This window comes from Solanum verrucosum, unplaced genomic scaffold (assembly GCF_900185275.1).
Source record: "Solanum verrucosum unplaced genomic scaffold, falcon-dt-bn FXZP01000108.1, whole genome shotgun sequence".
In the NCBI taxonomy this organism is placed as follows: Eukaryota; Viridiplantae; Streptophyta; class Magnoliopsida; order Solanales; family Solanaceae; genus Solanum; species Solanum verrucosum.
The window spans coordinates 1,980,060-2,124,238 of record NW_026020274.1 but is presented as its reverse complement, the minus strand read 5'-3'; the positions used below and the strand labels follow the sequence as shown (position 1 = coordinate 2,124,238).

Sequence of the window (144,179 nt, the reverse complement as noted above, 5' to 3'; positions counted from 1 at the left end):
TTTTCTTTTTAACTCCTTTTACACTCTCTTCTTTAAATTGTTGATAAGTTAGAGTAATATTCTGTCAAAAATGTCCATTAATAGTAAAAAAGTATTGAACAAATTGAATTGTAAATTCTTTTTCCATTTCTTCTTAGATTTTCAAGCATTACAACAACCATAGTAAAATGTGGGGTAACCAAATTATCAACTTCATCAAAGCTATGATTCTAACTCTTATATTTATTTGAAATTTGTCAACTTATTACTTGTAGAACTATGTTAACAATTCATATAATGATTGCCCAAGTAAAATAATATTTTTCAACGTTGAATTAATAAAATCTTATTTAAAACTAATAATTGAAAAAGAAATCGAATAAATCATTTATATATATAAAAAATATTAGGTAATACTTTGCATTTAAAAATGTAAGAAAAATAAATTTTAAATAAATGCATGTGAAGTTTATTTAGATTTTAGGCCTCTAATTAAAATTTCGCTTTAGGCCTCCGATTACGTTGAGCCGCCCCTGGCAAAAACCGATTTAACCAATAAACCGAAACGAAAAAACACTATTGGTTTATTGATATTGGGTTATTGGTTCGGTTTCCGGTTTTATAATTTTTGTTAATGGTTAAACTGATAACCCAATAAGACTATACTAAATTTACTAGTCTTATTGTTAATGGTTAAACGATTGTTACTTCCACATTTTTTGTTAATGGTTAAACGATTGTTACTTTCACACTTTTTCCTTTGAATGTGTCTAGTGTCTAAACTTGCAAGAAAAATGATTGTTACTTTTATGATTATTACTTTCATGCCAAATGCTGAAAAAATCATATGGTTTATTTGAAAATTTTCTTATCGTGTATATAATATATATGAGTATTTTCTTATTGGTTAAACCGAAAACCAAACCGTTAAGTACCATAAACCGATTAACCAAAAACCGATAAGAATTATGTTATTGGTTTGGTTATCGGTTTGAAGTATTTACAAACCGAAAACCGATAAACAAATAAACCGAACCAATAACACCTAAAACCGAACCGAACCGACCGATGCGCACCCCTAATTGCCTCACAAATTTAGTTAATAATACAGTATTTAATTTTGGTATAGTTATAGTGAAGGTATCTGTCTGTACAATATTTTTTAAATTATTGCCTTAAATTGTTTAAAGGAGGTTTTGCGTCTATAAAATCGAATTTATTTTCTTGTTGTTGAATATGCTTGTATCCAATCTTTACGATGATGTTAAATAGAATTGAAAATTATATTCTTTAATAAATACTACTCAAAGGTCATACATTTTTTTGTAAGTAATTGCTCATTAAGTAAAACACTTTAAAGTAGGGTTTAGTCATAAATTTCATTTTATTTGAGGTATATGAAATTCGGTTGATAAAATTCGGTTGATAAAATTGTGTTTGATTATACTTTATAAAGAATATTATAAATAATGTTTATGTGTGAATTTAGTTTTCTAAAAATAAATAAATATAAAATATGATTTATCTATAATATCTAAAAAGTAGCAAAACAATCTATTTTGACTAATTTTCATGAAACAAACGACCAAATCTTCTCTAAACAAAAAGTAATATTATGTAATGAATAGTCGCATAATAGCACTATTCAATTCACAAAATTACAAAAATTAAAACGTCAGTTGGTCAAGCATTTGAATCTCATATACAAGTTACTACCTGTTATTACACTTTGTAACATTTTTAAATATATTATAAAAATCCATTAGATTGAGTTATTTCTATTTAAAAAAAAATGGAACAAATTTTGAGAAAATAAATAAATCAACATTAAAAAGTGAGTTTATAGAGAAACGAACATCTACAATTACACAATGCCACTGACATAACCTTAAACCTACTAATGTCAACTCTTTTTTTTTTTCATCGATATCTGACATCTACTTAGAGTCTAATTAAATTTAGATTTGCGTCAGAAAGTTCCACATTAAAGAGTAAATCACTTCCTAACAAAGGTAACTTCAAACTGGAGAGACTCAAATCCAAAACCTCTAAGTAAGAATGAAAGAGTATTTCCCACGTCACCACAAATCTTATTGATACTAATGTCAACTCCTTTGGTGAGAAATGTGTATGTTTTGTCTTTGATAACATACAATTTCAGCATTTTCCACTCCAACTTATTTATTTATTTATTAAATGGAGGAATTATTTATTGATATTTTCAACGCCACAATCAAATCAAAATGTCACATATTCTCCCATAAAATATTAAACTTCGTTTTCATTCTCTGTTCAAATTCTATTAAAAAAAGAAGAAGAAAACAAATTCATAGCTAATCATTCTTACATCATTTTTACCCATCTTCATCTTTAAAAATCATATCCAAATTGTTCTTATTAGTTCTGGTCAGTCTTGACCACAAATTTGCTCAAGTGTAATAACAAAAAACAAACTACCTTGCATCAAAACATGTATGAGGAAACAAAAAAAAATAAAATAAAATAAAATATATATATATATAATCCTTTTTCTTCTTTTTACTAGTCCCTTCGTGTTTCTTTCCTTATAAATTTCTGACTCGGGAATAGAAAAGAGGATTATAAGGTGAAAAATTAAACTCTTAATAACAAGATAAAATTTTAGGTAGCTAACCAATTATGTTATTAAGATTTTTTTCAATTTGTTTGTCTTATTTTACTTATCTATTTTTTAAAAATATTTTTAATTTTTTTTTGACAATTCTTTAATTCTAACTTTCTACTTGATATGTTTAAAATCATAAAACAAAAAGAACATTTTGGTATATTCTATATTAGTATAGAACCACGGGATTCAAAAAGTCTTTTTACAATCGTCTTTCGTAAACTTCATATCAAATCAAAACTAATTTAAATAGAGTGAATATTTTTTTAAAATAAAAAAATAATGCTCCATGATCAAATTTTAAAATAAAAAATGAAAATAAGAAGGACAAAAAGGTAATTTAAGAACAAAGTTGAAAACACCACTTCCCCTGCCCCCACCAAAATGGCAGTTAATTCAACTCCACATTTTATTTTCTTAATTAAAAGCAAAAGTTCCGTGAAGAGGATTTAATAAAGTCTTTGGTATCCGCTGGGTAGGAATAGGAATGAGTTGAGAGACAGAGAGAGAAACAACAACAAGAAGATAGTTGTACAGAGACCCAAAAATAACAAGATTTAATTTTTATGGTATGTGTTAATAATAATTTGTTTCTTCTTACTTTAATTTTCCTTTATCAGTTGAAAATTTTCATGATTTTAGAAATTTTTACATTTTTTTTTTGTAGAAACCTTGAAGTTAATTAGGGTGTTTTTTTTTTAATTTGTGGGTACTAACAGTTTTTGTTTAAAGTATAATGTTAAGCATAATTTTGTATTGTGGAAGATAGTATTAGTCTAAGTGTGACATTTGTTAACTATTTTGGAAATTTCATTGTTTGTCTACTTTTTCTTGTTGATAAGGCAAGAAAAAAAATTTAAATCTTTAAGCTTTTTTGTCATGGTTTCTTACCAGGTATCAAAAATTGAATTTTTCCTCCTTTTGGGGCCATTTTTCAGGTTAAGAATTGTTTTTTCCCCTCATTTTGCCCCCTTGGTTTCCTAAGTGGAAATTTATGTGCCTGGGGCGGGGGAGGAGGAGGATTTAATGTATATGTTGGGGTTCGGGAACTCAGTAACTTTTTCGCGGATTCTGTATTTGTATTGAAAAATCTAATAAATGTATAAGAAAAAGGAATTGGGAACACATTAAGAGAGTGTGTTTTGTTGGTTTAGTGGAAGAAAAGGAACCTTTTTGTCTCTTTTTATTTTTTTTAATTTGAGACGAGTGGGAATTCATAAACTTCAAATCCGGGATCCGCCTCCTTGGGGATATAGTTTTTGTGAGATTGTTATGAATGATGAAGATGGTGTTGTAGTTTTGCTTTGTAATGGTGGTTTTCAAGCAGGAAAGTGTTCTCTAGTAAAGTCTCTAGTTTTGGACTGCTTTATGTGGCTTCTTTTTGTAGGAATCTTCTTTTCTTGCTTTGTACTTTTCCTTAAGTACCTCGGGACAACTCTTCATTTTCTTTGTAGTTAAGGAATGCAGAATAGTTTGAATTGATACCCTACTCCTTCTTCAGGTATATTTAATGTGCAAGGTTGTCGGGGATTCAAATCTGTCACTCCAAAAGATTCACATATAGAAAGTAGCCTGTGAAACCTTGCTCTGGTTCAGTAAATGTCTTTTCGCAGTATAGCTCGTGATATCAGGGATAGTATTGGAAGCTTATCTAGGCGGAGTTTCGAGGTTAAGCTGTCCAGTCATAACAGAGGGAAGTCTCAGAGTGCTGTTCATGAGTTGCATGACCATGTTATTGTCATTCAAAGCAGTTGTTGGGCGAGCCTCCCACCAGAGTTACTTCGTGATGTAATTAAAAGACTGGAGGCAAGTGAGAGTACGTGGCCTGCTCGTAAACATGTTGTTGCATGTGCAGCTGTTTGCCGCTCATGGAGGGAGATGTGTCAAGAAATTGTTCATCGTCCGGAGTTCTCTGGAAAGTTGACCTTTCCCATCTCTCTTAAGCAGGTGATTGTCTTTTTCCGGTCTCCTTTTTTCTTTCGTGGAGCATCTGTTGCCATCATTTCTCTATTGTTTTTATAAGGTTAGAGTGGAAGATGAGAGCTATATCATTGTTGTGATGTTTGTTATCCAATTCCTTCTTGCAGCCTGGGTTTCGGGATGGAACCATCCAATGCTTCATCCGGAGGGACAAATCTAAATTAACTTACCAACTTTTCCTTTGCCTTAGCCCTGGTAAGTTCATCTTACTGGCTTTATGCTGACTGACATGTCGTCTAATTTGCTGTGAGATTAGTGTAGATGTTTGGCTCATCTGTAAGCTTCATAAGTCATCTGATGTCTTTGTTTGTTGCATTAGATCCTATAGGTTCAAAAAAGGTTTTTTTTTTCTTTCTAAGTTCGATTCATTTTCGAGGGTTGACAGAAGAATCATTTCTCTGCAATTAAATCCACCACAATTATGCAAAAGTCCCTTGTTCCACAGAGTGGAAAGTGGAATAAAGCAGTTCTTGTTAAGGGGTTGATTTTTAGTGCCTATATGTTTGTCTGCTTAGGAGAACTTCACAGCTAATTGACAGAAAATTCAGATGATAATTCATAAAAAAAATGTCTTTTTCTTTCTTCTTTTGTGGACTGTTGAGCAGGAATTTTTTTATTATGGTTATGTAGGAGTTCCAGATTGTCACTGAACATGCTTTGTCAATGGTGTAAAAGAATCTTTAGTAATGGTTGAGAACCATTTCTGAAGCTTCTTGATATTTCCATACCATTTATACAAATATTACCTTGTTTTCATTAAAACCAGGCAGCCTGATGTTTTCTTTTTTCCTTTACTGTTTTCCATCAGCCTTGCTTGTAGAAAATGGCAAGTTTCTTCTTTCTGCAAAGCGTAATCGGAGAACCACGTGTACAGAGTACATCATCTCTATGAATGCAGATAACATATCAAGGTCAAACAGCTCTTACATTGGAAAACTGAGGTAAGCATGCTTTAAGAGAGTTCAAATCTTTACATTTCTTAGCTTTGTCCTCAAAGAACATCGTGATTGTTTAAAGTAACGATATCACACATGATTCAAATGGCTCAAGAAATGTACAAAGAGCAAACGTGAGATGATGAATAGGATCTCCAAGGTTCTATCTGAGGGACGAGAGTTAAATGGAGGGAGGAAACTAGTAAAATCTTCTGCTTGGAATCTGTCCTTTCAGGCTGTATTGAAAGGAAAATCAGGCTTGTAAACTTTCTAATTGACAAAAGAAGTTACAGAAGAAACTAACAAGTCGTCAACTTGGATTCTATCCCTTTTGGTTGTGTAATGAGTCTTTGAATAATATTATGAGCTCATTGATGATTTGAGACTGTTTGCTCTTTTATATGTTTACCCCAAAAAATGCTTATAAAATCATTCTACAATGCTGTGGATTCTTATGGTGGGAATTTGACAGGTAATGGATATAACATTTCTCAGTTGTATCTAATATTGATATTGAACCTGTCCTGATGACCTATTTGGTGATATTCCTTAATGTATTTGATTCTTTATGCCTTACTTGTCTTGAAAAAAAGGTGAATAAATTGTTAAACATATGAAGAATATTATGTGATGAAGTTTGTTAGTACGAATTTAGCTGTGTGCTTGAACTGGAAGTGAGTAATTTAATGGGTCATAGACATAAATTATGATGCAAGTTTCCGATTCTGACCAATTGTAAAAGCTTCTAAACAGTTTTTATTTCTTCTTTTCAGGTCAAATTTTCTGGGCACAAAGTTCATAATTTATGATACCCAACCACCATACAACAGTTCTAGTATTCCTCCACCTGGTGGAAGCCGGAGATTCTACTCCAAGAAAGTTTCTCCCAAAGTCCCTACAGGAACCTACAACATTGCACAGGTTAGCTACGAACTGAATGTACTCGGAACCAGGGGGCCTCGCAGGATGAATTGTGTCATGCACTCAATCCCTGTCTCGTCCCTTGAACCCGGGGGCACTGTCCCAGGCCAACCTGAACTTCTCCCTCCGAATCTTGAAGACTCGTTTAGGAGCATGTCCTTTTCAAAATCAATTGATGCTTCAACAGAGTTCAACAGTGCTCGGTTTTCAGATATTGGGGGTCCAAGTGAAGTAGATGAAGAAGGTAAGAGTAGTCTTTTGGTTCTTCGAAACAAGGCACCTAGGTGGCATGAACAGCTGCAATGTTGGTGTCTGAATTTCAGAGGGAGGGTAACTGTCGCTTCTGTCAAGAATTTCCAGTTGATTGCTGCTACACAGCGTGCAGCCGGTGCTCCAACACCAGCACAACCGGCTCAGTCATCATCAGATCAAGACAAGATTATCTTGCAGTTTGGTAAGGTTGGCAAAGATATGTTTACAATGGATTATCGATATCCTTTATCTGCCTTTCAGGCTTTCGCCATCTGTTTGAGCAGCTTTGACACAAAGTTGGCATGTGAATAGAAAGGACAGATAGAAGATTTAGTTGATACTAGTCATTGTGTTACTCTTCATCATAATCAAGAAGATGCAGGAAGCTCTTGCACATTTGAAAGTTACTATTCTCTTCTTTCTTTTTTTACCTTCTCTTCGTCCTTCGTCGTTTTATCCTTCATTCATATAGTTTAAGATGCTTCTGTTGTAATTTTCGCTCAACTTGGTGAAAGGAACAATGTATCAACTTTGTACCATGTGTGATTTCTAGTTGTAACATCCATTTGTGTAATCATCATCCCAGTCCACTTTGTTGTGTTGTTTTATAACTTTGGATTATGCTGGCTGGTGATCTTTATGTTGGTGTGGAGGCCATGACAGATATTTTTCCCCTGTCGAATTTCTGTACAGTTTCTAATAAATATTTTGAAATGATATTCTATGCAGACGTTGCACTTACTTTCGGAGTCGGTTTGATCATGAGATAAAGTTGAAGTTTTGTTTATACATGTAATTTAGACTTTTTATGTTGTATGTTTTGTCTTAAGCATAAAAACACCACTAGTTATAAAATTATTAAAATAGTTGTAATTATTTATACAATCTTACGAAATAAGAAAAAGTTTATAAAATTGCATAATAAATTATCATAAAGTTATTCTAAAAAAGTACAATATTTATTGATTAAATTTTAATTCAATAAAAAAATTAAATTGAACATAAGTTGTAGTGTACTAGTCTATAATATAATCCTCCCACATAGTACGTACAATCTTTTCACGTTGAACTTGCATTTCTCGATCATATGACGGAGAAAACCGACCAACATTGTTACTTTGAGTCATTTGTTGGTCAATTTGATTAGTAAATAAATATGATAAACAATAATGAATTTGGTGAATATAAATGGTAAATTGTTGATTTGAAATAATAATAAAGTTTATGTTGGTGAGAATAATCTTTATATGAGATATAAATGATTTTAAAAGTAATGATATGAATTATAAATTTTATTTATACATGAAGTAAATGGTTAGTAGATATATATGTGGAGTTGTTTTTACAAAATATAAACTTGTGAGTCAATTTTTGTATTTTATTAAAATTCCAAATCATGAATTGAAATTTCCAAATCATGTTTTTTGAAGAATTTGATCATGAGATGAAATCAACATGAAATCGTATGTCAAAACACTAATTTCTTTTTATAATTTCATATCACGATATAAAATCGCATGTCCAAACGCCTATTTAATATATTAGATGAACATGAAAAATAATGTATATTACAAACTAAGTCACAATTTTTTGGGGTAATACTTCATATACAATAACTTAACTTTTACTTTATTGTTCTAAAATTGCTAAATTATTTTTTATAATGAAAAAAGGCATCTAATTTTGACTTATTATTGTGTAAAGTCACTATTAAAATACTGTTATTTGACTTTTCTTAATTTTTTGGTCTCAATAATTTTTCTTTTGATGCAACACTAGGGTATGCATATGATTATTTGACGATTGGAAGGAATATGTGTTGTCTGTCCAATTATTTGTCATTTTCAGTTTGGTATGTTTTTGGTTAGAAAATCATGATTTGTATTTATGGAGTATAAAACAAAATGTACCCCCTTTTCGTCAAAATTATCTCAATCAAACCAGACAACTTTTTCCTTTCTTTTCTATTTTATCTCACTCAATTTAAAGCTATATAACAAGTGTATAGTAATTGTATAACTATAATATATGCACCTTGGTTATACATTGCACTCGAGCTAAAAATTTATTTTTTTATACTAATAAAAGATAAAGACTAGAGTTATTTTCTTTTTTTATGAGAAAATTTTGAAAATAGCAAATGTATTAGACATAATAAGGCTCCTATAGTTTCAATAATTGCGCTCTATAGCTATATTTCCGTTTGCTATGAAGACTGCGGTTTGTATATTTCTGTTTGTTTGTATATTTCGCTTGCGAATATACAAATAGGGTAAGTATATACAAATTCTATATTTATACATTTAGGAACTCTTCAGAATTCGTTTGTATATTTCTCTTTCCAATATACAAATAGAGTAATTTATTATGAATTTCTCATAAATCGTATACATATAACTAAGTTAAGAATATACAAAACTCTGGATTTATACAATCTGAAACTGCATCATACAAATTCTGGATTTATACAAATCAAGCGAATCATACAAATCATGCAAATAGTAAGAATTGGGGAAACTGTAGCCGCAAATTATAATTTTCTTAAACTGTAGATATAATATCTAATATAGGCTAAATGTTTGCTATTCTGCATAATTTTTCCTTCTTTGATTATTGTGACCTTCGTTAGAATGTTATATAGGGTAATCCTAAAATAAAAAGCTGTTGTTAGGTTTTGATAGTTAATTTTTTTATAAAAGACAAATAAACTAATAAAAAAATTGATTTGGGTTAGTTATATGAATTATATTATAACCCATACATTTAAGTCAAACCGATTCGTGCTGATTAATTCAAAATTAAATTTTAGGAGGGTTCAGTTTATTGATTCAAACAGTTTCTCCCACGACAAAAAAAATAGTTTATTGGTTCAGTTAATTGGAGAGTTTGTCTGGGTTAATTGATTATAAATAACTTATACACATGATATACTGAAAAATATTTTTAATTGTTGAGATAAATAAATATTACGTGTTTAAATAAAAATACTAAGTTTGTGGTTTTTCATTGATGTCACCACAAAGTGTGACTATCTGACTAGAATTGCAGTTTCTAGAGACACGAAAATGGTGATTATTATTTACGTACAGTACAATTTATTATATTGGTGGTGTGAACATAGTTTAATATTGATAGCTGGAAAAAAAAAATATGAACTACTATAAGGTATTGGGTATTCTTAAGCTTATTTGGATGGTTGTTACGTATTGTGTTATGTTGCTAGTTTAAATAAAATATTTATCTTGATTGTTATTTAAATTTTATTATATCTCATGTTAAATTCATTGTTAAGTAATGAAGAAAGTCTAGAAGTCTCATTTTGCGTAGCGACCAATTTTTATGATCGTGTAAGTAGTTCTATCTCGTACCCTATTATCTTATCTTATAAGTTTATTCTTTAAATTGTTGATGTGTGACATTATGTAACAATGAAAAACAATACAACATATTAAAACGTTATATTCATTAAAACAATACAGTATGATACAATATGTAACAACTATCCAAATAGAATGAGGTCTTTTCAAGAAAATTGTATCGTCTTTACTCGGAAAGGATAATACCACAATATTACGACTATTTTTGAATACTAGCAGCCTAAAATTTATCCATATTATAAACTGCAGATTAATCAAGATGAAGTTGATCACTCACATGTTGGTACCACACAATATTAATTAATTCAGTTAATCTAACGGAATTATTATTCTCTATGGCATGATTCTCATTTGAAGATATGTTTGGTCTAATAATGACCCTTTTCAGTTGACTTTTCTCAAACAAGAAATTAGTTTAACAAATCAACCCTATAGTACTATTATTTAAATAAATTGAATTACAATATCAAAAAGGGTTGTAATGAAACAGTCAAATACAAAGTGTGACGTAGCAAGTCGTGTTGTACACTAACTACTACTATGAAAATGAAAGAAAAATTTTCCTTTATGACATGGGGAAAATTATTGTTTAAGGTGCGATTTATCATTTCTTAAATCTCCTCTCTAATTGAGTTGGTTTAATATGTGCACACAAGAATATTTCTATCACATATAGTGACGGCTCAAGCTAATTAGTAATCTAAAATCAAAAATAAATTGGAGGTCTAACTTTTAATTACTTTTTATTTTTTATTTATAAGATGCAAAGTTATTTCTTTCGTTTTTTTATAAAAAAGAACTTTATTTTTTCTATGATCTTAAACTAATATATATACCAAAATATTTTTTAATGTTATGGTCTTAAACAATCATGTGGGAGTTAAATTTAAAAATTGAGAAAAAAAAATTATTTAAAGTTTTTAAACAAACTAAAAAAAGCCAAATAAATTAAAAGATATAATATTTTTTTGTTAATAAAGACTTTTAATAATTTTGTTATTAATTAAAAAATTGAGCATTTCAAATTTGGGGTCTAAGGCGGATGTCTATTTTTAAAAGCATTGAGTCTCCCCTGTTCACATACAACTCTTAAATAATTTCAACACTAATACTAGTATAATTAGCTTAAACAATTGAAGATTTGATTGGGTGACACCTACTCACCATCTAGATATTTGACCTTTCGACTCTTAAATAATTTCAACACTAATACTAGTATAATTAGCTTAAACAATTGAAGATTTGTTTGGGTGACACCTACTCACCATCTATATATTTGACCTTTCGAAAGTTGTTTAAGGCATAGTCATTTAATTTCCTTAAACTACATGAAAAAATTTCGTCTTTTCCCAAATCTTATTTTAGTTTTTTGTTCATTATGTTTAGGTTTTGGCATTTTTCTTTTGGGATAGACTTCTAGTTACTGGCTCAAACTTAGTAGCCTAATTAAGTGAAACTTTTATATTTTGTATTGGAAAATCTACTTAATTATGTATAACTAATTTATTTGGAGCGCAATAAACTATTATTTTTAGAATACAAAACTCATAATCTTGCACTTTAAACTTGGAACTCTTGTGAAACAAACATTAATAAGTCAACCAAAAAGCATAGAGATTTGGTTGGTTAGTATTTTTGGTTTCTAATTATTCGGTATTCAATATCTTAATTGGAATCTGATTAAATTTAGATTTGCACGATAAAGTCTCATATCGGAGAATAAAATGCTTCCTAACAAAGCGACTTTGTATATTCAACAAGTCTCAAACCCGAGACCTCTAATTAAAAATAAAAGAGTACTTATCAAACGGAATTATCTTTACATTTTAGCAAAAAGACCAATCATAAATACATGAAGCTGAAATATATTTAAAAAAAGTAGCTAGCTAGCTTTCCGTGATCACTTAATCTCTACAAAAGGACCCACTAATAACTGATAATGATGTTTTACAACATGTATAAACAGACTTTAGATAAATTAATTAATACTTCCTGGCCTCTAAATTTTTAGTCCAAAAAGCCATTGATGAAGAATATTGACAGATATCTGAGAAGTGAGCACTTTATCCTTTAAGCATTTTGACTGAATTTCTAACCTGCAACACCAAAATATTAGAACTTTTAATTTCATGACGTTGATATATAAACATACTACTCTTTCCATTTTATTTTATATGATACTATTTAATTTGATTGTGCACGGAGTTAAAAGAAAAAAAGAAAGATTTTGAACACAACCAAGAGTAAAATTACGTGCTCTTAGAATTTGTTGTCTTAAAAAAAAAACGATAATCGCATTTTAATGACTATAAGAGCATGTCATTACGGGTAAAATATACAAAATAATAAGTATAAACTATGTACTTGTATATATGTATATGTATCAATATTGTACCTGTATCGAACACCCAGACCCAGAGTAGTAATCCAAATAACATTGTTTTAGTTCCCAAATAACTTTCTCCCTTCCTTGACAAACCAAGAATATGTTAAATGTTTTGCCTAGCATGTTTATATAGAGATAAAATACCTAGACTAGCTCTTAAATAATTTAATATCATATGCTGAGATCATCATCCTCTTGACCACTTACCTAGAATATTACATTTTGCTCAAATATTAAGTGGAAGTTCTATTGCAAACAATCTCTTTAGTCTTATAAAATAGGGGTAAGAATCATCCTTAGGTAAGGATAAATTTGGTGTACCCTCAGTTTTCTTCAGACTCCACCTTGTGGGCTTATACTGAATATGTTGTTGTTGCTCAAATATTAATAAATGTTGCGAAAATTAGAATTATGTAAAAATGAAAAAAATCAAAATTGTATGAGGATATCTCATTCCGCCCACACTAATGTTGGACTACTAACGTCAGGGGCGAAGCTAGTAAGAGCTCAGGGAATTCATCCGGCTTCATTTGCTGAAAAATTACATTATTTATATACGGTAAATATATATATATATATATTAGATATTGTTGAATTCCTTCAACTTCATATTTTGAAACTCTTTAGTGAAAATTTTAGTTCCGCCACAAATTAACACCCTCATACTTTTAAGGGTCCAGCATCGGAAAAAACAAGAATTGAGTTGGATATTGATAACTTTTCTCTCAAGTGCTAGAGACGGAAAGGAATCTAGAAAAGTAAAGATAAATCAAATTAAATACGTAATAGCAACAATTAACTACATAAATTTAAAAATGTGGCAATCACTTTCCTAACAGCAAATATCTATCAAAACATTTTTAATTCTGGTTAGTAATACCTAAACATTTAACTCCCATCCGATTTGCTAAATCATAAATTGGGACATGATTATATATATATATATATATATAAGAATACTACAAATTATACATTTATACCTAATTTTTTTTATTATTAGGGCCAGCAATGTTCTCCTAACAAATTATCCTTAATTGACCTAGAAGTTATTTCGAGTATCTAAAAGAAATTACCCCCAACACCATCCCTCGGAGAAAAAAAAAGTCAAATAGTAATTAAACTTCATAAGTAATATAATTAGATTACTTTTTGTTATATTTAATTTAGAATTAAATTAATGTGAATATGTGATCACGTTCATTTTATGAGAAGTAGTCAACCTCCCCAAATATGAGTGTCGTTAAGGCCAAAATTAGCTTTAATTTGGAGATATCAATGTTAACAATCCACATATGTATGTGGCCATACTAGTTTCACAAATGCAGGTCCAATTATTTGTATAAATTTTAATAACAGATATTTTCAGATAATAAATAAGTTTCAGACTATAAATAATAAACTCATATATTAGATTTAGCTTTTAGATTTCAACATTGAATATATGAAATGTTTGCGTTCTTTATTGTATTTTCATTATATTTAATTAGCCGATAAAAGTCTTAATAAATCATTACTTAAGAGATTGTCAACGAGATTTATTGGGTACCCATTCTATATATATATATAATTAATAAGTAGGCATGGGACAATATTTACGGCCACGAAACTATATGTAATACTTTCACTCGACTAATTAATTAGGAGAATTAATATTCTAGGTCACTTACCATTTTATTTTAGTTTATGTTCTTTTTATGAGGAATTTTCTTTTTTTATATATACGAATTTTCATTTTTACATTTACATAAGAGATCTGAAAATATTATTTTCTTCTATTCAATTTGTAACAAGGCAACTGTTGACACCCAATTTTGACCCTTCTTTCTTCTAATTTATTGTTTCCAAGTTCTAATTTAATAGCGTATAAAATTATCCTTTTCACAACTATTTTTTACTACTACGACTATTTATCTTCTAAAATTATTAGTTTTATTATCGAAATTACTAATATTACTTTTTATACCTCTTTTCCTTAAATAATTGATTGTCGTCAGTTTATTTTAAGTTTCATATTTATTAAATTAATTATAAGTTGATATTTTGTATCTATATTCGTAATATTAATATTTTTTATGTAATTATTAGTTACCATCTTTTAATACATATATTGTGTTAGTTGTATTAAGTAGAAGCCAATAATAATTTAAAAGAAGAAAGAAGAAGCCCAATATTTCGATCTAAGCCCAATACTCTCAAGTCTCAACCCAAATCCATCCAATTTTCAGCCTAGAAAAAAGAAACAAATGTGCAGCCCAAATCCCAAATCTTCCCAAGTCAAAGATAGAAGCCCTAAGAATATCTTCACAATCTAAACTAGCAGCATCCTCACTTATCTCTCCTCCTCAATCGTCTCTTTCACTCTGTAATAACAGAGAAAAATATTTTGGCTTGATATTCAATTTGGGAAAATCTGATTCCCTGCAACAGATTTGAAAGTTTGACCAAGACCTCCATATGGACTCTTTGGGAAGATGGACAAGAAGGGGACCGCATTTTTCTGCTTTCTTATTGCCATTTTGGCTTAATTTTCTGCTCCATCTCTGCCTTTGCTGTCATGTATTGAAATTAGTTTCCAACGTTCAAATTTCAAACAACCTTTCTTCATTTAAATGCCCCCCGAATCCCGCCCAAATGAGAAGGAGAAGAACCCTAGTTCGTCACTATAAATAGCAGCCTTTGCACTCGTTTTAGGGAGAGGATTTTTCGGCCTCCATAGTACTCTTGGAATTCATTTTTAAGACCAAGCTTTTCTTCCCCCCATAGTATCTTGAACCACTGCATTTTGCCATAAAAATTATCTTTTATACTCTCTTTCGATCTCGCCGGAAATTCTAATCGCAAGCTTATTCGGGTTCGTCGTTGTTCGACTATAGACACTTGATTGCAGCAACCCCGTTCACTGCCCTATAGCAGGTAATACTCACCCATTTTACCTTTGTTTCTCACTGCCACTAAAAGCTATGATTGCTCCTCGAAATTTATGTGTTAAGACTCAAGAGTGATTTTCTTTACTTTAGCTATATCGAAAGTAGCGTTAAAATGTATTCATGTCTTCTTTTAGAGTTGAAGCTATTCTATATATCCCTGCTGCTCACTGTTTTTAGTTCACAATATTTTATCCTGAAATTTGAATTCATCCTTTGTGTTTATATCATCTGAGGGTGACAACATCTTAAAGGCTTTGAGAATGTTGGTGATTCATTTGTCTTTGCCACAATTCTCCTGGACATTCCTTGTTTTAATAAAGGGGGATTCATTATATTAATCTTTCCTTGTGCATATACTTCTAATTATGAGTCTTTTCTCGATAAAGTGTGTTGGTATCTTATAAACCATGCTAATGTTTTCCTTAGAATTTGAAAGTCTGCTTAAAATATAGTGTTGATTTTATTTTTTAGATTTTCTATTTGTTAAGTCTTCTGGAAATCAAATGTTGATCTTTGTGTCTAATAAAGCTTTTATATCCTCCTTGTTAGTGTAGTGATTTATGTTTGGGTCGTTAAAATGAATGGATTATTACTAAGCTTTGAAACTAGCTTTTTGTTCACTATGTTGGTTCAATTATTTCCTTATGGTTAAGTGTTTGAGTTTAGTTAGCTGAATATTTATCGATTTTTCTTAATCTCTGCCTTGTTCTATTTTCCATATTAGATCTTTCATTTATTTGTTAGTATCATTTCTTATTGTTACGAGAGTCTTGAAATTCATTTCTATGAATTGGTATTTAGTTGTTTTTTTTTAGTTCAAATTAGCAAATGTTCGTTTGGAATTATTAGTCTGATCTAACCCTGCACCTATATCACACTTAAGCTTACTAAATTTCAGCTATCCTTATAAGCAGCATATCCCATGTATAAATTATGCTCTATTATCATGATATCTTCACTTTTTTGAGATGTATCCAATTCTTTAAAGTTGTAGCATAGAAGCTGATTTGATTTGGTGATGTCATTCTCCCTATGTCTCTTTATGTATTAGATAGTATATATATTTGTGACGTGACTTTATTTGGATCTCTTTTGTTCACTATCATTTCAACTTGAATTGTCTTATTAATCTCTCTTTATTTTCTCTTTCTTTATTTGCATGAACTTTGGAGCAAAATGGAGTCTTTGATTCAAGACTCTAGCAAATTATCGAGTCTCATAGACTCAACATTATCCTCACACCCGCACATGAAGTCTTCACTACATCTTTGACCATTCGAAATTGCAAGCAAAACAAGTGGTCCTATCTTGAAGTCACTTATGGCTACTTACACTTTGCGTTATTTGTTTACGTGTTTTTCTTTACATGTTATACTTGCTTGTGTGATTTAGATATTTCTAGTTTGGATTCATAATAGTTGACTTGATATAGTTGTTTGGGTTTGGGTACATCTAGTTAGAAACAAACCTTTGTAGTTATTTTAGCTTTTTTATAAACTTCATTTGGCAAACTTTTTTTAAACACTCCCCTTTGCATCACTTTAAACTCACTAATTTACTAAGTTTTGGTCAAACTTGGCAATGTCTTTCAACAAAGAAAAATGTTTTGTTTTAAACTCTTATTTTTCTAAAACTTTTTCTAAAGGGAGCATCTTGTCGGTTAATGAGCAAATGTCTATTTTTTAATTACCCTTTTTTTTAGCCATGGATTTGTCTAAATTGATCTAAAAAATTACTCTTTCTTAAACCTTTTTCATTCTAATAAATTGTAAAAAGAGCTTTAAAATAAAAAATGTTTTCCAACTTGGTTACTCAACTACTTAATCTTTGGCACTCATATCTTTCTTTTAAATTTAATCAACCTAAGTTTGGCCGGTTAACCGCTTTCAACGGATCTTAAAGGATGCCTTACCCCTTCCCTTTAGGATAAATTAGAACCCTTCCCTAGAATCATGCAAGTTAAGTAGACCATTTAATTGAAGTCATTTTAGTATTACTTAGTTAAATATCTAGGTGTCCTAATTCACCATAATTAATTAGGTGGCGACTTCTTAAGTTAATTAATTTGGAAATTACCAATATGTTGTACACGTTTTGATCTCAAGTTAAAATGGGGTATAACAGCAACAAATTAATCTTTTTTCCTCAATTAGGTATACAATATACACTAATAGAATCCTCTGAATCAATTAGTTGTTTGGCACTAGCACTTTACAAATTTGTTTTTGTTAAAGAATGACAAAAGTCCCACATCGGTGGTTAATGAGATGGGTGAACTCCTTATAAGGCTTGGGCAATCCTCCTCTCTTTGAACTAGCTTTTGGGGTGTGAGTTAGGCCTAAAACCTAATTTAACAGTTTTTGATTTTGTGGTTTTTCTTTAAAAAAAATTAGAAAATCTAAAAATAAACACACAAGATCTGAAAAATGTCATTTTCTCCCGGCCATTTTTTCATCCTTCTTGCGGCTCAAGTCGGCTAGTTTTGTAGCACCTTTTAAACTAAATATTAATTAATATTGATATTACAGTGAAATATTTATATGATTATTACTTTTTAAGAGACGTGCAAAATCTTAGTGAACGAGAAATAGGCTTAATCAATGGATTCCAATTCTAAACCACGCCAACTACATACATCTTTAATTTAAATTTAATTTAATGTCTTAACATGTGAAAAATCGACAACACATCTTCTCAAAAAGATTAGTTATTAGTAGCAAAGCTGCATTTTAGAATTGGAATAATTACTTCTTGATATTAGCATTCTTGTTTTTAGTGTATAAAGCTACTAAGCACTATATATAGTTGCACCTTCTTAATTAATTTTCGAGGATGATAAGGTTGTAGTGTGGAACAATTTTTAATATTTTTTTTATTAAGTACTCTTTTCATTCATTTTTACTAATTCAATATTAATTTGACGCACTCATTAGATGATAATAATAAATAAAATGATTTATTATATCAGATTTTAGATATAATATTTTGAGAAATATGACTATAATTAATAATAAGAATAAATAGAAATTAATGTGATAAATTGTGTCTTTTTATTTATTTTTTCTAATACTTCTAGTTTTTTTCTCTAGGTACTTTCTGTGCCTGCATTAGAATCCCACTTTCTAATTTTTTACTCCTTTTTTTTTCTTTCTATGGCTAAATTAAAAAGAAGGGAAAGAAATAAGGTGATAAAAGCTGACATTATGGGAATATTCACAAACTAATACTATTACGCACGTGAAGATCACTTTAAGGCAGTTTTGGTTCAAGGAATTAGGTGGGTTATGTTAATTTAAATTTTGAGATTAAGTTTACCAAGAAATAAGTTAAATAGTCATGTATAATGTAATAATATTTTTATAAATATTATAGTTTGGGTAAAAATTTTTTTTTATCTCATTATAAGTTAATGTTTTAATCGGAGGATTCGCCCATTACAACTTACAAGCAGTGGCAAATTTAGTTCGTAAAATTAGATATTTTATGTATATATTTTTTAAAATCTGTATAATATTATATTTTGACACTCCTATTATAAGAAGTCTAACCGATCCACATGGTTAAATGTTGAGCTTTTGACCTTGAGAAATAAGAATCAATTTCCACTTACTATATTTTTTTTGGTGCACTCATGTTCGAATTAATTCTCACTAAATACATTTTTCTTAATGTCCCATGTTCGAAAATCTTTAATTCGCATTTGATTACAAGGGAGTTTGTTGTATTAAGTAGGATATGGCTGTTACTACTTTCATTCCCAAAATTTGGTATTATTGCTATTGGGAGATTTTTTACAACCAGGGTTATAAAAGGCATTTTTGAGGTGTATAGTAAAAACTATGTTGGATTGATTTGTGGAGGTGTAAGTTCGATCCGTTTGAGCATACGTTGGAAAAACTATTTAATTATACAAATATTTCTATCATATTTATAAATTCTCCTTATAGTTTGAAAACATATTTTCTCACTAATTGATGATTTCATATCAAATTTCAAGTTATACACACCATGATATATGTAATTTTTTACTACCAGATACACTCTGAAATATATATATATATATATATATATAGGGAGAAAGTGGAGTGAAAAAGGGAGAGAGGTAAACGAAAGATGGGAGAGACGAGCAAGATAGGAGGGAGGCGAGAATTGGTATATATATCTCAGATACATGTGAATCACACTAGATATATGTGTGTGGGATACCTGATACATTCTATATACATCAGAGAGATCAAGTGAGTGAGATAGGAGAGAGACAAGTGAAAAGTCAAATACATGTGAATTCACTTAGATACAGTGTATTTGGAACAAATTACACCTAATTTTGATCTCATATATCTGAGATACATGTTGAACGTGCTTGATATATATATTGGGGGACCAAAATATGGTATGAAAATAATTTTGAAAACTCACACGAAGACTGAAGACACGTAATATAAATTATAAACTAATGAAATTTGTGTTGTTTAGCCTTATTTTTGTTCTAAATAATTAATGAATATTCATATTAAAAATATCTAATCTCTCTAGAAAAATTATTTAACCTATATTAAATGAGAATGCCAAAACTTAAGCAAACTTTAGTGGAATCCTTATCATTCCTAAATTTAAGCCTTGTCGATGACCACACAAGTCTATAACTCCACGATCAGTTTTATCCTAACAAATTTCTAAATGCCTTAAATTTAGCCTGAACAAATTGACTACATTTCTAATATACTTTATAAATAATGCATTATGCATACATAATATTTCAAATAATAATGCACTCATCGTATATTAAAATTTTAACATTGATGTACTATTGTGTAATGAGATATTGATAGACTAGCATAATAAGGACAAATTACATATTTAATCGATCAACTAAAAATAATTACATTCATTAGTCGAGTCCGGAGCCTAAAGGGCAAAATATTTGACAAAAATTCAAAAAGGGCACATCAAATTTTTTTCTAACCAAAAGGGCAAAATCGCTACTGATGTAGCGATTTTGATTTGACACTGTTAACAAATTAAAATCGCTGCCCTATCAACGATTTTGTCCAACTTTTTTTTTTTTCAAAAAAAAAAATCGCAAAAACGCTGCACGGGCAGCAATTTTATGAAAATAATAATAATAAAATTGGACAAAATCACTGATAGGGCAGCAATTTGATTTGTTAACGACGTCAAAACAAAATTGCTATGTCAGTAGCGATTTTGCCCTTTTGGTTAAAAAAAATATTTGATGTGCCCTTTTGAATTTTTTGTCAATTTTTTTTGCCTTTTAGGCTCCAAACTCTTCATTAGTCAAATACACATTAAAAAAAGGCCAAATAAATATACACCGTTAAATTAAAAACTGATGTCTATTTATGTCAATTTTTATATAATTATATGGTAACTTGTCTACTTGAGTATATTAATAATATATTTATAATAATATAGATTTGAATATATATAATACAATTATTTATACATAGTAATGGTATATCAAATACTAACAACATATAAACTTGGGAAGTTAGTTAGATGAGAGAGAATGTGAGATTATTTTGAATTTAAAAGATTATATTTTGATTGGCATAATCCCTACTTTGAAGTTGGAAATAATTTAGGATTATGAAATTTTCTAAAAAAAACAATAAATTATTTTAAATTAATTTTAAAGAGTTGTATTATTGGTATATAAATTCCTCAATTCAAATCACTTGTTCGATGGCAGCCCAATAAGTACGAAACAGGGCTTAAAGCCCATCAATAGCCTCTATATAACAGAGAGTCGGATCCATGTGAAACCCTAATTTTACTTTCTCCTCCTCATAATCGGCAGTTAACGCCGCCGGGAGAATACTTTTGTTTGTTTGATTCGTAAATTTCATGATTTTATTTTTCTATTTGTGTTTGATTTGATCTGATTTTCGTTTTCTGCTTTGTTAATTTCAATGTTGTTCTTATATTTTGCCCAATGATGGAAAATCTATATTTATTGAGCGGCTGTGATGGTTATAGATTCATCAGTTGCCTTTGTGCATCACCTGAATATCAGCGGTATCCACCATTCTTTCTCCCTTTCCCTGTCTCCCTCAACATTACACACAAAAGCACACTTACACTTTTGCCGCTGATGTTTATGGTGATGTATGAAAGGCTTCTGATGAGTTCCATCACGATTAGCTGTCTGTGATTTGAAGCTATGAGATCTGAGGGCTTTACAGTTTTTTTTTCTCACATTCAGTACAGATATAATCCCTTTTGTGGGTATAACTTGATAAATTTGCATAACTACTAATTATGCAAGTGCTTGATTTTTGTATAATTAACGTGATTTGAAGAGTAGAATTTTCACTAGAATAGAATTTTAAAAATTGGTAGGATACAGTGTTTGTAATGCGGTTGTGAGTTTTTTTAGTTGATTTTAAAGGTCAAACAATTCATATATAATTATTAACGTAATGCACAAATGATGAAAATAATTTTCCTCTAAAATTTCGCATCTTTTTAATGACAATCTTGTTATTTGACTATTATTTGGATTGAGCCATAACGATTGTTCCATAGATAATAGCAATAGAACACTTGTAAACCGAAATTATTTTTCGTCATCCTTTCAATAGTGGAGATATTTCCAAAATCATAAATTGATTTGTATAGTAGGGTTACACTAGACACGTAAAATAATCGAGAGTCTAAGATAATCAGGAAAAAAGTCTTTATCTTTATATATTGAATGGTATTAATAAAAAAAAATTATAAACCTATTGATTATCTCAACTCATTATGAAAAAATAATTGAGATCAAATATTAAAAATATGCTTCAATTGTATATGGAGAAAAAAACTTAATTTAGCAGTAATAGTATTACTTTAATGACCATGGATTTCTGACAGATTTGAAACTCATAAAATTCACGGCTTCATCCTAATTCGATTTTGCTACTCACTTGTTTTACATTTTTCCAATCACTAATGTAGAATAAAAACACGTACCAGTAATGCAATTATTAAACTATTGAAAGACAAATTAATTTTTGCATAATATTCTCAAAATTAATAGGAGTAATCAGAGTATAAAAAAAATTAATTCTTGCATGATATTCTCTTATATAATTAATAATAGGAGTAATCAGAGTATAAAAATTTTCTGCAATATTAATACAAAACTAAGATTCTATTTGACATTGCTATTAAAAACGATTTATTTTTATAAGCACTTTCTTAAAGTAGTTTTTCAAAAATATTGCAAGAAAAAGTAATTTATGTTTGATTAATTTATTTGTAAAATGTTTTCATAAACAAATTGTGTTTGACTGATCTTTTTCAAAAAATGCTTTTAAGAGTCAAATTACAAAAAATGACAGCTATTAATGTACTTTTAATATTAAAATTATTTTATAGAGAAAAAATATTAAATATCTATTTTAAATAAGTTAATTAAACTTTTTTTAAATTAAATTAAAATGTATATATTTAAACTTTCAACCAATATTATATGGTATATATACCCCTTCTTTTTTGGGAGGATTTAAATCTTTAATTTTTTTTTTTCTTTTTTTCACATCTTACAAAAATATTGTTATTATCTTCTTTTTTTTCTTTCTAATTCTGTAAAATTATACGTAAAATAATATGTAAAATATAAAACACTAATATATAAAGGTAAAATAAAATATAAAATTTATTACATAAAAATAAAAAATAAAATTCTTAGACGAAATTTAACCAAACTTATTAGATATGCTAATTAATTAATAATAGCTATATTGGTAAATATGTTATATTAAAGTGATATTTTAGTCTTGACAAAAATAATTTTTTGTTTCGTATCTGTTTTTTTTTAAGAACAAAAATTTTCAGATTCTTTCAACAATAAAAGAAAAACTGTCTCTATTTAAAAACACTTTTATTAATTTCTCTAATACATTAAATACTTTTTTTATATATATAAAAAATAAAAAAAGTGTTTCTGCCTCGAATAGCATTCTCAAACCAAACTGAAACCACCCCTTAGGTTTGTTTATTGGTGTTTGGGGTCAGAAGCTCTTAGCGTTTTCTCTTCAACAAAAGTTAAACTCTTAACAGCAAGTTTTGAAGTAATGTCGGAGTTGAAGGCAAAGTGTTTGAAGAAAGCAGTGGTTCCTTCCACTCTAATACAGCATCCATCCCCTGCCAATCTTCAGTCTACTCGTCTTGCCATTCATGTCCGTTAATTCCCTTTTCTCAAAATTCAGTTTTTTTTTGCATACCCAATTCAATTTAACTGTTTCTCTTTCTTCTGCAGATGAATGATGATAATGATTCTTCTTGTTGGGTTTACATTGCTTCTGGTTCCCGCATTTATAAAGTTCTTGTAAGTCCTTCCCTAAATGCTTTATACATGTATAATTAACTCTTCATATGTACCAACTTGTGTTCATAAATCAAAACTCAGTATATAATGATGTATTATTATTATTATTATTATTATTATTATTCACTCTAGTCCTTTTGCTTTGTCTGTTGAATTCCAGTAAGTTAAATTTAGTTGCAATTATTCTCTTGCCCCATTTAAGAGAGGGCAATGAAATTCTCTTTACAGTGATTGTAATTTCATCACTTGCATGTCTCAAGGTAAAATTACAAGCTATAGGCCCAATGGTGTATTCAAAATTTTCATTAAGGGGTTCAAAAAATAAAAATATAGTGCTTGGGATTTGAATTTTGATCCCCCTAAACCACTAAGCCAACCTCTAGTCTTGTGTGTAGGGGATTTGAAGTCTATATATATACACTAAAAAAAAGAACTTTATATACGTAGTGTAATTTTTTGTCAAGGGTATTCGGATGAACACCCTCGCCCCCTCCTAGATCTGCCCTTGGCTATAACGAGACAGAGAGATAGATTTGAGGATTGAGGGGAGGAGCTGAGTAAGCTGCTTTGTTATATTGCAGATTGTTATCATGTACTTATACCACTTTGTTCCTCTATTATAATTGTTGTACTTATCTGGTCTATATATGATGATGAGTTCATATTGATTTCACAAACATGCCTGAAGGCTATTAGCTGCATATAAACCTTACTAAATGTGTTGATAAACATGTTGGATTAAGAAGCAACGGATGTTCAATTTGTTTTCATTTTCACTGTACAGATTCCAATGGAAAATTCACTGCTCAATCTTGGAAAGGAGGACCTTCTAATTCCTGAACAATGTGAGGTACACTTGCCATTTCTTCTATCATGATGAAAGATGTTAATTGTGAAGTAGCTTACTAATATTGTTAATTTGAAGGTTCTAGAGGCTTCAGTGGTCAATCACTGCCCACATCGATCAGAAATCCAAAGTATAATGCTAGCTGAAACTGAAAGTAAGATATGGAGATATTTACCTTTTGAATTTTGGTGGCCCTTCGCGATATTCTTAAAAGCTTGTTGTTATTATTCTCTTATTCTGAAATTATCTTCTTAAGTAATAAACCGAAAAGCTTGCGGCCCTGTATATTTGAAGGGCTTCCTACCACTTCTTCTTTAAGAACTTGCTGCTATTGTTCCTACTAACTTCACTAGTTTTTGGCTGCACGGTGCTTATTGCTACTACTGTCCATTAGTTTACAAATAATTTCTATTATGTATTTGAAGCAGCTACTCTTTACCTTTCAACAGCTTAATGATCTGTCTGGTTCTCTACAGGCCCTGGTTGCTCAATTCTGGGAAGTGTGGATTCTTATGGTCACCTTATTGTCTCTAGATTGGATGCCAGTGGCGACGGTATCTCTCCTATTTATTTTTCATTACTTAGCTGAACGGTGATGGATTCTGTTAAAAATTAGCAGAATCTTGGAGTTGAAATTTTGGTTTACCTCCTGTTAAACCTATTTTATGTCCATTGATATAGGCGTAAGACTGCTGTTAGTTAATAACTAAATTTACCAATCATGGGGTCTGATGTGCTCACTTAATAGTTTGGTTTTGCTACTTATAATTTCACTAAAGAATCTTCAGTAAAGATGCTATATTTGAATTACTATTACCTGGCATATAAGTGAAATAGTGTACCAACTTGATTTGAGAAATTTATGATCTTGCTAATTTGAATAGATCTAAGAGAAATTGTTATTGACATGGACCACCCATGACTTTTACTGATGAGTTATTCCCACATTTACTCTAGCATGATATTTGGGTTACAGCTTGATGAATTCCTCATATTCTAGATGTCAACGGGCTTACATATTCTGTCTCTCCTCGAGATTGCGGTGTTGGAGAAGGTAGCTGGGCAGGCCTGTGCTTCAATCCCACTCAACGATCCATGGTATTTCATCTCATATGTTTCCTAGGTTGGAGTCTGTAATCATTAATGTTGATGCTTCACATCTGTAGCTTCTTCCTGTTCACTTCAAATTTGTAGGAGAACCACAAATTAACAAATAATTAATGGGCACTTTGAAGCAAGTTGATCCTAGAAAACTAATCTCGTAACTCACTTAGATCAATCAGTTCAAGCATTGTATTGTGCCCGTGGGTGCAAAATAGAGGCAGTTGGTGTGGAGGGGAAGCCTTGTCCTTGTCAGCTGACTAATTTGCAATCCATTTCTTGTTGTGTATTTACCATTGTGCTTCAATGTAGCTTGTGTCCTTTGCCTGAGATTTTTCCAGATAGACTAGTCTGCCTTTTTTAACCTCTACCATTTACTGAGAAATTTGAAATGTTGGCATTGACTAGCATCCGAATATCCTCATCTCTGAATGTAGCATTGCCTGTTTTTGTTTTTGCTCCATGTGAACTGGCTTACTAAGCTACACAACTTGTTGGTCAATGTACCTGATTAAAACAGTGGGTTATTCTTGGTGTTATATTGGCTATTCAAATGAACTTTAAAGCACCTTCTTTTTTTTCTGAAACTTGTGAGTTGTGACAGTAACTCTAAGCATTTTTAAGTTGATGATTTGAACCTTGGAAGGAAAATGAGACGGTTGATTTTGTTCTTCTGCACAATCATTTCCTTTTTTTTCTTTTTCTTTTTGACATCCTCTGTGCGTGTGTGTCTTGGAAAGAGTAAGTGTTTCATTTGTGGCATATTTCTTGCCTTCTGCCTGAATTTCAGTATTTTCTGGCCTTTGACCTCAGGCAGCTGTGGCTCACAGTTTCTCTAAAACCATTGATGTCTATGACCAAGATATTCATGTCCGTACATTACGTCCGTAAGTGCTTATCTTTGCTTCGGAGACAGTAGATCATTTACAGTATAATCTCAAACTTTTCATTCTATTTTTGCTACTATGCTTTCTATTTTTGAGATATTGTTTATATGTACAGCAGCACGTCACAAAAAAATCATACATCTCTAGCATTCATATATCCTTTCAAGATAGCCTGGACTGTTTTATTCTCACTTGGAGGCATTGCTAGACTACTACTACCATGGAAGTGTTAGAATATTAATAGGTTTATACAATCCTATTAGAATAGGAATTGGTTTACACAATCCTATTAGAATAGGTATAGGTTTATACAATCCTATTTAGAATAGGAATATGAATACAAATAGGAATAGTAAATAGTATCCTACTTGGTAAAGGATTGTATTCTAATGTCTATAAATAGGGTCTCAATGTAATAATGTAGACACAACAACAATTCAATAATATTATTTTCCTATATTTCTCACAGGAGGCTTTTCTGCTACCTTGTGCCTTTTAAGCAATGTTGTTAATAAAAAAGAAAACCAGTAAACTATTGCCTGATGCTGATTTAATTACTCGTGACAGATATAAACAAATCTGAATAGTGGTTTCTGCAAACCTTGTTTTTGTGGATTAATTACTGTTTCCATAAAGACAATTTGACTGTTCTATATTTCTAGAGCTCTTATATGCATGACTTGAGTCCTCAGTTTGCATCTCTCTCTTTGTGTGTAGGGATTTGTGTTGGCATGTCTTTATATCTTAATATATCAACCAAAAAACGAAAGAAATCAAAATAAAATGCATGGCAATAGTTACCGTGATGGTTTGGGAGGTGGCTCTGGTCAGCCTCCTATTATGTTTTTATATCACGTGTAGAAAAAGTTCCACAAAAATATCTAACAAAAAATTTATAGAATTGGTTGTACCTGGTTTTATGAAAGATTATGATTGACATTTATCTTGGAAAAGGGGGCGGGGGGTGGCTGGTTCAATAATCAAGGATTCAATCATAAGCCTTCTATTGTTGAAAGCCATCTCTATGTCGCTCTGGTGTTATTGAAAGCCAACACTTTAGTGTTAGAGGAAGAGAACATTCAAAATGCTGAGGCACTACTGAAACTGTAAGATCTAGCCAGGTTGGAAGAAATAACTTGCGGCAGAAGTTTTGGTGCATATGGATCCCACAAAGGTGATAGGAACATATGGATTATTTTGATGGAGGATTGGCTGAAGATCAGGAAGCGATAAAAGAAGAGATATGAAGTACTACGTCAATCTATATAAGGAACCTATCAAATCGAGACTCTCCTTTGGACAGAAGATATCCCCAAAATTTACAAGGAAGAAGAGGATTGGTTCCGAAGATTTTCTAGTGAATAGGCGAAGGACAAAGCAATCAAAATGCAAAGGTAGTTGAGCCCCTAGCCCTAATGGTCTCACAATGTCATTCGATCATAATTGGTAGCCCATAATTAGGGGAGGCCTTCTGCATGCAATCCACAAATGTAAAAAATCATGAGAAGTTTCATCTCTCGTACATTGGCGTGATACCTAAGAATAATGAGGTTGAAAAACTTGACTTTAACAGTACTAATTCTCAAAAAAAAAAGAAAAAAAAGAGAGGATTTTAAGCCTGTCAACCTAGTGGGGAGCTTCCACAATTCATCATTAAGTTGCTTACAAAATCTCAAAAATGTTATGAAAAAGCTCTTGGCTGATACACAAACAACATTCACATAAAGGGAGTCTATAGATTGTATACATTACTGCCCGAATCACAAATGAATGCTTAAAGAGAAGGAGGCAAGTAAAGCTGGGGTAATCTATAGAAAAAGGTTTCAATCATGTTAATTGGAGTTTTCTGTTCTGATAAGAGAAATCGCACTCACTGAAATGGATAAATTGCATCAGTTAGTGCGTTTCTTTGTTATAATGATAGTGGATGATATTAATTTGATGCTAAAGAAAGCCATGCACTTGACATTGATATATTACTTTTACATTGAGAGAGGAAGTGTCATTTCTTTGGCCATCTCTCACCACCTTATATACACTGATGACATTCTCATAATATGTGATACAGATAATAGACAGGTTGAGTATATAGAAATCATCCATCTTTGGTTTTGGCCTTCTCTAGACTTTATATAAATCTGGAGAAAAAATTCCTCTTTCCTGAAGTTCAGAAACTTGAGAACTGGCTGCTAATTTGGGAAGTAATATTGGATCTTTACCTAACTATGTACTTAAGCATATGCCTTTGGTATGGCCTTTAAATGAGTGTACATCTGTAGTGGAGTCATTGAAAAGGTGGAGAAGAAGCGGTAATTGAAAAAGGCAATCCTTATGTTGTGTGGGAAACTGACTTTAATAAACAGCGTGATGGATGCTTCCCCAAACTATGCAATATCTTTATTCCTATGCCAGCATGGATAGAGGAAGACAGGGCTAGAAGAAATTTCTTATGGGAAGGGAACAAAGAGAAAAGTAATTCTATCTAGACAATCTCCCTATGAAAGCTAATATTTATGTTGGTACCTAAGTTAGTGAGCATGAGTTGGTTGTTCACAGGTTGCAGTATGTAGAAGCTTTACTATCTAAGATCTTAGATTGCATTTTTGACACACACAGGGGCGGACCTACGTTGTAGGTTTCGGGTGCTTGAGCACCCACGATCTCAACGCGTAATGCGTAAAGTTAGACATAATTTTTTTTAAAACTAGTATATTAAATAGTTGAGCACCCAGAAATAATAAGGTGTCTTAGCTGCTTTGGTTTGGAAGTTGAATATCCAGTGCTCAGCACGTGGGAGTTTGGGCGTTCGAATCTCGGTTGAAGCATTAACTTTTTTCTGTTTTGTTACTAACGTCCTTCATATATTACTAGACATTTTCTCTTCTTTTTTCTTTTTTTCAATCTTCTCCCTTTTTTCCGCTTAACATTTCAATCTTAAATTTTTTGTTTAGTTTATTTTTTCACTTTTTTAATTTCCTGTATCTCATTTATTACAACAAAAAAAACTTAAGCTTTTAAAACTTCAGAGCATAAATATTTGTAATTGTTAATTTGCGATATGATACAATTATTCAATATCTTCAAAATATGAAAGGTCGTCGAGAATCGTACTACTAGAAGGTTCTTTTTCTAAATAAAATAAAATAATATATATATATATATATATATATATATATATATATATATATATATTAATCGTAGTTCACTCGGTAACTTATGACTAGAAGTCTTATTTTTAATAATAAGACTTTTATTTTCACTTTAATTAAAATAATTATACATTTATATTAAGAAGTGAGCACCCATGATCTTAAAATCCTGGATCCGCCACTGGACACACATGGTCTTTCAGATGACAAATAATTTAATTTGTAAACTCTCTTTTTTTGTTTGGCTTAAATAAATTTTAGAAATTTATTCAAAGAAAAAAATCACATTGCAGATTGTGGCATCCATCTTCACTTATGTTCATGCAAAATTTGGACTTAGGCGGTGGAAATTCTGTATTAGCAGTTGCAGAAGGTTGCCAGGTAATGTTTCTATGTTATTTATCTCTTATGTTGGAATCATGCAGAGAATGTCTTGTTCTTTGCTGATTCATTTCATTCTCTGCACTCCATACTGGCTGCAGCTGACAATATGGGACTTGCGAATGAAAGAAAAGGGTGGTTGTGTGCGTCGAATCTGTGGATCTGTAGGAGATAACTTGTATGCAGTCTGTAATTCTTCAAAAGGTACTATTGCGGCAGGTGGAGCTGACCGCACTGTGACTGTCTATGATCCTCGCAGGTTATCTCCTCATAAGGCTTTACTTTGCTTTTAGTGGTTGTTCTAGTGTTGATCTTACAGTGTGCTTGTGTACTTGATCAAATTTCAGATAACTTGGAATATACTATGTTAAGGAATTTGTTCTTGTCTGTTATCTCATATATTTCTCGTCTTGTGCATTCTTTTGAAAGGAATATTGCCAGTTCTAGCATTAGGATATGTTTACACTTTCAAATTATATTGAAATCTACAATTTTCTCAGCTTTCTATGTTTGCTTCAGAGTCCCGGTGGGTAACATAGTTCCCGGCAGATTTGATTGTGTAAGAGGGTTGATTTATTTTCCTAACACACTGATATAAATATACATTTCTATTACAGGTGGTCAGCAGTGTCAAGATGGCTAAACTGCTCTAAGTATGAGGTCAATCTTGTCCTCCCCCCCTCTCTCTCTCTCTCACACACACACATATACACACATTTATTTATATATTAGTAGCTGTTTTCTGTCAATAAGGTATCAAAGGAATTTCTAAAAAGAAGTCCAGCCAATAGCATCCTTGTCTCAAGTGAGGCCACAATTGAAATTGTCTGGTCAAAATTTTCTTTCATCTCATTTTTTCGTTACTTAAATCTCAAGTAACATTCTTTTTGGGTTCTTTTTCCATATCCTTGCTGTGCATCTTTTCTTTCATGATTCTTTTATTACGCCTATGCTTTGTGTTATAATTACTATAATGTCTCATGCTGCTACAGATAACTGGACTTGCTTTCTCTTCCGTTGATCCTGAATATGTCTATGTACAAGGAGTTGACTACGAGGTGACTATTTCACAACTAACCTTTTATAGTTTTCATAAATCTTAAATAGAGAATCTGAGTTTCATCTTTACTCCAGCATATATCCTCCCTTCCATAAAATGCAGTACTCCCTAGATCCAACATTGATGTAAAATTTCAGCACAGCTACTAGACATTTACATGAATCTTAAATAGACTTAAATAGAGAATCTGAGTTTCATCTTTACTCCATCACATATCCCTCCTTTGATAAAACGTAGTATTACCTATATCCAACCTTGGCGTAAAACTTCAGCACAGTTACTAGACACTCCTTGAAAGGATGTTCAAACTCTTTTTTTGTTATTCCAACTTGTAACCTCATTTCCTTTAAACATAGTTCTTCCTGTTAAAATCCAAAATTGCTGTAGTTTTTAAGCGTGGCAGACAACTCCTACCAAAATTAGGTATTTTCCCTCTATTCTTTTTCTCCAGGACTCTGAAGTTCATTTGAATGTTGGAAGTCAATATCTCCCCCTACATGGTAGATTACATGTTCATCTGCTATGATTACAATGTTATTACTCCTTTTTTCCTTCATAGTAAAAGCATAAAGCAAAAAGTAAATTTCTCAAAAAGTAAAAGGACAGAGCAAACTGTACATGTGATACCTAGTTCTTGCAATTTAGTTGTTCCCTTCTGCAGATTTTTTTTCCCTTTTCATCTTTAGCATTACCATTCACTATTGCCAATTTTGAAACATCAGTCTGAACATAGTGATCCCCGGGGGTCTATTGCCCTGTGAAATGATACTGACGTTGTAATCGATTTTTTGTAGTTTTGAGGGCCAAAATGACAATGTTTATAACTTGAGAATTTAAAAGGCTTTGTACCACATCTATCTAGGCTTTCATTTTAATTCCATGCTATACGTGGTGCATTTGGACTTTTGTTCCTCATCACAACCATAATTCAAGTTGTGATCAATTTGGTTCTTTATACCTTTCATTTTTCTCCTTTTTCTTGGGATATTTGAGAGAGTCATTAGTTTGAACTGCAGGTATGACCTGCAAGGATTAGACAAACCTATATACTTCCTGTGACTCTATTGTTTGATGACAGATTTGATATATACTTCTTCACAGGTCGTCTGTGGACGATGGCGTGAAAGCAAGAAAATATTTTCGTATCGAGGAGATTCTAATTGGCTCGGATTTAGCAAGGTAAGAACAAAGTTTAAGTGTACGATGCAAATTATCCAATCCAGTTGGCAAGTTTGCTGTAAATAACTTCCACCTATGCAATTCCGTCAATGGAAATCTCAAGTTCGAAACCCCTTGCCAGTGAAAGCAAGGGGTTTGCCTTTTGGGTCGAGCTCGTCACACCGGGCTTGCCTGGTGCAGGTTACCTCTCCTATGTGGTTTGCGAGCTATTGCATAGGAATGGGAGTTTTACCTTGTGCGCGCACCCAAAGGTAGCGGCTGCGGGTTTTCCTCGTCATCAACAAAAAAAAAACTAACATTCTTGTAATTCCACCTCCATTTAATTCATCCAATCGTTATTTTTTGACAGTGTTCAGACAGGGATGTCTTGGGAGGTTGGTCCGACTCAGGTAGCATATTTGTTGCTGATATTCGTGCTGTGAACGGATTACACCTATCAATTGACTTAGATGTCCCTGCTGCAACCAGTTTATTTTAATTTGTTTTTAGGGTGTATGCCTTAGAATTTGAGGCGTAAGCCCCTAACGTTAAATTTAACTTTTGTTGTTTTGAAGTATTTTTTGCTATAGATCATGTTTTCTTTATCCGTTTATATAAGTTTGAAATGGTACTTATAAGTTTATAATGAATGAGCCAACACAACAAGTTCTTTCTTTTTATTTTATTTTTGTAATTTCCTATCAAGACTTTTGTCAAAATTATTCTCTTTGGATATGAAAATGTAATACTTTCAATTATTATAAAATTTTCTGCAAATTGAACGAGTCAATTTAGATGAATCTTTCAAAGGTCAAGATATGTAGGCATTGAGGAGACAAGATCAACTTGAAATTAAACAATTTTATTATCTTCTCAATTATTTTTGGACCCTATAAAAAGTTTATAGAGTTCCAATAGGGTGGGTCCACCCCAAAAATAAAACTTGGGCAATACTTAATATGGACCTACCTTTATCTAGACTAACACCTCCAATGCCTATGGAATTGTACCACCTCACCACTCCAAAACCCTAACTACCCAAAAAAAGGGGAAAAGAAAATACTACTATTAATTAAAATAAGTAGATAACTTAGCAAGGGTGTGACTTAGTGGTTGATGGATTAAAATTATTAAATTTCAAAATTTTACCGATAATATTTTCCTATTTATCCAAGCTTTAGTGATGGAATTTTACTTTTTATCTATGTCGATATCATGATTCAATTGAAAGGTGATCAAATTGATTTGAACACCAAAATTATAAGAAAATAGATAGGTCGCTTAATTTATTTCTTTATTTTTTATGTTCCACTATTCTAATAAATGCAAGTCGCAATCAAGGGGTTTTTGATAGAGACAAAAAATCAGTTTTGGAACAAAACTAGTAAAAAAGTTGGGATTTAGTGATGGAACTATATCCTACTAATTTTTTATACTGTGGACCCTAGAGTTGTGGGACTTTGCAAAATCACATGCTTTGTGCTTCTTCCTTCTTTAAAGTTTTTGTATAAATCTAATTTAGTAGTAGCTCAATTTTTAATCTTTTTTGGTCATTTTTATTTGCTCACTGTATACTAAAAATAAATGTTCATTTTACTTGTTTAGTTTTTTTAAAATTATTATCTTATATCAATTTTATCTTAATTATTAAGTATTATTTTTCAATGTATTATTTTTAAAATACATATCATTTTGTTAATTACTTCTTAAGGAGTTTGTCAAATCGAATATAAATAAATAAAAATAAACAAATGAAATGTTACTAGTAAAGGCAAAACAAATAAAAGTGAATTTGATTTTCATGACTAAAAGTTCACTTAATTATCTTACTTTTCAATCCCTAAAAAAAGTGGTTTAAGGATAGGTAATATATTAATATGTATAATATAGGGGTGTGCATTATTCGGATTAAATCAAATAATCAAATCAAATCAAATTTTTAGTTGGATTGATTTTTTGGTTTTTTGGGTTTTCAGATTGATTTTGGATTAATAAATTACTTTGTTTGTTTTATTGGTTTGGTTTCGGGTTTTAACCACTTTTGTCCCTTTTTGGTTGTTTGAATTACATCTATAATAGGTATACTTATAAGTATTGAGTTTTAAGTTTTACTTATGATTTATATTAGAAAGTATATTTAAGGGATTAAATATCATTACTTTGGTTATGTTATTAATTATTGACATAACCGAATAACCAAATCGAAAAAAAACTGAACCGAATAGGGAAAAATCAAATCAAACCAAATTTATTTTGGATCAGATTGGGTTACACTTTTACAAAATAAAAAACCAAAAAATCCAAATAAAATAGTGCAAAACTAAACCAAAAAATTGAATGCACACCCCTAGACTATAATATAAAGGAAACTTTTGGAAAAGTGAAACTTGAAGCACAAGTTTTGGCACTTTTTTATGGATATTACTAGTTAATTATTGGGGATCCTAATTATTAATCAATTAACTCCTGATTTGATTGGTTTTCGACATTTGACTAGTTGATTTTCTGGAAAAAAAATAACACCTCAAAACTACTCCATTGACAAATAGCAGCAAAACCCCTACTTCCTCCGTTTAAAAAAGAATGGTCTAGTTTTCCTTTCAGTCTATTTAAAAAAAAATGACTCATTTCCTTTTTTGGCAATACTTTAACTTCAACTGTCCACGTGATATGTTTAAGACCACAAGATTAAAAGACATTTTGGTACATTTGACATAACTTTAATTTATAACCACAAAATTAAAAAGTTTCTTTCTTTTCTTAAACTTCGTTCTAAGTTAAATTAGGTCATTCTTTTTGTAACGGAGGGAATAATATTTATTTCAAAAAACAAGGAACAAATCTTCTTGCAATAATATTGATAAAAGAAAAAAAATAGAAGATATTCATTTCTCCGACTATTAGGATCGCTTGGTTGATGGAATAAGAAATTTAGAATTTTGAGATAAATTGTGAAATTATTGTTTTTCATATTTGGTACAATTTTTTATACCATAATTATACCTATTTCTATACCATATTTTATATGGGACAGCAATTTCTAGATTACTAAAATGAAACAACAAAATACTCCCTCCGTTCCATTTCATATGAGATAGTTTGACTCGGTACGGAGTTTAAGAAAGAAATGAAGACTTCTAAAACTTATAAAGTAAAATGAATGATAGAAATCTGTGTGGTTATAACTCATTTCATTAAAGGTAAAATGAATATTTTACAGTTAAATTGTTAGTATTTAATATAGAATTGTATCATTCTTTTTTAGATATTGGGATAGAGGGAGTAATACATTTGCCTTTTTTCGATGCTTTCTCCCAACGTTTTGTAAGAAAAGTCCAATTAAACTAAACACATGTTTTATATATATATATATATCATTTTTAATCCAACGTAATTTAATATTTATCGATAAAAATATATTTACTACAGAAAATCCTATCATTATTTAATTTTTATATTATAACTTTGAGATAACTGGCCAGCAATCAACTCTTTTTAAAAGGGATAAGAGATGCATATTGATATATCCTCTTAGACATGTGGATATGTTTAATTAAAATGTTATAATCTTTTTAATCTAATAAATAATAGTTAATTGTGATTCCATGCTTCTTAAGCTTATGACATATCCCTATAATAATTCTGATATATCAAAATAGTTGAGAGGACGGAACACCACAATATTATATAACATGACCACCATCTAAGTTGGCCATTTAATTTACTCATTTTATTTAATTATGACAACAACTTGATAGTTCAATTATTCACAAATTCTTATGACATTCTACCATATTATCTTTGGTGATGGTGATAGATTTTTCTAATATCTTAAACCATTAAAATATTTTATACATTTTTGCGTTGCACGATGAACTTAATTATTAAAAAAATAGCTTCGAGAAGAAGACCCCAAACCTACTAACTATATATAATATAAATTCATGATATCTATAATATAAATTTCTTTCGTTACAATCAATTCTTTGTTTCGATGTGATTAATAAGATGTGGATCTTTCATGTATCTTAATTTGTATAATGTATAATGATATGATGTGAAGAAGAGTTGAACTTTAAAATTAAAAATAAATATTCCTACATGTTTTAGTTTTGTTGATAGAGTTATTTAATATTCGTTGTTAGTTGGAGAGAATTGGAATGTTATGAAATTAGTTGAGATGTACGTAAGTTGATCCAAACACCACCACGATTATAAAAAAATAAAAATAGATGACAACTATTCTATTGTGTTTGTTGAAGTAGGAAAATAGAAAGTGACAATAGGTCCCATTGCTGGATTCAATCTTGGATTATGAGATCACTATGTTAAGTTTATATGAATTGTTCACATTGCTTGCTAAGAAAACATGGAGTATAATTATTAATTAAGCTACCGATTAAAGTAATTATCGGGATTTTTTTTATTATTCTCAGAAAATGGTTTGTCTCATGTCTTTTTCCGTTTTAAACTCTTTAAAGATGCACTTCTATATTACTTTTTAAAACAAGTAATATGAATTGGAAAGGTATTTAGTGATAACTAGTTAAGTGTATGTGCTTTTAGTTTGGTTGTTAGTTATGTTCATGATCCTAATTTACTTTGGTTGTTAATATTATAAATATGGGTGTCATATTATTACATATTTTCAACGTAGTGAGAGATACATTCAATGTGTAGAGAGATATACTCAATGTACAAAAATACAAGAGTTATTGAGTTATTTAATAATGCCTTCTACCTCCTATTTGTAGATTAATAGATTTCTTCTATATAAAATCATTGTTGAATCTTTCACTTGTGCATATATTATTACCTTGAATAATTTTATTTCCTTCAAATTAATATCAGAGCTTGTGTGAGATCCTTATAAAAGCCTTGTGTGAGATCTGATAAAAGCCTTGTACTGTGAGATCCTATTAAAGCCTCATGTGAGATCTGACATATACAAAAGAATATGAGTATTCCATATTTACCCGACTGTCTCATTTTTGTGTGCTTGATGGTAAAAATAATTTTGAGAGTTGGTATCAACATATGAAGAATTTTATCAAAATTGTTGGACTATGATCCATTATTGATATTGGATTCGTGAATGCCCCAGAGAGCACAACATTGACTGGTAAATTTGTAAAATAATTGGAGAAAAGTAAAAAATTAAATTATAAGCATGATTTTATCTTGATAGAAAGGTTGAATTGCATGTATATAATAAAATTCTAAGAAGGCTTGGACAATGTTAACAAAAACACATTGACGTGTTACAGATGTGAAGAGAGAAAAACTTTAAGAACTTTGAAAACAGTTTGAGTTGGCTCAAATGAAACCAACATAATCAATCAAAGATTTCTTTATGAGATTCAAAGAAATGGTCAATGGTTTAGAATCAATGGAAAAGTATTAGAAGAAGTTAAAATTATTTAAAAAATATTAAATTTTCTCAGTTAAGAGTTTCAGACAATAAGACAGATGTTGAGTCTATCTGAAATCTGAATACCTTAAAGCTTGACGATCTAGAAGGTGAATTGGTGACATATGAGATGTCCTTGAATCAACAAATGATAAAAACATTTGATGAAGCATTGCAAACAAAGGTGAGTCAATCTAAGTCAAAAGAAGAGATATCAAACTGAGTTAAGACAAATCAAAGATGTCAAAATCTCAGAGGTACATGACGAGGAAATAGAGATGTGATAGTGGAGGAGGAAGATCAAAGAAAGGATGATAAAGAAGAGACATTGAGTTTGGTAGAAATAAATGAAGAAAATCAAAGAAAAGATGATCAATTAAGAGAGAAAAAAAGAATCAGCAAATTAGACAAAAATATATGAAGAAGGTTAGAGTTTAAAAATTCTGGAGAAAGGAAGGAAAGATAGAAGTAATTTTCAATGCGGTATGGATGTCTTTGATTGGAAAGAGGACTCCAATACGGTCAATCTGATAAGTCAATAATTATTGGGATGACTAAAAAGAATAATTTGATTGAAACTGATGTTTCTTCGATAAAGGCTAGTAATTCAAGCCATGAGACATGTAATAAACATGATTGGTCTATATAAAGGTATTAGAAAAGAAATTGAAATACTCACTGTCGTCTACAAAAAAAAATTGTTTGAAGCATTTGAAGATGATGCTAGTGACAAAGGAAGCAAAAGTGTTCACCAAGAGCAAGTTTTTAATGATCTACCCAAAATTGAAGAAAAAACAATTGAAGTTCTAGATCCGCAATTGAAGTGCATGACTATGAGTACTGAAAATACAATCAACTCTAAATCATTATTCAAAATTATAGATTTTGAAGAGCATGAAAAATTATTTGTTGAAGAACTTACTTTACCATATACACAATCAACTGAAGTCGAATGGACATATAAAATCAAGTACAAATCAATTGGAGAAGTAGATGATTTTACGATAAGAAAAGTCAAAAGTTTAGGTGAATTTTCATCGACGTTCTGCAGATGTAAGAAGAGTCAAATTGCAAGAGATTAAAAGACAATATGAATTAACCCAAATACAATCAACTGAGTCCGTCAAATTTTTTTTTACAAGAGTTACTAATATTGTCAACAATATAAGAACTAATGGAGAAGACTTCGATCTTGTTAAAATTGTTAAAAAAGTATTGTCATCATTGAGTACAAAATCTCACACAAAAAATGCAGTTCTTGAGGCCACCCAATATCTTAGCACTTTGACACTTGATGATTTAGAAGGGGAATTTATGACACACAAGATGTCCTTGAATCAACAAACGATAGAAAAACTTAATGAAGTGTTGCAAGCAAAGGTAAATCGACCTAATCTAAAGGATGAGATATCAAACTTGGCTAAAACAAATCAAAGAGTTCAAAATTTCATAGGTAGAGGACAAGGGAACAAAGGAAATTTTTGAGGCCGTGGTAAATGTAATTATTCTTACCAACAGAGTAATAATAACAATTTTAGGAAGGAACGCTAAAATAATCAAAATTTTCAGAGACGTGACAAATCAACAGTTCAGTGTCATAATTTCAGAAAATTTGGACACTGCCATAGAAATTGTTGGTTTAAAAATCTGAAAATAGAGAAGTACATGCAAATTGGCTAAACATTATGGAGATAAACAAGAGACTTTATTATTTTCTAGCTCAAAAATAGAAGAAAATAAAAGAAATGAATGGTTTTTAGATTCTGGTTATAGCAATCATATGTTTGGGATAAAAAATTATTTGTTGATCTAGATGAATCATTTAGAGCTACTGTAAGACTTGGTAGTAACTCTAAAGTGTCTGCTGTTGGAAAAAGGAAAAAATTCAATTACTTCAAAAAATGATTTTTCTCACTCTAATGTTTATTATGTTTAAGTGTTTATCATAATTTGTTGAGCTTAGGGCAATTGACAGAAAAAGAATATGACTTGTGATTTAAGTATGAAATTGACACTATTAGCGATGATAAATTAGGATTAATTGCAATAGTGAAAATGAATCAAATTCGCTTGTGGCCTCGTTATAAAAAGTTATTTGTTAATGAAAGAACATGACTCTTATGAAACATCATTTGATAATGAAAGAATATGACTTTTATGAAAAATCATTTGTTCATGAAAGAACATGACTTTTATGAAAGTCATCTCTTAAGTTCTATAAATATAAAGATTCTCTAGAAATAACCCAAGAAAAATTTGCATGTATAAACAAAGTGTTTTGTTGTATCCTGAAGGGATTTGATTGTATTTTCCCCAATATGTATATGTGCAATATCTTTTTAAAGAAAGTGATTACACATCTCATTGCCATCTTCTTCTTCATTCATATTTCTTATAATTATTTTTTCTAACAGTATTGTGTGTATGCTATATTATTAAGTACAATTAAAAAGTAATTTAATACTTTTAAGGTAAAAAGTGTACTTAAAAGGAACATGATGGTATTGATACAGGAAAATATACTCGAAACAATAAGATAAAGAAAAAACAAACTACATTATATATGAGTATTAATAATACAACACAACTATAACAAACTAATAACGTAAAGAATTATGGTAAAGCCGAAGATGACAAACTAAAGTTTTGATAGAAGAAAACTGAAAAGTCATCTACCAAGAAACTTTACAACGTATATAAATTGATATATAAATAAACTATTCAAAATCTTGATGAGTGAATTATTCCCCAAATGAGTAATTTACCAATCCCTTATATCTAAAAGTATTTCAAAACAAGAATAACCATAACAACATATCGAGTGAAATTTCACAAAGTAAGAAATGGAGAAGATAGAGTATACGTAAATCTTATTACCACCTCGTGGGGTATAAAAGTTGTTTTCGAAAGACCCTTGGCTTAAGTGTACCTAATCCAAGCAAAAGAAGAAGAAAATAATGAAGAAAACATAGTTAAAAAGAAAAGTAGTGTAAATTTTACAAGAGAAAAATAATAACAACAAAATAATGGGATAACATAAAGCAATAGCAACACAACTATAAAGACATGACTAATCCTATGACCGTCCCTAAACCTTCACCAGGGTAAGACACCACTCTACGACACCTACTAGCCTTCTACCCTAATACGCGATTCACTCTTGTCTATCTAAAGTCATGTCCTCGATAATATTAAGTTGTACTATGTCCTGTATAATCAACTCTTCTCAATACTATCTCGACCTTCAAAATCTTGTATTGTGCACTTGGCCAAATAAATCAAGTTATTTATAGGAGGATAAGTATATTATTTGTAGAGGTAGAGTCAAGATTTAAATTTCTCTTTAAGTTAGTGTTTGAAATTTTAAATTTCTCTTAAGTTAGTAGTTTTAATTAATAGTTTATACATTTTTATTATGTTGGTACTTGGTGTTATTGTGTGAACTTAAATCTTCTTTAAAAAAACAAAATATTTCGTGTTTCAATCTAAATACTTATTTTAATCATTTTATTTTTCAATTGTATCTTACTACAATTTGCAACATATTCATCAACACATTACATTTATTAAAATAAATATATAATTAAAATTAAAATTATTGAATTCTACTGAATCCGTAGAGTTCCATTTGACATTACCAAACTCTGAAAATGCTAGAAATTAGAGGTTGTACTTCTAGAGAATTCTAGCGGACCCAGTCCAGTTCCAGTCCACCTTACGCGCCAATATAGACATATTTCTTTGACAACTGACAACACTCACGCTTTCACCTTACATTTTGGGTCCAAATTAACATCAATTTTTTTTAATATTATTTCAAAATTATATAAAAATAATACTATAAATTATCATAATAAATATTTTTTTTTTATCTCACTTTATGTGATGAGCGAATTATTCTTTGATCGTATTTTTTTTTATACATGTATTAGTATTAATTATTGTAACTTGTACTATTTTTATATTTTTAAAAATATATAATTTTGAAAAATTAAAATATTAAGTTGAGGAGGACAGGGGAAGTAAAATACAAGTTTTATGCATTTATTTGATTTGACAAAACGTGTGACGTAAGTATTTTCACTATCGTTGTATTATAGTGATAAATACTTGGTCTTCTGCTTGTGCATCCACGACGACCTCTTCTTCTTCCTTTTTTCTTGTCTTTTTTTGGATTTAAAAGAAATGGATTAAGTTCCTTTTTTATATATTATTTTTAGCACAAAATGTGCTTTTAATTTGAATGCTACTTATAGTAGTGACGTACACTTGATAACTTGAGGAAAGAAACAGGTAGATGATAATGAGAAAGAGCGCCGCGTTAAAACAAGGGGAATACATCATGTTAAAGAGTGAAGAATAGTTCTCGTCTCATGTAAAATAATTAATTACATTTTGAAGTGATGATGAGAAATAAAAAAGAAATCAATGAGACGATTCAGTTTATTGTTATTGAATGAATTAATATGACATAAGTCCTCAATTATTTATGCAATCAAATTTGAAGAAAAAATTTCCTAGGAAACATTTTTAATATTTTACCTTGAAACATTTATGATTATTCCAGATGGATTTTACAATTAAGATAACTTAATTATCAAGTTTGAGACAGAATAACTAATTTTAATATGAAGTGAATAGTCTGCTATTCTCTCTGAGATTAGTATTTTATTTTAAGGTATTAGATTCAGCTTTGTTAATGGTAAATTAAACACTCTCATTTCTTAATTAAAAAATAAATTTGGTTTTTACATCAATTACATGATGACTAATACGTAAGACTCTGTCTCATTTGAGACGTAAGATAATCAATTAGGTTTATATTATTTTCGATTAGATGCCAAACATGTCACTATTAGAATATGTTTAGTTACGTAATTTCTTAATTATGGTAAGGTAAGATGATGACGTTGAGTCGAATAATTAGAAATATTAACACCGCCAATTATATATTATACTTTATTTCTTAATCATGTTTATTTAATACTATCTCTCCGGTTCATTTTACTTGTAATGGTATATGCTCTTTAAAAAATAATTAATTTTGTTAAATTATTAAATTATTTTATTTATTTTTTAATTTCAATTTAATGCTACTAATTATTTTCATCATATTAATCTTTTTAAGTATTTATTTGGTAAGCGTAAGGTCGAAACTAATATACAATTAATTATTCTCTCTTATTTTAATTGTTATTTTAGGTCTTTCATGTTTATTAAAAAATAATTATAAAAAAATGTGTAATTTACTAAATTATTCATATTCTTACTAATTTACTTTTATGTATACTTTCTTCATTTCAAATTATATGACAATATTTGACTTGATAAAATTTTTAGAAAGAATTAACAAACTTTTAAAATTTATGGTTTAAAAGTAATCTTAGATATTTGTTTTACTCTAAAGTGAAATGTTACATTTTTTGGGACAATTTTTTTTAAAAAAAAATGCGTTGTATAAGTTAGGATCGAGGGAAAAGTACACATTAAAATATAGTTTCTAGGTTACATGAAATCACTTGACTAAATAGCGATAAATTTGAAAGAAAACAATTATTTTCTCTGTCCCAATTTATGTGGCATTTTTTGTGTTTCGAGAGTCAAATCATTTAAGTTTGACCGGAAATTTGCGCATGAAATCTTTAATTTTTTTGAAATGAAATTTATATATTTGTAAACTGCGTAAAAAATACTGTAAGTCACAATAATTGATAATTCAAAATGTTTAAAAAATCTATGAAAAAATTACAATCAAAGGTAAAGTTATTTGAATCTCGAAATCTAAAAAATGTCACATAAAATAAAACGAAAAGAGTATTAATATAATCTTTTTATTATGTAAAACACCATTTATTTAAATAAAAATAAAATGGTAAAAATAGCACTTTTAATATGGAACACCGTGCCAGAGTGAGTACTTCTATAATATAATAAGTAATCGAAAATAATTCTCAATGATACTCTAGAATCCTTAAAGTGACTATTTTGAGCTAAAATGATAATGAAAATAGCACAACACATTACGACAGGATTTCTGATCTTACACTCTATTTTACTCTTTAAATGTAGAGTTTTTTATTTTTTCATACAACCAACTTCAATTCAATTCTCTAAATTACTCTTTAAAAAAAGAATTTTCTCTCTCTCCTCAATATATTATTATTATTATTATTATTATTATTATTATTATTTCTATTTCATTTTCATTTTCATTTTCTTTTCATAATATGAATTTGTTCTTTTTTTTTCAAAATAATCACCCTATATAATTTTCATGTAATATATATTTTTTTCAAATTCTTTATTCAATATAAAATTATTTTTATTCTAAAATTTTATAGAACAACTACGAATAATTGAAAAAAGAAATCAACAACCACAATCGTAATCACAAGTACAATAATTCTCTAGATCATACACTAATTTTTTTCTGAATATTGTTAAATGTGAAAATGACCTACCGAATTACTAAATTATTGTTGTGATTTTAAAAAATATTATGTTATGTATTACATTGTCTTTAAATTATTATGTTATGTATTGTATTTTAAAATCAAAATTTTCATCTTATCATTTAAATTTTGTGCATTCTTCATAGTGAAAATTAATAATAATACTATCAAATTATCACTAAAGTGACAAAAATTGAAAAAAATATTTGAAATATTATTAATTCGGGATGAAAGTAGTATATATTAAATAATATATTTTTTAAAATGTTGTACCACATTTAAAAAGAATTACAAATATTAGAAATTTAATTAATAGCCTTATATGAAAAACAATATTTTAATTACAAAATAATTGAAATAATATTAAAATAATGAAAAAGTGAAATAGAGAGGATGAATTTGCAGAACTACTATTCACCTCTCTATAAATAGAGAATATAGCGTTTCTTAGAATGTGGTTGGAGACCCAATTCTCTATTTTTTACGCTCTAAATATAGAAAATAGAGAATAAAATAGAGTGTGGTTAGAGATGGTCTGAATATGTCATAATTTTTTAAATCAGTTATTTATACTAATAAGCATGACAATTAAAATGAATCGGGAGAATACTCCTCTCGTTTTAAGAAAATGACATTTAATTTAAAGATTAAATATATTTTTTTGATACTGCATCTTTCAACATTTTTTTAATTTTTTTTTATGAAAGGTATGCCTAACTACATTTCTATTATCTATGTATCTTAGATCATATCATATGTTTCACAAGACTATGTCAGCTAAGGTGACCAAAAACGTTCACACAAATAGGACATATTAGACATTTAATTTAATCTTAACCCTCAAATCAAACAAATAAAGTAAATACAATGGATAAAAGTCAATATCATAGATTCTTCTTTTTGAAAAATTTATGTTACACGTTCTTACATTGGCCCATCTAATTGAACATCATACGCGTCCCTTGCGTGTGATACTACGTGTTAACCTAAATAATTTAAATCAAAATCCTTATTTACTCCCTAATTAATGGTACTTAGCTCTCATTCTGGCCATAAATAATTTTGAGATTTTAAAGTTGTTTTTAAATATGTATGTTACTCGGAAAAAAATTTGAATTTTCGTGAGTGAAAGTTTCTAATACTCAACTTGTCTGAAACAATTTTTGAAAATTTCAAAATATTTGAAGATCAAATTTTTCAAATTGTAAATAAATTTTATAATTAAATAGATGCTGAAAGATAAATTTCCAATATTTAATTTAAAATTTATAACCAAACACTAGTTTAAAGAATATTTAATTAGGTTTATAAATCAATCAAATTGACTTATAAATATTTTTTAATTTATGTATGCGTATGAAAAGTACCTCAAATGCTTAATTATAAAATCAAATGCTTATAAGCCAAATCAGCTCAACTGGTGACTTTTCAACTTCCAAGCACTTTTAATTTACTCTTCACTTTTTTTATTTTTTTATTTGATATATCCATCGTATCTCATTTTTTCTTTTTAACAAAGATATATTTTTTAAAAAAATTTTATTCATTGAATTTTCATTTAAAGTTGGTGGGGTACCTTTTTGAGAATTTACAATTTTCACAATCATTGAAATTTCTCTTTCATCTTTTTTTTTTCTTTTAAAAAAAAAAATAAAAAAATAAAATTCCAACAAACCCATATACGCGGTCGAAATGGAGCACAATATAAGGGCGTTTTCCTCCAGTTAGGGTTCTCAAAAACATCCTCTTTCTTTGCCTTTGTGGACTTTGTCCTCTCCAAATTCTTCATTCTCTCTTCTTAATTTTTCAACAATTTTCTTCACCAATTCTTGATCCCTTTTTGAATCTTTTCATTGGTATTTGGTTGTTGATAATTTGGGGACTCTCAAATCCAATTTAAGTTTTTCATAGCTTTTTGGGTTTGATCTGAATTTCGTGTTTTTTTCACTTCATTTCTCCAATTTCTATTCAACAATTCGTGGGTTGATTTCAGATTTTCAATTTTCTTTTGACTGTTTCATGTGAGAAAAAAAAAAAAGTAATCTAGAAATGCCAGTTACAGATTATCAAGGAGCATCTGCATCTTTCACAAACTTTGGGAGATCTCTTTTGAGTATGCGCCGAGATCAAGTGCATTCCATGGAAGCTGCTCATCAGGCGACTAGCCAAGAGATAGAACTTGAAGCTTTTCAGAAGCAAGTGGCTGAACGTTTTAATGAATTATCTTCTGTTGATTCTGATCAATTGCTTTCGGTTCCATGGATCCGTAAGCTGTTGGATGTGTTCCTCTGTTGCCAGGAACAATTCAGGTCTATTTTATTCAACAACGCTGCTAATTTGAACAAACCTCCGATGGACAGATACGTTACTGAATATTTCGATAGGAGTGTGAAGGGGTTGGATGTTTGTAACGCGATAAGGGATGGAATTGAGCAGATAAAACAGTGGCAGAAGCAGTTGGAGATTGTTCTGTGTGCATTGGAAAATCAGAGGTGTGTTGGTGAAGGTCAATTTCGTCGTGCCAAGAAGGCTTTGATTGATTTCGCAATTGGTATGCTTGATGATAAGGAGTCTAATACATCTGTTGCCCATAGAAACAGGTCATTTGGGAGAAACAATACTCAGAATGATCATAAGTCTTTAGGGCATTTTAGATCGTTGTCATGGAGTGTTTCTAGGAATTGGTCTGCTGCTAGGCAGCTCCAAGCAATTGGTAACAACTTAGTTGCTCCCAAAAATAATGAAAATATTGCTACCAATGGATTAGCTTTGGCTGTTTTCACAATGAGTTATGTGTTATACTTTGTAATGTGGGCACTTGTGGCTGCAATACCATGCCAGGACCGTGGCCTGCAGACACATTTTTATGTGACTAGGCAATTCGTTTGGGCTGTCCCAATCCTATCCCTCCACGAAAGGATTTTGGAGGAATCGAAGAAGAGGGATCGTAGAAATGCTTGTGGATTGTTGAAGGAGATTAATGAGATGGAGAAATGCGCTCACCACATGAATGAATTGATCGATACTGTTCATTTCCCAATCACAGAGGAAAAAGATGGAGAAGTGAAGCTAAGAGTTCATGAACTTGGGCTTGTTTATGATGGTCTAAAGAATGGATTAGACCCTTTAGAGCGCCAGGTTAGGGAAGTATTCCATAGAATCGTTCGGAGCAGGACTGAAGGCCTCGACTCTATAGGACGAGGGAATCATGAGTGAAACAACATGTTGCATTGTTGGGAAGCCATATATTTAGAACATGAGGTTAATATGATATATAGATTTTCCCCTTTTGTTCTTTTCTTTTTTGGACCTTTTTTTTAGATGAGAAGATGACGGAGAATGGTTAATGGTGCCAGAAAAATAAGTAGTTTAAAGAGGTAAAAATCATGTATTTTCACCTCATATTTGTAAAGAAATTAGGAAAAGATGTGGATCTTTGATCCATTTTTGGTGATATTCATCTTGTTTGGGATTGTATAATCACTTATGACTTAAGTTTGCTTTTTAACTCTTCAACTGAGTTTCCTTTTTCAGTTTCTTTTAGTTGTTGTTGCTTGCAATCTTGGTATTAATTTTGGTACATTTCATAAACAGATAAAAGGTAAGACTGCGTACACAACACTCTCCCCGGACTCCACTTATGAGATTACAATGTCCTATTGTTGTTGTTGTTGCCATTGAATTAGAATTTTTCTAGATGAAGATGTTAAAATCATTCATTGTCACTCTGTTTCTATCTTCTTGTTTGACATTTTCTTTCAAGTATGTCAATGATATTGCCAAGTTTACATTTTATTACTATGACTTTCTCCTATGAAGCTTAGAAAATGAGATTTTATTACTATGACTGTTCAGTTTACATTTTAGTGATTTTCTTTCTTTTTTCAAAAGGTTCTGTCTCTGTCCATCACTTGACCATTCAGCCTCTGGAATGGTCATTTTTATATTGAGTCTCATTTTATCCTTGAATCAAAGACAACCCTTTTTTCAAAACATTGATACTTTTGGAGTTGCTTTTGTTGGCCCAATTTTGTTTTTGTTCTGACATTAGAGCTGTGTGTGTCTAACAATGAGTTGCTGTTTTCTACATTTTCTCATCTTCCATGAAAATTTTAAACAAATCTTCAGCATGTAATTTTGGTCAAAATTCTGGTTTTCTTGTTGACTTAGACAATGTTTTTATTTATGGAAGCCACGTTTGTTAATTCTCTTATGTGAATAAATGTGGCAGGTAAGACTAACATGACTTTCTTTTCTTATTTTTTGTTTTAACTCATGTGCATAAGTTAACTGGACCTGGTAGGGAACGCTTTAGCTCAATGTGAAACTTTTTGATGTGAATCTGAATTTCAATGTAGATATTGGACATCAGATGAAAAATTTTAAAAAAAATATATAGGAATTATTTCCAAAATTATATATATTGACAATGTAAAGAATTCGCGCTATCAAGCATCAACGCAGTTGGATCCAGGTTTTTAAGTTCTTGGCTGTTCAACTACCTTTAATATGGAGTTATTAGTTTCTAAGATTGTGGTGCTAAGTCAATATATTTATATGTTAGTTTCTAATACATAAAAATAGTGTAATTTGGATCAAGAACAATGGCGGCTTGAAATAGGCTATTATTCTATTGTCTAGATAACAATGTCAGACTTGGTATACAAAATTATTTGTTCTAGTAAATCACCCTTTAATTATAAAAAAAAACTGTATACATTACAATAACAATAACATATTCATTGTTTGTGAAGTGTAAAGTGTACACATATCTTATTTCTTCCTCTGAGATAGAGAGACAGTTTTTGATAGACTTTCGGCTCAAGGTAAAACATTCAAGTACAAGAAATAATAGATAATAACAAAAACAATACATAGTAATAGAACAAAAACTACAACAAAACGATATGATAATTGAGGTACAAGTAACAACAGATAATAACAGAAAGTGAAGTAGAAGAAATAAGCAATACTAACTACTAATATGAACGGACATCAAGACAATGTCCTACTTCTTATTAATCCTTTACCCTAATCTGTATTCTCCACACCTTCCTACATTATAATGCATAAAACTGAAACTTTTTCCAACAAATCTTGTTAGTTTGTTGATATGATCCAAACACCAGAAACAAACAAAGGGGGCATCTTAAAAAAACTTGATCAATCTCACATGTTTGCTTAATTTATCAAAGCATTGAGAACATGGTAAAAAAATGAACTCAACTCCCCCAACCCCCATATCCCACACCCTAAAACCCTTCTAGATTTTGATATTTTTGTTTGCCAGCTAATTGCTCATTTTGAGAACTGGATCATAGCTGGCATGTTTGTTAACATCATCAATAAGTTCAAAAATGAAGATTTGACATTATGCAATATACTAGTATCTACCACCAATTGGATAATGAGAGGCCACTAAGTGGTGAGAGATATTTGAGGCATTCCTTGAATGAATCTACAAGTCCTTTGAAGGTGTGCTTTAAATTTTAATTGCCATATAATAAATATATGTTACATCTTATTAGCTGGCTGAATATATATATTATGGCAGGCAACAAAGAAAGTGGACCTCAACATTTTTTCCAATATCTAGGAGAAGTTCTATATTAATGGTTTCTATCTATATAGGACAAAAATGAAGTAACTGCCAAATTATTGCTTTTTGACATTATTCCTTTATTTTAAGTTTTAACCACATTGAACTCAATGCCCAGATTTTGTTTCTCCTTTTTCGGTCGATATTTCAAAAGCAATCTCTTTACCTCTGAGATAGGAATAAGATTTGCGTATATTCTATCTTCTTCATACTCTATTTTGTAAAATTATATTGAATATATTATTGTTGTTTGATTTCTATTGTTTTGAAACACTTAATTGAATGAAAAATCATCCAATTTCTGACAACACTTTTCTCTTTAATTATTTTCTTAATTTAATAAAGAATGAGTGGAATACAAAAGTTAGTATGTGTATAAGAAAATTGGAAACCTAACCAAACTACCTTGCACGAAATACCAACAACTAGTGCATGCATCCTAGCTCATGGTGGGATTAATTGATAACACATGTATGAGGTAGTCATAATGAACACATGTTGTGAGAATTTATTTTCATTTTCAGCACTCAAATTTCTATTGAACTAAGTTTAGGCTAATCGAGAAAGAGAGAGGGGCTTCCAATTGCACTGAAGAATTGTGTATAGTCGTATATTTTCCAAAGCAAAATTGGATATGAATCGTCCTAATTTTTAAAAGTGAAAGAATTTCAACCATTTCACTCGAACAGTGAATGTTTGAACTATATAAGAGGTAGAAACATTATAGAAAATATAATTACTAACCAAGTAGCCAAATAATTAGATGCATGGAAATGTCATGTGGACATCTCAACTGCTACTTGCAAGTTGCAAAATTTGGAATAGATTGAACCATGCCATTGACATTATATTATATTATATTATTTTTCTTCACGTGACATCATTGAATCCTTTATTAAATTCCAAAAGGTCTTCAATTCGTTGGCACATCCTCTCTAGAGACCCCTATTGTTTAGAGTATAAAATAATATTGCTTTTGATATTGGCCAATATTAATTCTTATAAAATTCAAACAAGTAGGTAAAGTTTTCTCATTTTTGAGGGTTGCCTAAAAGCATTGTGGCTATAAGAAGTTTTTTAATTCTATTTTAAAAATTATTTAATTTTTTTTGGAGTTGAGGATAGATTATATATAGAAGAAGTTTTTATTTTTTTATTTTTATGGTTTGACTTTGCACCTAATAATTGGTAGAAATGTAAAGATAGATATATATAGCACTATTTATCTTCATTATTTATCAGAATCGCAAATTCGATAAATCATTTTTATATCTCTTCACTAATTACTATTGTACACAAGTTTCTTATACATTAACTTCCTTTTTAGAGCAAAGAGTTACAGAGGCTACATATATTTGTCTCTGAATATTTTCCTCTTTTAATAAGAAGTGTTTTTGTCATTATTATTTGAATGGATATTTTCTCTTTGAACCATTAATATTAAAGTGTTTTTGTCATTATTTTTTGAAGGGAAAGGGTCAAAAATGCCCTTAAGGTATTGGAAATGGCTCAAAAATACTTTTCTTCCATCTATTGGATAAAAAATGTCCTTTCATCCACTTATTTGGATAAAAAAATGCCCTTAGAGTTAAATTTAAGCTTAAAATTACCCTTACCTTTAACAGAAGCTGATGTGGCAAATATATATTTTTAATTAAATATGTGGCATTATTTTATTGGTCCACATATAATTAGACCCACTTTCATTCACAATCATACCCATTAACCCAAACCCATTTCTAAAACACCCAACTCCTTCTACCTTCACCTTCACCTTCATCTTCATCTTCATCTTCATCTTCCTTCTATAAAATTATTTGAAGGATTAATAAAATACTATCAAATTCTTTCAGATACATCAGATGTGAAAGAAAACAAAAACAATTCTAAGCAGGATTAACTAGGATAAATTATAGAGTTACACCTAATATTATTTTTATTAATTGCTTGGTTTGTTACGTTTGTTTTAAATGAATATGGTGTATCAAAATAGGATTAACACGCCATTTTGTCAATATTATAATGATTTACTTTGTATAAAAATAATGGTCAATAATATAGTACTATTTTCTCTAATACATCAATCAAAGCAGCTTGGGAATGATATGATAATTCACTCAAATGAGATGAGATTTAATTTATAGAAGTATATATATACCAACTTACAATAAATATGAATTGTCATTTTCTATACCTACCAAAAAGTATATGAGAGGCCAAAATGAGAAAAGGTCCCTCCCCTTCCAGTATGTAACCAGTTTTTATTATCTCCTTTAATTACCAAAAGTTGGTTTTCTCTCTCTTTTAGTACTATAAAATGATAATAAATGATGACGGTCTTTACCAATAAGGGTTGTGGTAGAATGATAAGTATTCTTTCATCCTTAATCATGAGGTTTTGGGTTGGTGCCCTCTTGGGTACGGAGTCACCTTTGTTAGGGAGCGCTTTACCTCCAATGTGGGACTTTCCGGTGCGAATTCAAATTTTGTTGGGCTTTAATGTGGATACCGAACACCGAGTGGAAAAATAAATAAATGATGACAGTCTTTTTCTATTATAGAAAATATTCTTGTAAATACTTCATTGTTATTCACAATTCCAAAATCACAATCTTTTCACTTTATTCACTCACTAGGTCGCGCTTCGCGCGTGCGTTAAGATATATGTGTTAGAATCAATTTTCTTTCCGATTAATTATATATTCCACTATATTATATTGTCCAATCTTGTCTTTATCTTTTGGTTTAATTGTAAGGAGAAGGGTAAAAAATACTCATCAACTTTTGTTTAATAGCTAACTTTACCCTATGTTATACTATGCAACCATCCATAACTCCGCCATCTACAAATTTATTATTTGTATCCTTCAATTGGATGAAAACCTCCAAATCAAGTAAAATTACCCGTTTTTCTTTAAAAATAACATATCATCCAATTTTAACCCATGTTTGATCCTCTAACTATCTTAACCCATGTCCGACCCTCTTACTATATTAACCCAAACAAATTAAGCCCATGTCCGACCCATCTAAGTTTGCCTTGCTATGAGTAGTAATGATAGCCATGATTGCACTTGAACATAATGCAAGTTCATTCTGTTTTAGTATTTGAATAAAAAAATATGATGAATGATGGAGTATGTAGAAATTCGTTTATCCTTCATCAAAACACAATATGAAAGGGTGTGTCATTTCATTAATGTAATATGAAAAGGTTAGCCAAAAAATTGATAAACTCATAACAACATAGTAGGCTAATTTATTAGATTAGAAGTAATATCAAATTAATTTAAGTTCTTATAATTGAGAATCAATTATAGGAAAGATAAAATGAAGTCTTTAATATTGTGAATTGTGACTATTGACTAACAAATTGAACAAATGTGAATGTTTATTTTCCTTATCCTCTTTTCCTTTATACCTCTTCATTGCCTTCATACTTTTACATTGCCTTTTTTTTAAAATTGCAACAATAAATTAAACTATGAAAAGAAAAAATTCAAATAAAGAAGAAAAAAGATAAATAGATTTATTGGCCATAGAAAAGTGCACATCTTATTGTCTATGCCTAACTTTAATTATTATATATAGCTTTATAGAGATAGAAACTAAAACTTATTCATCTAATTAAATTAGGGAACAACTCCAAAAGAATAAGATCTAAAATTTCAAAAATTAAAATAAAATCTTACAAAGACTTAAATAATAATATAATTTAGTGTTGGACTTTGCTCAAAGATCCCTTTTCTCCAACAAGATAGCAAGAAATTAAGAACATGACCTAGCGAATTAATTGGCACACTCTTTCGGAAGAGGTTGTATATGCTCCGTCTTTATGCTTGGAACAAAATTTCTTACGCAGATACATCTCCATAATCGCGGCAGCCATGATCACCTGTACAAAAAGAAAAACATGAACCTTGTGGCTTTCATTATGGAAACATAAAAAAATATTGCACATATTAAATCATACTCACATATATGACGACAGTGTGCTATATAATTAGTCCTCTACAAACAACACACTTCTCTTTCCATTGTGAGAGACAGTATCCTCCAAGAAGATCACCTAGGCCCTAGACTAATTGCACATGACATTACAAAACTTACATTATGTCATTAGAACATGACATTAGAAAGAATAGCAATTATAGGAATCTAAATTAGAACTACATCATGCTATTCTTATTTTTCGAATAGTGAAGGTCCATCACCATATACACTTCATTTTGAAAAATGAAAAATGAAATTGAATATCTCATGATTTTTTTCAAGTATTCTAAATTCTTGATTCTTGATTCATATTGAAATATTCTAATAGAATACATGAAGTCTTTAAAAGGTTAAAATCACAATAAATCAAGAAAAAAGAAAAAATAAGAGAGCATAAACAATATGATAACAAAAGAAAAAGAAGTTACAAATACACCTTTAAATCATGGCTTCCTCGAAAAATTAGCACATCATTTTCCTCCATTCTTGTCACAAGAAAATTCAAGCTTCCGCAACTCAAAAGAAAAAGTGTAAAATTAAAAAGAATAAACTTGTAAATGAGTTTTTGGTAAAAATGAGAAGCTACAAAATTATGAGAATTTTATGAAAATATAAAGAAGAATGGAAGGTAAAAAGGTTTGTAACCGATTTGAAATTATAATTATTAATTAGTAAAACTCAATTAATAGAAAATAAATGTGATTGAAGTTATTTTTAAAAGTTTTTTTAAAAAATAAAATGGAAGAGATATGAGAGAAGGAAGAGGAAGGGTCTTACGTAAATCAATTAATTAATAGCATTAGGGATGAAATAAAAAAATATTTTTAATTTTCTGCTAATTTGTGTGGCAACAAATTAAATGAAATTGATTGAGTCAAATTTAATGGGGAAAAAACGTTTATGGTAATAAGTAAAAGAGAGATAAATAAGATATTTTATTTTAAGAAAGTTGTAGATATAAAAAGTATAATATTAAATTATGATAATAAAAGGATAAATAAATTAGATTTTTTAGAAAATTATATTTTAAAAAAATGTTAAAAAAGGAATTTAAGGAAAAATCATTAATTATAGTAAATAAAACGTTTATGGTAATAAGTAAAAGAAAGATAAATAAGATATTTTATTTTTAGAAAATTGTAGAAATAAAAAGTATAATATTAAATTATAATAATAAAAAGGATAAATAAATCGGGATTTGTAGAAAATTATAAAAATGGAAGGTAAAAAGAGGAATTTAAGGATAAATAATTAATTATAGTAATGGTGAAGAGAGATAAAAATAATAAATTGTAGTAATAATGAGGAGAGATAGAGAAAATATTTTAAATATTTTTTTTCTTCTTTTGGCAGATATTAGAGATCAAAAGAATTTAAAAAAAATTCAAAAAATTGACAAAAAAAATAAAATGGTAATCCTGGCCAAAGAGAGGTGCCACGTCAGACTTTTGTTATCCAGCTTTATATATATATATATATATATATAGATTTTTTAAAGTGATTAAACACACAATTGTGGAATGACTTGATTATTTTTGAACTTTAAGTTGATTGAAACTAATCCTCAGAATTATTTTTATTATTTTATATACACAAGTTAAACTTAGAACAAGTGAGTGATCACAATTCACAATCAACAACATAATTTAAAATTTAAATAGCGAAGCAAAACGAAAGATAGATATTTTTAACTTTTTAAAAGCTTAATCGAACAGGCTTTGTTATTAATCTAGATCTATGATCAGCTTAGAGTAGAACATGCATATCCCAATTGATTGATGGACCAAGAGCATATAAGACTCAGTTAAATCCAACACAAACACATCACATGGATTTGGAAACCAATAGCCAAGTCTAAGCTAACTTAATGGATCATAAGTACTCATGGCTCTATAGTCTTATCATTGATTTTTTTATATAACTTTTTAAGTTGGAGGCCTATCACTTCATTCTTCAATTTATTGTATCCACAAGTTTTATTAAAAAGTTGGTGTTAAGAAAGTATGCAACATTATATTACATGTCCAATTTAGGATAAATGTGCAAGGCCAAGAGAATTGTTAGTGTGTCTTTATGAGAAATTAGCCATCATATTAAGCCTTTACCATTTATCGACATCATGTCAAACTCATCTCCCCCACCCACTCTTAAAAGCATTGAAATCATATGACTATGAAATCTAAAATTTAACAACTCCAACCACCAAGGATACGAGCAGAGATCTACTACTACGCTACAACTTGCTTCTTAAAAAATATGAATATAACATTGAAAATATTGCTTAAGTTTGAAGAAAGAAACTTGAAAATATTATTAAAGACCATTGAACTTTGGTTCGAAATCTTTTGATCAGCGTAGTTGTGATTTATTTTAATTGGATGATATCGAATTTTGTTCGAAACATCTTAATGGGGTTTGAATATTAATTTTGGGGTTGTTTGGAGACAATTTGAGGAAGATTTGAGCTAATTTTCAAATTGATAACTCAAAGTTAAAAAAAGGGTTTCAATTAGTGTATATTCTGAGATGCTTTACACACCAAATTGCCCTATATTTCATCTTTATCTTCTATTTCTAATTGGAAACAAGAAAATAGATTTTATATAATATAAAAGCGGAAATATATAGATGGTCACTTAAAATTGTTCATAACAATCACATATACATCTTAACTTTGTCGATTACCATATAGACATCTTAACTTGACACAAGAGTAGCTTGATTAGATCGAATTGCATTAGAAAATTGCATTTTGAACATAAAAACACTTCCTACTAAAGATAACGAAAATTTGAAACTGAAACATTTAGCTAAAGACTTTGCAAGTAGGTCATGAGCTTTGCTTGCATATCGTGATTGCTTCGATATACTTCGTCTTTGTGACCCAAAATATTTCTGTATTATAGTAGATAATACTTCGAATCACATCTAATGCTAAATTAGAGAACTTCTAGAAGAAGTTAATAGTAATTTTAATTGTGGATTTGTAAAGTTAAGGATTAGACAGAACTCAATAGCTTTGGCTCAAATGTTATATTTTGTTTAGAAAATATATTGGGGCAATATGTCTTAAAATGTATATTCAGAATCGAGTAAACAAAAAAGTTGTGACCTAAAAATCATAAACTTAAAATTCTGGATCCAACTCTTATTAGTACGATGTTAAACAAAAGTAGAATAATATTATTAGAAGATATTAAACATAGGCTAGGACCTATTCATATTTGATGGAGCCTTTTTATGCTAGTGTCACTTGACCTATAGTAAAAATTATTTGAAAAAAGTGTGCCTTGTAAAACATTGATAGAGTTTGAGCTGCAAGAAGAATTTCGAATCAATCGTATGCAATACTTAACTTAAAAAGTGTTACATTGTGTAGTACAAATGAAGTCCAATTGGAAGGCAATGTGCAAGCACATATTTGACAAGGCCTTTTCCTTTTTGCTTGCCTATCCCACAAGACACACCATACAAACCCACTCGTAAAATTACTCTGAGTATGTTATTATTGTTGTCAATAATTTCACGTGTTTATATCAAATTTTGACAAAACTTAGAAGACAAACTTTCATCTATAACAAGCTATAATCCTTGAATCAAAGTATAATTTGTCATGAAGCAAAGTATATGTTCTTTTTCTCTCATGTTTATGTTAGCATACATATGCATTTGCATTGTTTGGACTTAAAAAAAAACTTTCTTTCATCTTGCATAATCACAGTTCTTGTAGCGAAAAACCGCGAAAAATGGAAATGGAAATGGGACTTAAACTAACAAGAGTTGCAAATGAATCCTCCTCTACTGAATTCCAATTTGCAAAAGACAGAGCTGGCCCTCTTTTCCAGTCTACAGAAACAGACACAATGTTCATCCTTACTGTCCATTTGAAAGGTCAATTTTTCTCTTCATCATACACATAGTAAAAAAAATTTCCATTTTCATGTTCATTTGTACTTCCTTCTAATATGTAAAAACTCTGTATATAGGTTATATACAAGAAAACATTAAGGTTGATATTAATGAAGAAGGGACTATTATCGCGATAAGGGGTGAAAAATCGATTCAAGAAACTGTGATGGTAGGGTGGAAATTGATCAAAAAAGATGTAGAAGTTAGAAAATTTAGTAAGGCTTTCAAGATTCCAGATGGGGTTATCTTGGATAAAATTAAGGCTAAATTTGATGATGAAAAATCCATATTGACAGTTAAAATGCCAAAGAAAGTAAAAGGGATTCTTGGAATTGAATTTGTTGAAGTGAAGGAACATGAAGAATTGCCATTTGTAGCTAACAAAATTTCTAAAAAGGTCACATTTAAAGAAGATATGGATAAACCAAAAGCAGAGGAAAATCAAGAAAAGGAGAAAGAAATTGTGGAGAATGTATTAGAAAGCATAGAAAAACCACGTGAAGTAGTCGAAAAACACGTTGTTAAGGATGAATCAATACCAAATGTAGACTCAAACATCCAGAGCAACGAGCCTCGCGGAGATTTTGTAGGTCATGATGAACCTGAATCATCGAGTTCGAGGGATGAACATAAAGATGATCAAGCTAGTGTAACATCAAGGAAAAAGGAAGATGACAATGTGCCTAAGAAGAGCTCAAAAATTTGTGTGCCTATTGTTGCAGGATCAGCCTTAATATTATCTCTTGTTGTGTTTGTCATTCATCTCTTAAGAAATAAGAATCAATCTGTGAAAAGAAAAGGTTAAAAGGCTAACAACATAGCATGAATGTTGTTATTTTCTGCAACTCTTGTTTTTTTTTTTTTTTACTTTTTTCATTTGATTGTAAAAAGAGAGTTTGGTGATTACTAGGTTCAATTTGTTGTGTGGTTATGAGTTTGTAATTGAGCCTATAAAAGCATAACATTATTATGGGCACTTCGTATCACTTTTTATTAAGGTGTGTTTAAATGAGTCGTCAGGTAGCTGGATAAGAAATAAGTTATTTATATGTTAATTTTCATATAACTTCTAAGTCGTTTGGTAGGTAGATAGAAAATAAGTTGTTCATATATAAAATTAATATGAGACAATTTAAAAACCCTAAACGTATAGTTTTCGAATTTTGTATAATATAATTTATATAATGTAATTTGTATAATATATTTTGTATAATTGTTTAAAGTTCATATGCTTATGTTTGATTCAATTCGTTATTTCGAGTTTTATTATATTTGTATAATTCCAGACTTTATATTACTCAATTGTACAAAAACACGCAAATTATACAAACGTACCTGCAAATTATAAGAACGAGAAGCGAATTATACAAATTATTGTCCTCTCTCGCTCGCCTCTCTCCTCCCTCTCCCAATTTCGCCTGTCTCTCTCCTCCATCTCTCCCAATCTCGCTTGCCTCTCTCCTCCCTCTTCCAATCTCTCTAGCCAGAATATACAAATACATATGTATAATATACAATTATCTAACAGATATACATATACAATTCACCTCTCTCCCACTCTCTGCCCTCTCTCGCTCGCCTCTCTCCTCCCTCTCCCAGTCTGGCTAGCCACTCTCCTCCCTATAACATGTAGCTACGAATCGTAATTAACAAACTATAGCTATGGAGCGTAATTAGGCTATTTTTTGAGTGGCTATATGCGGAAATTCCTCTTCTATTTAACATATCTCCTTAGCTCACTACAATGTGCTTATTAAATGAACAGATGCCATCATAGCTTTTAGTCTTGGGCTTTATACATTAAAACCTGAATTGTTGGAACATTTGGCCTTGGGCTTTTAGCTCACTCACTAGCAATCCTGAATCTTCAAACATATTCTTGTTAGGCCTTATTAATACCAGTGTTTTAAAGGTGTTTTTTTTATGTGTCGAAGAGTTTCACATCAGATGAAAATTAAAAGATATGGATGATCTCTTCATATGGGCTTGAACAATCTTCTCATATGAGTTAGTTCTTGGACAATTGTCTCCTCCTGAGCTAACTTTTAGGGTTGAGTTAGACTCAAGATCCATTTCTTTACCTATGCGAGTTTTGAGATGAGCTTTAAGGTTAGGCACTCTAAAAATGCACCGAGAGGTATTAGTCCGTAAGTCCCATCTAAAATGGCAAATAATTTAATTATAATTGATTTTAATAATTACGACAAATACTTTGAGACGAAGGGAATAGTATTTGATGACAAAAGATAGGAAGGAGTAAAATTATTAAGGTGCCAAAACTAAACTAATACCAAAGTAGGATCAAAGAATAGCAATATTACACATGATATTAGTACTAATCATGATGATAATCAGCCCCTTCTAATGCTACTTTAGATTCAAAACTACATCCCAAGAGTGGAATCTCTCTTTTTACATTTCAAACTTTTCTCTTTCTCTCTCCTTTTTGCATTGTCTAAAGCATCATTAAGAAAATTGCAAAGCACACACTTCTTTGAATTGCTGAAAACCCCACCACCTGCATTTCCAAATTTCAAAACAAAAAAAAAAAACAATTAATTAATTAATTATTTAAACTTAATAATGAATCTAATCAGTACCACCATCATCAGCCTCCTTTTGTCCCTTTTGTTCTTCTCTTTTACATTCCCTTTTTAGGTTATTTTAATTAAATTCCCCTCTTTCTTTTCTTCTTTTTTGTCATCTTTTCTATTTTCTATTTTCTTTTTTCTTTTTTTGGGTTCGTTCTTGAAATTTCAAAAATCCTAAAAACAATTAAAATTTTAAGTTAGATTAGTTTGAATCTCTTTTTCAAGTGTGGTTTACACTACACCAAAAATTATCTTTAGAGACAATAGCTTAATTGCCGCTAAATATGTATTTTTAGCGGCAATTAGCACTCACTAGAATGTCCTTAAAGCATATAGTAACATTAAATTCAATGACAATTAACTAATGCCGGATGATAAACTATATACTAACAGGGTATTATAGAAGGCAAATTTATTCCTTCAATAAAATATTGTACTATCAATTATCTATGATACTCACATGATATATATAATATACTGATATGGTATTATAAGAATGATCCATTCCTTCAAAAGAACTCATTTATGATTTCCACATTATATATATATATATACATATATAAAATGTTGAGACAAGTTCATTACTTGAAAAAGTTACTTCTCAATCAAATGTGATACCGCAAGATATATATCATTTCATAACAGAGTATCATATATTACAACGTTATTCCTTCATAAAAAATATCATTCAATCCTCTATAACATGTATATGTATATATCATATATTGACAAGATATCACACATACATATTCATTTGTTCAAAAAATAAAATAAAAATTTACAACAAGAACAAATAGAAATTTAAGTTTAGTCTTTGCTATTTGAATTTTTATATTATTTTAACAAATTTTATTTGTAAAACAAATTACAAAAAATAGTCATATTTTAGATATAACTTTTGTTTACATTTGCAACAAATAAATAAATTATAGACATATTTTTTTGTAAATTTGATTTAATTAAATAAATTAGTGATTTTCGTAATTTTCCCTATTATTTTTTGTTATAGTCTAATTTATTTTAATTTAAAATAAAAGAAGAAAAAGATAAAAAAATAGAAAAATAAAAAAGAAGATAGACTAACCAAAAAAAAAAGGAAAAAGTCATTAAGAGATTTTTTTATTTTTTTTTTAAAAAACAAATAGTAATAAAGATGTTAACAATACTCCTAATAAATAAAAAAAAGTGTCAAAAGTAATAAATGAAGTTAGCAGTCAACCAGTAGTTATTTCTGGAATTAATTCTCTCCTTTTGATCGAATTATTTTGTTCCTATTTCTTCCTCTCTTTTTTTTCCGATATGTCACTCCGCCAAGGCTTTTCCTTTTTTTTTCTTTAAGCAAAAGTATTGAACTACTGACTGAAGAACATCGTTTAAATGTCTCCAACACCAAAAATATGAGGTATTTTTTCCTTTTTTTTAAAAAAAAAGACTGAAGAAAGTCCAAAATTTCCTCTTTAAAAAGTAGTATATTATATGGACCGCAAAAATCAAATTAAGCACTTTGGTCCCAAAAAAAAAATGCTAAACCAATTTACCACTATTCCTTTTGCTTTCTATTACCTTTTTCTTTTTGGACATGATGACTCACTATTATTATATACATATACCTTTAACCAAATTCTTGATATCTTGACATCAAGAATTTTAAAAATCATTAAACTATTCAGAATAAATTTAAATTTCTAAGACAATTTTTTTTTTTTTTGAATGTGCCCAAAATAAATCATATGAATCAAACCATGTCAGATAAATTGATGCGGAAGTAATATCAATTTGATGAATTACCTGGTGATTAGAACCGGAAGTTGGCAAAGGGCGGATAGTGGCAGAGTCTACTTCACCAGTGGGCAATGGAACCGCTGGATTACTGTTAATAAACGGAATTTCACCTCCTTTTTCCGGTACCATTGGCCCATTTGCCGGGAACAGAGCACTTGGTGAAGGGCTAGGGGAAGTGGCTTCTCGGGGCTGAAACGGCCATGGATATGCCGGAGAAGATGACACAACGCCGCCGGATATCACCGGTGGAACTCCCACCGGTGGCTTTGCCGGCGAGGAGGCAGGACTTGCCGCCGGAGTAGGAAAAGATACCTTAATTGCTAGTTTTTGGCCTTGTAAACATGCTGCATTTGACTCATTGTTGAATGAGAAGTAAAAAACACCCTGCCTTGATGGGTGCCACTGCAAATTAATTCATCAGAAAAAAATTTAAAAGATGGAATCTTTCTGCAGATTTTTGAACACCCTTTTGAATTCTAGACCTGAATCTTGAAAATTTGGAAGGAATTGAAGTTATTTACAAGAAAATTTCAGACTTTGGCGTAAAAACTAATACTCAGTAAATTCAAGCTTGATTCTTGAAATTATGCAGCAACTGAAACAACTCCCTTAATACCCTTTTCAATTTCAAATGTGAAGTTTGATATGTAGAAGAAGTTAGTGGCATTTTCAAAAAGTTGAATCTTTATCACGCACATGAAGCTACGTTTCACCATAGATTTTGGGCTTTGTTTGTTAAATGTTTTGAAGTTCTCAAAAATTGGACTTTCACTTGTAATGTAAGTAAAATGCATGTCCAAACACAGCTTCAAATTCAAAATTCAAGCCAGATGGTAGCAACAGAAAGTGAAAGAGAACTTACAGTGTAAGACTTGGAATCAGATTTAGTAAGAAGTGTAGCTTGAGTGAAATTGCAGACATTGAAGGCATTCTGATTCTTGAAAATGTACACATTATACTCATACTTATGCTGAAAAACTGAAGAAAAAAAATTTGGTCAAATAAAAAAGGTACCAAAAACAGCAAAATGGTTCATAATAGTATAAAGAAGACTACTTACTAATGGAATCACCAATGTGGACAATTGGATTTTTCCATAGTGAAACTCCATCAACTATTACAGTTGCACTTTGAGAAAGCTGAAAGATTACACTTCCAAGAATGAAGAAAAACATAGAGACATTTCTCATACTGAAAACTGGTGCTAAATTCAAAGTGGAGGAAAGCAAAGCAAAGAAAGAAAGAAAGAAAGAAAAGGGAGTAAAGAGAGTAACAAATAAGGTAAGCTTTTTGAGGTAATTTAAAGGAAGAAAAAACAGAGTACACAAAGAAAGAGGAGAAAATAGAGAGGTGTTAAAGAGAGTTGTCAGTGTGTTAGGCTTTTCACGGGAATCGTTTTGAATTTGTGTACTAATGTGTGCTCGTAATGAAAATTTGGGGAATGTGTTGCTCCAACAATTTCATATTACTCGTTTACATTGTTAAAAATATTTATCATAAATTATTTATGAGGTTAAAAATAAAAATAATTAAATATTTCTCATTTTACTCATAAATTAATTCTTTTTAAAGTATTATTAAATTATTTTAAAAAAACCTTCCTTTATTAATCTTAATAGATAAAACATATAAATAGATTGAAGTTTCCTTCTCCGGCAGCTAATTCAATGATTTTTAAGCCTTAACATATTTTCAAAAAAAAAAAAAGTATACATGTCTTTCCCTCACGGATATTCTCCACAAGGAGAAAACTCAGTTTGCTGCTTGAATCAATCCCTTTATGGACTTTAACAAGCCACACGAAATGGATTTGCCAAATCTGCTTCTGTGGATACTAGTTTTCTTCAATTCCAAACTGTCCTTTTTTAACTGTCGACGTGAAAACTATTATGTTTATTTCTTTTAGTATGTATTGATGAAATTGTAATCATTGGTAATGACATTCGAGAAGTTCTCCGTGTCGAGAGAGATCTTAGATTCCATAAGTAACTTAATGCTCGTGCTTTAGAGCCCGAAATCAGAAAATGAAACAGGATTTCTTGTCACGCCACACATTGAGATCTTTCCATTGATAGATCAGAGGGTCCTCCCTTGAACAAATTCGTAAAGGTTAGGTTACTAGCTGCTTCTACAGAAGCAGTCTAGTTTGTACCACCCGGAGGTTTTTGGATGGTTTAACACGACTAGCAGACCACGCCGTGCTTAATTAAATGACGAACACCGACTACGATTTGAATTGTTAGTGTATTAAAACACATTAAAGGTCATATTAATAAAAATGTCTTTTTTATTTACGATTTTTTTTAAGAATGTGTAAAAGAAAAGGTAGACAAATAATATGGAACGAATAATATTTATTAGTGTTACTAGTACTGGTGCTATTAAGAGTTAAAAACACATTTGAATTATAATCTTTTTATGAGTTTCACACTTTAACCATTAGTTGTTTGTCTTTTCTATTTGAACTATCACTATCTATATTAAAACAACAATTGAAATGGATTAGATCAAACATCAATTATTATTTTTAGGGATAAGGGTTTGAAAAATACCTCAACTTTGGTCGAATTTGTTGTCGCGATGCTAAACTTTCATGAGGACCTATTACCTCCCTAGACTATTTAATACCGTATTTTAAACATATATATTTGTCCACGTGGACATAAAAAATAATGCAAAATTATAAATAGTAATGTGGACACGTGGACACATATATACCTTTAAAATACACTATTAAATAGTTCAAAGGATAAAAAATACGGTATTAAATAGTCTAGGGAGGTAATAGGTCCTCATGAAAGTTTAGTATCGCAACAACAAATTCGATCAAAGTTAGGGTATTTTTCAGACCCTTATCCCTTATTTTTATCTAAACTATCATCATCTACTCAACTAAGTATGTTTTAAATATATAAATGATAATAGTTGAAATTAAAAATAATAATAGCACTTGTGATAATTCAAGAAAAACAATTAACGACTGACGAAAAAAAAGAGTAATTGTTCAAATTTGTTTTTTTTTTTACCATTATCTCCATTGTTAATTGAGTAACAAATAATAGCATATTTTTTCTTTTAATGTTTTTACAGTAAAAGTTGTAATGATTTTGTCTGCGGAAAATAAATAATTTAACAAACGGAAAGATTCTTTATTTTAAGAAAAAGTGGAACATGGAATTATGATGATTTTGGGGTTAGATGGTGATGAGTGATAAGTGATGATGGGCTTTATTATTTCAAAATGATTAGTTTTCTGTGATTATGAATTTATTACTCTATTATAGGGCTCTTGGGGAACCCAATTTTCATTTGTTTAAGACTTTGAGTACAATCTTCTAAATTTATGATAATTATTTGAGTCTTTGCTCGTAGAATTCTAGGTTTATTTACCTTTTACTAGGTTGTGGGTTGTCACATGTTAATGCTTTCAAGCAATTGCTTATTAGTACTACTTAAAACTTGTAGTACTCCATTTGTTTAATCTACTAATAGTAAAAGAGTTTCCTTGTTTAACGTCCGAACAATTTTTTTGTTTTAATTTATATGACTCATTTTTTTTTAGTCTGTTCCAAAAGAATAATACATTTCATATTAGCTTAATGAAATAATTTGTAATCACACAAATGTCTATCACTTATTTCAGACCCAAAGTTTTCAAAGTCTTTCTTTCTTTCTTAAACTTGATACCAAATCAAACTACATCATATAAAATATAAAACGGAGAAGTAGTATACAAAGTTAATTAAACCAAAACTATTTCCAATGTATAGTAGCTAGGTAAAAAAAAATAGGTCAAACGTACGTAAATCTAGAGCACAGTGAAAAAGAAGTATAAAGATATGTATATGACTGGATTTTATTATAAGATCCAGAAAAGAAATCCAAGCCTCTATCTGCCATAGGCATGAGACACTAAAAGCACTTGCTAGTTTCTAGTAATGTCCACTAATCATATATTATATACTATTCTTTTAATTTTAACTTTGTTTTTTACTAGTATATGAGCACTAAAAAGCTTTTAGATATTAACAAAGAAATAAAGGGGGTGTGATTTTTGTGGACCTAAACATTAAAAGTATAAAAAGTCAATTAAGTATATACCAAGACAAATAACTACAAGACAAAAACATCTACTTCTCCTAGAGCCTTTTGAACTCTCCAATTTCTTTTGGCAGAAACAGAAGCAGATATATTGTTTGGTTTAATGGAGGAAGATAAGTGAGGCACATTATGGGCTTCATCTTTTGTTAATTAATTTGTGTTATACTCCTATAATAATTTAAAGATACATAGATTTTAGGCTTAAATAGATTGACAATTCTACGATAAATTTCATTTAGACGTTCAATTAAGATCTAAATATATGATAAAATATTTCTATTAGACATTTTTAATTCAATATTTTGAAAGAGTTTGTGCATATTCTAAATGCCCATCACACTAATAAGTTAACCACTTAAATTATGTTATTCTCTTTTAGTTATACACATTTTGAAGAATAAGACGTAAAACCTCAAACGTTCAAATGGATGTTGACGTGTAATGTATAATTAATAGAGGAATATATTTTTATATTTATAATTTATCGTTGTAATGACATTTAAGAAAAACGTAAAAACTTTTTCAAAATATAACAGTAATACTTTATCATATATTTAAATATTCAATTAGAATATGTTTTAATTTAAATATTTAAATAAAATTCATCAAACAAATATAGGGAAGAAAGACAGGAAGAGGGAAGTAGGAGATTACGCATGCAATTTAAGATTTGTCACACTGCACACATGACTTGTCCTCTATTCTTTGGTGTATATGTTTTGGCTTTTGGTTATAAAAGCCCTTGTCTAGACTGCGTGAGGCATTAAATCAAGTGTATATGTACATAGTACATTATATAGGTTCTGAGAGGGTATTGATATATATATAATGTAATGTATTTATGTATAAATTTATCTATTTGATATCAAATTTATAATGTATTTAATATATTTATGCATAAATATATACTTAGAAAAAGATGAATACAAGAGATATAGTTATTCAAATACATATATGTTTACACAAATACATACATTTGATGTAGTTATGTTTTAACTAGTGGTCCTTCAACGATTGTTCAACATCAATTACGTAGCAAAAAGAGGGGAGAGAAGTAGCGAAAGAGGGAGAGAGAAAGGGGAGGAGACAAAGAGAGAAATTATGTAATCATTTTTAAGTATAATGAAATTTAGTAAATTTGACAGGGATGTTTGTCAAATTTAGTTTTGGCGAAATGGTCTGATGGACCCTTCTATTTGACTATTTGTCAACTGAACCCTTAAACTCAATGAAACTCTATATTTTAAGCTCTTCTGACCATTGACTAAGCTTATGTATCAACTAATTATTGAGTTGGCACAAATGCGTGATGTCATGCATAGAAGGAGCGTGAAAAACTTTTTTTTTCTTCAGTTCTTTCTTCTTTTCCCACCCCACCCATCCCCATTTCTTTTTTTTCTTTCTACTCTCAAACCCCCATTTCTCTTCTTTCTCCCCTTTCCGGCCCTTTCCAGTTTCTTGTTTCTCTCTTTGTCTTTTTTTTCACATTTTCTTCCTCTCGGGAATAGAACAAAATTGTATCGTTGTTGTAGATTTGTATTTTTTTTTTTTTTTGGGGTAATTTATAACTCATAAAGTGATAAAAGATTCAACAGTCTTGAAAGATGAAAAGTGATTGTTGAATGTCTTTGTGAAATTAAGTGAAATGTGTTATGTAAAATTGTGTACAAATATTAGAGTATATTGATATATTTTAATGACTATTCGTTAACATCAATGGGAAAAAGAGATTTATGGTGGTTCAAGTGGTAGATATAAATGTTGGTAAAAGAAATACGATTTAAAGTTGTGAATGAAAGAAATTTCGAAAAAAAATTTGAATGATAATTGTTAGTTATTTAGGAATGTAATGATACTAGTGAGAATGAAAGGCTGTGGTGGTATCTCTAATGTAAAAAATAAAATAAAATGGAGAGAGGTGCAGGGATGAAGGAGGAATGAAGTGGAAAAGAAAGATAAAATAGTTTTTTTTTTTTTAAAATAATAATAAGTGATGCGGATGATGATATGTCATTTTTGTCAAGTGTTTGAAGTTCACACACAACGAAAGGGGTTCAATTAACAAATGATCAAGTAGAATGGTCCAGAATACAAACTCATACAAGTACAAGGGTCTATCAGATCATTCTGCCTTTAGTTTTTCTACCTAATTTGCGGCCCTAATAAAACTAAACCCCAATGTACATACCAAACACCAAACAAAACCAAAAAATAAAATGATAGCGAGGCAAGACAAGTGACAGATTGAGGGGACTAAAGTATTTACTTTTCCTTTAATCATGAGCGCAGTCCCAAGTACCAGGGACTACAAACGAACTGACTTCCTTCAAACTTTTCTCCTTTTCCTTTTTTGCTCCAAATTTTAACACAAATCAATAATAATATCCTTGTCCTCCTTAAAATTGTTAGCCCCAATTAACATGGCTCCTTGTTTATGATGAAAGAGTCCAACATACGCATAGGGATGCACACGAGAAAATCATGAGATGATATCATTGATCATTTTTGCTAGCAAATGCTATAACGAGCCATTGACAAAAAAAAGTACAAAATATTAGTCACTCGTTCCCATGCTTGTGTGTATCCAATCTAACAAGTGAGGCATTTGCATTCTAAACCTCCTATAACTACAACTAACTAAATAATTGTTTTGATTTCGATGAACTCCCTCTCCACTACATAAATATTAGATCCCGTTATAGATTTTCCAGGCCACGATACTGCTCTTTACAAAGGAAGCACTACCACTCAGAAAGAATCATCATCCGCTAAATTATCCATCCTCATGTTATATCACTTACCCCCAGCATGTTTAGGCTCCTTTACTCTTTATCTATATCAGAAGGCATTAATTTTAAACTATGCCCGTCTCACAATGATATATTACCACTGCATGGAGCAAACTCTTCGCAGGACACGAGGCGGTTTTCGCTTCTCCACAACTGGAATCACTTTCTCTATTATCTGCAGGAAAACAACGTCAATAAATGTTAAATGTGCTGCTAGTAGACAGTAGTTCCAGAGCAGAGGAAAATTGCCCTTTCGTTGGCCATGTTGCTGATGTATATTTTTTATATTAGTACATTGCTAATGTTATTCTTCCAAGCACTAATAAGCTTAATGATAATGTCATAAATTAGCTGCTTTAACAAGCCATGAATTCTCATGCATACTCAAACAGGGAAGCAGTGTCGCACAATATTAACTTAAGTTTACCTTACAGTCTAAAGTGACAAACTACACAATGGTTCTATTGCTAAAGAAGTACAACCACCATAATAGAGGTAACAATTGCGATATCATTCCATACAGTTGCTTATACCCCATCACAATCCAATATATAACTAGCGGGTGGAATATAGGAGAACCATAGAACATGGTACAACCGCCTTATGACGCAAAAACTAGAAGAAAACCAAGATTTGTTGGAAGGAAGCCTGGAGCTGTTGAGCTTAAAGATTTCAGACCTATTAGCCTAATCGGAGGGGTTTACAAAATCATCTCTAAACTCATAACTGAAAGGCTTAAAACAGTTATTGGGAAGCTAGTAGATGAACACCAAATGGCATTCTTGAAAGGGAGACAAATACTTGATGCATCCTTGTTGACTAATGAACCAGTTGATTCAAGGGTTAAACAAAAGCAACCTGGAATCCTATGTAAATTGGATATTGAAAAGGCTTATGACCATGTCAATTGGAATTTCCTCCTCAAAATTCTGAAAGACATGGGTTTTGGTGGTAGGTGGATTAAATGGATCAGTTTTTGTATTTCCAGTGTGAAGTTCTCCCTCATAATAAATGGCAACACAGAAGGCTTCTTTCAATCCCACAGGGATCTTAGGCAAGGGGATCCCATGTCAACTTTTTTGTTCTTATTAGCTATGGAAGGGTTAAATCATATGCTCAGAACAGCAAAATGCTAATAGATGGGTGAAAGGTTTCAGTGCTCAGACAGGTAGAGGTGAAGATCTGGAAGTGTCTCATTTGTTTTATGCAGATGATGCCTTAATTTTTTGTGAAGCAGAGACAAGTCAGATCAAGCATTTGAGAGCCATCCTAACAATTTTTGAAGGTATCTCAGGTCTCCATGTAAATTGGCTGAAAAGTCACATTTCTCCTATCAACCAGGTTGGAAATTTGCAAGATCTGGCTGTTATTTTGGGCTGCCAAGTGGACTCTTTACCAACTAAATATTTTGGACTGCCTCTAGGTGCTAAAAACAAAGAATTAGAGGTGTGGAGTGGGGTGTTGGAAAGGTGCGAGAATAAACAATCTAGGTGGAAAAGTCAATATCTCTCTTTAGGGGGCAGATTGACTCTCACCAAGTCAGTTCTTGATGGCATGCCTACATACATGATGAGCCTTTTTTCCATACCAAAGAGCATTGAAAAAAAACTCAATAGAGTTAGGAGAGCCTTTCTATGGCAAGGAAACAAGGAGAAGAGAGGTTATAACCTTGTGAAATGGGATGAACCGACTCTCAACACTCAACAAGGGGGGCTCAACTTGAAGAACCTCAGCAAACAAAACACCTCTCTCTTGCAGAAATGGCTTTGGAGGTTCTCCTCAGAAGAGAGGGCCATTTGGAGAAGATTCATAGCAGGAAAGTATGGTTTACTCAACCACTGGACAACTGAGGAGGTTGCGGGAACCTTTGGGTGTAGTGTCTGGAAAACCATAAGAAGATTATGGCCTTATTTCAACAACAACATGTCAATCACTGTTGGAAATGGTTTGAAAACTGATTTCTGGAACGAGGTGTGGATTGGAGAAGACAGTCTTAGAAACTCCTTTTCACATCTTTACATTTTGAGTACGCAAAGGAATGTCTATCCCAAGCTTGGAGTCAACAGGGATGGGACCTTGTTTTTTGAAGAGCACTAAATGACTGGGAAATTGCTTGCCTATTGGGAGTACTAAACTCACACCCTGCTTTATCTATGAGGCCTGACAAACCTAGATGGAAATTACATAACAAGGGTCTGTTCACAGTGAAATCATGTTACTGGAATCTTAACACAAGGCAGTCAATGGTGAACATTTGACCTTGGAAGTTAATCTGGAAGACCAAATGCCCCCCAAAGGTAGCTTGTTTTTGTTGGTTGGTTTGTAGAAAGGCTTGTTTAACACATGAGGCTTTACAGAAAAGGGGATGGCAATTACCAGGAGTCTTATGCAAACTGGACATTGAGAAGGCCTACGACCATGTAAATTGGTCCTTCCTTTTGAAGATTCTGAGAGATATGGGCTTCGGAAACAAATGGATCAACTGGATTAAGGTCTGTATATCTACTGTGAAGTTCTCCCTTATCATTAATGGCAATCCTGAAGGGTTTTTTCAGTCACAAAGAGGTTTGAGACAAGGTGACCCCATGTCACCATTCCTATTTATCTTAGCTATGGAGGGTCTCAACTCCATGATCAGGAAAGCAGTTGAAAATGGGTGGTTGCAAGGTTACAGTGCAAATGCAAATAGGGGAGATGCTATGGAGATCTCACACCTGCTTTATGCAGATGACTCCTTGGTCTTCTGTGGAGCTGAAGTAAATCATATAAGACACTTGAGGGCCATCTTAACCATCGTTGAGGGAATATCAGGACTCCATGTCAATTGGCATAAAAGTTGTTTATACCCAGTTAATCAGGTTGCTAATATGCAGGTGCTAGCTGAGAACCTAGGATGTCAGGTGGCCTCCCTCCCAACAAAGTACCTTGGAATGCCCCTTGGTGCTAAGAACAAAGAGGTGGAAGTTTGGAATGAAGTACTGGAAAGATGTGAGAAGAAGCTGTCAAGGTGGAAAAGCCAATATCTATCCTTGGGAGGCAGAATAACTCTTATCAAATCTGTGATGGATGCACTTCCTACTTATATGATGAGCCTATTCCCAATACCAAGAAGTATAGAGAAGAAAATCAACAAATCAAGAAGAGTCTTCCTGTGGCAAGGAAATAAAGAGAAGCTTGGGTATAATCTGGTTAAATGGGATGTAGTGACACTCAACAAAATGCAGGGTGGTTTGGGTATAAAGAAGTTGAATATGCAAAATATCAGCTTGTTGAAAAAATGGCTATGGAGGTTCTGTAGTGAAGATATGGCTTTGTGGAGGAGATTCATATCACAAAAATATGGTCTCCAAAACAATTGGATCACTGAAGAAGCAAATGGTACCGTTGGTTGCTCTGTCTGGAAGACAATCAGAAGACTGTGGCCATCCTTTATCCCCAATCTATCCTTTAGGATTGGGAATGGGGTGAAAACCAGTTTCTGGAATGAACTTTGGCTAGGGGAAGAGAATTTGAAGATCATGTTCCCAGATCTTTATGTATTGAGCCTACAACAGATGGACACTGTGGCACAAGTGTGGAGCCCTCAAGGTTGGGATTTGATCTTTAGGAGGGCTTTAAATGACTGGGAGGTTGATAGAGTAGCAGGATTATTACACACACTAAATGCTTTTCCAGGTGTCACTGAAAGTCCTGATACTCCAATCTGGAAAATGCACAAGAAAGGGATTTTTTCTGTGAAGTCTTGTTACTGGAGCTTAAACTCTAACCAGGCTATGGAAATGGAATGGCCTTGGAAACTAATCTGGAAAATCAAGGTTCCCCACAAGGTCTCAGGTTTTATTTGGTTGGCAATTAGGAAAGCATGTCCAACTCATGAAGTGTTACAAAGAAGAGGTATACGGATTTGCTCAAGGTGTTTCATGTGTGGGGAAGAGGCAGAAGTTAATAGTCATTTATTCTTACACTGCAGAACAGCTGCAAATCTGTGGGACATGTTCTTATGTATACTTGGAATTAACTGGGTAATGCCCAAAACTACTTTAGAGTTGTTGAGACAGTGGGAAGGAGTGGGCAGAAGAAGAAGATCCAAAGAGGACTGGTGGAAATGCATCCCAGCCTGCATCTGGTGGACATTGTGGAAGGAAAGAAATGAAAGATCACATGATGGGAAACTTAACAGCACTCAGAAAATCAAGATGAATAGCTTGGGCCTGCTGTATTTTTGGTGTAAACAGGATTTGGTGGGGGAGGTAGATAGCTTAGTGGATTTTAAAGCTCAATTGTAAAGTTTTGCCCAGTTTTTGGCTTTTGAAATTACCCCCTGGGGGCTGTAAATCCCACCTCATCAGGCTTTGCTGATGAGTTTTGATGTGAATATAAAGTTACCTTATCAAAAAAAAAAATTGTTCAAGATGTGTCATGTGTGAACAGGAAGCAGAAGTCAAAGTCAATGACCATCTGTTCCTTCATTGTAAGGCAGCATTGAGCCTATGGAACATGTTTTTGGCTCTGTTGGGAGTTAAATGGGTGATGCCTAGCACAACAAAGGAACTACTAAATAGCTGGAAAGGTATTGGGAACAGAGGGAGAAATGAACACTGGTGGAGAACTATTCCTGCTTGCATATGGTGGACTCTCTAGAAAGAAAGAAATTTAAGAAGTTTTGAGGGACAAAAGACTAACTTACAGAAGATTAGAATGAATTGTATAAGCCTTTTGTTTTTTTGGTGTAAACAGAATCTTGTAGGGGATATAGTAGACTTAGTTGATTTTAAAGGAAACTTGTAAAGTATACCCATGGGTGGGATGTAAGTTTCCAATTCATCATTTTTTGGATGATGAATTTTTTGGTGTGAATACAAAGTTACCCTTGTCTAAAAAAAATAAAAATTGATCATTTAATAAGAAAGTGATATATAATTTCAGATTAGTTCAAAAGTAATCCGCACACCAAAAGTATATCTTCTTGCTGCTTGACCACCACATCAAAAAGCACATTTTTTATTTCTAGCAAATAACTATTCAAAACTACAACTCCTTAGATTCTCCATTATTTGAGAGAAAGGATGAGAATGTTGGTATTCATTAAGATAAAAATACTTGAGTTGATTAGCTTGATTGATTAGATGAACATAGACATTTTAAGAGTTAAGACAACATTAAGTATTGGAAGATGAAAGCACTCCCAAAACATTGAATAGATATTACTAAAGGAAATGAGAACTAAACCTTCTCGACTTCTCCTTATAATGAAATAAATAAGGAGAAGTCGTCACCCATTTATCATAAGCTGATGGGCTTCTATTCCTCTAATTGTCAAAGTCAAGTGGTTAAGTCCAGTTGCATTGTGCAATTTTTTCATCTTTTTTGTACTCCCTCTGTCCAACAATAGTTGTCCACTATTGACTTTGCACACTTCTTAAGAAACTATAAATAAAAGAGTAATTTTACTGTATCATCCTTTGAATATAATAAATATAATGTCTTAAAAAATGTAATAGGAAAATGACTAATTAATGATAAGGGTAAATTAGGAACTAAGTGTAAAATTATCCATTGATTTCATAAAGTGGGCAAATATTGTTGGACATCCCAAAATAGTATAGTGGACAACTATTGTTGAACAGAGGGAGTATTAATTACTAATTATTAGAATGTATAGGAGATGATTGGGAAACACATGAGGTATGAGTAGTTTGTTTAGTTTATAGTTTGAGCAGATTATAAGAGCCGGCAATTTCTGCCCATATTTATAAAATCAGTCCATTTAACTCATATTATAATGAGTTGGATCATTTATATTTCAAATGGGTAAATATAGATTTCAGTTTATTTTTAAACCATAAAAATATGGACAAATATGGGTATTTATATTTGAACTCAGAAATGAATCTGTCATATTTCATGGACCCAAATGGATAAACCACTAATCTCTACTTGATTACATTCTCAAGATAAAATTTGGAAAACGTTAACCAATGAACAAATATTTACAGATTTTGATTCAAATTATCCTTCTTAATTTAATCCACCCCCTACCTCTAGTGGCGAAGGTAGAATTTTCATCAAGGGGATTCCAAATAGATTCTCAAGTTATGCCAAGGGGGTTCAATATGCAATATACACACATAAGTATCATATTAGACCCTACGTATACCGTATACTTTCCTGGTGAAGGGGGTTCCGATGAACCTCCTGCCACCCTAGCTCCGCTGCTGCCTACACCATTAATCCCTACTACTACTATCCCACCCAACTAAACTCCACTTTTGTCGGTTGTTGCATAGAGAAAATGACAAAATTGTTCCGTTAATTTGGGATGGATTCAAAGTAATTTTTTAATATATTTTTGAGCTGTTTTTTTCATTTAAATTTATTGAAAGTGAACACATTTTATTTGCATCAGATATTGCAATAAACATTGTTTGTTAGATTATATTGATAACACACAAGTCACACATAACTTGACGGTATTTCATAACTTATTGATCAAGCAGCTGGCGGTAGACCACATTAAAGCACACATTTTTATTTATTTAAAGGTCAAAATGCTGAGTCATTTACTCTGTAGTTAGATTTATATCAATTATGTCTCACTGGGGGCGTGATATGCTCCAAGCTCAGTTGTGTTGCACTTACAGTAGTTTTTTTAAAATATCTTTTTTTCCTTTATCATTTCTGACTCCTTCTACCCTCCCCAGACCTCACTTGTGGGATTTCACTGGGTATGTTGTTGTTATTGTATTTCTGACTCATTCTTCTTTTTGTAGTATTTATGAAGTGATCAGAGACCACTGGCCAGACAAATGCAGAGAAAGAAATTAAGGCACCAGTTGAAAGTTGAAAATTTCAAATTTTCAGTTAGCAAATTGCATACAAAGAATACTCGGCTGACCAGTTTAATGTTTAATTTTTTGGGTTTAGAAGATTAAAGTGGATTAGGACCATTTTACCCAATTTTTATCTTACCCAATCCATTTTTACACATATTCGTATGGATGGATAGCAATCCAATCCATTTTCAATCCGCCCATTTGTCACCCCTAATCAAAACCTACATAATTCATCCAATTCACTCAATATTTTAACGGGTTGAATCATGATCTATTGTTGAGTTGACCCAATAATTTGAATTTAAAATGGCTCATTCAATAAATTTTAAAAAGGGGCTTAAACTAATATAATTTACTGGATCAAAATATAACTTGAAACCAAACAAGTAAGAATTAGAACAGGAGAATATATTCATTTGAAATCTATTTTGTTTCCCAAGTTTCGTTCAAATCCAATTCGCTTTTCTTAGTCGTGTATTTATAAACAAAAACAAAATAAAAATAAAAATAAAAGAATGAAAACACAGTGAGACTAAAGCATTTGATAGCAGCAAAGTGGAATAATGTACATGAAGGAAGGAGAAAGTAAAAAGAATAATTATGGATAGAATTATGACCAGTGTCTAGTAGTAACTACAAAAAATAAACAAAGATTTAAAGTTTTTTGGCTTAATGAGATTAAACTGATGGGTAAAGAGGTGTGTACTGGCAGAGATCAGCTATTTTTGCATCAGTATACGGTATGTACTACTCCCTTTGTCCCAATTTATGTGACTTACTTTCCTTTTTAGTCGGTCCCAAAAAGAATGACACATTTCTATATTAAGTAACAATTTAACTATAAAATGTCTATTTTACCCTTAATGAAATGATTTACCGCCACACAAATTTTTATCCTTCATTTTAGACCACAAGCTTTAAAAGTCTTCCTTTCTTTCTTAAACTCCGTGCCGAGTCAAACTACCACACATAAAATGGGACGGAGGGAGTAATAAATAACCGAAGAACTGAACACTAACCCCTACCACCACTATGTCTTGTTTCATCTAACCACATATGCATAGTGTACTTCTCTTTCCATTGATCTAGACTTCCTCATTATTTCAAGTATCAACCTAGCAGTTCTTTGACCATTCAGATATTTTTGCTGGCATTGATATGAATTACGTGATATATGGCTAGAAACAAAGGGATCGTGCGGATGAATCTTTGCAAAAAATTCTCCAATCAAAGTGCTTGACATAAGAAAAATCAATGAACCATACAACAGCAACAAATAGGGAACAGAATAGCAACAAAAGTTACCTGCTTATAATGTGCTCTGGTTCGCTCTTCCTGAAAATTGCAGAGAAGTACTTGTGTTACTCAAAGAATCAAATCAACAAAAGGATTACATACGGAAAAGCAGACAAACACATAGTGGAAATATTAAGTGCTTACAAAATGTTACAGCACTGCTCAAACTCGATTGTCAAATGTTACAGTCAACCCTTTTCTAGCTAAGATAAGTTCGACCTCATCACCAAGCACACCCCCCCCCCCCAAAATGCCTAGTCAAGGACCATGAAGAAGCAATGGTTACCTAATGCATCAGTAAACAATTACCCTTATAAGCAGTGGCGTACGCAAGATTTTTCGTAAGCGGTGTCACATTTTAAAATGAGAACAAGTAAATAAAATAATGTAACAACATATTAAATAGGAACAAAATATATATAAAAGACAACTCAAGTATATTAATACCTCTTCTCGATGAGTTTTTTCGTTTTCTTAACTGTATTCAAAATAGTACCAAACACTTTTATATAGGGCATCAAACTATCACTAAATAGTTCATTTAATTCCACAAATCATTCTTAAATCAATATCATTGGAAAGAAAGAAGATGAAAGGAAAGAAGAAAAGAGAAAGCATACAGCAACACAACTAATCAGGGAAGAAGCAACATCTTTCTCAATACGTAAAATACGCTAAAGTTTCTTGATGCAACTCTGGAGTAATTGGTTCAACATTTTGTTAACTACCAAGAGGTTAACTACCAAGAGGTCAAAGGTTCGAATCTGGACATGTATCACTTTGTAGATTGAAGCGCAAAAACTTTAAACACTAAATCAGGCCACCAAGATTAGAACTAGCGACACCTTTGTTGAAAACTAAGGCCCTGACAAAATGAGTTGTGTGGCTCTTTGTGCAAGCAGTGTCATTTTACTCAATTTATCCTCTATTTTTGTTTTGGCTTTTATTATATATATATTTAGTAAATTTTTCCAACCAAGCAGTGTCACGTGACACTGCTTGACCTAAGGTAAACCCAACCATGTTTACAAGGAAATCACCCATTACTTCTATCTAGTCTAAAAATGTTTTTTTTTTTAAATCCAAAGAAAGCAACTTTAATTTTCATGAGACTGCTCACCATATGAAAACAAACAGTATAAGATTATATGCTTTCAGTTACTATCCAACTAACAACAGAATAGGATGTAATTGTTAGAATAGGAATAGGTTTATACGATCCTATTAGAATAGGAATAGGTTTATACAATCCTATTAGAATAGGAATAAGTTTATACAATCCTATTAGAACAGGAATAGGAATAGAAATAGAAATAGGAATATTAAATAGTATCCTACTTGGTAAAGGATTGTATTCTAGGGTCTATAAATAGGGTCTCAATGTAATAATGTAAACAAAAACAATTCAATAATATTCTTCTCATATATATCTCACATGGTATCAAAGCCTCTACGATCTTGGTAGAGAATCAAAGAGCTTTCGCTGTCGGCGGGTGGCTATTACCCATATATGTTGCCCTTCTGGTCAATGATTATGTTAATAAAAGTAGGATCAATGATATATGCATGAACCCCATATTCAGGGGAAGAAAACTTAGTCAGGCAAGTCATCGTGCGTCAATTTTTGATGACTTTCTAGGGTTGTTTGTATCAACCACATATCAATCGGTGTTTGTGTAGCACCGTGTCATCTTTTCGGTGACTACCTTTTCATATTCAATTTGTGTAGCACTGTGCCATCATTCCGGTGACTACTTTCTTATATCTAATTTGTGTAACACCGTGCCATCATTCCGGTGACTACTTTTTCATATTTAATTTGTGTAGCACCGTGCCATCCTTCCGGTGACAACTTATTATTTTTGCATATCTGATTTGCATAGCACCGTGCATCTCTCCGAACTACTTTTCATATTTAATTTTTGTAGTACCGTGGATTATTCCGAACTACTTTCTCATATCTGAGTTGCATAGCATCATGTGTTTTTTCAGTGACTCCTCAGATTTGATTTGCATAGTTCCATTTGTCTTTCCGGTGACTCCTCAAATCTGATTTGCGTAGGGTTGTGCCATCATTCCAACCCTACCCATATAATTTTCTTTTTTCAGTAGGGTTGTGTCATCATTCCGACCCTACCCATATTATTTCTCTTTATCAATGGGGTTCGTTCCATCAATTCGAACTATCCTATATAATTTCTATTTTCTAGTTGGGTCGTGACATCATTCCGACCCTACCCATATAATTTTATTTCTTAGATTGTGACCACTTTTATCCATCAAATCTAATACTCTAGCATATGAGCATGTTCCGGCCAGTTTTTCGATGACTTTCTTGTTAAATATTGACACGTCTATTGATTCCAACATGATCCATACACTTTATACTAGATTTTGAGCATTTTCGACGACCGTTGCATTGTGAAGAAGTCTATATGGAGCAACCACCTAATTTTGATGTTCATGGGGAGTTTAGTAGCCTTGTATGTTGATTACGTAAGTCACTCTATGGTCTGAAACAGTCTTTGCAAGCTTGGTTTGGGAAGTTCAACACTGTAATTTTATCACTCTCTGTTTTATCAGCATTATGCATCAAATTCAGTATTTCAAGAAGACCAAGCCCATTGAGATTGATTGTCAAATTTGTGAAGTCGAGTGATCAACTTGCAGATATCTCGCCAAGCCCCTCATCGGTCCTCGTGTTAATTACATTTGCAACAAGCTAGGTACATGAATTGTATGCATTAGCTTGAGGGGGAGTGTTAGAATAGGAATAGGTTTATACAATCCTATTAGAATAGGAATAGGTTTATACAATCCTATTAGAATAGGAATAAGTTTATACAATCCTATTAGAACAGGAATAGGAATAGAAATAGAAATAGGAATACTAAATAGTATCCTACTTGGTAAAGGATTGTATTCTAGGGTCTCAATGTAATAATGTAAACAACAACAATTCAATAATATTATTCTCATATATTTCTCACAATTTGATGCTCATAAGTCATACCACTTTACAGAAGGCTAGCTATCCTCAAAAATATTATAAGCAAATAGTTTTTTTAGGCAGTCCAAGAAGAACAGAAGACCATCATTGAACTTCCACTTCAAGATCACCAATACATCAATATTTCCCCAAGTATTTTTACAGTCATACCAATATTCCATTTGCATATATTGGTCCTTTCATATATCTTTGGAAGCGCTCATAATCAAGTAAGAGTTTTTTTAATGGGCTGCAAAACGAAAAATAATTCCCGTACAAAATTACATATGATTTATAGTACAATGTTCCATATGCAACATAAAAGTTTGCATTACCAAGGTAATCTCTGAATAACTCACAGCTAGTTTTGGATGGTTGTTACATGTTGTACTATATTGTATTGTTAGTTTAGATACAATGTCTGTTTTGATTGTTACTTAAATTTTATTGTATCGTATCGTTAAATCCATCATAGGTAACGATGAAAAGTTTCCTTTTGTGAAACGATAGATTTGGTGTGATCACGTCGTTACCCTTTTTTTCTCTCATTTTGTCTTTACTTATAATTTAATAATACTATTTTATCCTTTACCATACCTTTTTATAGTGGCTCTACCATATCCCTTACTTCTCTTGTAGGTTTATCCTTCAAATTGTTGATGTGTGATATATGTAATGATGGAAAACGATACAATCTATCCAAATGTTGTATTCATTAAAACTATGGAGTAGAATACAATATGACACATTATGAAACAATACATAACAACCATCCAAACAAACAAGGTTTGATTTATGATAAACCTTGCATAGCCTAAATTGGTTTCCGGCATTAAATATTGTATTATTAATATTGCCATAACTTATATATGTGAATAGAATGTAGAACGAGAGTATGTGTATTACCAACACCTGTATAAGAAGTATCTAAAGGCAAAAATGTCCTAAATAAGACAATTCTAGTATAATTGTATTATTATTCATTGTAGGAAAATCCCTGCATTATTCACTCCATAACAAGCTCTACATATTAATTGTCGCATTACGATCCTTGTATTGTAGTCCCTACATCTAGTTCGTGAAACGACCCTTAAATAGTAATTATGACATTTCCTTTGCCACCATTTCATATGACTTACAAGTTTATAAAGAACATCCTAACATAAAAGCGTGTTTTTACTATGACATACAGCCATCGAGAACACAAGACAAAAAATATGGGTTTTTTTTTTTGTTTTTTGCAAATAATAATACTCAATTCCCTTTGAGAACTGGAACCAACAATTTGCCACAATAAGTACTTGTAAATGATTGATAAGCACGACAATCCAGATGCTAGGATATACTCCATCAGAAAGATCATACTTTGAACTAAAATCTTTGGAATAGATGAAACAAAATATCACTATATCATCCTCTTAGAAGTAGCATCCTGCACCTGCAGCACTACTGGAGAATCCCACTTTCAATTTTTCTTTTTACTTGGGAATGTGTTTATAATAAAGTGCTCATCTTTTTTTTACCAAAAGTCACGAAGATTGATTTTCATCAAGTTCACATAAGGAAGACTTTCCCCTCCTCAACCATTCTCCTTGTTCACCTATTTCATTGTTAATGCGCTTTTATTAGATCTAAAAGAAAGTGATTCAGTGAGCCTATGGAGACGACACATACAAATTTGAAAAATTATAGAAAAAATCGAAACTTGCAGCTGCAAAATTAGACTATTGGTGTGTTGTCTTTAAAATATATAACAGATGTGGCAGTAGACAAATGACTATCTCTTATTCGCTATGCTAAGAAGCTGATATATGATATACCAAACCAATTGAATTAGCATTAAACCTTCATTCTCTGAGGGCTCGTTTGGTGTGAGGGATAAGCATAAATAGTCCTGGGATAAAATTTAGATGTCTTGTTTGGTTGACATGTTTGGGATAACTTATCCCATCATTTATAGCATAGTGATGGGATAAGTTATCCCATATACATGGTGGGATACGTTATCCCAGGATATAACTAACCCCAAGATAGTTAATCCTAGGATAACTAGTTCCCAACCAAACGACCCCTGAATGAATTTAGAGTCCCAGAACAAGCAATGCAAACAGGTATTCTTCCATATACCTTTATGCAAGTAATTCAATTGTCATCTTAAATTTAGACATAGGCCTAACTGCCGGAAATTATTAAAATGCATTACCTTCTCTTTCAACAGCTGTTCATTCTCCTCCTCTAATCTAACTGCTATTGACTCAAGTTCCACTTGATAAGCCTATATCCATAAACAAAAATCCAAATTCAGCTCGCACAATCAAAAAGCTAAATAGATGAAAAGACTAAGAGTGATCACTTCAATTTACCTGTTTCCGCTCTCTAGACCGGGCAGCTGACTCTCTGTTCTTAATCATCCTCCGCTGCCTCTGCAGAGCCGCCTTATCTAAAGGTTCCAAAATGGTTTTCCTCTTCCCTCTCCCACCTCCAATCACATCCATTCCATTTCCATATCCTTGCACGCTCTGCTGCGGCGTGGCCATATATGGGGAATCAAATGCAAAAATTCCACCACTCAACCTCTCAGTTCCTAGTTCAACCTTCACCTCACCTTGCACTGGCCCCTGCCCAGCCAGTGCCTCCTCCTCAACTGCTCCAGCTTTCACCAGAAAATCTTCCAGCGTCATGATTTCATCCACTGCCTCCTCCTTACAGCCGGCAACTTCCGCTCTTCTCTGCTCCCTCTTCCCCTCCACAATTTCCCTCCACACATCATCCACCGTCCTCCTAACCAAAGGTACCCCACTCACCGTCGCTGTCTCGGAATCACTGATCGGCGTTATCGCTCCAACAGCATCAAGTAATGTAATATTCGCATTCAACAAAGTATTAGTCTCCGTCCCCTGACCTTCCCCATACACATTACGGAAAATTCCATCAACCGTCATGGAAGTCGCCTCCAAATTACTACTATTATTACTCCCGTTATTCGAATACTGCTGATTGTGCAAATCATTCGGCATCGTAGAGGATGAAGACGACGAGGCAGCCGACGATTTCCTTCGATCGGAATTCCGCGAGGCCGATGAAGCCATCAGCTTCGTTGACGCCATTTTCCGGCGGGGCAAAATCGTAAATTTGTTCTGGTTGGATCAAATCCTCAAATGTGTATATACATAGAGGTTTGTGTAGGAGATGATTGTGTTGTGTAATGTGCGATGGGGAGAAGAGAAATGCCTAGGGTTTCGAATAATTTGGGGGTTTTGGGGATTTGAGGGAGAAAAGTGGGATTTTCAAAAATGGAGTTCCAGAATTGGCAATGACAGATAGAAGGAGAAGAAGAGGGTTCTGGCTTCCTTTTTTGCCTAAAATGGAAAAAACGAGGCAACAGTTTTTTTTCATTCCCAAACGTCGTTTTGAATGCACATTCATGTCGTTTTGTCATTCTCAAAAAGTAAAGTAAGTTTAGTTATTGACAAATTTTCGACTTTATTCCATGTGACACTTGTAAATTGTAATGCTTATTTCTACATATATATTTAAATTACATCAAGATTTTTTTTAACATGACAAGTCATTAAATGATTTAAATAAATATCTTTTTATTTTCAAAAATTTTAGTTTTATATAAAAAAAATTATGTCAACAAATTTTATTTAAAAAATTAATATTTAATTAAGTTGAGTGACTTTCAAATATGATTCTGGAGATTGAAGTTGATGAAAGTCAAGTACACAAAAGAAATTATCATGATTGTGTGATTTGAAAATGAAAACTCTCGATCTTTCTTATGATTGGTGAGTGTTTTTACGTGATCTTAATTCTAACATTTATGTTTAGGGGCGTACCTACGTGGTTGTCATGGCCTCATGCAGGGCAGATCCACATGGGTTCCAGGGGTTTACCCGAATCCTCTCGACAAAAAATTATACTATATATATAAGGTAATCTTCTGTATTTATGTAGATATATATATTTTGAACCCCTTTAATGACAAGGAGAAACTAATAGCCTAGTGGTAGGTCCCCTTGAAATTAACCTTTATGTCAAGGGTTCAAATCCTTGTGTTAACGTTTTATTTTTTTATTTTTTATTTTCAGTTCCGTTTTTCACATTTTTTTTTAGTTTTTTTATCTTATAAAACATGCTAAAAGTGTGATTTTAAACCCAAAAAAAAATCAAGGATCCACCACTAAAACTATATACTACTACTTCCTTGAAATTTTGTTTTGTTGGCTTATATACACGTTTATACTTTTATTTTTCGAACCCCCTGAACGAAAATTCTAGATCCGCTACTGGCCTCATGGGCCCTCTCGATAAAACATTAATTATATGTATAGAGAAGATTGTCTATATATTGGTACACATGCTGATTTTGAACTACCTAAATCAAAGAAGAGAGATAGCCTACTGGTACTAGATTGCCCAACTTGGACCGCGAATAAAAAAGGGAAAGTACTAAATAATTTCATAAGTTGACATGTTATATCATCAACTTTTTCATTGAAGGTTAGATTTTGAATTTGAAAAAGAAGTGCAAGAAATGCATATGCTAATGTGTTTTTTTTTATTTTATCAAAACAACAATTAATAAGGTTATTTATTTAAAAGAACGATTAAAAATAAGGAGAAGAATCTCCAAAATCAATTGTAGTGATCTTATTTTTTGATAATTTATATTACGTACCCCATATTTGGTAGTTAAGCAAACATGCAATGGTCAAGATATTTCCATCTTATTATAGATGAACTAATTAATCGTTACTTTGAATTCCATTTGTTATCGTTATTTTCAAAGTTATTTCAAAGTCATGTTAGTTTTCTTTTTCACGAATCGATATTATTATTTTTTCCTATTAACGTCCTGAAAGAAAAACAGAGAGGGTACGATTCCACTAATTAATATTATTATTATTATTATTATATATATATATATATATATATATATATATATATATATCCAGGCCAAACAGTAGTAGAATTATCTTTTAGATATAGTAATTGGGATCCAACTTTGTTTTGACCGCACATTCTTTTTATCCTTAGAGGTCAAAACCATTTCCACCCACTTTATATATTGCCTTTCAATTGTTTCTTTTCCAAGTTGTTATCATTGGGGCGATGCTAGTTTATCAGTTATAAATTCAATCGAACTGAATAATTTTAAATCAAATTTCATCTTTATTTTTAAAATTCAAATCATGATTTTGTCCCTCCAATTATCATTTATCATTTCATTAGGTAGGAATTCTGAGCTTCTAGTTAGAAATTGTTGAGATCTACTCTACATAAAAGATCATTTTTTTACATATGTTATGGATATAGGCTAGCTTTAAATGTAGTATAAAGTCATATCGATCTATCTCTCATGACTTGTAGATGGTAATTTATCAATTTTAATTAGTTCATGTCTCATCTGTGGCGCTTAACTTAAGGATATTTCTGTTTGAAATTCACTTATCAGATTTAAAAAGACTCATTTTCACACAAATACTACAATTGAAGATAATTTTTAAATATAGATATAGCATCACCATAATATCTCACTTTTGTGCAAAATAAATAACCCTATAACAAGCTCCTAGAACTTATTTACTAAGAACATATACTCTTCATAGAGTAGATATTAAACAAGAACTCCATATAGTCAAATAGAAACTACTAGTCCTAATCATGAACAAGGTAGGGTTTCCATAAAATAATAAAATATGTACACTTGCATATAGTGAAGTGGCTTCCATATACAAGGTAGGGTTTCCATAAAATAATAAAATATGTACACTTGCATATAGTGAAGTGGCTTCCATATTATCCCCCATCCCCTATAGGCTTTAGCTACAAAGCAACTACTACTACTATATAAGTATCTTGTAGCTAGTAGTCCACATGAAGAAGAGCAATGCATCTAGTCATGAAAACACAACAATAACTTCACTAATCAACTAATGCATCACATGGCTGGAGTCCAAATTAAATAATATTCCATGTCTCAAATTATGTGACACGTCTCGTTTTTCGAGAGTCAAACAATACAGTTTAGGTTTGATCGAGAATTTACACATAAATCTTCAAATTTTTTTGAAATAAAATTTATATATTTATAAACTACATAAAAAGTACTAGAAGTCACAATAATTTATCAAACTTCTTTTCTTCTTTCTTAGAGTCAGTTAATGTCATGTGACTTAGCTCAGTCCATTGCATGTGTACATGACTGGTGACAAAGTTACATAACACCAATTATATATATCCTCATAAGAACTTGGCATGTACATCATTTGGTAGATTTAGTCTTTGCTTCTCTCAATTGCATCAAGTGTTTGTACCTGCAAAGTTGATAATATATACTCCCATAGGCCATAAGTTCATGAACTGTATGGAGTAGTGCCATACCATCCATCCGGTCATAATACGTGATGTTTTTACTTTTTTATTTTAATTCAAAATGAATGGTATTTCACATCATCAAGAAAATACTATTTATATTGTTCTTTTCCAAATTTATCCATAGGAAAAATTCTTTTGATCAGAAAATTATGGTATTCGAACAAATTTACACACACTTTAATTAATTTTATAGGAAATCTTTTTACTTTTCATCAACATCAAGTTACTTTGTCCATCAAAGTTAAAATAGATAAGAAGACTGGAATTTGAACCTAACTCTTTAAGTCCTCACTCATTTCATTAAGCACTATAGCATGGGTGGATTTTTATGTAACCAAGAAGTTATATGTACTACTCCGTCATTACCTATTTTCTTAGCCCTTGTTGACCCGATACACCCCTTTAGAAAATTTTAATTAGATGTATATCTTATTAAACTAATTTTATTGACGATGCTTGAATACTAAACTAACTTTATTAGCGATAAAAAATTTTCTTTCAAAAATGAAGAGTTTTTCTTTGGTTCCCCAATCAGTGCCCAGAGCTCATATTGAAGCCTAGACCAAATCCGATCTCATGCACTGTAGGGTCTATTCGGGGGTGACGCTTCCAACAAAAAAAAAATTCATACCCAAGATTTAAACTCAAAACATCTAATTAAGGGTGAAACAATTTTACCAGAAAGAGTTTTATTGAAAGGATGTGATCAACTAAATTAAAAGTCAAAATGCAATAATTATGTTTATGAAATAAATGGTACTACTTACCACTTGCAGTCTATATAGTAGGGGAATTAATTGTCTACCAGTATTTTGCTTCAAATCCAGAAATGCTGTTAGCAACCACTGAGTTTTTGGGTTTGCCTACGTCTTCAAGGTCCACTTCTCTACTCCTTCCTATTTTGGCTTTTAGTATCATATAAAAAGTAACCACTATTTTAAGCCAAATATGCCATATTTAGAAACTTTATTTCTTTACTTCTTTTTTTATTTTGGCTTTTGTAGAAAAAAAAAAAAACTAAATGCAACAATAATAAATAAGTAATTAATGACAATTGTCTTTTATTAAAAAAACAAACAATATATACCATAATGTTCTTCTAGGTAATCCTCACGTAGGCGTTTTGACGATGGACTAATGCTGTTCTTCTTCTCTACGCTATGCTATTTTCATTTCACGGTTAATATTTACAAAATTCGAACGATAATAAATTGGAATTAAAAAAATATTGTTTTTAAAATAATAAATACCTTATGATCGCAATAAGATGATGAACCATTCGAAATATTCACTCCATCTTTGAAATCATCTTGAAGAGTTTTAAAAGTTTTCAAATAAAAATTAATGATTGTTCTAAATAATTTCATCACCAAGTGATGGAAAATTAAAATGTTGTCTAATATTATGATTATGTACCTGTGTCTTCCACTAGTGTATTTAATCTCACCCATTCATCAACAATATCTTTCCATCTCCTATAAAATTACCCAAAAATTGGTTCTATATTTAATTTAAGTTAATTATACAGAAGAAAATAAAATTAAAAGTGTTAAGAAGAAGGAAAGAAACCTGATTAGTAGTTTAACGAGCCTTCTTACTTCATTTGATGAATGCTTTCGCAGTTTATTTACATGCCTTCCAATATCCGTTTTCTTAAAAATATAAAACACATATATATAAAAAAATAAAATAATAATAATAGTAAAATCATGATAGTTAATTAAATTACCTCAAGAACTTTGAAATTAATGTCCATTTCAGCAAGACTTTGAAGCTGATCAACCAAGCAATTCTCAGACTGAAAATTCCAAAAGGACTTTAATCTTAGCAAAAAGTAAATGAAGCTCGTCAAATTAGGTGTTACGCCTAAGTCACGCCCCAAAAACTAATGATGATTCCACATCGGGCCGGGCCAAGAACCTGGGCTCCTTGACAAATTTTTTGAATTAGTTTTTGTGGGTGTGAGTTAGTCCCGAAACTTAATTTGACAAAACCCAAAGACTAAAAAAGAAACCTGATTTGGGATTTCAAAATGGTTCTTGATTCTGAGGATTTTGTTGATCTCTACATCTTCTTCATTACTTTTTTCCTCTGTTTTTAACTTGTGATCATCATCAATATTTCTCTCAATTTTTTTTGGGATTTCATAATTTCTATCAGAATTAGAATTGTTAGAAAGCAGAGGAGCATAGAGTTTCTCAACAATGGCGTCTCTTCGACTGCGAAGCTCATTTCCATGATCAAGAATAGCTACAGAAATGGCTGTGTCAATTAAACTCCATAAGTCCACACTTGAATTCTTCAAGATTGAACGTAATTCATCCAATTCCATGTTTTTTTAATTATTATAAGAAAGAAGATGTGTTTACTACTAAGAAACAGAGCAGAAGGGAAAGAGAGAAAACAGAGTTTGGGACAGAGTAAAATGGGGACATATTAATGTGAATAAGGTTTAAAAGGCTTTTTGTAGCTTTGGAACACATTCTATGTTTTTGTTTTGTCATTAATCACTACTACAATGTTTTCTTTGCTTAGTTTCTACTATACTAAGAGGTCTACACTATAAATAATAAATAATTATTGTATTATGTATCAAATCAATAAATACATGATATGATTTTTTTTTATATATAATTTTTAAAAACTTAACTATAGTTGATTAACTTGCATTTTCACCAACACTTAATTATGATAAGTTTAACATAATTTGATGTAAATATTCAATGAGAATAAGTAATTCTCTACAAATATCAGGTAATATTTGTTATAATATGCAATATGCTTTATTTTCAAGATTATAAACCTCTCATTTTTATCAAAAGTTACTTATAAAATGTTGTATAACTTCAATTTATACTTATATATATACACACTATTATTATTTTAAAAAAAAAAAACTACAGACAAATTATGTAGCTAAATCGAAAAATTCATTGTTGATCTTATATAGAGATGGATTAATGATATATTATTGAAAACTTATGTTAGTTAAGAAATTTAATAATGAATTAATGACAAAGTTCATTGCTAATTTTAGTTTTTATAATGCACCAATAACTTTATTTTTATGAATTATCGATACGAGTTTATCATCACATTTCATTTGTTTCAGCAATATTTCCTAATGTCTTCTTGCCATGAACTTTTTAGTTTCGAAAATTAGAGAAGCAACTTGTCTACTGTGATAACTCTTCTCTTTTATAATAAGATCACATGGATGGTTAGTCCAACCTTTAAATAACTTACGAGTTTAAATCCACCCAACAAGGGTACAATTTACTATCGATATCTCCCTTTTAGACATTAGTCTATGAGTTTGTTGAGGTGTTATGATTGTTCATAATCTGAAAATGTAAAAAATATGTATTGAATCGTCAAATGAGTCGCGTTAAGAAAATTCAAAATTAGGTAATATGTATTGGGCCCTTTCATGTGCCCTCAAAAGGTACTATGTGGCGAGTTTAGGTATCAAATAAATTTAGAGTTCGGCTTCGATACAAGGAGTTTTTATGCGAAGAGAAGAATTGGATTGGATTGGATTGTTGGGTATCGAAATGGGTCAATTGGTGATTTTATGGTCTCAGCCAAAATTGGGCACAATCTTGGCTGAAAATTAGCTCAACTTTTGGATATAAATTGGGATACTTACATAATTACCCGCAAAAATCAAATTAATTATCCTTGACCATTCTTTATTTTTATGTCCATTAAACGGAAATTTTACACAAATTTCATAGTGTTAAAAATTAATTACTTTATATTCCAATTCTTAATCAAATTACAAAAATCCCTTAAATTTGGTGGAATCCGGATACATCTCAAAACGTTCTTGTTATATCGCGTTCCGGTTTCGAATACATTGATCAACGTCCCGATACATTGCGTCTCGATTTCGAATAAATCACTCAACATCTCGATACATCGTGTAAAGTGATGTATCCGACCGATACATCGCCGTAAAGTGATGCATCCAAGAGTAGGGAGACAATAGGGATTTTTGTAATTTTTTCAAATAGTAAATTTTTTTAGAGAATATGATAAAATAAGTTGTGTATTTAGGTATTTTTTTCCTCACCCTTTCTCTACCATTGTATGTACATTTTTATGGATTCGCCTCCTTTCTGTTTTTGACATTGAAAATATAAAAAAGGAAAAATTACGCGGTTAAGCAAACTTATACTACTTAATTACTGATCATAACTATAGTTTGCTATAATTACCACTCTCGACTAACATTAACCATTAATTATGAGGGTTGACTTTGAATTTGTATAATTAGCCACATTTGTAAGATTCACCACATTTGTATAATTCGCAACTAACAACTCTTCGTTTGATTTGTATTTGTATACGATGGTTTGTATTTGTATATGACGATGATTTCCTTTGGTTTTCAGTTTTGTCATCATATATATTCAATCTTTTTGTGTATAACTTTTTAAAGTTTGTATAAACGTATAGTTTTTGGATTTTGTATAATATAATTTATATAATGTAATTTGTATAATATATTTTGTATAATTGTTTAAAGTTCATATGTTTATGTTTGTATCAATTCATTTTTTTTTTAGTTTTATCATATTTGTATAATTCTAGACTTTATATTTACTCAATTATACAAAAACACGCGAATTATACAAACGTACCTGCGAATTATACAAATTTTTGCCCTCTCTCTCCGCTTCTCTCCTCCCTCTTCCAATCTCACTCTCCTCTCCCAATCTCGCTCGCCTCTCTCCTCCCTCTCCCAATCTCACTCACCAGATTATACAAATATATATGTATAATATACAATTATCTAACCGATATACATATACAATTCACCTCTCTCCCACTCTCATCCCTCTCTCTCTCGCCTCTCTCCTCCCTTTCCCAATCTCGCTCGCCACTCTGTTCCCTATAACATGTAGCTACGAATCGTAATTAACAAACTATAGCTATGAAGCATAATTAGGCTATTTTTGAGTGACTATATGCGAAAGTTCCTCTATAAAAAATATCTATATATTTAAGTCTTAAAAGATGATTGCACATAATTTTAAAGGGAGAAACATATAATATAAAGGGAAAATTGTACATAATGGCAAAATATTAATTCAAATTAAATGGTATAACCACACTTTGATTTAATTGTGCCCTATAGCAAATTGTTTGCCAGTCGCCTCTCTCCCTCAAACTCTCGCTTGCCACTCTCCTCTCTCGCTCGCTCTCTCTGTCGCTCGCCTCTCTCGCTTTATCCAACAGAAATGTATAAATTGTGTTTCTGTTTGTATAAAGCCTGAGAAAATTGTATATACACATGCAAATACATATATATTCGTCTTATACACTTATAATCATACAATAAAAATATTCCCCTGTCCAATTAATTCTCTTTTGCCTTTCTCTCTTTCTCGTTTTATACAAACACAGATTATACAAATATAATGTATAATTTATGTTTGTATAATGTATAATTTATGTTTGTATAAAGCGAAAGAGAGCGATTTTTGATATACAAATATTTTTGTCAACAATTTATACAAACGAGAGGCTAACAACAATTTATACAAATGGCCTGCCAACAAAATTATACAAATCTGAAGAGGAGCCAACGAATTATACAATTGCTTCTTTTTTGTATATATGTATAGCGAAATAGACATAGCTTTCAATTGTATATGTATAGCGAATTATACATATATATGTTTGCTATGGAGCGCAATTATGCAAACTTTGCTATAACATACAAATATGATTTTTTTGTTTGCTATATGTGAAAGTTGCTCTAATATAAAACATACGCATTTCGTTTCAAAATATATGATTGTCCCATTTCACTCTTTCAAATCAAACGATCTTTTTGTCTTTTTTCCTTTCAATGTAAAGATAATTACAACTTACAATATATGATATTTAATTTACGTGTGGTTTCAAACATATGCAATTTACATTTTCTTTTAAAAAGGTAATATTTAATGGGAAAATTACCTTATTAGATGTATATTCATATCATATATATTAAATTCTTCGTATACTTTTAAATTATTATGTATCTTATCATTAATTAAGAGTTTTCTACCATATATTGAGAAATATATGTCTACATACACGTCTTTTTGCTACTAAATACACTAAAATAGGGAGAGATGCGAGTGAGATTGAGAGGGAAGTGAGCGAGATGGGGAGGAAGATAGTTACGTATCCCAGTTTGGTAGATACATGTGAATCATACTAGATACACACTAGATATATGTATTTGTATGTATTTGGTGTGATTCACATGTATCTAAACACTAGATAGACAAGAGCGGCGAATGAGATGAGAGGAAGGCAAGCGAGATTTGTCTATCTATTCCACATACATGTGAATCTACTTAGATACAATGTATCTAGAACAACTTACATCTAATTTTGATTTATATATCCTGAGATACATGTATATGGATGCAGAATCTGATAAGATTCATAATATTATAAATTAGAATATATCTAAATAATTAGCTCATAAACTAGTAAAATTTTTGTAAGTTATAATGCGGCCCTTTTAGCTTTTCACTCACTTTTGAACTGTAGTGTCGATGGAGAACAAAAACCCAACAAAAATCTTCAATAATTAGAAAATATTAATTATTAATTTGACCCTTTTTTCTTTACCTTGCTACTTCAGATTTTTCTCTAGTTGTCATTTGTCAATTAACGTTTTTCTTATATGTAAAAAAATTGGAAAAATTACATAAATAATCATAAAACTTAAAATAATTACATGTTTATATTTCAATACAAAGTAATTTAAGAAATACACATTCTTTAAAAAGAATTTTACTTCCCATACACCTATTCTTTAAGGCTGATAATTTTCGCTTAATTGATACTAAATCAATATCATATATTGTATTGGTATCACTAAGGCTGATAATTTTGCTTAACTGATACAAAATCAGTATATATATTGTATTGGTATCATTAAAGTTTCTTGTTTAGAAATTACTCATTACTCATTACTCATTAGTCAATGATACTATAAGAGTATATGTATATTGTTGTTGTGGTATCATTAAGGTATTTTGTTTAGAAATTACTCATTAGTCAATGATACTATAGGAGTATTGTAACGACCAGGTTTTGTCGTTATAGAAAATTCAACGGGGAAAAATTTTGGGCCAAAAACTTTTTCGTAGTATCTTGAGTTTTTCCAACCTAGTCCAAATTTGGACGAAATCAGAGTCATTAAGGTGTAGGGAAATGTGGTAACAATCGGGTGACTTATTTATGATTTTGATTACATGAGTAGTTAGATAAGTCGTTAAGGAATCCGTACGACTTTACAGAATTGAATTCGGGTGAGTAGAACTCCCGGAATCGATCTTAACGTGAACGATATTTTTTTAGCGTCGTTGGTTAAAGGTGTGTTGTAAAATGGGAGTCTTGGAATTATTAAAATAGCTCACTGTTTCGTGCAAGCCGCTTTGGCAGTGGTTTTGGTCGCTTTGGCGGAGCCGTTGTAGCGGGGTGAGGGCCGTTGTGACGAACCAGACGCGACTTAAAGTCGTAAATAAACCCCAAGACGTCTTTATTCTGCACTTTTCAGTTTTTAGAGCTAAGGAACGTACCCCAGGCGATTCTTGACAGTTTTTCACCATTCTTGAGGTTAAAAGTAAGGTTTTAACTCCCCGAATCCATTTTTTGATCCGTACGTAGAATGTAATCTAATGGGTAAATCTCGATGGGGGAGGGTTTTGATCTATTATCTATGGTGGAAAAAGTCCTAACTTGGATACTTGGGATCATGAGTATGATCTAGGGTTGTTATAATTGTTAGTAATCTGAGTAATTAGTGATTATTTATTGATTCTTGTATTATATTGATTGTTTGTAGACCAAGAACAAGCGGAACGAATCCGGAAATTAAAGGGAAGGATCAAGTTTCTTAGGGTTTCAAGCTAAGCTTGTTTCAAGGTAGGTGATGGTTGTGATTCTATGATTATGTGATGTATGTTTATTCTTGATTCACTATGATACATGTTTGTATGCGAATGTTGCATTATTGATCACATTAATTAATTGTAAATGAGGATATATGAATGATGAATGCCATGAATCATGACTTGATTGTATGATTATAAGAATGTACTTTGTGATTGTGATTGTGGCTTGTTGAATGGATCGGGTGTTGCGTTTCGACACACTAACTTGGATCGGTTGCCACGATCCGACATAATTATGGGATCGGTTGCCACGTTCTGACATAATCATTGGATCGGGTACCACGTTCCGGTATGCTAACAGTTTGGGTTTGAGTTCCATGAGAGGACCAATGACTTGACATAATTGTATATCTTGGTAAATGTAAAATTGTTCATTGTTTGTAAAATGATGATAATATTGTATATGTTCGGTGTATGCATGTTATTGTATTGTTGTTTTGACTTATTTATGTTGCACTTAGTGGGATAGCCGCGTGATCCTACCAGTACACTGTGGTTGTGTACTACACTTGCTCTTTCTTTGTTGAGTACAGGGAATCTTCAGGCTGCTATTGACAGACCTCACTTAGAAGATTAGTGATCACTTAGAATTCAAGGGTGAGCCAGTGCTTCCGGGCTGCCATAAGTTCTCTTTCTGTCTATGTCCACCTTTCGGACTTAGACTTTCTAGTTAGTTATTAGTACATTAGTTTGGGGTTGTAACCCTTCTTGTTTAGATTTATGGATCTTGTTAGAGTTTTGGTACATTGACTTTCAGGTTCTAGGTGTTACTTCCGCATTTGTTTAGTTGCTAGACTATTGTTTTGGAGTTTATGGGAACTCTCTATTTCTTTCCTTAGCATTTAACTTGCTTCCGTAACTTAAATGCCTTAGTATTTTTGATTTAGTTGGTTAGCTAATTAGCATAAATGGTTCTCCCACCGGAGGGTTAGTGTGAGTGTCAATCACGATGGTCTGGGTCATGACAAGTATATATATATTGATTTAGTATCAATTAAGCGAACTTATCAACCTTAATGATCCCAATACAATATATGGTATTGATTTAATATCAGTTAAGCGAAATTAGTTGAGGGTATATAGTGTAATTATTTAGGGTATGAATGGAAAGGGGTATATGTTTGCAATTATTTTGCTTTTATAGGTATTTGCTTAATTTTCCCTGTAAAATTCTAGTTTGTGTTTCAATTTCTAACAATTCCAAAGGATATTTTTGTAAGGAAAAAATTATGCTACATATCTTTACATATCCCGTTATCACTAAATCGTAGATCATTCATACAAATTAAATTCTCATCTTAATTTGTTACTTTAACTATAATAAATTAATATAATTTTATATAAACATCTCATAGAGATAATTTTTTATTGTAATATATGAAGTGTAAGGCTATTTATTTTAATTCATAATGATTATTGGCTATATCTAAAGAAAAAAGGGGAGGGGATTAGGACGCTGACATGGATGCCAAGTAGGAAAAACGTGGAATTATGTAAGCATAAATCCTAATTAAAGAAAGAAGACGTGTGAAAAATGTACACTTTGATAAACCAGGGGCGGATTTAGGGCGGTGAACGAGTTTTGGAAATTCAATATCTTTTGTATAGGTCTTGTATAAAGATTTGATTTCTCTTGAACATATATATAATAAAAAAAATAAGTAAAATCACGTAAAATTATAGAATTGAAATTTTGAATCTGTTTTGCGATAAGCACTAATAACTTCATCAGCTATGACAACCACATTGAACCCTCCACTCAACTCCCACAATTATTTAATTAGTAGTATTTTTTTAGATCCTACCTGTCTTTATATGAGGAAGCCACGTGTATTATTATATACTCTTTGCGTAGAGCAAGACATATATATATATATATATATACACGTAGACAGATGCATGGAATGTAAAGTTACGTTGGGGGAGTAATATCCTTGAAGCAACGTAACTGTTTTCGTAACCATAACAGTATTTCCTTAAATTTCCCTAACATAATATTATGTCATATGTTTCATCCTTCTCCTACTTTGCTTGCAACTTTCTTCATTCATACTTGCCTATTAACCATGCATTTCTAGTACCTTTTTTTAAAAAAAAAGTTATATATATCGTGTCATCAGATCAACAAAACTTAAAAAGAGATTAAGGGAAGGAGGGGCACAGGCGAACCTAGGATTTGAAGACTTCGGGTGCACCAAATACGATCTCTAAGCAAAACTTAAAATAAACATAATGAATTAACATTTTAGCTAGATTCAAACCCTAGTCTAACAGGTAGTTCCCATACCTTATCCCAACAACACAAGAACACCTCATATGTTTGAATGGGTGGATAGTTAATTATATCCTAGTTTCTGTCAGTTTCTCAAGATAGATATACATATATACACATGGATTTTTTCGAAGTTAATGGGTGCGCATGTTCCCCCACTTAATAAGATAGGTCCGCCTCGGGGGAGGGGGGGGGGGGGGGAGGAGGTAAATAATTGCTCGTTAAGTTAAATTGCTAAAGTAATTTTCCTTGTCAAATTTAGGGGGAATTTTATGTACTTAGTGATTTTGCACAACCAGACACCGGAAATAAATATCGACAAGACATAAAAAAGGAGAAATATAAAGTACTGAGAAATGGAAGACGCAATAAACAAACCTTTATACACATGTACCTATATATGATTGTATGTATGTATACTTACAATGGTTCCAAAATTTTTGTTATGCATATATCAACTACATAATAGATAGTTTTAACAATGTTCTCTGTTTCAATTTATGTAATGTTATTTGACTTGACTTGACATAACACTTAATAATGTAAGAAAAACTTTTGAAATTTGTGATCTAAAACAAGTTATATATAGATGTTTGAGTGACTATATATAAATTATCGTATTAAGGATAAATGAGCATTTTAAAGTTAAATTATTACTAAATATAAAAAATTGTGTCAAGACGGAGAAAGTAATACTTTTATTACATAATAAATCATGGCAATAAATTGGAAAAAGGGTAAATCACATAAATATGCTATATTAAAAAAATATTTACCATCTATGACAATATAACTTTTTTAACTTAATATAACATTTTTTTGGAATTGAAAATGTTGTATAGTTTTTCTCTTCGCTTCCTCCTCTTCTTTTTTTTATTCTTCTTCTTTGTCTCTTTCTCCGTCATTTTTCTTCTTCTTCTTTTTGTTCTTTTTCTTCTTCTTTAAAATTTTCATTTAATTAACTATCCTCAAATTAATATTTGCTCATATTTTACTATCTTTACTCAAGAACATGACGAGAAGAGGAACAGAAAAACTAAAAATTTGTATAGAAATATGTTTTCAAGCAGAAATTCAAATCTCTAAAATTACAGCGGTAAGAGTTCACCATTGATAGTCATTATAAAGCTTCAAATTTTAGATTCATTATTTGAATTTTACGAATTTGTGATTAGTTTGGATAGGTTGTTACTATAAATAATTGAAAATGACGTTTGTAGTTTATATCTCAATTTTGAGAGGGTTTGGTTAAGTTTATAATTGGTAACACACTTATACTACATTTATAATACATGCACATTACATTTTTAATACATATTGCAAATATCACTCGTGTTCTTAGTGATACAAATCAAAATAATTTATAAGACACATATAGTACATGTTTTATTCAAAAATAATACAAGCTTAATTCAGTTTATCTTGTCTTTCGTTAGTTACGTTTTTCATTTATTCTTAATTTTCTCTTCTAATTCAACTTTAATACTATGTAATACACTTTTAATGCAAATTTAAATCATTTTGTAGTTTATTATTTGTTACTATTAGATTACTTGTTTAATTCATTATTGATATAAGTTTAATTCACTTTAAAGATCATTGTCTGGTCTTTCATCGGTTACATTTTTTATTCATGCTTTACTTCTCTCTTCTAATTCAACTTTAATATTTGTGTAATACAAGTTAATTCATTTTTCAGTTTATTGGTTAATTTGTTACGATTGAATTACTTGTTTAATTCACTATTGATACAAGTTTTATTCAGTTTACAGATCACAAAATGCTCTTTCGTATGCTACATTGCATTCATGTTTAATTCGCTTCTAATTCAACTTTAATATGTGTGTAATACATTTTTAATTCAAGTTTAATTCATTTCGCAGTTTATTATGTTTCTTCATTTGTTACGATTAATTACTTGTCTAATTCATTATTGATACAAATTTTATTCAGTCTACGAATCATTGACTGCTCTTTTGGTTGCTACATTTTGCATTCATATTTATTTCTCTTCTAATTCAATTTTAATTCAAATTTAATTCAAGTTTAATTCATTTTGTAGTTTATTGGTGATGCGTAGAAAAAAAACATGACTAATCTGGTCATGCTGATTTAAATCAATTTATAAGACATGTATAATATATGTTTATTCATTAACAATATATTTATAATACATTTTGCAGACTTCACTCTCTTTTTAGTGATCCCAATCAAATTATAATTTATAATACATGCATAATACATTTTTAATACATATTGCAGACATCATTCCAATTTAGTACAATCTTTAAAAACAACATACATAATAACTTTTAGGGGCTAATTTTTTATAAGAGCTACATATTCGTTAACGTTTATTTTGATTCATATCATTTCTTGTACCACATTAAATATTGAAGGATCATTAATAATACATATTGCAAACATCACTCATGTTCTTAGTGATACAAACCAAAAATAATTTGTAAGACACATATAATAGATGTTTTATTCTTGAATAATACATTTATAATACATATTGCATGCTTCACTCCTTTCTTACAAATGCCAACAAGAATAATTTAGGTAACACACTAATAATACATTTATAAGACAAGCACAATACATTTTTAAATACATATTGCAACCGTCACTCATTTTCTTAGTGATACAAATCAAAATAATTATAAGACACATTTAATATAAATTTTATTCATGAACAATATATTTATATATAGTAATACATCTTGCAAACTTCACTCTCTTCTTAGTGATACCAACCAAATGATTTAGGTAACACACTTATAATACATTTATAATACATGCACACTACATTTTTAATACATATTGCAAACATCACTCACTCATGTTCTTAGTGATACAAACCAAAATAATTTATAAGACACATATAATACTTGTTTTATTCATGAATAATACAAGTTTAATTTAGTCTATAGATCATTGTCTTGTCTTTCGTTACTTACACTTTTCAATCATTCTTAATTCTCTCTTCTAATTCAATTTTAATAATGTGTAATACACTTTTAATGCAAATTTAATTCATTTTGCAGTTTATTGGTTGATTTTGTTACTATGAAATTACTTGTTTAATTCATTATTGATACAAGTTTAATTCACTCTATAGATCAACGTCTTTCATCGGTTACGTTTTTTTATTCATGATTAATTCTCTCTTTCAATTCAACTTTAATATTTTTGTAATACACTTTTAATACAAGTTTAATTCATTTTACTGTTTGTTGGTTGATTTGTTACGATTAAATTACTTGTTTAATTCATTATTGATACAAATTTTATTCCATTTAAGGATAATAAGATGCTCTTTCGTTTGCCACATTTTGCATACTCCATAATATCTGGTAATATTGAATCATTAAGGTCAAAGAGAAACCAAACTAAAGATGCTGGCGGTTTCACCACAACTTATTTTACTTAGTTGCTTCTCTTTATTTTGAGAGATCGAAAAAGAGCTCATAAAAAGTGTGTAGAGAGAAAGAAAGGAAGAAAGAGTGTGCCAGAGAGAGAAAAAAAAAGAGCGAAAGAGAGAAAAAAAAGAGCGAGAGAGACAATTTAATAAAATACATAGTATTATTATATATTGCTATAAATGGTAATAATTAAAGAGTATATTTAAAATATATAATTATTTTTTAAAAGGGATCCACTCAAGTAATTAATCCTTGGAAAAAGTCAAAAAAAGGCATATAACAACCACCAGATATGATCATATCATATATCATCATCTGAAGAAATTAAAGGTGTCACATATTAGCCTTAAAGCTAGCAAACGTAAGATATCATCCTTAATTAAATTAAAACTGTATGTCTTTCTTGCAAGTGGGGCTTTAAAAAGGGCACTGCTCATGACAATTAACCTTGGACTTGCCTAATTTTGTGTACCATCAATTCTCTTATTTTATAATATAAGGTTTTAGAAAAGGAAAATGACTTGATGAGTTGGTCTCACGATTTCTTTGATATATTTCCATGTATTGAAGAAACTTGATAGACAGCTTGAGGATTTTTGAAGATGGTGGTAGGAGATGCAACGTGTGAAGCTTCCAAAGGTAATTAATTTACTAAATTCTTGTTGACGATTATTTATGATAATTTGGTTTAGTATGATTGAATCGATGAATCAATAATGTTTTACTTAATTTGTTGTTGTATATGTGGAAATTTTAGTATCCATTTATCCAACTTTCACCTTTTGAAGTAATGAAGGTTTTAGCAAGATCCCTATCGTATTAATAGAACTCCAAAAAGATACAATTAATCAAATGTCACATTAAAAACATATATGTTGTACACAAAACAAATGCATTCTAACATCACAAGTTAAGAATTATTTTTAGACTTTTATTATAGTTAAATCTTTTAAAAGCTATAATTTCCTAAATTTCCTTCTATATGTCTCATCGTATTAATTAATTACGAATTTCATGAGTTAATTTTGCACAAGATGCACGATTCTTAGTAGTTCAGTTAGTTGATTATCTGAATTTTCTTGGTGAGCATTCAATTCTCCACCTTGTAATCCCCTCCCCATTTCCTCTTCCTTACCTCATTTTTACAAAAAAAATCAAGTTTAACTTCTATATAGGCTAAAAGAAAAAAAAAATACAATATCAAGTCATTTAAACGATAGCTATTGTGTATAATAAGTGGAACTAGTTAGATTTAAAAAAAATATAAAAAACAAACGTGTTATAACAAATTAAATTACGTTATTCAAATACGTGTAAATGCATCTACGTGAAAAATTTAAAACTGTTTTCTATTTATTACTTGTACTTCTCTTTTTTAAATATCTTGATCTTGAATAAAGTGAATTTATTTGATTTTCCAGATAAGAAGAAAATGACAAGAGACACACAAAGAAGCCTAAATAATGTAAATGAGGAATACCTTGGAGCATTAAGAACAAAATCATATGATGATTTCATTACAAAAGCTCAATTACTTGTAAATGAACCATCATCTCCTAATTCTCAATTATGTCACATTAATACTTTCTCAAAAATCCTCCTTGATCCAAGCCAAGAAAAAATTACATCAATTCTTGAAACAACTATTTTTCAAGCCAAAAAATACAATCTCAAATCCCTTCTTACAAATTACTTTAATATAAGTGCGGACGCATCAAAATTCTGCAGTCAAATCCTTAAAAGCATAAGCCAAATTCAATCTCACTATGGTTTTATCGAACAAGTCCTTGACTCGGTCGATAATTGTTCCAATTTTGACCAATTTGGTTATCTAGTACTACTCGAGCTTCGAACTTTTATTATTCATAACAACCCCTTTTCTGAATTCAAAAAACAAGATTTTACGCAAATTAACGATGAATATTCATCAGTGTTACAATGTTTGAAGTCTAAGAAAAAAAGGGTGGTTAGGAAAATCAAATTGATCAAATGTGTCAACAAGACTTCAGGGGTATGTGTGACAGTGGCTTGTGGACTAGTTGTTGTGGCAGCATTGGTACTAGCAGCACATACATTTGCAGCAATAGTCATGGGACCGGCGATTTTAACCCTACCTTTAAAGCCATTTAAGAAAAAATTTATGAGTTTTCCATTCTTGAAATGTGGATTTTTAAGAAAAGTTGGAGATCAACTTGACGTTGCAACGAAAGGTACTTATATTTTGAATAGAGATTTTGACATGATTTCTAGGCTTGTGGATAGACTCCATGATGAAATTGATCATAATAAGGAAATGATACAATTGTGTTTGGACAAAAGGGAAGATAGAGTTTCATTGGAAGTGTTGAAGGAGTTGAAGAAGAGTAATATTGGATTCAAGAAACAAGTGGAGGAACTTGAAGAACATGTTTATTTATGTCTTTTAACGATTAATCGTGCAAGAGCTTTGGTAATTAAGGAAATTGCAAAATCATGTGGGGATAAAAGTTAAGGTAGTAGCCAATAAAAAAGGCTTGTATATGATGATGATATTATTCTTTGATTAAATTTGTAAATATGAGTTATTCATGTAAATAGCTTCTTGAATGAAAAAAAAAAGAGGAGAAAGAAGCAAATAATACAAATTACACTAGTTTAGGGTCTAATTACATGTCTTCTCTTAAATTTTTGAAATTACATTTCGTCAGTGGCGGAGCTAGAATTTTGTCAAAGGGGTGTCAAAATATAAAGAAATAAAATCGTGTAGAAGCCAATAAGTGTCACTATGTAATATATAGACATAAAAAAAATATTTTTATTCTAGCTACACAATGTAATTTTCCTACGAAGCGGTGTCGGTCGACACCCCTTAACTACATGTGGCTCCGCCACTGCATTTTGTACCATATTTTGGTCATTATATACATGTATTTGGCGCATAAAGATGCATGTATCAAGCAAATACATCTATTTAAAATTGGAATGTAACTGAAACACACTAATCTAACCAATTATGTATCATATTTAAAATTAGAATGTAAGTGGAATGCACTAATCTAGGAGTAAATCACACGTCTAACAATTGTTGGGTATTTAGCAAGAGTTAATGGGAAATTGAGGGAAGATGAAAAGAGAGGAACTTGAAAAGTTGGAAACTTGAAAAGTCAAGTTAGGAACTTAAAAAGTCCTCTTATGCTTTAGTAAAAAGGCATTTGTCCCTTATCGGTGCCGGAAAGAAAAATAGAAGAGTTTAAGGGTGTGTTTGGTATGAAGGAAAATGTTTTCCTAGAAAATGTTTTCTTGGAAAACAAGTTGATTTTTGACTTATTTTCTCATGTTTGGTTGGTGAGTAGAAAATATTTTTCGAAAAAGATTTTAAGTGTTTGATTTATGAATGAAAAATGTTTTTGAAAAATTTCTTTTATTTTTACTAGAGTAGAAAATAATTGTTGAAATTGAAAATATTTTTTAAAAATAAACTTAATTTTTTTTGGGGGTGGGGAGTGGGGGGTGGGGGGGTCGAGGGTAGGGGATGAAAAATTGAAATTTTGAAGTTAAAAATATTTTTTAAAAACAAACTTAAAATTCTTTTTGGGGGGTGGGGGGGGGGGGCTGGGTGGGGGGGGGGCTGATAGGGGTTGGGTGGATGGGGGTCAAGGGTAGGAGTGAAAAAATTAAATTGTGAAGTCGAAAATATTTTTAAAAACAAACTTAAATTTTTTTTGGGGGGTGGGGGGCTGGTAGGGTGGGGGGGGGTCGAGGGTAGGGGTGAAAAAATGAAATTTTGAAGTCGAAAATATTTTTTAAAATCAAACTTGAATTTTTTTTTTGGGGAGGGGAGGCTAGTAGGGGGTGGGTGGGGGCTGGATAGGGAGGTCCAGGGTAAGGGTGAAAAAATGAAATAATATTTTTTAAAAACAAACTTAAATTTTTTTCTTTTTGAAGGGGGTGGGGGGCTGATAGGGGGATGGGGGGCGAGGGTAGGAGGTGGGGGGGGGTGTAAAAAAATAAAAAATTGAAATTAGAAATATCTTTTAAAAACAACTTTTTATATTTTTTTGAGGGGTGGTGGTAGGGGGTGGGGGTTGGGGTGAGGGTGGGGTAAAAATATTGAATCTAAAAATGAACTTTAATTTTTTTTTTTTTTTGGGGGGGGGGGGTGGTTGGGGGGCTGGTTTGAGGGTAGGGACCAAATAAATTGATTTTTACAATAATTTTTTTTTAATTGGAAGTTGGAAGAGAGTTTTGGAAAATGTTTTCCTTGAGTTTTGAAGAGAAGTCATTTTCCTTAAATTTGAAGAAAATGAGTTGATCTGGAAAACATTTTCCAAAACATTTAACCCAACCAAACATGAGAAAATTGGAAAACATTTTCCTTCATACCAAACACACCCTAAATAAAGAAACACTTCTATTAATTGTTAAAAGGGTTGGAAAGAGGGACCCCTCTCGCGCCGTCTTCGTCGCTCGCTCGCTCGACTTTGGCTTTGGCTTTGGAAAATGATTGAGAGATTATTTTTTTGGACAAAGTTTGTTTTAATTATTTAATTAAATTAAATGGCCAAAACGTTTCAATAAATTAGTTAATTTTCCGGCCCGACTCAGATCCGCGCACGACCCATTTTATTTAAACTTTCCCATTTTATTTAATTTTCCTCCGTTGGAGATGACTGTTATGAAAGGTTGCAACTTTCAGGAACAACCATGACCGTTTGAAAGGTTGCAAACTTTCATTAATGGTAGTGTGGATTCTGAAAGGTTGCAACCTTTCAGAATCAGTTCCTTTTGGCTATAAATACCACTGATTCTTCAGACTTTTTCCTTACAAATTTTTCTGATTTCTTCTTCTTCTTCTGCATAAAGTTTCTTCGTGTACTTTACTGCTGTTGAGTGGTTCGCTGACACCAGAGTTTTGGGTATTAATACACTGGTGATTGAGATCATTCTATCATGGGAGGACATATTCCAAATCAAACCTCGGATACTAGAGGGGAATAATTTTCTTAAGGGGACAATGTGCATTCAGTGGGCTTGATCTTTTCTGTTCTGTCTATTTCCAGATTCTGGTATGTTTTACATATTTTAGTTGTTCTTAATTATTATTTTTTCTTCTGTTCTTACTGGTTCATTAAAACTTTGGTTACTTCGTGTTTCTACAAAGTTTATTAGCATAGTAATTCTGTTTTAAACACAGATTGCTAACAATCTTAAGGAGATTATTTTATTTGTTAATATGTGTTTCTGTTGGAGACAAAAATCTTTGTGGTTTTATACTCCTATTCTGTTTGCAATTTAAAGTTATTGCTTACTAAGTCTGTATCGATTTTTGTTTATCAGAAATGGAAAACAATAATGTTACAGTGGTTGTTGCTGCACCAACCCGAACTGCTGTACCACCAGCAGAGAAACCGAGAAAATTCTCTGGCGCGAATTTCAAATGATGGCAGCAACAGTTATTTTTCTGGCTTACCACTGTTGGTCTGCAGAAATTTACCAATGAAGAAACTCCAGTGTCTGCTGCTGATATGTCAGACATAGAAAGGTTCATGATTATTGAAGCATGGACACAGACAGACTTCCTATGTAAGGGCTATATTCTGAGTGCTTTAGAGGATGACTTATACAATGTCTATAGTGCAATGACAACTTCAAAAGAATTGTGGAATGAACTTGAAAAGAAATATAAGACAGAAGATTCATGCTTGAAAAAGTTTTTGGTCGCAAAGTTTTTAGACTATAAAATGTCAGATAGTAAAACTGTTGGATCATAAGTGCAGGAACTTCAACTTATTTTCCATGATCTGATTGTTGAGGATATGGTAGTAAATGAAGCTTTTTAAGTGGCTGCAATGATCAAGAAGTTGCCTTCTTCATGGAACGATTTCAAGAATTATCTAAAGCACAAACGTAAGGAAATGAAGCTTGAAGATCTTGTGATTCGGCTCAAGATTGAGGAAGATAACAAGACCGCTGAAAAGAAGGCTCGTAAGAGTTCGACAATAATTGGAGTTAATATTGTTGAATAAGCTCCTGCCAAAGGCAAGAAGAGAAAGAAGTCCAACGGACAGAAGTCAGAACAGGCCAAGAAGAAATTCAAGGGAAACTGTTACAACTGTGGTAAGGCTAGTCACAAGTCTTCTGACTGTCGTGCTCTAAGAAAAGACAAAGACAAAGACAAATGCAAAAGTCAAGCAAACATCGTGGAAGAGATGGAAGATGCAGATGACCTCTGTGCAATGATCTCATAGTGCAACTTAGTTGGAAATCCCAAAAAGTGGTTTCTCGACTCAGGTGCCACTCGACATATTTGCTCTGCGAAAAAAGCCTTTGCAATGTACACTCCTACTGAGTTCGAGGAAGATTTGTTCATGGGGAACATAGCAACAACGAGGATTGCAGGAACTAGGAAAGTAATGTTGAAAATGACATCCGACAAGGTGTTGACCTTGAACAACGTTCTTCATGTTCCTACTATTAGAAATAATTTAGTTTCTGCTGCATTGCTCGTTAAGAACGGGTTTAAATGTGTCCTAGTTAGTGATAAAACTGTAATAAGTAAGAATGAGATGTTCTTAGGAAAAGACTACCTCATTGAGGGCCTCTTCAAACTGAATGTAATGGTTGTTGACAATATTAATAAGAATTCTGCTTCTATTTACTTATTGGAGTCAAATGATTTATGACATTCCCGTTTGGGACATGTAAATTACAAAGCCTTGCGAAAATTGGTTACTTTAGAAGTATTGCCTGATTTCAAATGCGATAAATCGAAATGCGAAATTTGTGTGGAAAGTAAGTTTGTTAAACATCCTTATAAGTCAGTTGAAATAAATTCAAAGCCTTTAGACTTAATTCACACAGATATATGCTATATGAAGTCGACACTATCTCGTGGTGGAAAAAAGTATTTTATAACTTTTATTGACGATTGCACTCGATTTTGTTATGTATATTTACTTAACAGTAAGGATGAAGCAATTGATGCATTTAAGCAATACAAAAATGAAGTAGGGAATCAATTGAATCTAAAGCTAAAAATGATTCAGAGTGATATGGGGTGGAGAGTACGAATCTCTTTTTGTAGAGATATGTTTGGAATATGGTATGATTCATCAAACTACTTCACCTTATACACCACAGTCAAATGGTTTGGCGGAACGGAAAAACAGAACATTAAAGCAAATGATGAATGCCTTGATAATCAGCTTTGGTTCACCGCGAAACCTTTGGGGGGAAGCCATCTTTATGGCTAATAAGATACTCAATAGGGTACCCCGTAGCAAAACGCAATCAATTCCATATGAGTTATTGAAAGGAAGGAAATGCAACTTGAAATATTTTAAAGTGTGGGGGTATCTAGCTAAGGTAGAGGTTCATTTACCCAAGAGGGTGAAAATTGGGCCCAAAACAATGGTCTGTGTATTTATTGGATATGTTGTGAACAGTAAGACATGTCGATTTTTGGTTCACAAATCTGATAATCCTGAAATTCATGTGAATACGATAATTGATTTAGATAACGCTGAGTTCTTTGAACACATTTATCCGTATAAAACTGAATGTGAGTCAACAAGTGAAAGACCTAAACGACCACGGGAAGAGTCAACGGAAAATACATTACCTAATGAGGATCCTAGGCGTAGTAATCGCCAACGGAAATCCACTTCTTTCGGACTAGATTTTGTGGCATTCTTGCTTGAAAATGAGCCTCCAACATTTAAAGCAGTTATGTCTTCATCTGAGTCAATCTATTGGAAAGAAACAGTCAATAGTGAGATCGAATCAATATTAAGTAATAATACTTGGGAATTGACTGATCTTCCTACAGGAAATAAACCTTTAGGATCAAAGTGAATCTTTAAAAGGAAAATGAAAGCCGATGAGACTATTGACAAATATAAGGCTAGACTTGTAGTCAAAGGATACAGACAAAAGGAAGGCCTGGACTACTTTGATACATACTCTCCAGTAACAAGGATAACATCAATTAGGATGTTAATAGCACTAGCGGCAGTGCATGATCTTAAAATCCACCAAATGGATGTAAAGACAGCCTTCTTAAATAGAGAGTTGGAGGAAGAAATTTACATGGAACAGCCTAAAGGGTTTGTGGTTCCTGGTAAGGAAGAAAAAATGTGCAGACTTGTGAAGTCGCTTTATGGGCTCAAGCAAGCACCCAAATAATGACATGTTAAATTTGACCAAATAATGTTGGCAAATGGATTCAAGATTAACGAATGTGATAAGTGTGTTTACATTAAAAACGTTCTGAATCATGGAATTGTTTGTCTATTTGTTGATGACATGTTAATAATGAGTAAAGATATTGACGATGTAAATGCTACTAAACGCATGCTGTCCAACAAGTTCAATATGAAGGACTTATGAGTTGCTGATTTGATCTTAGGGATCAGGATTCTCAAAACTCCTCAGGGACTAGCATTATATCAATCTCATTATATTGAAAAAATATTGGATAAGTTCAAGTACTTGAATTTCAATGTTGTCAAAACTCCAAGTGATTTAAGCTTTACATTTCAAAACAATGTAGGTGAAAGTGACTCTCAATTGGAATATGCCAGAGTATTGGGAAGTTTGATGTATATTATGAATTGTACGCGACCAGATATAACATGTGCTATTATCAAACTGAGTCGGTTCACTAGTAATCCGAATCAAACTCACTGGATGGCAATGAAACGTGTGTTGGGGTATCTGAAACATACACAACACTATGATTTGCATTATAATAAATATCCTGCTATGATTGAAGGATATAGTGATGCAAATTGGATCACCGGGTTAAATGAAGTAAAATCCACAAGTGGTTATGTGTTTTCACTTGGTGGAGGAGCAATCTCTTGGATATCGTCCAAACAGACATGTATCGCTCGCTCCACAATGGAATCTGAATTTATTACTTTAGATAATGCTGGTGAAGAAGCTCAATGGCTCCGAGATTTCTTAGAGGATATTCCATTTTGGCCCAAACCTATGGGACCTATTTGCATACATTGTGATAGTCAAACAACAATAGGTAGGGCAGAGAGCGTCATGTACAACGGAAAGTCTCGTCATATACGACGGAGACATAACACCGTAAGACAATTGCTCTCTAGTGGAATTATCACAATTGACTATGTGAAGTCAAGCGATAATGTGTCGGATCCACTAACGAAAGGCCTAGTGAGAAAGACAGTTGAAAGACCATCTAAGGGAGTGAGTTTACGGCTTAGGACAAGTCAGTATGACGGTAACTCTATCTAGCAGACTAGAGATCCCAAGAGCTAGATTCAACGAGAAAAACAAAGTTGTGACTAACAGTTTGACATTGCCAATAAATTCAATCCATTCTCATGATGAAGACAATGTTCAGGAACAAGGTTAAGACTTTAAGGCTTGTTAATGAGTTAATAAAGCTTAAAGTTTTTAATAATTTGCTAAGTTTGGCAGATTTGACCAAATAGTGTATCTACGAGATGACACGGTTAGAAATCACATATGTGAGTGTGAAGTGTAAGCTGTTTCAAAGAGAATTTTATGTCAAAAGCCTATTCTCTATACATTCATGAAACCAGGAGGTTTTCATGGCTGAAACGAACACAACCGTAAGAACCATAAGCGGTAAAGGGTAATTGTGTGACATATGGTTGTCTAGGTATACACTAAAGCTCGACGGTTCAAAGATATCACATCTACCGATTGACCGAGTATATCCGACATATACACTACAGAAAGTCCAAGGGAAAACCTACTTATCCAGATGCAATTGATCCTTTCTTGTAAAGTACACACTCGTCCGTACATTCCTTATAACCATTCCCCATTCATGTGGGGGATTGTTGGGTATATAGCAAGAGTTAATGGGAAATAGAGGGAAGATGAAAAGAGATGAACTTGAAAAGTCAAGTTGGGAGCTTGAAAAGTCCTCTTATGCTTTAGTAAAAAAACATTTGTCCCTCATGGGTGGTGGAAAGAAAAATAGAAGAGTTTAAATAGAGAAACACTTCTATTAATTGTTAAATTGGAAAGAGGGAGAAGGAGTGGGAGTTCAAGCTCGTGGGTTGAGTTGCATGTGAGTAGTAACGAGATACTAATAAACTTAGAATGTCATTTATATGACTTATTTTTCTGCTTCGATACCAATACTTTCCTCACTTTTAAGTAACTTACTGCCTCTATTCCATATTAATTGAATTTGTGGGCAATGCACTCTTATTTTTAAAAAATAATTCAAAAACATAATTTAAATCATATTTTTCATTATTGTCGCAAGTTTAATTTCATTTTTGCATAGGATAGATATGAAATTTTTTGAAACATCCATCTTCTAACTATAAACAATTCTATAATTTTGAACAATGAAAGAATGCTAAAAAATCCAGTTAATATGAAACGGAGAAAGTATTTTGTAAGAAATATTTTGCAAAGAATACATCCTTTTTAAGTCTTGGATTGAACAGTAAAGAAGAGAAAAATTAGGACTTTTTTCAAGAATAGTTTGTGTGATGAACATTCTTAATGAACCCAACAAAGGAGTGAAGCTTCTTTTTATCAACAACCACACACCATCTTTGTTTTTTTTTAGCTTCCAAAAAAACCAATAATTGATGATAATAAGCTCAAACTTGGAAAGACTCTTTTCAATATATAAGACGAAAGAAGTAAAGTTGCTTTCTTGGTAGTTGAGTATTCAGTTTCATTAATTATTGAATCGCCAAAAGAATTAAGCCTTTTTGGTATCTTCTGTTTTGTGGGGTTTCAACTTCTTAACTTATTTGTTGTTTGTAGTGTTCTCTATTGATAATAAATAGAATTAGGGTGTGTATTGTGTCAGTTTCCTGTAGATGTTGTTATCATTACTACTCTTTTTGAACTTTGTGCTGATTTTAAACAATGCGTGCCGTTGACTGTTTGGTTGTGTTTCTTTTTTTCTAGTAATTGGTTGTTGCAGAGGGTAGATTAGCTTTTCACATTGCTTGTGGTGTAGTTTGGAAAGTTTTAGCTTTAAATCAAGATTTGGTTTTTCATTGTGGGGTTGCTGAATGAAAGTGTTCTGCATTTTGGGGTTGCTGAAATTTTCCCATTTCTGAGCAGATTTTGATGCACAGGATTGTTTATGAATTCTGGAGTTGCTGAATTTTGCAAGTTGTCAGCAGATTTTTATGTTTGTTGCTGAATCTGGAGTTAAGTTGAATTTGAGTTCTCTTAACAGTTGTTTGCGAAGCTTGAAATTTTAGAACACTAGGTGTGTCAGTTTGGTGAATTTAAGTGGTTTTGGAGTTCATCAGATGAAATGGATAGTAATGGGCTTAATGGCAATCAGAGCACAAGGGATTCAGAAGTACCGAACAATGCTGATGAACGGCGTGATGCTACTTTTTCCGATGAATTAGATGACTGGAGAACAAGTTCTTCATCACTTAAGGACATTAGGTCTTCAGATGAGCATGCTGATGAGTGTTTGACTCCAGAAATGAAATATGAGAGAACACATCCACTACTACATCCTGATTCAAATAATCGGAGTTCTAGTCCTCCACCTCAAGCTCGGAGAGGTTAGTGCTTTTCATCTTCCTAAGCTTTTCTCTGTTGATAAATTAATGAATTTGAGAAAACCTGCTACAGATTCTTCCTTGTGCATTTAGTTTAGTCTTCTCTTAAACCAATAAATTTAGAATAGGAGTCATGATCTTGGCAAAATGTTATATTGACAAGGATGTAAATGATTGTTAGAGGGGAAACGAATGAGCGAGTGCCAAGTGACTGGGATAGTAGGACTTCAGAATGATCCTGTGTTCTTTTTTTTTAAAAAAAAAAAACTTTTTTGGTTTTTGTTTCATAATGCTGTTCACTGGGGTGTAATTTGTCTTTGTGGGACGAGTATACTAATAAGTATAATTCTTCTTTGATTGATAGTAAAACTATTTCTTGTGTTGTATCTTTATTCTGTTTGATAAAAAGTGAATCATGTTTGTGTATTTATTCTATTTTGGATGACAAAATGGTCTAGGAAACTATCTTATTTACGATGTTAAGCATCATTGTTGTCCTCTGGCTAACAGTTTGATGAATGGAACTATTATTTTCTGTCCCACCAAACGGGCTGGTTCCTTTCCTTTATTATGCTCTCTCATTACTTGTTGTCATCTATGAAATCAACCTAGAAGGAGTTCAAATAGTCCTATCTAGATCGACATGTAAGCTTAGTTGTGAATCTCAGACTATTAAGGCTTGTCCTATATTACTCAGCAAGTATTATAGAAAAGATGAGAGTAACTTTTCCTGTCATAGACCTAAATAAATAAATAAAAGTGTTCTGGCTCTAAGTTTAAGTATAGAACTGTGCCTCATCTTACAACTCTATTCTAAAAGGAGGGTTCATTGACATTTTTCATCTCAAGGTCGAAATTATGCCCTTTGTCATCCTTATCTGTCTCTGGAATTCCTTGAGCTAATTCATCTCTGTACAGCTATCTGTAGAAAGTCTTGCTTCCTTATAATCTACCATCTGCTTGTTGATTGTGGTTCAAGTTACTTTAAGGGTCACATATTCTATGAAGAGACTGAACTTTTTTTGGGGCTGCAGTGTCTTGCTCGAGTTTCATGAGGTAAATTATATTCACCTGCTTCTTTTGGTCCAAATGTCAAGAATTCTTTCCAGTGCTCTATATTTCCAAGTTTCACCACTACCCCTACAAAGGAGAATCAATACATCAACGAAATTAATGACAAACAAAACTAACATTGTTTGTGGAGGACAGGGGATAACGATGTCAAACCAAGTTACTAAAAGATGGAACCATGATTTAACACCAAACATGAAAAATATCAAATATCCAAAAGTCTCCAGAGTACTTACTTTAACAGCTCCGTCTCCATACAAGAGAGAAAAATGCTTGTGCTCACGATTTCTTCTGTGCTTCCCTCAAAGCTAAGGTACATTATAGACTTCCTCCTATGTCACTTCTCACATCATCTCCACTTTCCTCCCTCCAAAGCAAAAGCTATCTCCTGTATCACATTTAGGAAATTCTGCCAGTATGCTGTATTGCTGACAATGATTTCATGTCTAGAGTGGCAAAATACTCATGAATTAAACTTGGGAACCTCTTAGCGTTGTCTTTCTGAAAATTTAGTAGTAAGAAAATATTGATTTGGTCTTCTATAAGCAATTGAAGGAAATCGTTGCTGCATATGATTCTTTGTTTTTTCTTTTCTTTTCTTTTCTCTTCTCTTTTCCGTACTTGCTTCAGAAGGGCTTAGACATTTATCTCTATGTTGATGGGATAAAGCTGACCGTTGTGGTTTACTGGATTAGATGTATTTCTTTCTCATACAAGACTTTTGCATTTTATTTTTTTGTTTAACTTGTAGGTTTGGAGCACTGCATTACTGCACCTGTGACTATTGGAGGAGGTCTTTTCCCTGAAGGCCAGGATATGGCATTTTCAAGATCTTTGACTGAGAGGAGGGTTAGTCCAAGACATAATCTATTATTGGATAGACTTTCTGAACGTGGAAAGGTAAATTTTGGACAAGTTATTGATGTCTCCAGCTTTGAGGTGCCTATTATCTGACAACCAATTGTGTATTGCTTTTCTGTGAGATTCTATAATAGTCAACATGGCGTAAGAGCTGAATAGAATTACTAGTCTTGATTATGATATGCATGTAAATGTGTCAAAAGTTGTTGCAACTTGTTAGAGTTTAATCTTTTGTCCTTGACACTAGTTTTGGCTTGAATTTGTTTTATTTGATTGTAAACTTGAAGCATGGAAAGATCCTTTAATGTTGGAGAGTGATAAGGAGTAGAAAAGCTGATATGGGAAGTGATAAGTGTATGAATAACGAGACTGCTTGTTATCTGAATAAATATGATTTACCTAAACCAATAAAACTTAAAAGAATCCTAGAATGCTGAGCATTACGTTTACAAATGATGCTTAGACCATGTGAAGCTGGCAATTGTATTGACCAAGTACTTATTTAAACTTACTGATACAAAATTTACTTTGACCATTTGGTTTTTGAGCTAGTTTCTTACTTTTAACTGATGGAGTTGATATGTATGTTGTAGGGTTCTGCTGAGTCAAGTTGCTATTTAATAAGTGGCTGAAAGAAAACCACCCTCTTTAATAAAGTCAATTTTTTCTGCACATAATCACATGTATCCGTCCTGAATCACCGCTTCATACATTAGGTTGTCCATGTCTGTATATGTACAAGTAGCAGCTAATTAAACAGGCTAAGAATTCTTACTATCTGCCTATGTAAGTATGGACTATGGAGACCCAGGACTGCCCCTCTGCAGCGTCTGAAAGAACCACCACGAATTACTTACATGTGTTTTTTTACTTAATGCATCTGGAAAATGATATACCTTTTCATTTTCTTGCCGTTAAGTTGCTGACTCCTTGTTATTCACTTACCATTTCCTCATATTTCCTTCTGTTCTTAATGTCACCAGCAAAAGCTCAAGCTGATGAAGATTCAAGGGGATGGAACAGTAGAGGTCGACCTTACTAAGAGTACGCCTGAAACTTCTGAATTGTTGGAGCTGCGATCTGTTGAAGAACCCACTCTTACTGTAGACAGGATTATCACAGATTTTAATAAGTCAGTTCCAAAGTTGAAAATCGTTGTGCTTATTGTTGGAACCAGGGGAGATGTTCAACCATTTTTGGCAATGGCCAAGAGACTTCAGGCATGTTGGGAGTTCTAAATCACCATGTTTATAGCTGTACTGGTCATATATGTTCTGTATCGTTTTCTTCTTAACCATCTGTGCTTGCCTTTATGATTATATCATTGCATTCTATGTTTTTCAAGCATCCTTTACAGAATAACCCAAATTTCGGCTTTGAATGACACTTTGTTGGAGAGGTCTGTTAGATGGACTTCTAAGTTCTATTTTACTAGACTTAGTTTCTCCACTTTTCAAGTCTTCTTAGTCACCAACTTTCAAAATTGATTGTTGAGTTGCTGTAAAAAGATTAGATTGTGCCCCTTGGACCTGGGTAAACCGATTGAGATTTCATTTGAGAATATGTTGACAGAGAGAATTTTTAGAGGTGAAATTGGACCTATATGGTTGAAGCAAGTATTAAAAACAAAGGTCACTTGGACCTTGCAATTACTTTGCGCAAGGAAAATTTTGTCTGCTTGAGAGCTGATGTCTTTTGTTGCTTGACTGGTAAAACATTCTAAATATGCTCTTTCCAGTGTGGGTACCATTGGATTAATTTCTTTTCCTGTCTCAGGTTGGTTTAGCTTTATTTCTTGCTGTTTGCCTCTTCTGGTGCACAATTATTTATTTGCTTATTATTTAATATTCTCATCATTTTTGTGGCCAATATTGGACTTTCATGTGAAATAATTGATTATATTTCGTCTATAGATTTTGTGTTTCCATATTTCTTGTAGTAGTTTATGTATGTTTTTTTATCTTCCACTCACTGTCTAGAGAATTTTGTTGATGTTTGTGCACCTTAATATCTTTGTATTTTGGTTGAGAAATTGTTCATTTGTAGAGTAAATCGTTTGTTCCTTTTCTAATCAGTTTTATGCATTGACAGGCGTTTGGTCATCATGTCAGGCTGGCAACTCATTCTAACTTCCGCGATTTTGTCAAATCAGGAGGCATAGACTTCTACCCATTGGGTGGTGATCCTCGGGTATTGACAGGATGTAAGAGGTCTTTGGCATGGTTATTTGTTTTTCTCGTTCTTGTTTTTGTCTATGTTATGTGTACTCTGCTATGGGTATGTGTTAGGCCTTTCTGCCTGGGTGGGGAAGTATCCGGTATGAGTAAACATAGTTTTCTGCAATTTTGGGCACACGCCCCTCCCCCCCTTCCTGCACGCCCAAGACTAGACGAAGCATGGATATCATAACATAGTGCCCTACATTAGGTAACACAACAATGGTGATGGGTGTGGCTCTAATTAGTGTTATCAAAAGCAGAAAGCGCAAACAATCTCTAAGATCTGTTGGGGATTTAAGTGCAACTATAGTGTGGGCTTTAATGAAAAAAGGAGCAAAGGGAGAAAAAAATACAAATCTGTGTAATAATTATAAGCATGAATGTATGACAAATATATGAAGAAAGAAATTGAAAAAATAATATGATAAAGTAAAATATCAATTTTTTAGTGCCGCCTCTTCTAAAGAGGCTCATTGGCAAGAAAAAGTATGTCGTATTGCCTTGACGAGGACACAAAATTGCACATTAAACAAGGCGAAACGCTTTTGAGCCTCGCGTCAGGGTGCCTTTGACAACGCTGGCACTAATACCAAGCTAAGAAGATGGGCTTAGGCCTAACTCAATCTCAAAAGTTGGTTCATGCGGTAAGGGTTGCCCAAATCACTAGGAGACTATAGCCACACTTTCAACCAATGATGAACACTAACATAATCCTATGAGCAATTGTGGTTATATCAAGCTTCTGTTTTTTTCCTTTTAGTTACTTAATGCACAGTTTGAAAATTTCTCTTAAAATTTTGGGAACTTTTCAACATACTTAACAGTCAAATTTGTACTGGAATCTAGTATGAAATAAGTGTCTCATTCACATACCTGTACAAGTAGTAATATGGAATTCCTGTTTGCTGATAAAATCACTTAATATGGACTAAGTTTGTATGTTCTGTGGAATTGCAGATATGGTTAGGAACAAAGGTCTCATTCCTTCGGGACCACGAGAGATATCTGTACAACGAAAGCAGCTAAAGGCTATAATTGAATCTCTTCTTCCGGCTTGCACTGAGCCAGATATTGAAACTGGTGAACCTTTCAGAGCACAAGCGATTATTGCAAATCCTCCTGCTTATGGTGAGTTCGGAAGGAATCTCTGTACTCACCACTCATTTCACCTTTTTGATATCTGGACATCTAATTCATGTTTTGTCCATGATTTATCACATGGAGTTGTAATATCATTGCTTGTTCTCCAAAAGATACATTTCTGTCTTCTCTTGTTTTTTCGGGAGTGGGGGTGGGGTGGGGGGTGGGTGGCGGGTGGTGGTGGTCATATTTTGCCATCATAGAGAACATATGTTTGATTAAATTAGAAAGATATATTGTGAGATACTATAAGTAGAGGAGCTACTATATTCTGAGATGGTCTGTTAGTCGCATTGTGGAATTTATCTTAGAAAGGATTAACATGAAGTCAACAAATATCAATTAAATGAACATATTAGTGTGTATGAAGTGAGGGATGGGTCACTGTAAGCTCCGGACACAAGAATCTCAAAGATAACCTTGAATCATACTCAGGTTAGAATCGTTTGAAATGTCTTTGGCCAAATAACTCTGTTTACTTACTACGAGTTTAATCTCATTTGACACTTCTAATGTGGAGACCAGAAGCTATCTAGATTTGACCTTGGGAGGAGTTCAGTCTGAAAAGTTACTCCTCCGCCTTAGCTGAGTTTGACTGTTCATATGTTACATATTTAATCTCACACTGTCTTCACAGTGCTCCTCTGCTTCTTTTCAATTAGAGTAGACCTATGTCGTTATTGGCCTTTACAGAAATCCACCTGATTGTATTTTCTGTATCAAATTCACGAGCTGTGTTAAATTGCTTCGAACAAGTAAAAGCCCTTCCAAACTAAAAAACTTATTTTGGGAGAAGTCATTAGCTGAATCTATGGAGGTGTGTATTCTGCACAGCTTTGGCAAGTTGCATATCGGTTTGGGTTTAGTAATTACAGCACAAGCAGATTCCATTTTTTGGAAATCATTGAAAACAAAGAGCTTAGATGGAAGAAGACTTAATCTTGAGCTTGTGCTCTGTAAATAAATGTCGAATAAAATAAACTGCTTTATATGGTTTTCCTCAATGGTCCCCAAAACAATATTCATTTTTATGCTTTCCTGGACTTTATAGACTCCTTGTATCATAGATAATTCTAGTCCATCATTGTACAGATATCAGCAACCTCTTGCTGCTATTTTGGTTAATAACATTTATCAGGATTAGTCAACAGGATGCGATTTAGTCCAAGTCAACTTATAAGTATTGTTTTATTTTTTTGGACAGGACATGCACACGTTGCTGAAGCTCTTGGGGTACCCCTCCATATCTTCTTCACAATGCCCTGGACGTAAGCTCTGATTGACACTTAACTTTATTATATTGGAAATTTCGTATTAACAATTGGACAAGTGGATGCACCTGCAATTGCTGTCTTTGTCAATATGTGACCTTGTAATGTCCATTCCTCTTATAAATCATTGATGAAACAAAATACCGCTATCTGATTTCTCTTTTTTTCTACAAAAGTTTCCTCTTTGAGAAAAGCCAATTTGTAATAGGTGGTTGTTCTTCTTTATGTGAATGCTTTTTAGATTTGATGTTGAATAGACCATTATAAGGTGGCGTTTGAGACCTTACTCGGCCTTGTGGTTAAGATCAAGTGTAGTTTCTGTTCTCACCAGCTTAATATCTGATACATGGACCACTGACCCACATGATATCAACCATATGGCGTTTTATTCAAAAAATTGAGAAACAGTTTTTGCAAAATTCTTCTAGTTACAAGAACCACACGAAAGAAAAGTATGAGTTTTGCTACTTTATTTTGATGGAGTTTTTGTTGAAACACAACTTTCGAAAAGACTCAAACTTTTCTTTGGTGGAGCTGCATCGAACACAATTTTTGCTGAAACTTGAAAAACTTTTTGCAGAAACTGCTATTCAATATTTCAAATCGAACACCTTAGTCTGTGACATACAAAGATTAGATGCAAGTGCTCAATTTCTGGAGTAGTTGGTTCTTCTGAATTAGGAAGTTTTATAGATCAATTGGAAGAACTATTATGCACATAGAATATAATGTGAGTCAGTTGCTGAGTTCAATGTCATTCTTCATTAAATTCTCCCATTTAATATTTTCAACAAGGTACCTTCTCACACACTTTGTTAATAGACAGGCCAACTTATGAATTTCCTCATCCGTTGGCTCGTGTACCTCAACCTGCTGCGTATTGGGTATGTTATCAGTTTCTTCTTTTGAAAAATATTTTTCCAGTAATGCTTCTGATTCCTGTTAAAACTCTATTTTGTCTTCTGCACATTTCAGCTTTCCTACATAGTCGTGGATTTACTGATCTGGTGGGGCATAAGAGGTTTGATCAACGAGTTTAGGAAAAAGAAGCTAAACCTTCCTCCTATCGCCTACTTCAGTACATACCACGGATCACTTTCTCACTTCCCAACTGGCTACATGTGGAGTCCACATGTTGTGCCAAAGCCTAAAGGTATATGTCAGCTCCTCAATGGTATTTGGATGCTTGTTTTCGTCATATTGGTCATTTCCACTTCTCTTGTTGAAGCAAAACTAATGACTTATAAATGTCAAAATGAACGGATCAGTTTCTTGTGGAGTATTTCTGTGCTAGTCTCTCTTTCTTCATTCCCATTAATCCCCTTCCCCGTCCCTGAATTCATGTAAAGATCTTTTCTTCTTTTTCTAGCTCTACTTCACCCATTGGCTTAGTAATAATGTGTGCTCATACCATCAGTCCACTTAATTTATCATAAAAAATATTGAAGCAATTTCATTTTTTGCAGATTGGGGCTCTTTGGTTGATATTGTTGGCTATTGTTTCTTAAACCTTGGGAGTAACTACCGACCTCCTGAAGAATTTATCAAGTGGATCCAAAATGGGCCTAAACCTGTATATATTGGGTTTGGGAGCATGGTAAGGTTTTCTAATATGAACTCCCAGAAGTCTTAGAAGTATTAGATGATCCTTTATCCCACTCAGCCACTCTTGCAAGATATATCCAGTCTGATGTCTTTTATAATTTTGAAGCAACTTATGACTAGGTTTATTACTGTAGGTGGAATTCTTAGTTTTCTACTGGCAGTCTAGTGACAGTATCCGTTTGTGAATGATTTAATTTGTACTTGATAAACGTGCAATAGTGGATGTAAACCAGCTTCTATCAATCTAACTGCATTTTCGTCTCACACAACTTAAATTGTTAAATAGATCTGTAAGGTGGCTGTGCTTCGTGTCAATTAAGATCTTAGCAATCTGATCAATTATTATCACTTTGGTCTCTTACTTCACTTTTGTTTTTGAAGATATCCAACTTGTTCATTCCTTTTCTTCTTTTTTTAGCCTCTTGAAGATACCATTAAAACTACAAATATAATTTTGGAGGCACTAAGGAATACTGGGCAGAGGGGAATTCTTGACCGCGGTTGGGGAGATCTTGGTACTTGTAAGTTCTCTCATCCTTTGCTTTTTTTTGTTCATCTTATTACATTCTGCATGTTTCTGACTGACCATAAAATTGATCATATGTAGGTTGCAAAATAAAGCTAAATTTTTTGAAGTAAGAAAAAGATATAGGCACCAACTCTCCTAATTTATTGCATATAGCATATTGAAGCTCTAGTGTTCTACTGTGCGTTCACTGGAAGGGTTAGGACCTGGATGAACCTCAAAAACACCATAAGAAGAACCTTGGAGGGGATGGTCTATTAAATAAAATTCTCTATTAAGTTATTTAACTGGCATAATAAGTCTCCCCCTTTGGCGTTCCCCTAACCCCGAACATACAACCGAAAAACCAGTTCCAAGGCCAATTACTTGCTTGAGAAAATATGAAGCCTATGATGGTGGTATGGAGTTGGGGTCACAACAACACAAACATTAAGTGGATAGATCAAGAGAACAGTTTATTTGTCATTATATTACTGGATGGACACCACATACACAAGTGCAATTCTGTAGTATTGGTAAATAATGTGGATATTTCCGTTCATTTGTGATTGGATTGCATGCGAGAATATTCTAACACCAAGAAACATCTTTTCTTGTTTTTTTTTTCTCCTCTTATTCTGTTCCAGGTCAAGATATTCCTGAAGATGTTTTTCTTGTTGCGGAGTACCCTCATGATTGGCTTTTTCCTCAATGCGCAGCTGTTGTGAGTATCATTGCTTTACAATTTACTCATGTTATATATTTTTTGAATGCTTTTCTGGATAGCAGACTGGGAGATGGGATTGGTTCTGATAAACTGATGGTCAATGGTTGGTTATTAGGGATTTTACAAACTCTAGTATAACTGACCTTCTAAACTCCAGTCTTCTCGATATCTGGAAATTGAAAAATATTATTTTCTGATGTGCTCGTGGGAAATACCTGCTTGCAGGTTCATCACGGTGGAGCTGGAACCACAGCCATGGGACTACGTGCTGGGGTAATGTTATTTCTCAATCTCATATCAGTAGTATTATTCTAAATGTGAGGTCAATCAGATTTTGCCCTTTGAGTTATATAGAAAGCTCAGATGGTCTTATGCAATGTATGTTTTAATCCAGTGTCCAACAACTATAATACCATTCTTTGGTGATCAATTCTTCTGGGGCGATAGAATTCATCAAAAGGGACTGGGACCTGCTCCAATTCCTATTGACCAGCTTAGTGTACAAGGACTCTCTGATGCTATAACATTTATGCTCCAGCCTGATGTAAGTGTCTATATATGCATGCATCTCCCTACCTAATGACATCTGTCACTGCAGAACACAAACGTGTTTTGGAAATGCTTGTGCTGATGGAAAATTAACTTATACAGGTGAAATCGCGAGTAATGGAACTAGCTGTATTATTAGAGAACGAAGATGGTGTTGCAGGTGCAGTTGATGCTTTCCACCGGCATTTGCCTTCAGAAATGCCATTGCCAACCCCGTCTTATCATGAGGATATCGATGGTCCAAATCCGTTACAGTGGCTTTTCACAAGGATTGGAAGAATCTGTTGCCTGCCTTGTGGTTCTTAGCTCAGATACTGCATTCATAGTTGTTTCATGTTTTATTTATTAATTGGTTCATCATATCATTCTTTTTTGGCGAAATGGTCTGGTGGACCCTTGTACTTGTATCAGTTTGTATTCTGAACCCTTCTACTTACACCTTTGTCATCTGGACCCTTAAACTCAATAAAACACAATTTAACAAATCCCTCTGACCATTGACCAAGCTTATGTGTCTTTAAGATGGTTGAGTTGGCGAAAGTGTGTGACTTCACGCATCTTAAGACGAGTGAACAACTTTTTTAAGTTAAAAAAATATTAAAATTATAAAAGAAATATTTTTTTAAAAAAACAATTAATTAAAAAGTTATTTCTTCTTCCAAGCTTAATTGCTTATCTTCATCCCCGTTTGAGCAGTAACCTCAAAGGAGCAACAACTATGGCGAGAATAAAGGTTCATGAGTTGAGGAACAAGTCGAAGACAGACCTTTTGGCTCAGTTGAAGGATCTGAAGGCGGAGCTTGCTCTTCTACATGTTGCAAAGGTCACCAGTGGTGCTCCTAACAAGCTATCCAAAATCAATGTGGTAAGGTTGTCAATTGCACAGGTTTTGATTGTCATCTCACAAAAGCAAAAGTCAGCTCTTAGAAGAAATTTACAAGAACAAGAAGTACTTGCCTTTTACAAAAAGTTTGGCCAGATCTGGTTGTGCGGTGGCCAGATCTAATTGTGCGGTGGCTTAGGTTGTTGTTACTATGGAGGTTGGAGGAGGAAAGAAAAATAGTGATGGTATGCGACAGAGATGAAGACGGGTGAGGGAGAAAGTTGCACAAGTGAGATTCTTGATGAAATCTTGAGAGTCTCCATTGATGTTGGAGTTTTTGGGGGTAAAAATTTGCAGAGGCAAGAGATTTGCTTCAGTCCATGTATGGAGGTGTAACGAGCAGGTTTGTCCATTTATCCACAATTCTTGAATTCTTGGTGTTTAACCGCAACAAAGGCCGTATTTTTGCTTTTACTCTTACATGTAAGCTCAAAACAGTAAAAGGGAATAAACCCAGCGAGGAAAAGAGACCAATTTCAGTTCCAGGTTCTGATGGTGTGGCGCCACCAGTTGTTGAATTGGAAGAAGGGTCTGTAGGAAATGGTGGAAGGAAGGTGGAGGAGACGAAGAATGGTGTTGTTGGTTTTGAGATTGTGAAGAAATTGCCTAGAAAGTTTTGGGGATTTTGTCCAATTTGCCTTTGGCTATTGCTGAGATGTTTGTTACTGCTGCCTTAATGGCCTCAGGAACTTTCATTGACCAAGGCGAGGCTCCAGATTACTACTTAAGGGAGAAAGTATATGTCAATTATATAAAGGAGAGTGAGCTACACACATGGTTGGAGGGCCATAAAAGTCTCATTTTATTTGAGTTTAAGGGTCCAGATGACAAAGGTGTAAGTAGAAGGGTTCACCAGACCATTTTGCCTTCTTTTTTCTTGGCTTGTAAAATAATAAAGCAAGTTACATGGCAAAACTTTATAGACATATTTATTACTAGTTTTTTCATAGTGATTCTTGTAATAACATCATGCTCTTGTTCATTTTAGTGTACAATGGAGGGATAGAGTCACAAAGGTGGTTATTTTGACTTAAACTTTGTACTTACGTTATTATCCGTACTTCTATCTAAATACTTATTTTAAGAATCACTTTCCATCCATCACTTGTTACTCTCCTTAATTACATAAAATCACATAGAAATTAATAAATATGTTCATTAGTAAACAAATAAAGTTCAAGTAAAAAATGCGTGAATTTTAGGTGAAATGGTTGAAGTATAGACAAAACTAACTGAATTCAGTCATATATGATTGTGGTTCAGGCAAAAGAACTTTACTCAATATGTACTTTGATGTCAGATAAAAATGAATGAACTTCAACCATATGAAAGTTCAAAAAAAAATTGAAACAATTTGGAAGTAGGTAGATTTGAATTTTTTTTATTACTACGAACACTATATTCATTGAAGCATACAGTACTATACAATACAATACATTATAAAACAATACGTAACAAACCATCCAAACAGATCATTAGAGTTTAGAGACATCTTTTTTCTCTTTTCTATTTTTTCGATTATTCAGCAAAATACTAAGATATTTTATCCTCATCATTTATTTACTAACTCGATGACAATCTTTTAGTATACTTTTTTTTTTTTTTTTTTTGTATATTTTGATGTGTTTCCATCTTGATTCCATGTCATAATTAATAGGAAAAATCATCCCATATACATATTTAAGAGTAAATATTACGAGTTTTAAACCTACTTTTAAAAATTGCTTGATTATAACAGAATATTTACTGGTTATGACATATCAGTTAAAATTATTTTTATTTTAAATTTAAATTATATTTATTTAATAAATCATTAATATATTTATAGGTTTTTAATATTAATTAATAATAGGTAATTAATTTGATTTTTACTTCCTTTTTTAAAAAGAAAATGTCAGTTACCCAAATTTAGGGATTTACTCAATATCTTTTCCTTGTTTATCGTTACCCTCACCAATCGTACACCCCACCCCCACCCCCACCCCCACATGTTTCTTCACTCACACACGCCTCAATCCACCACCCACTATCATTCTCTCTCCATTGTTTCTCATCTTCTCCAAAATCAAACCGCCAAAACCCACCAACACTCCAAAATCAAACCGATTAATCATGTCTAAGAAATCGATGGAAACTCCAAGAAAGAGCCCCAGATTTGATGAAACCTTAATCGATGATGCTCATGCTGTATCCTTTTAACATACTGTCTGAAAATGTCGCAATCAGCGAAAGTGAAGTTACGGGGACAGTTGCTAGCAAATATGGTGGACCTCGGATAGCAAAATAACACGTTCCGGATACAACCGATTATCCTACACCAACACCACTGATTAAAAAGTCGAAATAGTTGATTGGATAGTTTTTTTCTGTTTAACTTTTGGATAATTTTTTCATGTTTAACTTTTGGATAATTCTTTACTGTTTAAGTATTTGATGATATATACTACAATATGTTATCAAAACAATTGATTGCGCCTTTTTGTTCTTGTTTGAGCATTATAAAATAGTTAACACTGTGCACGTAGTGTCTGGTATGAATTTTTTTTTTATAATGTTTGGGTATCATAAGTTCAGGACAAAAATACTATACATAATTCATACAGTTCGGATACACTATCTTTTAAGCAGTAATGTGTATACTGAATGTATGAAACATGTATGAAATACCAGTTATATCAATATGATTATGAATTTACTATTAAAAACGCGAATTGTGTTTTCATTGTTTTCTTATTTTAGTTTGAATTAAACATAATTATTATGTGTATGACCACATCTTAAATTAGTCACTAATATATACAATATCTTAAATATGAGACAATTTTAAATATAAACAATTCGACAGATTTGGTATTATTGAATAGTGTATAAATAAAAAATTCTTACAATATGCATTATGTATCATTAATCAATGATCACTTGATCAGTGTATGCGTCTGTCTTATTTTCTCATGAATTAAATATGCTTAATATATGTATGACCAGCCATAAAACAAGTGTTTGAATTAACTACATAACTAACTTTTTATAAGTAGTCCAAATATATACAATACATTTAAATCTGGAACAAATTTTAGAAACAACTGTATGAAATTTGTGTACTTAATGAATGAATCTTGAATAAATTGAAACACATATCAAAAAATCAGTGATTAAACCATAAAAATAGTGTTTGAATTAATTACATAATTAACTTTTTATAAGTATTACTAATATTTACAATACATTTATCACCCCTAAAATTAGTGTTTGAATTACATAAATATGCTTAATATATGTATGCCCAACCATAAAAATAGTGTTTGAATTAACTACATAATTAACTTTTTATAAGTAGTTCTAATATATACAATACATTAAATCTGGAACAAATTTTAGAAATAACTGTATGAAATTTGTGTACTTAATAAATGAATCTTGAATAAATTGAAACACATATAAAAAAACAATGGATTAAACCATAAAAATAGTGTTTGAATTAATTACATAAGTAACTTTTTATAAGTATTACTAATATATACAATACATTTAATTAGGAACAATTTTTATTAACAACTTTATGAATTTTGTGTATTGAATGAAAGAATCTTGTATAAATTGAAACACATATAAAAAAACTAAATTTATAAGAGTATGCATTCTGTATGATCACTGAATGAATAAACTAAGTTATGCACAATGGATATTTAGTAAAGAAATCCAAATTAACTTTCTTTTTATCTAAGAAAACACGCACACCAACATCATTGTGTATTCTAACAGGTGGACATCGATCATCTACTAAATTTTTTATCTGTAAATCATTTATATTAGTATCTATCATAAGCTGCGATGTTATCACGCTTACTAGACCACTATAAAGACTAGAAGAATCATATAAAACCCCTTCCATTTGAAAATCCACATAATGCCCTGTTTCATTAAAAAAAAAAAGAAGGTATCAGATTATAAACAAACAATTCGAAATACAAATATCATTCAGACAGACAGAATAATACAAAACAATTTTTATATTTAATTAAACAAACAATTCTTAGAAATATCATTCAAATAGTACATTCCAAGCACTTTCAAACTACTATAATACATAAATCATACAACAAATACTTATTTAATAACAAAAAACTTTATACACAAATGTCTACATAAAATTTCACCTTCAATACAACATTAAAAAAACTTTTCATACATTTCGTCAGACACGACTACAAACGAAATTCATACTTTCTTAATATACATTTCATACACATGTCGCAAAGACAACTTATATCATGCCAACATTCAAACACACTTAATACACATTTCATACAACAATTACTCACTCATTACAAATACATTTTTTTAATCGTATCAGATTATTAATTTCTAACTCACTAATTTCTTCAGCGATGACAACATCTAATATGATCCAGTAAAATTTAGAATTTAATACCAACTAAAACCACTTGTCATACAATTTGTCAAAAAATCCAAATAATTTTGTTTACATATAACTTAACACATTTTTCTTACAGATTTCTTTCCAAAAATTCTATTGAATTCATTCGCAAATATACAATCACTTTATAATTTAAGAAAAAATACACAAAACAATCACAAAAACTTAAAATCACTAATATTATACATTTTCAGTTAAACAAAACAATTTTCCGTTTCAACTCAACTTAAAAACAAACAATAAACAATACTAAATACTTACCCGAATGATCCTATCTTCCACCGTGTTTAATTAAAATTGATACACAATTGTCCATATCAATAAAATCATTTTTTTCAATGAAAAAAATATTCAACTATTCGTTCCTGAGATTTTTTTTTTTGGATGAAGAATGAAGAGAGAGAAACTTTGATGAAAAGAAGGAAATGATCTGATTAGATTTAATTTTAACGTAATTGAGTTAATTAAGGATAAAAAATAATGTTAATTTGTTTGGATTCCTTATTTAGTGCTAATCATTAATTATCTATAATAATTTCAAACTAAATAACAGCCCACAAATTCAGTCTTTTAATTTATTATTTTTTAATTCCGTTTTTAAAAAAACAATTTTGTTTGTTTGTTTATTTATTTATTTATTTTACAGTTTTTTTCCAATTAATAAAACATTTCTCTTTTTGGTGAATTTGTTAAAACCTGAAATTTTAAATGCTATAACTTGAAACTGAAACTCTACTGCTATAGCTCGAAAATAATACTATAATATATGTTATATATGAAATTTTCACTAATTAATATTGTCAGGTGCAGCATAAACTCCACATTTGAAATATGTCTCCAGGGCATTTATCTTTGGTCTCAAATACTTGTTTTCCATCAATAAAAACTGTAACTTTGCCTCCATCGTCTACGTCATGAATCAAATTAACCTGGTCGTATAGACCAGTAGCAAAAATATGTCCATTATAATAACTCATCATAAATTCTTAATATTATTGTTGTGTTACCATGTGAGGCTCCATGAATTTGTACAATTGTGGCTCCTGATGTCCCATTTGGCGCAACCCTCAAATTGCCTAATCAAGTCCCTTCATAATTCAATTTGGATCGATTTTTGTCTAGATTATATATAAATATTTTTAAAATAATAATATACTATAAATATAAATACATGAATCCGAATTTCGGTGCGAGGCTGAGTAAGGCTATTAGGATCATGAGGCTTGTCAACCGCATAAATTAAACCCACAGTCGATGAGTTCCGTTTTCGAAACCATAACATTTTTCAAGTGGAATATCATATGGTTTCTGAATTTCAAATTTTTCATCTGTTAGTGCAACTTCTATAAACCCATCTGTTGGTTCACCAAAACTCACTAAAAATAACTTGACAATACTACTCAACATTATTTAAAAGATCAAATTCATTTTTCTTTTGTTTTCCTTCGTTTATATTTACTAAGGGCCCGTTTGGCCATGCGATATGATATTATGATATGAAATCATGAGATGAAATTGAAGTTTTGTTTGGACATGCCATATGGAATTTTTGTGTTGTATATTTTCTCATAAACAAAAAAATCTCATAAGTTGTAAAACTATTAAAATAACCCCAATTGTTTATTCAATCTTATCAAATAAACAAAAAAATTATAAAATCGCATAATAAATATATTACAAAGCTATTTGTTCTCCACTTAAGTAATTGTTTCATCTAACTTTAATTTAATAAAAAAAATTGAACATAAATTGTAGTGTACTAGTCTTTAATATAATCCTCCCACATAGTACGGACAATTTCATCACGTTGAACTTGCATTTCTCGATCATGTGACCGAGAAGACGAACCAACATTGTTACTTTGAGCCATTTATTGGTCAATATCATCCGCAACTATATTTTCATGCTCATAGACCATAAATATTTCATCACTTTAACAATCGGTTGGTGTGAGTTAAAGTGACTATATGTTGGTGAGAATAATAAATTTTATGTCAGTGAGAATAATCAATTTTAAAAAGTAATGATGTGATTATAAATTTTATTTACTTATGAAATAAATGGTTAGTAGATATAAATGTGGGGTTGTTTTAACAAAATATAAACTCGTTGATCAATTTTTGTATTAAAATATCTGAAATCATGATATGGAATTACCATATAATTCCATATCATGATTTTTGGAGAATATGGAATCATGAGATGGAATCAGCGTAAAATCGCATGTCCAAACGCTGATTCCATCTCACGATACCATATCGTGATATGGTATCGCATGGTCAAACGCCTACTAAGTATCTTACTTTTGACGTTATGTAACAACGAAAAACAATACAAGCTATTCAAATGTTATATATATTGGTTTTCCACTCGGTATCCGATACCCATATTGGAGTCCGACTAATTCCGGATTGGTAAAGAACTCCCAAACAAGTGACTATGTATCAAGTTAAGGATGAAAGAGTAATTACCACTCCATCACAACCCTTGTTGGTCCAAATGTTATATTCAATAAAACTATATAGTACGATAGATTGGTACCCAATATTCTTGAAATTTTGGATATGCCTCTATTGATATTGTGTCATAAATAAAGTCTATATATTAAAAAATACATGGAAATTGATAATATAATAGACAAATATTATGAGAGGTCTTATTCATAGTAAATTCAGTAATCGAAAGTTCTGTAATGTCAGTCATTTTAACTATTTTTCGTTTTGAATGGATTGTAGTCATTTTTTCATGTTTTGAATGAATTGTTTCTTTTATTTTTGTGTATGATTAATAACCGAAAAACCGAACCAAACCAAACTGAAATGGATAACAACCAAACCGATAAATATATATTATATTTAATTTGGTTTGATTTTGACAATTTTAAAATCGATTAAATTGGTTTGACCCAAATCAACTTGTGAACACCCCCACTCCCAACCATGTTAATTTTATTTTTCATCTTTTTTTGTTTTTATTTTTTTTATTTTTTATAATAGAAAAAAGAGTTTGTTTCTTTTTATAGCTCTCATTTACATCCACAATACACTTCTTTCGTACATTAAACTAAAAATCAACTTAACCAACTTTCGAAACTTAATTAGATTATATTAATTCGATATTTTAAAATAAAATTTTAAATATTTAAAAACTATACTAAAAGTATTATAAATTACTTATTTTTTTGTTATATCAAATACTTTTTAAACATTAGTTAAAATTTATTTTGTTGGACTCTAAAATAATATGACTACTAAAAAGGAACAGATATAATTCACCTACCTATTTTGGTTTCATGTTAATACATATACTCCACGACCACCAAAAATACACTCTGATTTTTTTTTTTTTTTTTTGAGATCTTTAATTTAATAATGCACGAATAAAAGAAAAAGGAAAAGGAAATTGAGAAAGCTTCAAACTTGTTCCGGTCAGCGAGAATCCTAGTACTTTACTAGCACCGACCGACCAAAAAGATAAAATGAAGCGGTCGCCGGCGATCTTGAAAAACCGGCGAGGAGGTGGTTTGGGATTTGCTGCAATTGCTTACATCGGAGTAGACTATCTCCGGTTTATTTCTCCGGCATGGCATGACCGGTTACAGCCGGCGCTATGGACCATATTGGCGATCGCTGCTATTATTCGGGTTCCATTTTACAAATACTGGTCATCAGAGCTCCGTTCAGCTATACCATTTATTTTCGCAATGCTTTTTTTGCTCTCTGCTCTTCTTTTTGAAGCCATTTCTGTCCGCTCTGTCACTGCCGTTCTTGGTCTTGAATGGAACAGGTATGCATATGCTTAAAGTAGTGTTCTTTTTTTATTCATAATTTTATGGATTTGTTTCAATATTTGGCAGTTTTGGCAAATTTGTGTATATTGGGTAAATGGGTTTCAGATTTGGATGGGAGAACTGACTTGGGGTTGAGTGCATTTTTGAGCTTGTTAATGGTAAGTTTGAGTTTGTATTGTGAAAAATGGAAATGGTTATTTCTTGTTTGCATCCCAAATGTGATCTAATTTGGGTTTTTTCTCAATTGCTCTATAGATTTTGTTACATTGTAAAATCTAAGCAGAGTTCTTCACATACAAGATGCAGAAATTGGATGAACTATTAGAGAGAATTTGGAGCTACATCATTTTTACTCTGAATGATAAGAAATTGTGTATTAAGTTAGCTTCCAAATCACACAGACATACTTTTGAATTTTTATATTGAAGATTGCAAATATCCATTTATGGGAAAAAGACAAGGTTTGGATTTCTATACTGGGAATATTAAGCTGATAGATCAGACCAAAAAAATTTGTATAGGTCAATCTCATCTATCCTGTAGACAGAATTAAGAGTGATGCATTTCTATTTGCTTCGGTTTGCTTAAGTTATGTTGCTCCGACTCTCCAAAATGCTGCCGCACCCATGACTGATCTTCCATAAATGCACTACGTTTGGAGGATCCAACATGCATCCGGACAACATTTTTGAAGAGTTCGAGCTACATAGTGCAGTACATTGGTATGGGTAGTCCTTTGTTAGATTTCAAAAGTAATGAAAATCTTAAGTGGATTAGTTTGTGCTCTTGGTATGTCTTGTGTCTGTGAATAATGGTATTTTGCGTATAATTCTTTCTTGTGATTAGTTAAATTATGTACGTGATGATCATCATTAACTAAATCCTCACATTCTTCTGCCAAGTGATCCAAATAAGACTGGAATCATGGCACTGTTGCTTTTTAGATACATCTTTTGGAAATGACAAAGCATACGTTGTTTGAGTTTGTACCATATCACCAGATTGTTAGAATTTGGGAATGGGCGACTTTTTTGGATTTTTTAAATTGGGGACTTCTCTGACTGAATTCAAGATGAGTAGACGGAGCTTGGAAACTAAAAGAGGAAGTGGAGGAAAACCGGGAAGGTATAAGGCTTAGGAAATCGAGGATGGGAACCTCTGTGAGGAATTTGATAAAGAGGAGAGGGAGCTTGGAAACTAAGGAAGCAAAGAGAAAACTGGGTAAGGATGAAGATGTCAGGTGATAAAAAAAGGGATCTTTTTGAGCTTTTTCCAAAGCTTCTATACTGAGACACTTCAAGCAAAATAAAAACAGATAGCTAGTAACGTCATAATCAAAAGAGAGAACTAATTGTGCTGTATTTAAAATCATAAATGAACCTATGTTGCATGTCTTGGTTAGCTTGGATTGGTTAGGTGTGATCTTTCTTGGGATTCTAGATATGCTAATGTCATCTAGATGTGTAAGGATACATGGTCTAGATTCTAGTGAGATACAATATGACAATGTTTCTTAATAGCAGAATTTCACAAAGATGCTGAATTGATAGTTCTAAAATGCTGTCTAAGGCAAGTAACATAAAGGAAAATCTGGCTTGCATCATCACAATTAACAAACTTTGCCTCCAGTATCACCACTAGTAGAAGTTTAACAGTTTGACATTGATTTCCTTTTCTGTTCTTGTTTTTGAGAAATATGTCTATCGTTGAAGCACAATGTGAAGTGGTGAAAGGTTTCTTGAAACATGGATAAATTTCATTTTTTTCAACAAGTCTTACGGATATATGTAGACATGATCAGAATGCCCTGAAGTGGTTATGTTATCAATCATGGCATGCAACCTTGTTTTGCCTCCTAGAAGATTGAAAGTTTAGAAGAGAGGATGCATACTTGGTCCCAATTTATAATGTTTGGTTTGTGTCCATAAAAGAAAATTAACAATTGTATCTTTTTCCTTTTGTAAGCAAAAATAGCAATTATAACTTTGCTTCATTATATTTGATCTCTCTTTCTTAAATGACCATCTATAGTCTTTACAAGTTCTTCTCTTTGCAAATTATTGACAGTGATGCATCACCTCTTCCTGATGTTGGTCAGTGGTTGGTGCTGTCGTTGAATGAGAAACTACCTCAAACAGTGGTTAATATATTGAGAGCTCGTATAATTGGATTACATCATTTTCTGATGCTGTTTATCATGCTTGCTTTCTCTGTACTCTTTGAATCGGTTGAAGCTCCTGGTCTTGGGCTTGGTGCAAGATTCATGTTCACAATGGGAATCGGAAGGCTACTTCGGGCCATAACTTTTATCTCCACAATTCTACCATCTGCTCGACCATGGTGTGCATCTGCTAGATTCCTTGTTCCTCAGCACCCTCATCCTTGGGCTCAGAAATATTATGTACCATATGCCACAGATTCAAATGCCATACGGAACGTCATAAACTGGGACACAGCATATGGTATTTCTCCCTTCTGATCCTCTCTTCTGTCCTGAAATTTTTACTTGGTTCTTCTTTACTAACTGCCAGTCAGATTGATCCAAAATTGAAAAAGCTCTATACATTTGTTCAATAAGAAATGCTGCCTGCGATCGCGAAAGCTCATAAAGCCACTTTCTTTTAGCTCTTTGATGCTGTTGGTTGAATTCTAGTACATAGTATTGATCTTTCATTTCTATGTTTACTTTTGCTTTCAGCTGATCCTGGGGAATACGATCCGGAGTTTCGACCAGATTGGGGTTCAATGAGCTTTCTGATTGATTTCCTTCGGCCTACAGCTCCTGAGGGATCATCTGCTTGGTATCATCTGCTAAAGAAAGCGTCAGGGGGTTGCAATGACCTTATATATAGTGGCCACATGCTTGTTGCCGTGCTGACAGCTATGGCATGGACGGTATATATATGCATCTGTCATTCCCTAAATTTGAAGTCTAAATTCCTGTGTCCAACCAATCTCATCTGGCTTAAAACTTGATAAACATATGCAGGAAGCCTATGGTGGCTATAGCTCAGCACTCATCTGGATTTTTGTGATTCATAGTGCTCAAAGAGAAATACGAGAACGCCATCATTACAGTGTAGATGTCGTTGTGGCCATCTATGTGGGAATAATGCTCTGGAAGATGACAGGTCTTTTCTGGCCAATGAAGGATCAGTCAAAGGCTACGAGGCTTCGTAGGCTCGAGAAGATTCAGGGTAGGCTAATGCGAGCAGCAAAGGACGATGATATAGAAGAAATACGTGAACTTCTTAAGGAGGTGGAGGTGAGCAGCCATGTTAGGGAAAACTCCAATAGCAAAGCAATGTGGCTCTTTTCAGGTGGAACCATTATCTTTACTCTTAGTATGGTTCTTCTTGCCTTCACATTGACCAGCGACGGATGAGACAGCCAACTTTCAACTCCCACAAAATGCTCTACCACAGGTAAGATGATTACTAGACACAGAATTTGTAACATTAGGCTAGGCCTAGGCCAGAATAGGCATTCAACTGGAGTTTTTGTTGTTTGTATGTAATGCTTTGGCTTCAATTTTTTTCTCTCCTGGTGGAGTGGTATTAATAGAGATAGTATCTGCTCATTTACTGTTAGATATGAAGAGAAAATTGACTTTTTATTGGATGCCTTTTGTTTACTAAAATTGTTTACTTGAGGGCCCTTTTATGCTTTTGACCCCTGTGATATAGTAAAAAACTTCCCTTTTACGTATAATTTTGATGGACTCGCTTTACCCCTTTTTGAGTGACTTCAGGGTGCGGGGGTTTTGATGGAGAGAGCCGAGGATTTTTCATAAACAACCTCTCTACCCTACAAAGATAGAGGGTAAGGTTTGCAACCCTATCTTCGGATCCCAAAATCTCATTTGTGTGAGATCATACCGGGTATATTGTTATTGTAGAAACAATTTAAATGTGTTTGGTCCAAAATGTCGAATTAGTTGCAGTGTAGTACTCTATATTACAACTTGATCATCACAAATAAATCCATTTACAGAATTGCTGTTTCTATTAAATTTGACTTTTACTTAAATCTCACGTGTTGCCAATTCAGCTTTTGCACTTAATCTATTAATCGCATCTTCTTATTTATTAGAAGATCAAGTTTGTACGTTAATACAGAAAACTATTTTACAAATGGAGAGATCCAGTCACTTTTGTCTTCTTCGTATTAATTGGATCTGCTCATGAACAATATATGGGGAAAATTAGCTAAGTAGTCAATATTCCTAACATAATTATTAAAAATATCTATAATTTAAAATAATTGTTAAAAATGTCAAAATGTCAATATGTTAGCAAATAAAGTGTATCCTAATATAATTCATTTACCTTCTTTTTATTTCTCAACTTGGGCCCACGTTTGACTTAATTTAACTTCATTATTGTTGACAAAGAAGAAAAACAAAGGGAAAATTGTATATAATAGCAAACTATTAATTCAAATTAAATGGTATAAATATAGTTTGATTTAATTGTACCTCATAGCAAACTGTTGCTATTTCACCTCTCTCCTAGTGAATCTCGCTCGCACTCTCGTTTTCTCCCTTGCCTCTCTCGTTTTTTATACAAACGCAAGTGTATAAAGTGCGTTTGTGTTTGTATAAAGCGAGAGAAAATTGTATATATACATATATTTTCGTTCCCCTCTCTCCCCTCTCCCAGATCTCGCTCGCCACTCTCCCAGATCTCGTTCTCTCACTCGCCTCTCTCACTTTATACAAAAAACGCAAATTGTATAAAATGCATTTGTGTTTGTATAAAGCGAGAGAAAATTGTATATATACATATATTTTCGTTCCCCTCTCTCCCCTCTCCCAGATCTCGCTCGCCACTCTCCCAGATCTCGCTCTCTCACTTTATACAAAAACGTAAATGTATAAAATGCGTGAAAATTGTATATATACATATATTTTCGTTCCCCTCTCTCCCCTCTCCCAGATCTTGCTCGCCACTCTCCCAGATCTCGCTCGCTCACTCGCCTCTCTCACTTTATACAATTGATCTTTTTGTATATGTATACCAAAACAAATTATACAACTGCTTTCTTTTGTATTAACAAAGTATACATATTTATGTTTGCTATGGAGCGCAATTATGCAAACTTTGTTATAGCATACAAATATGAATTTTGTGTTTGTTATATGTGAAAGTTGCTAAAAAAAAACTGCATTGCCCACTTTTCTCTCTCTCAATTTTTTACCCACATTCTCTCCTTTCTCTCACGATTTTTACCCATATTGTCTCATCTCAATTAACTTAAACCTTTCCTTGTTAAATTGAAATTCCTCCATTTTTCTAAGAAATCTCAGTAATCATTCAAAAGATTTTCAACCTTTGATACAGATAAATACATTGTCATGAAGTATTTTATTTTTGTATTATACTGTTCTATGTTTTCGTTTGAAGCTTTTTAGATTTTTGTGTGTTCTTGTGTTTTTCAATCTCCCTATTTTCAGTTAGGATTTCAGATAAGGGGAAAACACAAAAATTGCAATCCAATGTCTGATTCAAAGAGGACTATAAGAAGTATCACATATAATCATCAACTTTTTGGGGGATTTTAAGTCTTTGATTTATGCATTACTCAAGGATTATTCGAAAATGTAGGTTGTGCGACTAAAATGGTTCAAGAGAGGAGATCTAAGTTTCTTCATGATTCTACCCGCATTCAAGTTCAAGATAACAATGTCAGCAAGTAAAAACACTACTAATAAAAAATAAAAGAATTGGCTGCAGAAGATTTCGAAAAACTTGTTGAAGACCAAGTTGAGGAAGAACAATTTTCTATTAGTTTGTTTTGTATTTATAGTTTTTTTTAGAATTTGGTATTCTTTCTCAATTTGTATATAAATCAGTATGTATGCTATCAATATTTGTATTCATTCAAAATCTCATGTTGCATAGTTTATGAATCTTGTATTTGTTCCTAATTTATATTCATCCCAAAGATATGACAACTAGTTATGTATTTTATTTGTAGGAAAGAACAACTTTCTATTAGTTTATTTTGTTTTTATAGTTTTTTCTTCAAAATCTTGTATCCTTTCTCAATTCATATTCAAACCAATATGTATGCTATTAATATTTGTGTTCATTCAAAATCTCATGTTGCATAGTTTATGAATATTTGTTCCTAATTTATATTCATCTAAAAGGTAAGCCAACTAGTTATGTATTTTATTTAAGAATGCTTGCAACAAATATTCTCGTATTCTTTTTCAATTTTATATTTCATTCTCACTTTTCCATCATATTATTTTTGTATTTTATACATCATTATACAAAATACAATATAAAAACTAGAACGAATACTAATACAAATAATATACATATTGGAATGAATATGACTTAGGAAAGGAAACAAGATTCTGAAGAGAAAAATAAATACACAATGAAAAAAATATACATGAATACAAATATGTTTCTTAAATAACTACATATTTATTTGACATACATATTGGAATGAATACAAACTAATAAAGAAATACAAGTTTCATTATACAAAATACAACATGAAAACTAGAATGAATACAAATACAAATGATATACATATTGGAATGAATACGATTTAAGAAAGGATACAAAATTCTGAAAAATAAAACAAATACATAGTGAGAAAAGTGTGCCAAATAACAAATAAAACTATAGGTGTTCAAATTTATAAATTAAAAAAATTCAAATTTAATAGATAAAACTATAACGTATTATCATAAAGTTTCATAACAATAATTAGTTTTTAAAGATAAGGCCAAACAATGACCTTTAGGAAGAAGAAAGAGATTACCTATTTTAGGTCTCATCATCTTTTGTAATGGAAGTAATGAGGAATTTCAGCAACTTTACCTAATTTGAAAAAAATATTTTCTCTAGTTTGTTATTTCTTAGTTATATTATTTTAAGTTAAATAAAGAAAAAATACATAAATCAACACCATAACAAACTAAAATATTGACATTTTTAATAAATATTGAAAGTGTGGCTAAAGGGTCCTATGCTAAAATATTATCGTTTTGAAAATTTTCCCAAATATATAACACTTAATTCCTTCAAATTTGAACGGGTTAATGACTCATTCATTTGAAAATTTAGGTGGTTCCATATATAATCCAAATTTATCCATGATTTTTTTTTTATCATAATACTTTTATAAAAAACAAAATGTTTGATATATCATAAATAATCATAATAAAGAAAAAAAAATAGATTTACTAGGTAATTAAACAAATTGTAAGAAAACAAACAAAGAAACTAAAACTTGATAAGAGTTGATTGGATTAGATTATGACTCATTGTTTAATTATGAATCAGAGCTTGTCAATTTATTACTATTAACTATTTTAATCCGTCCAAATTCAGTTTAACTTAACGTTTGAACAACAATTGTATCCAAGGGAGTATTGTCACTAATAATGGATTAAAGTAGTGTGTAACAAAAGCAAAGAAGCCGTGCAAGAGATACTTTTGCAATTAGGGGTGTGTTTGGTATGAAGGAAAACATTTTATGTTTTTCAATTTTCTCATGTTTGGTTGGGTTAAATATTTTGGAAAATGTTTTCCAAATCAACTCATTTTCCTCAAATTTAAGGAAAATGACTTCCCTTTAAAACTTAAGGAAAACATTTTCCAAACCTATCTTCCAACTTCAAACTACAATTACTTTTTTGTTGAAAAAATCAATTTATTTTGTCCCTACCCTCAAACCAGCCCCCCAACCAACCCCCCCCCCCCCCCCCCAAAATAAATAAATAAATTTAAAACTTGTTTTTAGATTCAATGTTTTTACCCACCCTTACCCTTACCCCTACCCCTACCCCCACCTTCTCCCAAAAAATATTAAAGATTATTTTTAAAAGATATTTCTAATTTCAAAATTATTTTCTACCCTAGTAAAAATAAAAGATATTTCTCAAAAAAAAAAAATCATTCATAAATCAAACACAAAATCTTTTCTGGAAAATATTTTCTACTCACCAACCAAACATGAGAAAAGAAATCAAAAATCAACTTGTTTTCCAGGAAAATATTTTCTAGGAAAAGATTTTCCATGGAAAACATTTTCTAGGAAAACATTTTCCTTCATACCAAACACACCCTAGAAGTCATAAACAAAACTTCAAAGGCACGATTATTATTTATTAAACCAAATTAGTTGCCTTACTGTACAACCCACCGCACCTAATCCAAACTTTTTTCTTATTTCTTCAATCTTCTTCACACTCCCTCAAACGCATAATCTTCCAACTTTCTCGCGTTTTCTTCCTTCCAAAAATGGCATTTTCTATAGCTGCTGCCGGAGCCGGAGCCGGAGCCGGAGCTTTGGCTTCTCCATCGGCGAATTGCTGTTCTTCTACCAAGTTTTCGTACTTGGCTTCTTTGCAATTTCCCAGAGAGCTTCGTCGTGTTCAAATTGGGAACTACGGGTTGAAGTCAAAGAAAGGGTCTTCACGTCTTGTTCCTCTGGTATTTCATTTCTTTTAGCTCATATTCGAAAAGGGTGTTTTCTTTTTGGCTTCTTAAATTATTTTTGTTTAATGTTGTATGCAAATTTTCTTTGATTTTATCGTGTGGACAGATTTTTTCAGGCTTGTAGAGTTTGATTTCTTAGAATTTTGAGTATTAAGATGGATTTACTTTGTGCTTGTTGTGAATTACCCTTTCATTTGACAAAAAAATTGCTTCACTGGCATCTGTATTGGGGGTTTTATATGCTACATTTCTGTTTTTAATGGCTAGTAAATGTTAAATGTAACTATCAGTTTGTATATGGAGTCGAGGCCTTGAGGTACTAAACATATCTGTCGTTTGTCTTTTTGCTGTTTCATTTATTGTTTCTCTGGTTGGACTCTGTTTTTCTTTGTTTTTCGATTGGGGGTGGAGGTGGAAGAGTTTTATGTTGGTGAAGAACAGAAGAGGGTGAAATTGTAATAGTTTTAGTATAGATGTGACCTGTTGTTTATTCTTCTCTTTGAGTTCTTATTTGCACTTAATATCAAACTATTAGATTAAGAAATCAAGATTATGTTTTACTTGAATTTGTGTACAATCTGTGAGGATCCCTGCAGTATTAGCAAATAAGGGCAGATATTGCAGACATTCCTCCGTCTATTTCGTTATTCAGCTCAAGCTTCTGTTATTTAAGAGTAGATAGACTAAACCTGGCATAATAAAAAAATTCTCTCATGTGAAGTTTTGTATATGCTTAAGCCTGAATGACATGAAAACCAAGTCATTTTCTGTATCATCAAATGTTATAGCTCACGGTAGCTCTCTCTATTAAATTCTCAATGAACCTGACATCTGGTAGGAGTCTGTTAATTTGGGCCATAATCCCCCCACGCTTCACGGGCATTGAAAGTGTGCTTTATGTCTGCATATCCTCGTAACTTGATATGTTTAGGTGATGGGCGTTACACTGGCTTGGAACACTGAAATGAGTATAATCGTCACTTCTGCTTATTGACAAGTCCTCAAAATATCATTGTCTTGTTAAGTATAAAGAAGAAATAACTAATTGATAAGCTAGTGCAAAGGGGAAAATATTAATTACACCGTTTTCTAAAGGTGAACTTTGAATTTTCGAAAGAAATGAAAGTAGAATCAGATTCACTGTATATTTGTAGAAGTGTGTCAGATATTTTAGGATCCGCCAAAATAGATGTTGTATAGATCAGGAAAGGGTGAAATGAACTATTTTCTTTTTTGTTGGATACAAATTAGTCTACTTATTTGTGTGGAAAGTGAGAGAAGTGAGCCACTCTTTTGTTTCATACAAATGTTAAGAGAGAATACTATCTGACCAAGTAAATAACAAATTACAGTAGATGTAAACTGTCAGGGAACAAAATATAAATTTTTTATTCACTTGCTATAATCTGATGCAAGGTCGTCGTTCGTCATTAACAATATGCTCTTGGAGGACTGTAGACTTCTGCGTTTCTATTTATTCAGTGCCTTCTTGTTGAATGCTTCATTTTCTGTTACAACTAGATGTCTATTTGTTTAGGAATGTAATCAGCCCGAGCTGCTGAATTGCATTATCTTGATTAAATCAATTTTTGATTTTATCCCTCACTGACGTCATTATCTCAAATCTGCTGACCTTTGCCCGTTATGTACTCTTTGAAACTATTGCATTTTATGTTTTTGCTGTTAAAAAATATGATGGTAATTGCTTAGATTGATTGAATTATATCTGTATAATTAGGTTGAAGCAAAGAAGCAAACATTTTCTTCCTTTGAAGATCTGTTGGAGAACTCTGAGAAACCATTATTGGTTGACTTCTATGCTACCTGGTACGCTGAACTCTCCTTGGCAGCCTTCAACCTTTCTTTGCATCAAAAGTAAAAGAACATGAATGCTTACAGTATTGCTAAGTGGATATAGCTATTTGTCTCAATCTTAAGTTCTGTGAAGTCACTACTGTTTCTATTGACATAATAATGAGAGGATTTTCCATATTACTTGCATTTCTCAATAATACGATGCACATCCAAATCATGTAAGAATTAATCTAAAATCTGGATTGCAGGTGTGGTCCTTGCCAGTTCATGGTTCCTATTCTAAACGAAGTTGGTGAATCAATGAAAGATAAAATTCAAGTAGTGAAAATTGATACAGAGAAGTACCCAGGCCTCGCAGATAAGTACAAAATACAGGCACTGCCAACCTTCATATTGTTCAAGGATGGAGACGTTTGTGATCGCTTTGTAAGTGGAATGGACCTTATTATTTTACTTGTTTTCATGTTGGTTTTTCGATAGTCAAAGCTACCAGAACATCTTTTTGAATGATTTTGGTAGAGTAACTAGTAGGGAAAAGCTTTTAAAGTTACCAAGTAGATAAATTTCCTCTTTCTGACTCAAGTTATTATTACTTGTGAGTTTTGAGCATATTATGCCTCTTTCCCTCTTGCACTCGTACACCCAAAGCCAAAAGAAGTAGAAAAAAGAAATGATCAAATAGCTGATTGAAAACAATCAAGAAACAAAAAACTGCACTGGGTGGGGACCTTTGAAAGTGTATATAGCTTTTAAGATTTTATTTGAGCGAGAAAAATGCTAGTCAGTTCAATTTCTACTCTTGAGGTAAAGGTAAGGTCTGCATCCTCCCGAGACCCCACTTTGAGGGACTATACTGGATATATGAGTGAGAAAATTGCAAGTCAAGCACATCAGCAACAAGACCTGAGTAGTGAAAAAGTGAACACATGAAAAAATCAAAGGGGGTCCAACATCTACTAATATACATAAAAAATAATATAAACAGTGTAACTTTTCGTCCTAGCTCTGCCCCTGAACTTGAGGGTTTGGTGGATTTTCTTTTTGTTGAAATTTTTCTAATTGATTTAGTATTTAGCTCAAGTGTATCTTGTGTAAGTAACTGTTTTAATGTCTTGTTTCAGGAGGGCGCACTCAATGCTCCTCAATTGATGCAACGCATAGAATCTGCACTGGAAGTAAAGCAGTAGTCTTGGTGTGCTGCCTTTCTAGTGCTCGGATCATCCTTTTGAAGTTATTTGTGTTTAAATTTCAAAGATCGTGTTCTGTGGAAGCCTTCAGTTTCTCACTCCATGTATTTGCAAAGAAAATTGATTAGATACAGGTGTACAATGATTAATCAATTTGGCCTAACTGCTGTATTTTTTTCTCCCTTTAAAATATGATTAAACTTTATTTTTTCACAGAATGGCAAACTTTGATCAACTGATGTTCAATGTATTAATCATTCACCAGATATAAGCATTTGCATTGTATATACTTGCTTCATTTGGAAGAGTTTTTAGAAACCAAAAGACTAATAATGATGGCATCTGATTTAAGTAGCAGACTTTTCTTTCTGAAAACCAAACCAATATGAAAATGTCTGAAAACAAATGGTGATTTAAGAATTCGAACTCTCCCTAAAATCTTAAAGTTCAGATAATCAATCACTTTAGCTACTAAGATTTCCGGAGCTGGAAAGTATATTTGCTCGTTTGCCCTTTTACCATCCAACACCAACAGAAAGGAAAAGAAATAGCAGGTGAAAAATGGAGATGAGAGCAAAAGAAGCCATTCCAATAGGCCAAGACCTCACTCCTCCAATCCCACCGCTTTCTCTTTGCCTCCACCATTCTACACTCCTCTCTCACTGCTCTTCTTGCTTTTCTCCTCTCCCTCCTCCTCCTCCTTCCCTTCACTATCCTCCCTTCTTCTCCCCTAAAAATCCCAACCCAAATCACTTCATTCGCTACTGTTCCCTTCAATGCTCTTCTCTCGACTCCCCTATTCACTTCTCCTCTTCAGAATTCCACTTCTTTCACCTCTTTCCTCAACCCCTTTACACCAATTTCCCTACCTCCTCCGACCTTCGTCTCTCCCTCCGCCTCCTCCACCGCTTCCAAACACTTAATCTCATCCAAGAATCAAATGGGTCTTTATTAAATTTAGAAAGAATTGGTGGGTTGGTGACGAATTTCAGGAAAGTAATGTTCTTGGAAGATGATCTTTCTGGAAGAATTCGTCATGGGGCAAAGGCTTTGGCTGCTTCAAGAAGAATGCGTTTAGGTTTGGATACCAACAGGGAGTTATTGTATGAAGAGTATACTGTGGAAGCTGCAGTGCTCTGCTTAGTGCTGACTAATGCAGTGGAAGTGCATGATAAGGATGGGAGAAGTTTAGGGGTGGGTGTTTATGATGTACCGTTTTCATGGGTCAATCATAGCTGCTCTCCTAATGCTTCTTACAGGTTTTGTACAGCATCAGATTCTGGAGGAATATCGGAGTGTAGGATATGTCCAGCAGCTACAGAGACTGGTGCTGCTGGCATTGAAAGTGAATCAATTAGTAGTAATCCTGAACTTCAGAAATCCATGTCAGTGATTGGTAATGTTCTACTGCATTTAATTTCCAAAGTTATGATCTTTTTGATAATCTTGATAGAAAGCAAATGTGATTTAGTTTCTGCTTTTTCGATTCTTTGTTTGGCTATAGGTGGAAGTGAAACATGTGGTCCGAAGATTATCCTTAGAAGTATAAAGGGCATCAACAAAAGTGAAGAAGTGTTGATTACATACACTGACTTGTTACAACCTCAGGTACACTTGTTCTCAATCTTTTGAAGGACACAGCACAACTTCATATTACCGGGGACATCACTATAGATAGGAAAGAGTGGATGTCACATATTAGGGTAGAAGGCTAGTAGGGGAGGGTGTCGTCTTTCCTTGCATAGGTTTAGTGCCTGTCATAGGACTAGTTGTACCCTTGTAGTTCTTGTCGTATGATGTTTATTGTATTTCGATTATCACATTATTTTGTTGTTGTTTCTGATTCTCTCTTGTATACTTAACACTGTTTTTCTTATTAACCACTATGCTTTCTCCATTGTTTTCATCTTCCTTTACTTGGTTTTGATGCACTTGAGCTGAGGGTCTTTCGGAAACAGGCTCTCTACCTCCACGAGGTAGCGGTAAGGTCTGCGTACACTCT

At 31.8% G+C, this 144,179-nt stretch overlaps 12 protein-coding genes and 1 pseudogene across 14 annotated transcripts in view; 10 read left to right on the top strand and 3 right to left on the bottom strand.

Annotated features, from left to right (window-relative positions):
• The first annotated feature begins 3,076 nt into the window (after nucleotides 1–3,076).
• On the top strand, nucleotides 3,077–7,449 carry LOC125833952 (tubby-like F-box protein 8). Its single transcript, XM_049513124.1, has 5 exons — nucleotides 3,077–3,192; nucleotides 4,125–4,570; nucleotides 4,711–4,798; nucleotides 5,412–5,544; nucleotides 6,312–7,449. The coding sequence occupies exons 2-5, from the start codon at nucleotides 4,223–4,225 to the stop codon at nucleotides 7,021–7,023; spliced, it is 1,281 nt and encodes a 426-aa protein (XP_049369081.1). The 5' UTR covers nucleotides 3,077–3,192; nucleotides 4,125–4,222; the 3' UTR covers nucleotides 7,024–7,449.
• A 16,036-nt stretch (nucleotides 7,450–23,485) lies between these two features.
• Nucleotides 23,486–32,830, top strand: LOC125833961 (uncharacterized). The gene is made up of 13 exons (XM_049513132.1): nucleotides 23,486–23,590; nucleotides 23,671–23,739; nucleotides 24,524–24,589; nucleotides 24,665–24,740; nucleotides 25,063–25,140; nucleotides 25,587–25,684; nucleotides 26,501–26,574; nucleotides 30,017–30,104; nucleotides 30,206–30,363; nucleotides 30,722–30,764; nucleotides 31,097–31,162; nucleotides 32,266–32,343; nucleotides 32,693–32,830. Exons 1-13 carry the CDS (start codon nucleotides 23,486–23,488, stop codon nucleotides 32,819–32,821), a joined length of 1,128 nt encoding a protein of 375 aa, XP_049369089.1. The 3' UTR covers nucleotides 32,822–32,830.
• Nucleotides 32,831–46,187: 13,357 nt separating this feature from the next.
• Nucleotides 46,188–47,750, top strand: LOC125833957 (protein ROH1). Its single transcript, XM_049513128.1, has one exon. It carries the CDS (start codon nucleotides 46,234–46,236, stop codon nucleotides 47,398–47,400), a length of 1,167 nt encoding a protein of 388 aa, XP_049369085.1. The 5' UTR covers nucleotides 46,188–46,233; the 3' UTR covers nucleotides 47,401–47,750.
• A 9,727-nt stretch (nucleotides 47,751–57,477) lies between these two features.
• LOC125833976 (uncharacterized) lies at nucleotides 57,478–58,491 on the top strand. Its single transcript, XM_049513151.1, has 2 exons — nucleotides 57,478–57,667; nucleotides 57,763–58,491. The coding sequence occupies exons 1-2, from the start codon at nucleotides 57,523–57,525 to the stop codon at nucleotides 58,488–58,490; spliced, it is 873 nt and encodes a 290-aa protein (XP_049369108.1). The 5' UTR covers nucleotides 57,478–57,522; the 3' UTR covers nucleotide 58,491.
• A 1,632-nt stretch (nucleotides 58,492–60,123) lies between these two features.
• LOC125833853 (uncharacterized) lies at nucleotides 60,124–65,096 on the bottom strand. The gene is made up of 5 exons (XM_049513013.1): nucleotides 65,085–65,096; nucleotides 63,119–63,344; nucleotides 62,921–63,036; nucleotides 62,065–62,460; nucleotides 60,124–60,203 (listed from the first exon to the last, which is right to left on the bottom strand). Exons 1-5 carry the CDS (start codon nucleotides 65,094–65,096, stop codon nucleotides 60,141–60,143), a joined length of 813 nt encoding a protein of 270 aa, XP_049368970.1. The 3' UTR covers nucleotides 60,124–60,140.
• Nucleotides 65,097–68,732: 3,636 nt separating this feature from the next.
• Nucleotides 68,733–83,417, bottom strand: LOC125833975 (G-box-binding factor 4-like). The gene is made up of 4 exons (XM_049513150.1): nucleotides 82,430–83,417; nucleotides 82,270–82,341; nucleotides 77,087–77,116; nucleotides 68,733–69,123 (listed from the first exon to the last, which is right to left on the bottom strand). The coding sequence occupies exons 1-4, from the start codon at nucleotides 83,171–83,173 to the stop codon at nucleotides 69,043–69,045; spliced, it is 927 nt and encodes a 308-aa protein (XP_049369107.1). The 5' UTR covers nucleotides 83,174–83,417; the 3' UTR covers nucleotides 68,733–69,042.
• Nucleotides 83,418–86,337: 2,920 nt separating this feature from the next.
• LOC125833980 (probable mediator of RNA polymerase II transcription subunit 26c) lies at nucleotides 86,338–88,864 on the bottom strand. Its single transcript, XM_049513155.1, has 8 exons — nucleotides 88,465–88,864; nucleotides 88,180–88,248; nucleotides 88,020–88,102; nucleotides 87,867–87,925; nucleotides 87,701–87,747; nucleotides 87,538–87,613; nucleotides 87,218–87,355; nucleotides 86,338–86,389 (listed from the first exon to the last, which is right to left on the bottom strand). Exons 1-7 carry the CDS (start codon nucleotides 88,780–88,782, stop codon nucleotides 87,252–87,254), a joined length of 756 nt encoding a protein of 251 aa, XP_049369112.1. The 5' UTR covers nucleotides 88,783–88,864; the 3' UTR covers nucleotides 86,338–86,389; nucleotides 87,218–87,251.
• A 12,680-nt stretch (nucleotides 88,865–101,544) lies between these two features.
• Nucleotides 101,545–102,742, top strand: LOC125833965 (UPF0496 protein At1g20180-like). Its single transcript, XM_049513138.1, has one exon. The coding sequence runs from the start codon at nucleotides 101,550–101,552 to the stop codon at nucleotides 102,606–102,608; it is 1,059 nt and encodes a 352-aa protein (XP_049369095.1). The 5' UTR covers nucleotides 101,545–101,549; the 3' UTR covers nucleotides 102,609–102,742.
• Nucleotides 102,743–111,140: 8,398 nt separating this feature from the next.
• Nucleotides 111,141–121,919, top strand: LOC125833997 (sterol 3-beta-glucosyltransferase UGT80B1). Its single transcript, XM_049513171.1, has 14 exons — nucleotides 111,141–111,654; nucleotides 113,474–113,622; nucleotides 114,567–114,803; nucleotides 115,675–115,786; nucleotides 116,760–116,930; nucleotides 118,147–118,210; nucleotides 119,040–119,097; nucleotides 119,189–119,366; nucleotides 119,680–119,810; nucleotides 120,237–120,339; nucleotides 120,971–121,047; nucleotides 121,276–121,323; nucleotides 121,445–121,594; nucleotides 121,702–121,919. Exons 1-14 carry the CDS (start codon nucleotides 111,393–111,395, stop codon nucleotides 121,903–121,905), a joined length of 1,944 nt encoding a protein of 647 aa, XP_049369128.1. The 5' UTR covers nucleotides 111,141–111,392; the 3' UTR covers nucleotides 121,906–121,919.
• LOC125834181 (U2 spliceosomal RNA) lies at nucleotides 118,492–118,736 on the top strand (annotated as a pseudogene).
• Nucleotides 121,920–130,297: 8,378 nt separating the features above from the next.
• Nucleotides 130,298–134,703, top strand: LOC125833951 (protein PHLOEM UNLOADING MODULATOR). 3 transcript variants are annotated; one of them, XM_049513121.1, is made up of 5 exons: nucleotides 130,298–130,706; nucleotides 132,778–133,172; nucleotides 133,409–133,605; nucleotides 133,700–134,135; nucleotides 134,462–134,703. In XM_049513121.1, the coding sequence occupies exons 1-4, from the start codon at nucleotides 130,399–130,401 to the stop codon at nucleotides 134,093–134,095; spliced, it is 1,296 nt and encodes a 431-aa protein (XP_049369078.1). In that variant the 5' UTR covers nucleotides 130,298–130,398; the 3' UTR covers nucleotides 134,096–134,135; nucleotides 134,462–134,703. The 3 variants fall into 3 exon arrangements, with proteins under 3 accessions (XP_049369078.1, XP_049369079.1, XP_049369077.1); XM_049513122.1 differs by having other exon boundaries at nucleotides 134,453–134,642; XM_049513120.1 differs by lacking the exon at nucleotides 134,462–134,703 and having other exon boundaries at nucleotides 133,700–134,269.
• Nucleotides 134,704–138,898: 4,195 nt separating this feature from the next.
• Nucleotides 138,899–142,366, top strand: LOC125833985 (thioredoxin Y1, chloroplastic-like). Its single transcript, XM_049513161.1, has 4 exons — nucleotides 138,899–139,169; nucleotides 140,914–141,002; nucleotides 141,239–141,416; nucleotides 142,112–142,366. Exons 1-4 carry the CDS (start codon nucleotides 138,978–138,980, stop codon nucleotides 142,175–142,177), a joined length of 525 nt encoding a protein of 174 aa, XP_049369118.1. The 5' UTR covers nucleotides 138,899–138,977; the 3' UTR covers nucleotides 142,178–142,366.
• Nucleotides 142,367–142,713: 347 nt separating this feature from the next.
• LOC125833941 (protein SET DOMAIN GROUP 41-like) overlaps nucleotides 142,714–144,179 on the top strand; it is a 4,010-nt gene continuing 2,544 nt past the window's right edge. Inside the window, exons 1-2 of the mRNA XM_049513106.1 lie at nucleotides 142,714–143,573; nucleotides 143,682–143,785. Of these exons, the coding sequence (XP_049369063.1) occupies nucleotides 142,739–143,573; nucleotides 143,682–143,785 (939 nt within the window). The 5' untranslated portion in view covers nucleotides 142,714–142,738. The remainder of the gene's footprint in view (nucleotides 143,574–143,681; nucleotides 143,786–144,179) is intronic.

What these genes read in the sequence shown, in the direction of transcription:
- LOC125833952 (XM_049513124.1), top strand. Translation starts at nt 4,223, where the DNA reads ATGTCTTTTCGCAGTATAGCTCGTGATATCAGGGATAGTATTGGAAGC. An exon ending in TTTCCTTTGCCTTAGCCCTG is followed by an intron (nt 4,799 to 5,411) that starts GTAAGTTCATCT and finishes GTTTTCCATCAG; the next exon opens with CCTTGCTTGTAGAAAATGGC. An exon ending in TCTTACATTGGAAAACTGAG is followed by an intron (nt 5,545 to 6,311) that starts GTAAGCATGCTT and finishes TCTTCTTTTCAG; the next exon opens with GTCAAATTTTCTGGGCACAA.
- LOC125833961 (XM_049513132.1), top strand. Translation starts at nt 23,486, where the DNA reads ATGTCGGAGTTGAAGGCAAAGTGTTTGAAGAAAGCAGTGGTTCCTTCC. An exon ending in CCCGCATTTATAAAGTTCTT is followed by an intron (nt 23,740 to 24,523) that starts GTAAGTCCTTCC and finishes TTCACTGTACAG; the next exon opens with ATTCCAATGGAAAATTCACT. An exon ending in TACAAGGAGTTGACTACGAG is followed by an intron (nt 31,163 to 32,265) that starts GTGACTATTTCA and finishes ACTTCTTCACAG; the next exon opens with GTCGTCTGTGGACGATGGCG.
- LOC125833957 (XM_049513128.1), top strand. Translation starts at nt 46,234, where the DNA reads ATGCCAGTTACAGATTATCAAGGAGCATCTGCATCTTTCACAAACTTT.
- LOC125833976 (XM_049513151.1), top strand. Translation starts at nt 57,523, where the DNA reads ATGGAAATGGAAATGGGACTTAAACTAACAAGAGTTGCAAATGAATCC. An exon ending in CCTTACTGTCCATTTGAAAG is followed by an intron (nt 57,668 to 57,762) that starts GTCAATTTTTCT and finishes CTCTGTATATAG; the next exon opens with GTTATATACAAGAAAACATT.
- LOC125833853 (XM_049513013.1), bottom strand. An exon ending in CCACATTGGTGATTCCATTA is followed by an intron (nt 63,037 to 63,118) that starts GTAAGTAGTCTT and finishes TTTTTTCTTCAG; the next exon opens with TTTTTCAGCATAAGTATGAG. An exon ending in CTGATTCCAAGTCTTACACT is followed by an intron (nt 62,461 to 62,920) that starts GTAAGTTCTCTT and finishes ATTAATTTGCAG; the next exon opens with TGGCACCCATCAAGGCAGGG.
- LOC125833975 (XM_049513150.1), bottom strand. Translation starts at nt 83,173, where the DNA reads ATGGCGTCAACGAAGCTGATGGCTTCATCGGCCTCGCGGAATTCCGAT. An exon ending in GGTCTAGAGAGCGGAAACAG is followed by an intron (nt 82,342 to 82,429) that starts GTAAATTGAAGT and finishes TTATGGATATAG; the next exon opens with GCTTATCAAGTGGAACTTGA. An exon ending in AACAGCTGTTGAAAGAGAAG is followed by an intron (nt 77,117 to 82,269) that starts GTAATGCATTTT and finishes TGCAATTTTCAG; the next exon opens with GAAGAGCGAACCAGAGCACA.
- LOC125833980 (XM_049513155.1), bottom strand. Translation starts at nt 88,782, where the DNA reads ATGGAATTGGATGAATTACGTTCAATCTTGAAGAATTCAAGTGTGGAC. An exon ending in ATTTTGAAATCCCAAATCAG is followed by an intron (nt 88,249 to 88,464) that starts GTTTCTTTTTTA and finishes TGGAATTTTCAG; the next exon opens with TCTGAGAATTGCTTGGTTGA. An exon ending in TTAATTTCAAAGTTCTTGAG is followed by an intron (nt 88,103 to 88,179) that starts GTAATTTAATTA and finishes TATATTTTTAAG; the next exon opens with AAAACGGATATTGGAAGGCA.
- LOC125833965 (XM_049513138.1), top strand. Translation starts at nt 101,550, where the DNA reads ATGACAAGAGACACACAAAGAAGCCTAAATAATGTAAATGAGGAATAC.
- LOC125833997 (XM_049513171.1), top strand. Translation starts at nt 111,393, where the DNA reads ATGGATAGTAATGGGCTTAATGGCAATCAGAGCACAAGGGATTCAGAA. An exon ending in GACTTTCTGAACGTGGAAAG is followed by an intron (nt 113,623 to 114,566) that starts GTAAATTTTGGA and finishes TAATGTCACCAG; the next exon opens with CAAAAGCTCAAGCTGATGAA. An exon ending in TTCTTCACAATGCCCTGGAC is followed by an intron (nt 118,211 to 119,039) that starts GTAAGCTCTGAT and finishes GTTAATAGACAG; the next exon opens with GCCAACTTATGAATTTCCTC.
- LOC125833951 (XM_049513121.1), top strand. Translation starts at nt 130,399, where the DNA reads ATGAAGCGGTCGCCGGCGATCTTGAAAAACCGGCGAGGAGGTGGTTTG. An exon ending in CTTGGTCTTGAATGGAACAG is followed by an intron (nt 130,707 to 132,777) that starts GTATGCATATGC and finishes AATTATTGACAG; the next exon opens with TGATGCATCACCTCTTCCTG. An exon ending in TGACAGCTATGGCATGGACG is followed by an intron (nt 133,606 to 133,699) that starts GTATATATATGC and finishes AAACATATGCAG; the next exon opens with GAAGCCTATGGTGGCTATAG.
- LOC125833985 (XM_049513161.1), top strand. Translation starts at nt 138,978, where the DNA reads ATGGCATTTTCTATAGCTGCTGCCGGAGCCGGAGCCGGAGCCGGAGCT. An exon ending in CTTCACGTCTTGTTCCTCTG is followed by an intron (nt 139,170 to 140,913) that starts GTATTTCATTTC and finishes CTGTATAATTAG; the next exon opens with GTTGAAGCAAAGAAGCAAAC. An exon ending in GTTGACTTCTATGCTACCTG is followed by an intron (nt 141,003 to 141,238) that starts GTACGCTGAACT and finishes TCTGGATTGCAG; the next exon opens with GTGTGGTCCTTGCCAGTTCA.